The sequence below is a fragment of the Cryptomeria japonica genome, chromosome 3 (genome assembly GCF_030272615.1).
Source record: "Cryptomeria japonica chromosome 3, Sugi_1.0, whole genome shotgun sequence".
NCBI classification, from domain to species: Eukaryota; Viridiplantae; Streptophyta; class Pinopsida; order Cupressales; family Cupressaceae; genus Cryptomeria; species Cryptomeria japonica.
Window position 1 is genome coordinate 109,040,021 of NC_081407.1, and position 144,179 is coordinate 109,184,199.

The 144,179-nt window shown below is 34.8% G+C and overlaps 3 protein-coding genes across 4 annotated transcripts; all 3 read left to right on the forward strand.

Moving 5' to 3' along the window:
• The first annotated feature begins 5,603 nt into the window (after positions 1-5,603).
• Positions 5,604-79,807, forward strand: LOC131075793 (flavin-containing monooxygenase FMO GS-OX-like 8). 2 transcript variants are annotated; one of them, XM_058012683.2, is made up of 7 exons: positions 5,604-6,529; positions 20,161-20,231; positions 34,783-34,950; positions 35,073-35,155; positions 35,259-35,394; positions 35,608-35,781; positions 79,533-79,807. In XM_058012683.2, the coding sequence occupies exons 1-7, from the start codon at positions 5,932-5,934 to the stop codon at positions 79,692-79,694; spliced, it is 1,392 nt and encodes a 463-aa protein (XP_057868666.2). In that variant the 5' UTR covers positions 5,604-5,931; the 3' UTR covers positions 79,695-79,807. The 2 variants fall into 2 exon arrangements, with proteins under 2 accessions (XP_057868666.2, XP_057868667.2); XM_058012684.2 differs by lacking the exon at positions 79,533-79,807 and having other exon boundaries at positions 35,605-35,681.
• A 16,277-nt stretch (positions 79,808-96,084) lies between these two features.
• Positions 96,085-127,828, forward strand: LOC131075774 (flavin-containing monooxygenase FMO GS-OX-like 8). Its single transcript, XM_058012661.2, has 7 exons — positions 96,085-97,002; positions 114,662-114,732; positions 125,944-126,105; positions 126,275-126,357; positions 126,469-126,604; positions 126,821-126,997; positions 127,534-127,828. The coding sequence occupies exons 1-7, from the start codon at positions 96,405-96,407 to the stop codon at positions 127,708-127,710; spliced, it is 1,404 nt and encodes a 467-aa protein (XP_057868644.2). The 5' UTR covers positions 96,085-96,404; the 3' UTR covers positions 127,711-127,828.
• On the forward strand, positions 98,664-99,528 carry LOC131075775 (putative flavin-containing monooxygenase FMO GS-OX-like 11). The gene has a single exon (XM_058012662.2). It carries the CDS (start codon positions 98,830-98,832, stop codon positions 99,265-99,267), a length of 438 nt encoding a protein of 145 aa, XP_057868645.2. The 5' UTR covers positions 98,664-98,829; the 3' UTR covers positions 99,268-99,528.
• Positions 127,829-144,179: the final 16,351 nt, after the last annotated feature.

Consider the following 144,179-nt stretch of genomic DNA (forward strand, 5'->3'; position numbering starts at 1 on the left):
CTCCTACAAATCCCACTTGTCCTCTAATCTTCTATTATCCCACCTAATCACCTCCCTAATCATTTGCTAGTGGCTAATCATGGAGATTAGCCACCAAGTCAACCAATAGCCATAAATGGCTAAGTCCACTTGTCTCCTCCTCACCTTCCAACCTTAAATGCACCTAATTGTGTCATTTCAAGGATTTCAAAAATTCTCATTCTCCCATGCACTCTCATCTTTCCAAGGAATTTTAAATTCCTTTTCCCATCTCCTTTTCCTATGCAATCCATTATTTGAGAATTTTTAATTCTCTTGTTCCTCTACAAAAGAATTTTAAATTCCTTCTTGTTTTCCAAATGTACTTGGGATATCTTCCCCATGTACATTGTGGAGTGTGGAGACAAGAAATACCTTAATAGAAAATCTCTTGGTCTCCACACCATGTTTTCTCAATCCATGTCCCCACCTTCTTTCAATCTCCACCCTTGATCATCTTTCAATCTCAACCACCCACTCATCCCCTTTCAAATATATAAATTGGGGTCTCCTCCCCTTCATTGCTCATCTTCAATTTGTGCAATCTCATGTTGTCAACATAGCTTTAGCAATCCATCAAGAGCATCATCACTATAGGTAAATTCCCACTTAGTGATCATAGCATCCATATTAATCCTTTGAGTATTCATCCTCCACATCCACTCCCTTTGTTGTGCACTTTGGAGAGAAGCCACATTAACATCAAGGAACCAATCCAACCAAGCCAAGGAAGGGTGCATCTTTGGCTTCATCAAAGGCTCAAACCGAAGGAGGAAGGTAAATAGAGAGGTATAATGGTCTTTATTTGTGTTTGGTTGTGTTATTTACATATTAACCATTGCGTTCTTACCTTTCAAATTTCTCTTGCTTCACTATAAACAACCTTAGTCTATACAAGCAATTAAGGCATGAGAGTAGGCATCCATTATCTTCATTAATTAGTTACTCATGTTTCATTAGTTTTCACTTAAATAGAAGACTCCTGAACTGAGATCAAGACTACATATTACTTTGGGTCGTAGACACACTGGGAGAAACTTTTATAACCCTCTCTAATATGTACATCCTAAGCTCATCACATTCTCCAATGAATGTATCATGAAAAATAATGTACAAATATTTTTGCAACCAAAATTTACAATAATTTTTCAATAGATATTGATGCTCTGCAAAAAGGAATGATTGTTAGGATAAACAAAACACAAACAACAAGCAAGAAAACCAATCATTAGTGTTAGGAAATCAAATATCAAACACTATCCTAAACAAGCATAGCAAGAGAGACACTATAAGCAAAATAGAGCATTTAAAAAAGACAACAAATGCAACAAGGCATCTCCAAATGCCTTCCACCATGCTTGTAGCTCCTTCTCCCTTGTTCCTCTCCTCTCCAAGTTTCCAAATAAGTGTAGCTCTCAACAACTTTTTGCACTATGGATGTCTTATGGAGATTCAAGATTGAAAAATGCTTTAAACTATGCTATGCAAGTGTAAAACAAACTAAATATGAGATATTATGAAATGAACTAAGATTAATTTTAGTCCAGAATGACAATATGAGTGATTATGCTAATGACAATATGAGTGATTATGCTAAAATGCTCTCTAAAATTCACTATAAGTTAAATGCATACAAGTTTTCAAGATCTGGATTATGAAGAAATGAGCTCTATTTATAGGTAAAATGGAGCAATGGATGGCTGAGATTGAGTAATCTCAACAAGGGTCAGGATTGAAGGGCTTATGATCCATATGAGGACTTTCAACCCAATCCCAGGATGACAAATGTCAACATGAGATGGGTTGAGGGGAGAGGGAAGAAGCAATAAATGCTTGACATGACCTGAGGGTTAACTTGGGAGGTAAGGTTAATGTTGAGTTGAGTGAATAAATTCATTATTCAAGGAATAATGCCTTTATCCAATGGATAAACTCTTGTGCAAGAGTTAGTGAGGATAACCATGGTCAAAACAATAAATGCTTGAGGAGACACATGGGTTGGATGAGGGTTGAGTTAGAGGTAAAGTCTCTAACCATGTAAGCAAGTGGTTTTAACCATAAATGGTTATGTAAGAGCCATTAGTGGTTTGGAAGACTTTAGAGGTTAGATTGTTGAACACATAAAGCATTAAATGCTTTTCAAAGACTTTGGAGGTTTTGAGAAGTGACTTCAAGTTGCTTAGGAATGTGACAATATTTAGGGGATGGATTAGGCTAATTAGGAATGATTAGAAAGTGGTTAGAAGGGTCTAGAAGGACATTTTAGGATTGCAAGTGGATTTGGTGGGTGAAGAAAAAATAGGATTTAAATTAAAATAAAATTAATTTATTTCAACTTGTGGTTGCAACTTGTGTTTGTAGGGGAATGCAAGTGGGGGAGATTTAATGATTTAAATAAATATTTTTAATTATTTATTTAAAAGAGGAACGAGGATTAAATTAAATAAATAGGATTTATTCATTTAATTGATTGAAAGGGGATTAAATTAAATAAATAGGATTTTATTCATTTAATTGATTGTGAATTTGGTTTAATGAATTAATTAAAATAAATTGAATAATTTATTTAATTAATAGGAGAATGTTTGAGGATGAATTAATTAAATGTTAATTTAATTAACTGTTGGCTAGTGGGTTTATTAATCAAATAAATAGTAAATATTCATTTAATTAAAATGGACAGATTTATGTGACTATAGATCTATTTCAATATTACATGAAGTACACCTTCGTTTCCATGTCCCAATTCATTAATTTCATTCAAAACATTCAAAATTTTCCTTTTTTCAATAAACCAAAACTCAAGAAATTTGCAAATCCACCATTAAATACTTTGACAATTTATCAATAAATAAAATTCAAAATTTCAAAAATCTAACAAAACCCTTTGGTGCCAAAAGTGACCAACAACCATTCTAAACTATCAAATTTAAATTTCACTCATATCGCAAAGATTTTATCATTATAACAATATTTTTGGAAATTTTTAAAAATATTTTCACACAACAATTTATACAATCAAAACTCACAAACGAAATGCATTAGGAAATTTTAACATTCCCTTCATTCCATTCTAACTTTTCCAATTAAAAATAATAAGAAGAATAAAAGAAAACAACAAATTACCTCAATTCACATCAAATTTAGAAATGAGCATTTTAAAAATATTGTCACTAAATCATAAATCCAACCACAAGAACTTTCTCCTTTAAATTCATTTTCAATGACTTTGTACCCATCAAATTTTTCCCACAAACATTCCTCGAAACCTCCAAACATCAATTTTCTGATAAGATGATATTTGCACAACTAAATTTCTCCCTCTAAATGAAATTATAAAAAATAAACACTCTTATTTCCTATTGTAGACATATAAATTTGACCACCTACTTAAATAAATATTCAATTCTTATTTAATTCACTAATTTTTTATTTATTTTTGATCGGTAATTGGCCGAAGCTTGAATAGCTTTTGACTGGAGCTATGAACCAGTGGGGACACATTAGGGGGGCCCATCCCCATTACATATCTTTGAATTATTATTATTATTATGTTTGATTAGATTGACCCCAAGACCTTCCTCATCTTATGGAAGGCCAAGAGTCACAACTTAGAATTACACTTCAGATGTACCTATTGGGAATTGAACTTGGGTCTCCACAGTGAGAACCCAGTGTTTTAACCAGTTAAGCTCAACCCCTTGGACAAATTCACTAAAAGAATTTAATTAAAATCATATTTAATGAATTTTACCTCCTTTCCTCTATTAATTAAACAAATTATTCAATTTATTTGATTTGGCCACATTCTAGCCTTTAATTTAATAAATCACATTTATTTAATTAAATCACCCTTTCCCATTTAATTAAATCTTCATTTAATTAAAAATTCAATTACATTTAAATAAATCAATACTTATTTAAATATCCTTCCAATGCAAGTTGTAACCCACCTTTTTGATATAAATCAATTTATTTCAATTTAAATTAAAAAATCCTCCCAATTGCATTCTCCTACAAAATCCACTATTTTGGCATACACCTATTTACTCTTTTCAATTTCCAAAAATAAAATAATATAACTTTTAAATTATATTTAACCCCAATTTCACCCAAACTCAAATAGACATTTAAATATATCTTCATTGATTATATGGCATTTGAATTTGTGATTTAAAATCATATAAACATATTTCAATTTAAATTTAAAGAAAAATTTACTAATTTAAACTAAATACCAACAAACAACCAAAAAGTAGGTTCAAACCTCAAATAAAATGTTAAGGTGACCTTAACCATGTTCACATAGGGTTGTCAAATGTATTATTATGCTATTACACTCGCATATGGATGTAAAAATGTCTTTCAAAAGCATTTAATTTGACACTTTTGTGTCATATAAAAAAAAAACATTATAATTATTTTTTAATTTTATATTTTTCTAATTATTTAATGCTAATTATATCTCCATTTCCACCTTTCAACTAAAGCATTTAATTTGACATGTTTGTTTTAATTTTATAATTTTCTAATTATTTAATGCCAATTAGATCTCTAGTTCCACCTTTCAACTAAAGCATTTAATTTGACATGTTTGTTTTAGTTTTATATTTTTCTAATTATTTAATGCTAATTATATCTCCACTTCCACCTTTTAACTATCACTCAATCTAATATTATTAATTATAGTAGATGGAAAGTGTTTCTACATAAAATCCATTTTTTTTGATAAAGATCAGAACAAAGGCCACGTTGCAATTGAAATTTCAAACCTTGAAAAACAAATGTCAAGTTTCAATAAAAGTAAAAACAAATTTTGTATGAATAATAATTTTTTTAGATTAAAATTTAAATATAAAGATTAAATAGTATAGATATCTTAAATAAATATATCTCTTGATAGATATCAATTGAAACTATTTTATTTACCCTAAAATTATGTTATTTCATTTTAAATTAATTAGATCTACTACATAAAAATAAATAAATTATATTGTATCTACATTACTTATTTTTTGTCTATTTTAAAAAAAATATTGTAATTATAAAATGATTGATTATTTTTAAATATCTTTGTTTTTATTTTATATTTACATATCTATTTAAAACTTATAATTTTGATGAGGGTATATTTAAAAAATATCCATTTACAGAAAGCTAAAACATTAAGTTGATTGTATGACAAATAATAAAATATTTTGATTGGAAAAGTGGATTTTTATTTACGAGGATAAAAAATGTTGGTTTACATAAAGTTGATTGTATGACATATAATACAATATTTTGACTGGTTCAAATAAAATTATTTGATCTTGCTAGTTAAAAAAGTAACTTAGCTTATAATTCCATGTCATAACAGCAACTACTAATAATTTAATATTAATTATAATATTATAATATAATTATTTTAAAGTGAAATAATAAACAAATATATATATTGTTCTTGTACTAATAATATTTGAATAAAAGTACGTATGCTAGTAATATTTTAACCGGTAAAATGGTTTTAAATAGTAGTGGTTGCTTGTTGGGTTGGTCATACATTTGAAATAGTTTATTTGCCTTATCTACTGGTTGTCGTTAATTTCGGAAAGACCAAAAAGTTTGGCCAACTAAAACATTCTGTCGCCATGATTCAATTGGACTTTAACCAAATGTTGAAAAAATTGAATCTAATTCTTTTCCATCGGATAAATTGCTCTACCTTGGCGTGATTGGAGCAGGAGCAGCGGGACTTCAACGTTTTCATTATATCTATCAAAGACCCTACCCTTATTTCTGACACGTTTTTCCTGTTTGTCTGTTGCAGATGAAAATGCTAAGAAAATTGACGACTCCTATGTATATATCGATAATCATGACCCTAAAGTACTCGAATCAATTGCAATTGGCTTCCTCGCCTCAATTGCTATAATGTCTTCAAATGGGGGCTTCGATGAAATAAAGAAAGTGGGCGTGATTGGAGCAGGAGCAGCAGGACTTGTAGCTGCAAAGGAACTCCAGAGGGAAGGATTTGAGGTGGTCGTGTATGAGCAGAATGCAGATGTGGGTGGCATTTGGTTATATAATCCAGATATTGAGGACGACCCACTTGGATTGGAGATAGTAGGGCCCAATCAGGGGACAATATATGAATCACTCAGAACTAATCTAACCAGAGAAGTCATGGGTTACATGGATTACCCCTTTCTTGTCAAGGAGGGGAGGGACCCAAGAAGGTTCCCTGGTCACGAAGAAATTTCATTGTACCTCAAAGATTTTGCAAGGCATTTTAATTTGGTTGAACTTATTAGGTTTAATACAAAAGTGGAGTATGTTGGGATGGTCGGTAAATGCCAGGAATGGGTTATGAATGGTGAAAGGGACTGTGATATGGATGGGGATCCAATGGATGAAAGAGTCCAGTGGGTTGTTAGAGCAACAAGCTCGGGTACTGTGGAAGAAGAAGTCTTTGATGCAGTGGTTGTGTGCAATGGTCACTATAGGCAGCCCGCTATTGCTGAAATCCCAGGTAATTGCTTTAACATTGATGGGATAGATTATGTTTTTGGTTTTGTGTTTGGTGCTGCAAATGGGACTTAAGTTGGACTGATCAGTTAGGTGTTTTTTTTGTTTTTTTAATTTTTGCTATGTATTGTTCTGATTTGATTAAAGTGAACTGATATCTGCTTTGTATACTCTGGTTTGATTCAAATGAGCTGACTGACAGACACTTTGGAAAAGGAGAGTGAAATTAGTTCTTGTTCTAGGTTATTTTTCTGTGTGTCTAGCTGGACCAAAATGATAAGAATTGAACTACAACTTTTTAGAAAACTGAATTTTCTAAATTAGCAACGTTTCCTGAAGTATGAGTGCAAATTATGTCTAAATCGATGTAAGTTTATGAAAAAACAATATAGATTGTATGTGGTTTTGAAAATGTCTGTCAATCATGTTATATGTGTTTAGGTCTTGTTGTGTATTAGTACAACACCTGTTTGTTCAAGGTTAGGTTAATAGGCAATATAAAAGAGGTATATATGGTGGCTCATAGTAAGGATTGACATTATTAACCCTATCAGAGATCTATTGGAGAGACTGTGAAAATGGTTGTACTCGGTACGATAGGGGGGCAACGCAAGGGTATGTGCCTATAGTTGCTTTGGTTGTATCTGATGTATGATCCGAGGAAGTGGGTGATAATTATGGATGTGCACGTCTAAATGAAGCTGTTTTGGTTTTATTGAAGCTGTTTTGGTTTTATTGGGCTTGTTTTCGTGGGAAAGGAGCAGGGGTACCTCCTATAAATAGCTGGTGTTTTGGATCAATAGACTGACAATATATGTGAGATTTAAGTTCTTTTGAATAGGAGAATTTTTATATACAGGTAGTTTGGTTTTATCTAATATTTTAAGGGTTGTAGTTCAATTGGTTGAGTATAATTGAAGGTGATGGTATGTTTTTTGATTTGATTATGCCATCCACCAAGACACAACTTCCGGAGGTATGATATAAGGTCAGGATCATGCCCCATATGACTTTGGTGGAATAGATCCCCTTAGTCTTTAATCTTTAGCTGAAGAGGTATTTGGACAGGCCTGTATTCCCATATTGAATATAAAAATGAACTCATCGATGATATGAAATCCTCATGAAAGAATTTGCACATGCATAAATGTGATTAGTTTGGTTGTATTTAGGAGTTTTTCATGGGAAGCAGGAAAGGAATATTTAAGGTGGTTGAAAATGGGTGGAGGTAATATGGAAAGAAACTTCATTAAAGCAATGACAGGCTATGTAGGTTTTGGTGACATGTCAGCACTGGTCTGTGTGCTTCTTTTAATACTGTTTTCAGTAGGACCTTGTAAAGCCATAAGTACATAACTAAAAGATTATCTTAAGACAAACAATCTGATGAAGTTGTCTTACCGTAAGTGAGCCTTTAACTCCTTTTTAACATAAAAGTCTTCATTACTGCTTCACTAAAGACTTAAATCCCCTGTGGCTGTGACTTCAATATAAGACATGGTGGTTGTTCAACTTCACCTTGTCTAGCATTTGATTGTTCTTCTTTGGTGCCAGCCATCAATCTCTTGATGCCATGCAGTGATGTTTGGTTTGGCAGTTCTTCAATTTCAAGAATATGGCCTGATTGGAACAATACATAACGACTCATTTGCCAATCGAACAATCCTCTGTTTGAGTACCATCTCCCGAGCATTCTTCTAAATGAAGAAGCACCTCTCCATTGGGTTCAAAATGTCTCCATAGTCAGAATCACTACCACTGCTTGATTCTTTTCTTCAATCAAGTCAATAATACTAGTACTCATCTTCGATTTCTTAGCATTAGTTTTTATCGAATGTCTTTGATGCCAATCATGCGAGGTCTGTAGTTATCACTTATCGGCATCAACCTGACAGCCTCAAATGGGAAGTCTTCCCACCTACAGTTGACAGCTAAGCCCCCCTTATCTCTTTTCAAATGAGGGTTTCAAATGTACCCCTCATTTGTTGCCCAATTTTTAAACTTATTGCCTTCCCTACCTATATGTGAAAATCTAACTTTCTCAAACTCCTCAATCACACACTTTGCAGTCTCAACGATAGTCTCTAATTTCCAATCTTGGCTTTCCCCCCTTCATCACTCCTATAACCATCTTGGAATCTCCTATCCACAATTTTTGCCACTCTTTTTCTCGAGCTATTAACAAATCCCATAACATGGCTTTGGCTTCAGCTAAGTTATTCGAGTGTATAATCTCTTTGGTTGACCTTTCTCATTCTAAAGGCCTCCATCCACCTGCTTTACTAGGATTACCCTTAGCTGCTCCACTGAAATTCAATTTTATCCAATTCCTGTCTGAACCCATCCATCTAATTTGACTGCTCTTAACTTTGGGTTGAATGCAGATCTGACCAAGCCGTCTGTAACTCAACCAATCATTCAATCAATCAATTTCAGAATCTTTGAAGTCCCAATTGTCATTCTTGTTGATCTTTCAAAGCTTACCAATCGAACTTACCACCAAACCCCAAACCCTATCTATTGATTTTATATACTCTTTAAAAAATCCTCCTATTCCACTCTAACCAAATGTTCCCTACCATGATTGCAGGATTCGTATCCCAAATAAACTACAATCATGAACTTTTAATCTTCATATACCAATTCCCCGAAAGATCAAGGATACTAGTAAGAAACACCCGGGAGAAACCCCATTTTCTCAAGGAGAGAACCCAAATCTGCCTAGCAAATTCCCGATGTATGAATAGATGGTCATTATTCTCGTAACCCCTTTTACACATTACACATCTAGATGGACCAGTGTTCCCATCAGTTAAAGTCTATCTAAAGTCAAAGTTCGTCTTTTTCCTGCTATCAAATGGAACACATTAGCTTTCGGGATACCTCTCTTGTCTACCAAATTAGTAATGTCCCTTTTATAGACCACTAACTAAGACTTTACCATTTCCTTTCCCTCCCTAACAAGACTAAAATTCGGCCACTTCAAGAGTTTCTCTAATACCCTTTAGCTCTTCTATTGGAGGCTTGGAGCGACCAATTCTTTCCATTTTCTATTTGGAGGGTCACCAACTATATAATTCTTCATCCATTCACCCTCAAGATCCTCAAAATGTGTCATATTTAGCTTGAATGATGTTCCTCCATAATTTATCCCTTTCATCATAGATTCGTCAAACCAATTTGACCCCATTCCCTTATTCATCTCTCTAATTTATGATACCCAGTTCTCCCAACTTAACAGGCTTGCACACCTCCTCCCATTTAACAAGGATGTATTTGAACTGATTCTCACCCCCACTCCACAAAAAATAGTAGTGTAAAGTTTCAATGTTTTTTGTAACCTTGCTTGGGATTCAAAACACTAACGTTATATAAATAGCTACAACCAAAGAAGCCTTGATAAGAGTTATTCGTCTTGCCGGTGAAAGCCACCGCCCCTTCCAAGCAGCAAGCATACTCTGGACCCAATTAAGAATGTTGCGCCATTCAAGTTTTGAAGACCTTTTTCTCAAGAGAGGCATACCCAGATACTGGCTTGGCAATCGATCCATCTCAAACCCTAATATCCTTTGAACCTCCAATCTGTCTAGACATGAATGAAAAAGATCCTAGACGTTGTCTCATTGACCTTTTGTCTTGCTGCTGCTTCATATTGAGCTAAGACCTTTTTAGTGACTCTAGCTTCCATGGCCGTAGCCTCATCAACAAATTGAAGATGCTTTATATTATCTATGCCACTCGAGACTTGTAACTCTTTGAGATTTCCTTCTCTGAACTCCTCCTTCAAACTTCTGCTAGGCCCCCTTGTTGTAGTCCCCTTTTTGCCCTGAAGAACTCAGTAGGAACTCCATTATAAGGATTGCACATGTGGAGGAAGAAATGCAACTACGAACCCATCTACATCAAGATTCACTAAACCCAAAACTTCTTATTACCTTCAATAAAAATTCCTATGAAACCTTGTCATATGCCTAATTCATATCCAGCTTGATCAACATTCCTTCTCTTTTTCTATTTTGGACCAAGTGTATAGTTTCGAGAGCAATTACACAATTCCATCCAAGATCTACATATCCTTAAGAAATCCGTTCTATTACTTTGAGATTAAGTTATTCAAACAGTTCCTGTGCCTTGACGCTATTGCTTTGGAAACCGACTCGTACATAGCGCAATTGGCCTGTATTGATCAAAATATTTAGGTTCCTTAACCTTTGGCATGAGCAGAATATGTCACATTCCATGATTTTAAAACTGCTCTGTGTTCTCTCTTTCCTTAGCTGCCTTCCAAGCATCCTCACCTGCAATGTGCCAACATTAATGAAAAAATTCCATTTGACCTTGGAGCTATCCTCGCTCTCATGGGAAAACAACCTTCCTTATCTCCTCCTTGTGAAAATGGAGCTAACAGTGCCTCATTTTGTTCATCCCTGATCATACGTAGAATGTTAACATAACTTCTTGGGCCAAATGGTCATTTTTAGGAGGTGTCTCAAGTAGATACTGTAAGAAACTTTTTCCTCATTCCTAATTGCGTTAATATCTTCTATCATCGATCCAATTCCACAGGGAGTCTGAATCCAAAAATCTTGTTGCTCTATCTCTTAACCTTGGTAGCAAGATGAAAGAAGTTATTGTTTTTGTCCCCTTCGCTAAGCCATTTTATTCTAGACTTAAAATATCTTCCATCCTCAATATCCTATTTTTTCTTCAATCAATCCAATTTCTTTTTCTTTCTCTCCTGTGTATCTTCTTCCAACTTCCTCAAATCATCTATATCCGTCGTTGCTTCAACATTCGTTGCCAAATCTCCTCCATTCTTCCAAATTTAGGCATCATATCTTTGAGTTTGTCACTCTAAACCTTGGTCTCCTAAATTGAGACTACATCTGATCCCTCTAATTCTAATAGTTTCTTAATCAAATTGTGCTTTACTGGTCCATTGAGGTCATTGATATTCAAGCTCATGATTCTTCTACCCAAGGAGGTGCTCGCCTCTAAATTTCACAAACTTCCTCTTCACACCCTCTTCAATGCTTGGGTGCCATTCTCCACCTCCTCTAAACCTCCTCTAAGGCCTTTCAACTTGTCATTCACACCTCTGGCATCTAGTGAAATGTCATTAAAATTCTTAGTGCAATCTACACAGTTTGAATTATGGTATGAATATTCCAAATCAATGCTTCTAATCAAAATGACTGCATCAATGCGAATGTTTTTAGTCTCATGTTGCTACTGTTATCAATTAATCAAGACAAGAATTGCAAGGTTATCTTATTAAGAAGATATCAAGACTTTAAAAATAAAGATTGATTTTGCTAATATCTATCAAAATATCCAAGACAATCTATTTATATGCTAACATTGAATTATCTATTATACATAGGTAGATGAGAATTCTCTCAATGGTTACTATAATTCAATCTCTATGAGCAACTTGAATACTATTACAAACTTTATTTAACCAATTAAACTCAAAACAAATCAAGATTCCTTTGATCACACATTGTGACATATTACACAATCTTAGGGCCTTATCTATTATTGCCTTGTTCTTAAATAGTTCAAAATGTCTATAATATGAGTTGCATTGGAAGAAAGCTAAGTGGATCCTCTACTACATTTCAGGTACTCACAATTATGGAATTCAGTATGCATCATACATGGATATTGACTTGGTGGGATATACAGATTCAGATTGGGTAGGTGATTCTTAGGATCCCAAGTCTACTTCAGGGTATTGCTTCTCACTTGGTTTTGGTCTAGTTTGTTGGTTGAACAAGAAGCAGTTTGCAATTGCTCTTTCACCAATAGAGGTTGAGTATTGAAAGGTAGTCAATACCACCTCTGAGGCTATTTGACTTCAAAATATTCTCACTGAGTTTGGTCTTCCAATTAGAAAGCCAATCATCATCTTTTGTGATAATCAGAGTGCTATACAGATCTCAAGAAATCCAGTTTATCACCAAAGGACGAAACACATCGAGATACATATGCACTACATCCAAGAGCTGATTCAGGATGGCATCTTTTATCTTAACTATTGTTCTACATCAGAGTAGACTGTGGACATCTTCACCAAACCCTTCACTGAAAGCAAGTTCTTTCATTTTGTGAGCTTTGCTTGGGATGCAATGGGTGCCTACTTCAAGAGGAGCTTCTTATTCCTCCATTTTCTCTCTCTATTTAGGGGCGCTATTCCTCTTGTGGGGGGGGGGGGGGGGGGGGTGCTTCTTTTGGGGAGGATCTCTATGTAAATGGGTACCTAACATAGCCTCATTTGTCAGGACCCATCTTTTCACCCACCTAAACTACGCTTAAGGGGGGTGTTATTGTAGGTTTTTTATTTTTCCTTATGTGAGGGGTATTTATTTTCATCCACATATTATTTAAGCTTGCTTAAGTTATTAGGAGTGATTAATATGAGGACACGTGACAAAATACTTTAGCTACATCTGTAACTCCCACCTACTCATGGGTAGTTGAGTTATACACCATTTTTTGGCTTGGTGTGCCACCTCACATAACCACTATTTTGTCATTTCCTAAGTGGGTTATGGGGTATTTGGGGTTTTCACCCACTTTAACCTTTATGTGCCACCTCTATAACTCCTTTTTTGTTTTCATGTAAGGATTGTTATGCCACATGTTTTGGCATTTGCCAAGTTGGTTAAACGTCCATGCACCTCTTGGATGTATATGCTATTTTTGTTCTATATAATAAGCGCTATACTCTCACCTTCACTAGTTTAGTGATAGCTTGATAAGAGTCTTATCAAAATTCTCTTCTTTGTCTCTATTTTTTTCTCATTTCAAATTTCTCTTCATTCAGATGTTTTGATCTTCGATCATCTATTGGTTGGAGGTGCATGTGATCTACAACTAACATCAAATCCTGGCTTGGTTCTTGCTTCTCACAGAATCCAACATACACCACTAGAAAGTGCTCAAAAGACATTTACCAATTTTTGATATTGTACGTCCAAGTTATGTAAAAAAGAGTTCCTTTAGAACAAATTAGGACTTGGGGGTAACTTAGGTCATAGCAATATAGTTGATGTCATGCTAACATTATCAAATTTACCAAAAAGTGACCTTTCTACCAAAACATACCCTACATGTGCCAAAATATCCTCTTTGTGGAAAACTATCAAGATCTACACTAGAACATTATATAATGATGCTGTGAAACAACTAGAAGCCATCATAAATCACCAAAAACTAGTCATGAAACAACTTTTCCATTCCTAATATTATCTATTGTAGTAAAAAATATCTATTGACATAAAAAAAATAGCAAAAGGTGTTGCAAATTATTTGTATTGCTAGAAAAACCATATAAAAATAGTTGGAACTATGAATCATACTAGAAAACTTTTTTCCTAGTCTTCAAACTTACCAAAAGTCTATCACCAAATTGTTGAAGATGGTATTGAGGTAGGCAATTACTATCAATGTTTAGGAAAACACCCTTATAAATGATTTGAGGTAGTCACTAAGGAAGCTATGGGTGACAAATTTAAAATAATTATCACCAGTGATTTAAAATCGCTATAAATTCTAAATAACTGTCAAAAATGAAAAATGACTATTGGATACCCAAAAGGTCAAAAAAGTTGTTTCTACATGGAGAAAAACTAGAAACCTTAGAAATCACATGCAAGGGCTTGTGTGAAGTCATATGGTGCATATATTTTGCATGGCCATATAGATTTTATATACCATACAAGATTTCTCATGCCCAAACCTAAAGATAAAAAAAATTACAATTTTTTTTGCTTCAGTTTCAACATTTGTATAGTTTTTCCTTATAAAATAAACAAAACAACGATGCTAACCCTATAAATAGTCAAGTCGAATAGGCCATTGACAATAGGTCATGAACAAACCATTGCCAACAAAATACAGACCAAAATAGATCTAGAACAACACACTAGTAGAATAGCTAGGAACCGACCTCAAGAGTTGGAAGAAATTTCACCCACAACTCGAGGAAGAGTTGGGGAGAAGGAAGAACTACCTTTTTGCCTATGGCTAACAATAGTCCAAACAATGATATTGTTAAAAACATCATTGCAAGTGGGATCAAGAGGGAAAATCCCCTTAGAGAGTCTGTTAGCACCTGGAGTAGACTATTGACCATCATTCATTGAAGGCTGAAGCAAAACAGGAGCAACAAGAGTGAAATCCACACAGGGGGGCTTCACTGGCTAGGCAATATTATATTATGTGCATTCATATTGGGGTTTTTAATATCCCAAAAATGAGGGTACAATATATTGCCTATTGGTGAAAATAGGGGGGTTTTTAATCCAGGCTATGAAAAAACCAATACTTGGTGAAAATAGAGGGGCTTTTAATTCAACCTGTGTATTGGGAGGGGGTGACAAAAAAGGAGTTTAGGGCAATATTTTTTGAAAATAGGGGGATTCTTTACTATGCCATTTCACTAAGTGAAACCCCCGTGAATCCACAGGACTAGAGGAGGCCACAACAAACAAGAGTTGGAGTAGGATCCATGGGGTTTGAGGGGGCCACACCAGAAGTAGGAGGCTCAACATCATCGTAGGAGGAGTCATCATCAACATGTGAAGAGTCATCAAAAGAAGAAGTCAAAGCCTTGATAGTCAAGTGATCACCATTAGCATCCTTCCACCAAGTAGCAATGCTTTTACGACGTGAGAGAATAATTTGTAGCCAAGTGACCAGTTGAGAAGCATCTGCAACATAAAAGGGGAGACCCTCATAATCCAAAGACTAGGTCCATGGTCTATCCCCAACCATAAGAATGACATCCCTAGGGAGAGGCATAAATATGCCAATGTTGATTAGAATGCAAGCAAAAGTAGAGTGACCCATGAATGGTGTGGTATCATCAACTTCAAGAAGCAACCGATAGAGTTGTCAATGATGTCATCTCAAGAATTCTCCTAACAATGTCGGGAAGATCCACACCGAATGCACATTGAGTGGTTCAATAAGAGGGTTGAAAGAAGTTATCTAGGGTTTGATTGAGAGAGAGTTAACTCTCCAAGCCCGCAACTTGCCCAACACCAAGTCCCAATCATCAAAATAAGCAAAGAAAGCAGTAAAAAACCCTTAGCACAAGGGAAGAGCTCAATGCTACCAGCAACCAAGGGCCTCCAAGAATCCATCACCCAGCAATGTAGATTTGGTAGAGAAGGCCAGAGACCAACAAATCTACACACCAACCCACAATGTTGGTAGAAATCCACTTTTTCCACCACATTTTGGCCACAAACTACAATAGGGGAGGTCTTGGTACAAGCAATACGATGAGATTTCCCTTTGGGACAAAAGACATCAGTAAATATGGCAACATGAGCAAAGCTCCGACCACCAGTAGTAGAAAAAGGCATTGGAGGGGGAACCCCAACACCCACAAAACCAACCATAGGAGGTTGACCAACAAGAGAATGGATAGAGGGAAAAAATCCCTCTTAAGTAGCAGAGAAAACTAGTTTTGAAGCACCACTAGTCGCCACCAAACCCACTAGAGAAGTTGAGGCAAACCCCACAACACCACTAGGCACAAGCAAAGGTTCAACAGTGGCAATAGTTGTAGAAGTCGTAGAAGCGAGAAACTGATTCAAAAATATTTTTTCCATTGGAGAAGGAGCGAGAGCCGTTGGAGCATGAGCCATCTGTCACTAACGAATGAAAATTCACAGCTTCATTTTCATCAAAGGTTATGTCATCTACTGACATATATTCAACATTTGTATAGTTGATCTTAGGAGTTTTGGGTGTTTCAAATGCAATGATGAGGTCCATTTTGCTCTAGGATACACCATTTAACTACTCAAGGCAAAAAATATTTAAAAAGGGGACAATGAATCATGTTTAGAATTTTGATATCATGTTGGAGTTGCTTCCTCAATGTTACAACTCCCAAGGATCACCTCCAATCAAACACCTATCATAAAAAGAGATAAAAATAAAGTAATTTATATGGAGGAAAAATAAACTATTGATCCAAAACAACATGAATCATTATGAATGTGCAAATCTCAATGAACCCTTATAAAAATAAAAATTAAAAAGCATCCCTAGATGAAACCCGAAGTGAGGATAAAATTAGACTATGCCATGTGTTTGAATCTTATGACTTGAGATAAAAAAGTAGATGATCTAAGTAATCTTAAGTAGCTAGTGTGAAGAGGAACCTAAGTAATTAAATACTCAATCAGGAACATACCAAAATACTTAATTAGGAATATACCAATTCAAGTCTATTCTTGGTTGACAAAGTTAATAATGGTTGCAAAAGTTCATTTAAGTTGTAGAAGAGGTTTAACTATTATAAAATGAATTCTTTTGTTGATGAAGTGGTTCGCTACAAAAGATTGAATGTAATTCATGAAATGTGGAAGAGGTTATATAGTACATAAGTTGTTGAAGTGATCAAGATGTTGTTAAAGTGCATGGAATTGAGAGACAAGAATTTTGGGTCTTTAATAGACCATTGTCTTACATAGAGATCATGCTTGTTGTTCTTTGGCATCATGGACTAATTTCAAGAAAATAAGATGCAAAAGAAGTGGTTTTAGAAACAACCACTTAATGAGGTCATGGTAGATGGAATGAGCTAGGTAGCCTATAAAGCAACTATATCTCTTTCTAGAAACTATTGGATGAAGAAGATGAGTGATTGGAAATATGTTTTTGGATGTTTGGGCAATACAAAATATTTAACATTCATTTTCCCCAAAAATCATTTGTCTTCAAGGCAATTCAGAAATTATAGTTGGAGAGTTTAAAAGGGATGATTTTTGAGAGCATTTGAAGGTCTAGTTGGCTAAGGAAGTGACTCTTCTAGTAAATGCAAATAGAGAGGTGTTGTAGATTTTATGGGGTTGCCAAAGTAGAGGGGATGTAGGGGAGTGTGATTAAAACTTTGTAGCATTGCATTGTAATCTTCATATTAGCATCGATTAGTGATAAATACTGAAAATATATCCTTCCTATATTTTTTCATTGATCTGAGTTCTCTCCAATGAAAACTATTGTGCTAAATGTGTTATTCTTGTGTGTATGTGTGCTTTGTAATTTTCTATTTCCTTTTTATTATTTGTTTTGTATGGTAAATAGTTAAGAAATGAGAGGTGAATTAACTAGAAATTTACAATTGATGAGTCATTAGGATTAAAAATCTTGTGATTAATGGATAAGTGACATCAAAGCCTTAATTTCTTGAATGTTTAACCATCCACAAGGTTAGGAAGTAGTGAAAACTTGATTCCAGACAAACTTATGACCAAAACAACATAGTGGAAAAAGAATGCTAAATTAATGGATAGAGGAGAAATGATAGAGAAGTCTATTTTGGAAGGCTTCAAGACAAAATGCATATGATTTCTAGTTTAGTGGGTAAGATAGAGGAAATATAGAATTTTATGCAACCCTTGCCAAGAAAACATGCATGATGCCTAAGCATAATGAAGAAGATCAACAATCAACTAAAACTAAAATTGAGGAAGGGAATCATCCACATGTATTATTGTTGTTTGTAAATTAAATATTGAAATACAATTGTTTGATATATAAATTACAACTAAAAATTGGATTAATAGAAAATTTAAATGGAGGTTTCAAAACCTAACTCAACCTCTGCCAACAATCATTCCAACTTGTGCTAAATGGGATCTCTAGAATAGGGTATTAATTTTCATCAAAATATATTCGTAAATGTTTTTTTGTTAGATGTAGTTGGTTGCACCCAAATAAGCATGCATGAAAATGTGGAAGCATACATAAGGCATGTGAACTATTTGACAATTTGTCTTAAATGATTGTGATCTCATACAACACTATGGTCACACGATATTCCCAAAATAAATTATTTAAGGTGATCTCAATTTCTTTCAAGTAATTAAACATGATAGTATCTAACTTGACCTTGTAACCTTTACTTATATTTTAGTAGCATGCAACCAAAGAAGGTTCAATGGATGATAACTATAAATTCTTTAATGTTATGGAAAAAATAAAAAATACCTAAATGTAGTTGGATTTGTTGGGATTAAGTGTGTCATACAACTTGCAAGCCATAATATTCGAATTAATTTTTTTTTATTTTTATATTTATTTATTATTTCTATCTCATTTGGGAAATATGATGTCTCACTTATTACTTGGCTATTTTGCCTTGTATATCCCTTTTGAATGGTGCATGTAATAATGTGTCTAACATTATTATGATATTGTAAAATGTGGGAATTAATTATGTTGTATGACACATTTAAGATATGATTATTGGAGTTCCAACATGGATGAAAAATCTTGACCTTCATTATGTTTTGTAAGAAGTTGGTTGTACTTTTTAGACTTGGGGAGTTTCTATTTCATCCTCTAGAGGGTTGTTTTTTTTCCTTCACTAAGTTTGGATTCCCAAGTTCATGAGAAAGGTCTTGAAGCTTCTAGAAAGGTATGTGTAATTCTTGGACAAATGTCATGAGGTCTATTTTTTTGTTGACCACTTAGTTCATGGTTTTAGCTAAAATATTTGGGAAACCATGAACGGTTTTCTCGTATGCCTTTGTCTATCTATTGGAGCTAGAGGATAGTGGTTTGAGAGTAGAGGTGGAGAGTTTTTATTGCAAGTTTGTGTTGTTGGATTTCCTTTAGAGGAGTAGGATTTAGATTATCATGCAAGGCTTTAAGCTTGCAAGTGTATTTGAAGACATTTATTGTTGTTGAATAGTACATTAGTTTGGTGTATTAGAAATGCGATTTCCCCATATATATGGGTGTTCCTTCTCTTATGTCTTTGCTTCTATTCTTCTTCATTCTTGTTCTTAGAAGTGTTAATATATATTTTGTTATGCTGCTAAAATTTTCTTAGATCTAAGGTTTGCATTAAATATGCCATAATTCTACTTATGGGGATAGTTTTGTGCATCGGTATGATATTTTAATAAACATTAAAATATTGGAGGTTCATACTAGGTATTTTCCTTAAATTTTGTATCAAACTGAAGGTGGTTCCATGTTTTACATGTGAATTGCATGTACTTACATGGTGCTTGCAAATTGTTGCATGTATTTTTTGCGATGAAAATTTTCCTACTATGCATCCTGTGGCTTATAGTTATCACACAACTATTTAGTTTCATTGTATGCATGTTGTGTTGGGGTTTTTATGTATTATTGATGTGGAATTGAATGTTGCATATCATTCTATCAACAATGAAAAAGGATGTAATATTTTGGTATGATTAAAACAAAGCAATGTATGGTGTTTAATTACTAATCAAGTTCATAGTTTACGAAGATAGATGTTTAGTTTAAATAATTATATACTATGCATAATAACTTGTAGTAGTCTAAACCACTTAGGCTTTAATAATAAGATTTCTTCCATACAATTAATATTTTTGTTTTCAATATGAATGTCTCTCTAAATATTTAATTCTCTATAAATAAATAGGACTAATCATAATTATTACTATAAATCATACTATCTACAAAAGGTAATTTAGTGTAAATTTAAAATATCATAATGAATCCCTTTCCATTATGCTTATGCTATTATATATGGAGAATTGTTTCTAGTTAATTTCTAGGTAGTAGAATATTACTTTTGGTATTTACAACCTAATTTTGTTTGATTTTAAGGGGCACAAAAATGGCCTGGAAAGCAAATCCATAGCTATAGTTATCGAGTTTCTGAACCATTTTTCAACCAGGTATTCAAATATTAGTAAAATTATTCAAGTTTTTAATTTAATATTTATAAATGCATAATAATTGTTTCCTTCATTATTGTATGTGTTTTTATATATGAACAATTTTTGTAAGTTTTATTGAATTAATTTTTATTAATTAGAATTTAATTTATTTATCTGATGGATAATAATGTATTGCAATTTAAGATAATCATGTTGAAAGATTTCTTCTAATATTTATAAAATATGTCATAACATATATCATTTTTTTGATTCATGGTTTAGTTTAATCTAAGGACAAAATATATAGTCCACATGAAGTTGATTTTAGTATTAAGGTTGTTACATATCTTAAATTTTAAACAATAAATATATGTTTCTTTACAATGAACAATTCAATATCATGCTCCATCATTTACTGGGTTATGCATTGTGTATACATACATGAGTGTTTAAAATGACAATGGTTCATTTAGACGTGAGATACTTCTCAAGGTTACATTATTCTAAAAGAAAAATTCTCGTCTTGACAAATGATCTACTGTTTATATCAAATTTGAGTGAGTTTTTTGCATAATTGTTGTAATTTCTTTAAAGAATTTTTTTGAACTATGCTATGATGAAGATATTGTTGTCCTCAAAATATGTATTTATATGATTCACAATCTCACTTTAGGATACTAGCTTAATTATAATGCCATAATTTGTAATTTATATAGTTTTGAAGATAATTTAAGTTTACGATGAACATTACATGTCTTATAGGTAATTATGCATGAAGTAAAATCATTAATTACACACAAGTATACTTGTGAATTAATCTCATCTAATAATTACTCTTTAAATCCCATAGTATTTTTATATTGGGGAAAATTTGCTATCATATGAGCATTGACTAATACATAATACCTTTCAAGAATCTATAATAAGCTAATACTTGTCTCCTTTCAAGGATTCACACTACAAAACAACAATAAAAGATTACGAGTCAAATGTTAGAATTCCACCTTAGAATTAGTTTCTTTAATAATAAGGCTATAAATTTCATAGTATTTTTATATTGAGGAAGGTTTATGAATATGAATCATATAAGAATTGAATTAGAATTACCTCCTTTTAAGGATTATACAAATTTAAGATGTAGTTCCTATAAACAATTGATAGTAAAATAATATTTAGATCGTTTTGAGAAATCACACTAGAAACAAACAATTGAAGACCAAGAGTGACAACTTAAATTATGAAATAGATGTCATATTGAATATTTTGACTTAGGTCTCCGTAATAATAATCTAATGATTTAACCACAAGGTCAACCCCTTTAACTATAAATTCCATACTATTTTAAACTCTATATGTAGAATAATGTTCTTATAATTTGCATATCTTTCATTGATATAAAATATGTTTATTGAAAATTTTAACAAATTAATTTTTTTAATTTTTTTTGATCGGTAAAAGGCCGAAGCCATAAAATTTTATTAGATTAAAAACTTCATTACATTGCATTACAATCTCCGCTCAGTGCGGGTGTCGGTAGGAAAGAGAAAAGAGGAGAAAACCTCCAACCTTGGCTGAGACATTAAATCCAGATACAAAAAGACCAATTATGATTACAACATTACAACTTAACAATATTTTGAGATTATAGTGTAATCAATACAAATTATCATCTTGAACCTGATCATTCGCCTACAGTCCTAGAAGATTTATTCTCCCTTATCTTGAATTGTAGCAATGGTTTGCCTAGGAGGGACTACTTCTATCAACAATCTGTAAATGCCTTTCCTCTGCTATCAAGACACTCAGACTAAATGAAATCTTGGATACCTGCAAAAAACTCTCAATCATTCCCTACATCAAACCACTTCATGAATTGTAAGCCAATAAACTATCAGATAACCAGGTTTGCCAAACAGATTCCACAACTGTTGCAACAACCATAAAATCTTTTGTATTGAGACAATACATAAGTCATTTTGATGTTGATTGCAAGATGATAGAAAACCTAGGTTACAATAGCAATGTTGGAAAAAAAAGCTTACCCAAATCCTTAACACGGCCTATAGGCTTCAGGCCAACATCTTGAATATAATTAAGTCAAACAAAGAAATAAAAGAGCATGGATCTAGGGGAAAGAGAATCTATTGTCCTAAAAGATCTTAAAATCATATCACTCCTCTCAGCAAATTTTAATCATATTTTGATTTTTAGAAACATATTCCTTTTCTTTCGTATCAGCTTATTTGAGTCACCAAAGAGAATTTAAAAACAATTATCCACCTTTATACCAGAACCAAGCATAATCGAAAGCAGGAAAGAAAATTATGAGGGTAGATATCCAAAATTAACTAAACATTCAATGAGAGAATTGTCAACTATTATTAACAAAGAGTATCCATCCCATGCTTCTCAGGCCACTTTCAGAGAATAAAAATAGAAGTGGCCAACCTCACCTACCTCTACCTAAACATAAAGCTACATATGCATATATCATCTATGCCTTTGAATATATATGTATATTAATTATTGTATATGTAAATATATGTATATAATGTATATATGCACATATACAAATGTTTCACTCTGTATTTATCTCGAATACATCTGATATTTATAATCAAAAAAATAAAGAAGAGGACCATGCTCTAATATCCAACATGTCCTAGTTTATTCAGGAATTAAGATATGCAAGATAAAATTTCTCTACATCCTTCAGCCTAGCCTTAACTATCTAACACTGACATATCTATCTTCATGTTAAAGGGGGGTTGGGTCAAGGGACGAATCCCCAAGGAGATACCAAACCCTAACTTATAGAGAACAAAAGCCTAAGAATCTAAACCTTGCAGCATATTCTTAGGACAAAAGGAAGGACCCTATCTCATCTTATGAATCGTCCATCAGCCCCTGCATTGGCTAATTCATCTGCCCTAGAGTTACCTTCTCTATAAATATGATTGAAGGTTGTTTTCTTGAAATCCTCGAGGAGGCTTAGATCCCTTGACAAGATTGCATTAAGCTTCCAGTTAGGAAGAAAACCTTTTCTAAGGCCATTAATAATAATAGTCGAATCTCCTTCTATGGCGAGCTTACTAATGCCCCTATTTTGACATAAGAGGAGGCCTTCAACTAAGGCTAAAATCTCTGCTTTATTATTGGATTCAATCCCTATAGGTTTGGCCACCTTTGCTAATTCCTTGCCTGAATAATCATGCAGACAACATCTAATCCCTGCAGGACCCAGATTCCCACGAGAAACTCCATCGAAGTTAAGCTTAGCCCACCCTTTTTTGGGACCTTCCATTTGTAGGCTATTAAGAGTTTCTACTATTGAGGCTTCAATTTTATTCACAAGTTGGAGCCATTCCATTTTCTTATCCTTAAAGAGTCTCCTATTGCGTTCCTTCCAAAGTTTCCAAATAACCAAAGATGGGGCCAATTTCCATAGTCCTCCATAGAGGGAGCGTTGATGTAGAATGGGCCATGTCTGAAACATACCTAGAATGGAGTTAGGGAGAACTGAGCTCCATCCTAATTTGTTACATAACCAGAGCCAACAATTGGAGGCATAATTGCAATTGAGGAGGATATGATTCTTATCCTCTTCTGTCTTTTCACATAAAGGGCATCTACTGGGTCCCTCAAAGCCCATTTTCCTAAATCTGTCCGTCATTAGAATCTTATTTTGGAGAGCAAACCATGAGAACAGTCATGCCTTTGGCAAACACATCTTATCCCAACACAAGACTAAGGGGACAAAAGTGCTTGAGGAAAGCTGCTGACTAAGGAGAAGATTATAACTATCTTTTGAGGTGTACTCTCTCGATTTTGATCCATCCCAAACAAGAGTATCTGACCCCAAGTTGAAGGTGATCATTCTCTTCTTAAGGATGACTTGGAGCATCTGTTTTTCCATTTCTGGGATATCCACATGATCTAGAGATTTCCATTTCCAAGCCTTAGCTAGGTCCTTGTCAATTGGTGTTATGTAATCCCTGACATACCTACCCCATGTGGATTCCATCACTGCTCTGGACGTCTCCGGATTTTCACTCTTATGAAGTGCCTTGAATCCTTCCCAAGAATCTGTCAAAAAAAGGGCTTCTTCGCCATTGCCCAAGTTCCAAGATAATTTGTCTAAAATTATTTTTCTGCATTCCAACATAAAATTCCAAATGTGAGAACCTTTCGGGGGAGAAGACTCTCTAAAGAGGCTAGTATGGTCCCTACCTCTAAGATATTTGTGGAATAAGATCTAAGCCCACTTGAGGTGGGGGGATCTAAACATTCTCCAGACCAATTTATCCCCTAGCTCTCTACTCTGGTCCTTAATATTCTTAATCCCAATACCACCTTTTGACTTTGGCCTACAAATCTTATCCCAAGCCATGAGGGAGATCTTCTTCTTATCCTCAGCACCTTGCCAGAAAAAAGAACTAAGATGTCTATTCAATACTTCCTTTTTGGACTGAGGAAGGTTAATACATGATAGCTGATAGATTGGCATCGATGCCAAAACCGATTTAACCATGGTAGCTCTACCAATAGAGGATAGCCACTTGCCTTTCTAGGTTGCTACCGTTTTCTTAATCCTATCTATCACTGAATCCCACAAATTTGACGATCCATTGCCCTTATCTAGGGGCAAACCTAGATATTTGCAGGGAAAGCCTACCCATATTAAAATTCAAAACTTTGCAGATGTCATTTTGTAAGCAGACCTTAGTATTAAAAAAGAAGACTTCAAATTTAGATGGATTAATTTCTTGTCCAGAAGCCTTAGAGTAAGAGTCTAGGATCTGCTGAAACGCCTTCACTTCTCCTAAATCGCTGAGCCCATACAACATAGTATCCTCCACAAATTGTTGATGCGTGGTAGGATCTAGGTTGCTAATAATTCTAATTCCTGAAATCTGACTACTTTCCCTTGCTCTAGAGATCGCTCTACCCAGTGATTCCGCCATAATGATGAAGAGGAAAGGGGATAAAGGATCTCCTTGTCTTAGACCCTTGGAAGAGCTAAAAAATCCTTCAGGAGTTTCATTAACTAACACTGAGAATTTAGGTGTCGAGATGCAGTCAAATATCAAGTTAATCCATGAAGAGGGGAATCCAAAGGCTTCTAGGAATTTGCACAAGAATCTCTAGTCCACCTTGTCGTAGGCTTTCCTAATGTCTAGTTTTAAGAGCATGCTAGGGGTTCAATTCTTCTGGACAGAGTGAATGGCCTCCTGAGCTATAATAACCCCATCATAAATAGACCTCCCAGGAACAAAACCCGTTTGCTCTTCACTAATCAAAAGATGAAGGAGTTTCTGAAGCCTATTAGCTAAAGTTTTAGTAAAAAGCTTATAGATGGTGTTACACAGTGCAATGGGTCTGAACTCATCAAAATGTTCAGGTTTTTCCTTCTTTAGGATGAGGGCCAAAAAAGTATTATTGATTTCTTTGAGAATATTACCCAAATTCCTCATGCTCTCAAGAGCACCCGTCACCTTCTCCCCTATGAAGGACCAACATTCCTGAAAAAAACTAGTCGGAAAGCCATTCGGACCAGGGGATTTGTCCGGATTCATCTGCATTAGAGATGCTTCTACTTCTGCTAAAGAGAATTTTGCAGTTAGATTATGAGTTTGATCCTTATTGAGTAATTTTGGCATACATTTTAGAAACTTATCTTGGTTTGAGCAAAGAGCACTCAAATCAATGTTGAGAATATTGGAAAAAAAGTCTACTGCCTCCCTCGAGATGAGCTTAGGCTCTTCCACCTCAGAGCCATTACAAATATTTATCTTAGAAATTTGGTTAATGACTCTTCTAAGTTTTACACTATTGTGAAAGAATTTAGTGTTCTTATCTCCCTCATCCAGCCACGTCTCCCTGGATTTTTGTTTCCAAAAGACCTCCTCGTTTGCAAGAATATTTTCTTGTTCAAGGAGTTTCTTTTCTCTGAGAAACAGAGCTTCATCCATCCGTTTCCTTATGATAGCTTCGTTTACCTCCACTAACTCTGCTTCCACCTGTGCCTTCTTGTCAAAAATATTACCAAAATGATCCTTATTCCACAGAATGAGCTTCTGCTTAATTATCTTAAGCTTATTGACTACCTTATAGATCCCAGACCCAAAGACCTCTACCTCTTTCCACCATTCCTCTAAAAGCCTACGAATATTATCGTCTCTTAGCCACATTTGTTCGAATTTAAAAGGACATCTTCTTGGTCCCGAGTCACCAAGAATGCTAAGTTGGATCGAAAAATGATTCGAGCCCAAGAAAGGTAAAATTGAGGCTTCTAAGGTATACAGAAAGTTGATGAGACTACCCGATACAAAGAACCTATCTAGTTTTTCTGCTATATTACTAAAATCTAACCTTTTGTTGTTTCGGGTAAAGGCATCCTTAACCATGTTAATCTCTATCAAGCCACTACGATGGACCCAGTCTACAAATTCTAAAGTAGCTCTAAAGATTTTGCCTTTGCCCCCTCATTTCTCAAATTGATTCATGATAGCATTGAACTCACCTCCTAAAATGCAAAACTGTTCCTGGGAATTTGTGAATTCCTCGATTACCTTCTAAACTCTTCTTTTGTCCTCATTTAGCGTTGGTCCATAAACATTAATAATGAGAAAATCTCGTTTGTGTTTAAAATTGGTAACTCTGCCACTGATCCAATTGCCATGAGACTCTAATAATGATAACCCAATATTGAGTGGGTCCCAAATTATGGCCAGACCTCTAGAGGCTCCAGTGGCTGGAACACCTATAATATGTGTAAAGCCTAGTCGTTTACCAAAAGAGGCTAAGTCATCTTTCTCTAATTTGGTTTCCTGTAACATAACTAAATTAGGACTATAGTTAGACAGACAACGTTTAACTATCCACTGCTTGTTAGGGGCATTTAAACCCCTAACATTCCATGACAATACTTTCATGGTGTTGTGGGAAGGACCTTCCCCTTCCTTGCATGAAACATATCTGTGAGTTTAACCTGGCCTTCAGCTATACCATCATTAGCTCTTAGCTCCGATAGGGATTTCTTGCCTCTTTTTACAGAGTTTAGCACAATCCAGAGTAACCTTTTCCCCAACCCATTGTTCAATTCCTAATGCTTCAAAAGCTTCACCATTTTCTTTGTCATCTAACTCCATTATAAGGGCTTCCGTATCTGTGACCTTTGGGGGATGGGTAAAATTCATAATCCCTTTCATCAACATCCTTTTCTGTAATTTTAGTTCATCTTTGTCAACTATTTCATCTAGTAAATTCTCCAGGATGTCCTCGATGACTTAATCACATAAATAATTGATAATGCAGTTTACCTCTTCCTCTTTACGAACCAAATCCTCCTCTTGTTCAACCTTATCCAAACTATTGGGAGCTCCCAATGAATGGGAGGAACCATTTTCTACTAGACCGCCCCTAACTTTCATACCAACATCCTGTTCAGGGATAAGAGTCATATCCTCCGCCTTCCTAGCTACCCGATAATCAACATCAAGATTGATTTCACCCTTACTATCCTGAGATAAATTTTTAAATTCTTCCCTTCTTACCACTTAAAGGGCACACCAGTTCTTCTCTTTCTTAGAGTCAGTAACCCTCCCCTTCATATCCTTCAAAATAGCCTTATGGGATAGTAAGGGAGAGGAATTCATCCCCTCATCCATGCTCTCATCACCTATAATTTCCCCTTTTTCTACCCCATCAAATTGCCCTGTCGGAGGAGGACTATCCTTGATCACAAACCGTCCCTTTTCCAAATTGAAACAAATATCCAGCTTAGAGACTTCCCTAGGGTTTTTTTGAGAGGGAAAAACTTCTAAGATCGGTTTGATTGCTAAGTCTAGATCTAAAATCCCTCTATATAATTCAGGGTAAATTAGGAAAGATGACTCCCTAGTTCTAATTTCAATAGGATTAAGCGAATTTACACTAATATCCATATTAACTATCAATACACAATTTGAATACTTCCTATCTTTGTCAGTAATCTGTACGAATTTTCCTAAATGATTGCCTATTTTCCTAATAATTTATTTATCCATTAGTTCTACTGGTAAGTTGGGGATAATAACAGGTCTATCTACTTTAAATGACTAATTTTTTTGGATTGAAAGCAGGTTGCCAATCAAAATATTTAAAATCAAAGCCTTTCAAAATCAGAGATTTACCTGTTAAAATTCATTCTTATGCCTGGCATTTCCACAATCAATATAAAGAAAACCCTCGAACAAGATAGCAATACTCACTATCCAATTGAAGGAAGACTTGAACCAATCTGCAGTTACCTCTGTTGGGACTCCAAGTCCACACCATCTAGCAAAAACCCCAAATGTTTTGCAAGATTGTTGAATCCTTTCAACCAAACTGTCATTGATTTCCAACACATTTTTCTCTTCTGATTTAGGGTTCATCTTCATATTCAACTTCACCTCTGTGGGTTTGGGAGGAAGCAAAGAATTGGGATTCTTGCATCCCTTCACATTTATCTTAGGTCAGGGATAATTATCACCCGACCTCCAATTATCCAAGTTCTCTTTATATATATTTTTTATTTGGCTTGACCCGAGGAACCAATTTTAAAAAACCTTCCTCAAGATTCTATAAATGGGTGAATCTGTTGGAGATGGTCGACTTGATAGAGCCTTCCTGGCGAAGGGTATTTTGTTTTCCATGACCTCCATTCCTAAAAAATGGTAAACCTTTCATAGCAGCCCTCTGATATCTCCTTGGCTTCACCATCTGCCATTCTGATTTTGCCTGAGGAAGGGGAGCCCAGTCCCCGAATTGCAGGCCGAAACCACATATTTTGTTTGCTTGAAAAACCATTTCTGTCGTTCGATGTCTAGTTGTTTTCGCGGAAGAAATCATAGAGCTATATTTTGAGAGATTAGTTTAACAAATTAAAATATCATTATCTACGCCCATCCCATATTTGGGGTAAAGAAACACACCTATTGTTAAGCACACTAAGAAGTTAAGCCTTACAATGTTAATTTTTCATGTATTCGAAGTTGGTCCACTATCATGAGAGAATCAATTTTCAATTAGATCAATATTCTTGAATTAATATATGGTTTTTATAACCACTTCTACGAGATAACCACTTTTATTTAATAGTAATATCCTTCATCAAAATTATATACTAAATGTTCTAAAATGAATTTCACATTTCAGAAAAATGTTTTATTGAAATAATCTCATGTTTTTGGAATTATTCTAAAAAAAAGAAAACTTATTACAAACTAGAGAGGCATCTCAATAAAAAAATTACACTTTTATCTCACATGGGTCATCATAATTTGATTCTTGCACGTAGCAAAATAAAAATACAATAACATTTTTTAGTCTAAATTATTCTACATAGAAAACTACCTAAATTAGTAATTCAAACCATATAGGGCATAAATTATAGTGAGGAATCACTTGTGGAACTCAAACCAACATAGTTATCCATATATATGGGGAAATGTAACATCAATTCAATTTATTTGGGCCCTTACTTTAGGATGCTCTAAACTAGCTCATTTTAAGCCTATATTGTCCCTATCTCACCCAACTGTCTTCATATGCTAATCTTGAGACTAGATCCTATGTCCTTGGCCCTAATACTTTAAAAGAACCTTTCTTTGGCCCCTCTTCGAGTGAACTAGGGTACCTAGCATCCTAGTCCTAGTAGACTAGGGCACTTCCAAAAGGGATCCAAATTGAAATGCGTGCGAGTGTCAGCGCTTTCCATTTGTGATCTGATACTGATATTTTTATTTGAGTGTTGGAAGTTGACCTAAAATAGGAATTAACTAGAGAATCTTATATAAAAGAATCATTTATCATTCACAAAATCTAATAAGAGCAAGAAAGGTCATTCCAATTGAGCAAGTATTATCAAGAAAGCATTTGTGGATTTGTGTATTTAGCATTATTGAGTTACAAGCTACATTCAAGTATGCTTTCATGAGTGATTTTGTTATGTCTTGTCATGTCATTGTATTGACACTTAAAGGACTTGTCTAAAGAGAATTGCATCACCACCATTATCAAATCCTAAGGTAATATCATTTGATATTAGCATTTCAATTATGGTTTAGCCTCTACCCTACTAAAGGTAAGCTCTCTTTTTCATCATCATTGTTGTTGTGGAGTTGGAAACACCAACATGGGGGTTGAATTAGGCAAGCCCCTATACAACATAAACCTTTTCTCCTCTTTCATTTGTGTAGGTATGGATTCAATGACTCATAGCTATAGAATTTCTCAAAATGAACTAAGAGTAATAGTCTCAAACTTCAAAAAGGCAAAAACCTTTGGACTATGTTGAATTTCTCTAGTGTCTGACACATTTAAGTTGATTTTTGAAGTGACAGATATATGAAGTCTATTGATTCAGAATCCAAAACCTTCTTCTGACAAAGACACCTTCGGACTAGGGTGCCTTTCTTGATAGTCCGCCATATTTTACTCTAGATTTGTGCCACATGTACTTCTCTATTTCCAAAGTCTAGATCTATAATTTTCTATTGGTTAACAATTCTATATCAATTTTTTTATGCTGAAAATTATCATTTTACGTGGGCATTGTATATTCATATCAAACACACCATTAAAAAAGGGAACAATTAATCAAAGTGTTCAACTCTCCTTTTAGATTGAAGTTGAACCTTTTTGGTTGTTCCCCAATGAAGGGATCCGTGAATGTCAACATAGTGAATGAATAAGATCTTAGTTTGCATTCCTAGGCTAATTTTTCTATTTCCACCATTGCATTTTGGTAAACATGGCATTTCCTGCATTTTGCATAACTTTGATTTGGATCTTCGATTTGATTTCTTATTTGGACATTCTACCTTCTAAGAAAATATGCCAAGTCATTACATCGTCCTTGAATTCATCGGAAGTTCTAGGTTCAATTCAAACTCTATCACCAACCATTCTCAAACTAGAAACCATCCAAAAATAAATAAAAAATAGTAGCTCTGTGGAAACACACTAGAAACCAACAAGACGATAACAAAATAGGAAAGATCCAGAGAAAGAAATTAATTTGGATGCTTGTAGTATTAATAGGAACTATTACTAGGTACCATTCCCATAAATTGCCAAATGTGTCGCATAGAGCCAAGGAACAAATTATGAGGCTAAGTAGGAAAGCCATGTGCTAATGATCATCATCACTTAATTAAAAATTAAAGGGGCTTTACAAATGTGAAGATTGTTAATATTTTGAATCTCGTGAGGGATATCTTTAGTACAAAGGCCATCGTTTCTAAAGTGGGCTGCCAAATTGGTGACACGTCAAGTCATGAACACCACGTTGGCCTACCAACAAAGAGAATACCACGTCATCAATAGGGCCTACCAAGCAACATGGTGTGATCGAAGAGACAACCACTGAGTCATATGTGCCATGGGCCATGCAAATAGGCAAGCAAGAAGAAAGCCACGTCAACAACATTATGATATCGACGGGGTAACCACTCATTAAAATCGATCTTATACACCAACTAGTTCAAAAAACCCCATACGAAACTAGCAACCAACTGATTATGGATCATAATCACCCACCCCCAACGCACACACATTCTTGAGTAGAGAAGAGTATCGGGCTCCCCAAACACATACATTATCTATCATCATTAAAAGGATGAATGTACCACTCCTTAGAAAGGAGTCTTCTCGCATTTTTTTGGGAAGCAAATGAAGCTTCGCTAACATCTTAAGGATTCACTAGCCATTCCTAAACTTGCCATGACATCAGCCACCTTGTTACCTTTTCTATAGGTGTGTTTTAGCTCAAACATTTCAATACCTAAAAGTAGTTTGTGAATTTCATTTATAATGTCCTCCAAAGCCATGACATTAGCCACCTTGTTACCTTTTCTATAGGTGTTTTAGCTCAAACATTTCAATACTTAAAAGTAGTTTGTGAATTTCATTTATAATGTCCTCCAAAGCCCAATCTAGATGGGTAAAACCTAACGTTAATAACCAGTTTGGAATCCCCTTCAATAATGAGGTATCTAATATTAGTAGAAAATAAAAACTTGTCCCCCCAAAGAAGAGCCATACCCTCCACCATATTATTAGTGTTGACACCAAGGCCCCCCACATACCTAGCCACCATCACCCCAATATGGGATCTTAGTATACCCCCCCACCAACAAGGCCTAGGTTGCCTTGAGCCACCTCATGAAAATTAAGTTTGCACCATCCATTCAAGGAGGTAACCATTTAGTATTAAGTCAGACAATCTTCTTAGAGTTATCATACTTGGAGAAATTCTTTGGAAGACCCCAATTAGCTATTATGATAGCTTGAAGGGATGTGGGGTTGGTGACTTGAGAAAGACCAGTGAGAAACAAAGATATTGTCCTAGAAGAGCTTAAAGAAAACGAAGAACACCTTCTTGGGATCTTTTCCTCCTTCCTGAAGATTTGATTATTTCTTTCCTTCCATAGGTTGCAACAAAGGTGGGGAGGGATTTACTTCCATAATTCTCTAATGAGGGGGTGGTGAGAGGGGTAGACCTAATCATTGATTAGAGAAGGCAACTATTTGTTCATAGTCCAGTTGACCTAGAGCTTTTGTAACATAAGGAAAATGGTGCAATGTAAAAGGAAATGTGTGATCATTTCTTCTTCCCACCTACAAAGTACACATCTATTTGGAAGTTAAAATCCACACTTGATTAGATTATCCTGAGTTAATCTATTTGTTGTGCATCACCATCCACTAGAAGAAATTAATCTAAGGGAGGAGTTGAAAGTTGTAAACTTTCTCCCGAAAAACATAATTATTATCTTTGTTTAACAACATATTGCAAGCCAATTTCATTGAAGAGTTTCCATTGGGGCACTTAGTCTAGACAAATTTATCCTCCGTAGGAAAGAGGAGGAACTTGATCCTTTGGAGATCTTATTGCAACTAAGAGGCTTTCTGAAGTAGGTGATCATGATTCTAACAACACATTCTTAGATCCTTCCAATAATTTTCATACGATAGGTAATCAAACACAAACCAAAAAAGCACTTTGCACGACCCTAGAGATCTTTGTAAATGGGGGTGGGAAGGAAGAGGTTTGTTAGAGATCTATTTGTCATCCTAGAAGTGAATAAGACTACCATTTCCCACCTACAATTAAAGCGCAAAGTTATCAATCTACAAGTCTTAAGAATGTTATTCCCAACTCGGGAAACCAAAATTTGACAAAACCTTGTAAAACTTATCATGATTAAGGTATTTGGCACTCATAATTGTACACCAATATTTATTGTTTAGTGTAAGAGTCCATCCATCCTTAGCCATCAAAGCTTTGTTTAGGTGATGGATTTTCCTTATACCCAGCTTGCCCTGATTCTTCAAAAGGAAAACTTTATCCAAGCTAACCAAAGCTAATCTTTTCCTTTCCTTCATGCTAGACCATAGGAAGTTCTCAAAAAAATTTCAAAATTTTTAGGAATGCATAACGGGATTTTGAACAATGAGAGGAAATAAACCACGATACCTTGAAGAGATGCTGCAAGTAGTTGTAATTTTTTAGCATTGCTAATGAGTTTTCCCTTACATCTAGCCAATTTCTTTTGAAGTTACTCAAGGATAGAGTTTCAGAAGGTAGAGGTAACCTCCTTAATAGCAAGCGTGGGGTTGCAAATAAACTCTAAGCAGGTTAGCACATTGACAACTACAAATATTTTGAATTTTTCCTTTCAATCAAGTCATTTTGTTGAAGAAGTATATCTTATGTTTCTCATAACCGATACACAGTCTTGAGACCTCAGCATTGCTATTCAAGCATTTCATCCATCTCCTAACCTCCACCACCGAAGCCACAACAAATAAAATAGTATCTACAAATTGTTGCATAGAAGAAGGAGAAAAGGTGGACACAACTTTGACACCTTTAGGATTACCATCAACAACAAGTTTTAGAATGTTCCTTCCCAAAACCTTGGTCGACATGATAAAAAGGTAAGGGAAAAGGGGGTCCCCTTGTCTGATGCCCCTTTTAGTCCCAAAGAAACCTTTTGGAATCCCATTCACAAGGATGGAATAAACCAAATATTTAATACATGTTAGTGGTAAAAAGATAAATTAGTTCACATTGCTTATACACACACATAAAAATGATAATTTAGGATTTTAAAGAAAGCCTCTTTCAACTTTAACTTACTATTATTATTTAATTTATTAAGCCATCAATTCAATTTAAAAATAATAAGTAAAATTGATGGCTTCAACAAGACATTTTCGGACTTGTAGATGCAACTTTATATGAACTTGATTTTAAACCTTTTTTTAAATTTCTTATCCAACCAATTGACACACAACATTTGCAATATACTTTATATGATTTGATCTATTTAAAGAAAAGTTGATTGATCCCTACAATTACTAGTGATGAATTTACACCATTGTAGGCATGATTATTTATCAGTTTTCTCTCCATTAGTATTCTAATCTCACTTATATCTCTAAGTAATCCAAAAAATCACTTAAAACTATAAATATCAATTACCTTATTGTTTAGGCATTTAGTTTTATTGAAAACTATCATGTTATGTCTTGCAAGGTTGTGGTTATTATTGGGAGTTCATTAAGTGCATGCGATATTTCTTTGGATTTGAAGATGGTGGCAAAGGAAGTACATTTATCTATGCGATCAAAATACACCAAACCTGGACAACATATATTCATGGGCATTGATGTGCATAAACTTGGTGTACATGTTCATCCTATGGTAAGTTTATTGTTAAATCCCATAACAAAAGATTATATTCAAATATAAACAATATAGTTAAGACAACTTATCTTTGCTATCATGCATAAATTTTAGGTAGGTCATTATTATTTTTAATGCAGATAACACTTTTAGATGAAAATGGAACTATGGTGTTTGAAGATGGTTCCTCAATTGTTGCTGATTCAATCATCCATTGTACAGGGTAAAATAAGTTGATACATTCTCCTCCAACCTTATTTTTTGAATTTATGCATTTCTTCCCTCTTATTTACATTCTATATATCTCATGAAATATTCATTTACAGGTATTCTTATTCTTTTCCATTTCTTGATACAAAAGGAATTGTCAAAGTTGAAGATAATTGTGTGCGTCCATTATATGAGCATATATTTCCTCCATTATTAGCTCCTTCTCTTTCATTTGTTGGTATACCCAAAAAGGTAATTTTTAGTTGTAATTTTTTTAGTTGTTTTTTATGTACATTTTTTATTATTGTATATTTAAGAGTTCTGATATGCTAAACTTCACTTGTGATATATACATGCAATAGCCAAGAAATCTATCATTTTTCATCTTAGTAAGATGGATTTCATTATGTGTTTGAGCCCCTATTAACCCATTCTATACAAATGTATTATTCCAATTGATAGTAGGTTATACCTTTCCCTTTTTTCGAGCTACAATCCAAGTGGATAGCAAGCATATTATCAAGGAAAGTGAAGCTTCCATCAAGAAGGGAAATGAGCAAAAATGTGAAGGAATTATATGATTATCAAGAGATGATTGGTATATCCAAGAGTACCTCCCATACCATTGGAAATTTTCAGGTTAGTTACATCCTTTTAACATTGATATTATTTTTTCAATTTAGGTTTTTCTTTCTCTTGATTTTTAATAGATTATTTAGTTCTTATTATACTAGAAAATAAAAGGAGAAGATATAAATGGAATAAATTATTTCTTCTTATTGGTTCATGTTGGTGGTTAAGTCAAATTATACTTTAAAGTGAATTCAATAGACTTGCACAAAATAATCTTGACAATAAAAAAATATGAATGTTGATTTGAACAGGGGTTCTATTGTGACTCAAGTCTTTGTAAAAGATTGTAATAATGAAAAAGTAAAATAAAAATATTATTATGTATCGCCTCCTAGATAGTAGCTAAGATTTTGAAAATAAAGTATACCGATAAAATTTAAGGAGTTAAGACTAAATAAGATATATTTATTTATATAAGTCATCATTGTTTGTGTGATAAATATCATCTTATAAACCAATTTAAATTTCTTCCTTGATTTAATATGTAAAATCTTAGACCTAGTCAAAGAGTGAGCCCAACTTTGTTTCAAATTTTTGGTTATACACGATTTATAAAGAAAACTTATAATTCATACAATTTATCTGTGGCTTATTTCATATTTACATTATTATTGTAACTAGATTACCTTTTATTTACATTAAATTGATATATCTAAACTATTAATGTGTAACAACCATCATTATACTCTTTTCAACTTTCTAACCATCTCATGTTTCTAGAGGATTTTCCTAACACAAAAATCCCTTAAACACTAGTTAAGTAGAGATTAAACTTACAAACTATCATGGAAAAAATAAAATATTTAGGCATTTAGTGCATGGGTTGCCACTCTAAATTAGGTCCCAAGTAATCATATCTACAACAACTATGTAACAAGGTCAATCGTTGTAACAAGGTTGACAACAAACCCAAATATGGTTAAAGAGTATGGTTTACAATTGTCATTTACATCGTAATTCTTGTCACCCCAAAATCATGATGATAAAGCTATGGTTTTACTATCGAATTGTCATGCCAATTTTTTTTCTACAATTTGAAAGGTCTATGATGTAGTTTATAGTTCACACTCTGATAATTTGGGTACTAGAACTTCCAATGCATGCATAACCATTTGGGTTATTAATGGAAATGACATCCCAAAACATAACACAAATAGTCAGTAAAGGATTGTGTAAGTCACATCAACCCATACAACTCACCAAGGAAATATTAATTTAATGTTAGTTTTTTAAGCACCAAAAAATCTAAGATTAATTAGAAATTACAATTTCATATTGTAACCTTAAGAATAAGTATTTTTCAATAAAAATACTAAATCAACTCACATTCAAGAAATAATTTAAGTGAGTTCTATTCTAAGGCTAGATTGAATCCCCAAGAAAAAACCATGATTGAAGATAATCAAATAGTCATTTATATCACTATGTACATCCCATCACCGAAATTGGAGTAGAGAAATAGGAGAAGAGGTTACCATGCATGGTTAATTTTGAAATAAAATGCAAAATGGGATTGTAGTTACCATTCCCAATAATTTTTTTTATTTATAATGGATATTTGTTACCTCATTAAAGATCATAATTTTTTATAAAAATACAATGATCTTCTTTTCTTTTTCCTCTCAAATCTATAAGCTTCTAAAAAGAGCTCACTTTCGACAACATATGCATTTCGTCTCTTTCCTATTACTATTTTCATAGTCGCAAAGGCTTTCAAGCCACGTTTTATGTAACGCCCACCCAGAAACCCCCGGGAATTAAACCAACATCCTAACTAAAACATCTTAGAGATAAATATTTTTTAAAAGACACAACACCACATTAAACCTTAAGGGAATCCATACATTAAATTAACATGATTACATAGCATTAAGCACAAGCAAAAATAAACTTATATTAACACAATTACATTCTCTAAGGTTTCTTAACATCATTACTGATAATGCAACATATATAATGATACATGATACATTCCCTACTTAGACTAATGTTTTATCTCTACTCATAGCATGTGAGAGTACTCCTTTTAACCATAGAAAGATAACCTTGAGATATTACATAAACTAACACTTCTAAGATACTAAATTCATTTTAATACATCAATCAAGTGTACTTGTCCTATCAAATCCTGCAAGCACAATAATTCTAGCCATTCCTAAAATATAGCCAGTACCAACGCCATATAGATTAAATATATGACAACACCACTACATTACATATTGCATCTTATGCATGGTTTACATTACAGATTACACCAATCCCTACAAATAGAATGCCATAATACAATGATCACATGAACTATTCTCAAATGCAAAGTACATAGATGAATCTTTTACATATACCAGAGATTACATTTGCATCATAATCCATAGCATTGGAATTGAAGAGAATAAGAATCATCAACCACGCTCACAAACAACCATCTAATATCCAATGAAAGAAGGCATCAAACACCTGACCATGTGGAACCAAAAAGGTCCACCCCCGTGCTCCGGAGAATGACATAACCCCCATACACATTACAAGACCTAGGTCAACACCTAAACATCCATGGGAACACAACCATTCAAAAGACAAAACAAACAAAAAGTTTGAAACAACACATGACATAGGCTCTGCATAAGACACAAACTCACCAGAGGCTTCCACAAAACACAAAGGTTAACGTCCTAGGACAAACATAGGGAAGAGTTTCATCACATGATGTAAAAAAGACTTTCCCTAGTAGTCTCTCACTAGACTCCATCGCCTAAGTGACACCCATGCGGAACCAACTCATCCTTTCATGAAGACAAGGAAGAGCAATCATGCCAACAAACCTTCCCAAACTCATCCTAAGCCTGAACTAGCACTCTAGGCCATGAGTGGGGCATCATACTAATCGTGTTAATGTGAGAACTACCTAACCCCTATATTAATTTATTAAGATAATCACTTGATTATAGAAACTTCCAATGAAATTCCCTTGTAGCCACTTAGGGCCCTGAAACCCACTTTGAAGCCAATCCCCCTAATATGCTCCTAAAACCTAGAGTTCAACCAATGAAACAAAACATACTTGACATCATGAAACATCATAGTTCCATAACATAATTTGAACCATAACATCATATTTGATCCACAACTCAATATTTTCTCCCAATTGCTCACAAGCATCATCATGAATGCAAAATCAATAGACCATACCGAATGAACACATGCAAATAAAGGTTAAACACATGAATCCATCACAAAATATAATTCAACATCTGAAAAAAAAAAACAAAGAGCTACAAACCCAAAATCAAGCCTCTAGTTCGATTTGGACTAACACAAACCCCAAAACTCAATCCAGGAAGCAAAACTATGAATTAGCACATTTTCTTAATGAAATGGCACATATACAACATAAAGTGCCACATATACAACATAAAGTGCCACATATACAATATAAAGTGGTGCATACACACTTTTTTTTAATGCATTTATGACAGAGACTCCAAAGATTGATCCAGAGGTCAAAACTATGAAATAACGCATATGATTCATGAAATGTTATCTATGAATGATGAAATGGTGCGTATAACTCATAAAATGGTGTATTTGACAAGTCTTTTAGCGCATATACCCTCTCTTTTAGCGTTTTTACAACAAAATCAAGATTGTGACCCTAGGTTGACTTAGGCTTCAAATCCTGACACAAAGATGACCAAAAAGGAAAAAACTAACCCAAACCCATTTGCGATGGGTGAGTTTCCTACTCAAAAAAGTAATTCTACAGATCCTATGATAAAAAAATCACAAAACAAGACATCAAACACTAAAAATATCCCTTTAAAAGAGTGAAATGAGAGCACCCAAAACAACCAATCAACAAAATAACAAATCAAGAACCCAAAACATTTCCAAAGCATTTTAAACACCATACAAACACAAAATAATAATTTCTTTTCACTTTCTAAAAGAAAACGTACACAAAACAAGAGAAAATCAAGAATTCCAACTTTGAAAACGAAGAATGGGACTTGGAATTGAAGACACACAAATTCTACACGAACAATAGATACGAACTTGAAAGCCTCCAAAAATGAAATCCCACATCAAATTGAAATCTTCAAAGACAACTCCACAAAACCCCCTTACAATCTTCACAAATTCCCTTCTCAAATTCACATAAAAAATTCATTCCATACACATGTAGATCGAAACCCTTCTCCACAATTCCAATTTTTGAAAAACCATCCACAAAACCACCACAACATCCCCCAAAACCACTCTTCAAAATTTCCAAAATACATTCGAAAACCAAAACAACACTTTCCTCTAGCAGTGAGGACAAATTTAGCAACCTCCCCTTTGAACAAAAAATCACTCCAACACAAACAATTAAAATCCCATAGTAATCAAAATAAATTACCAAATACAATCCCCACAATAAATATAAAATTTAAATAAATAATTAAATCCCACATATAACATAAATGCTATAGTAATATAATCCACAAAATATTATAAATATTATAATATGAGAGCCACAATATATCCCACATAATTAATCATTCACACTTAGGATTGCACATTATAATTTATTTATTATTTACCGCAACCATATAAGATCAAACCATCAATAAAATAAAATAAAATACGTCATATACCTAAAACCACATAAAAACTGACAAGATGACTCAATTGAAGAACACTGGAACTCACATAAGACACCGAGTAGGGTTAGAATGTGGTAGGGCCTTAGTGTCACCTCTGATCAATTGCCATTGGGATTAAAGGCACACTCAAACCTATGAGACTAGGTGGAGTTAATGCCTCGTACTTGCATCCTGCATAACACCAAACATCTATACACAATATATACTAACCAAAAAATACACAAGCAGGTGAAAGAGAATCGTAACATCACACCCCACTCATAAATGAGTGATGTGGCATAATCCCTTTCACATTCACACGAGTAAGACATCATAGCGATCATACAACATCATAAATGACATCAACATCATTCACATCTAATGTAATCACAAAATTGGGGTTAGCACATGACAAAACATTATAATTAATAAATGTAACTCACATCTACTAGATAAAGAATAAACACAAGTAATGAAACATAAACCCTAACATCATCATAAGTCTTGAGTATAACATAATCCAACGTAGAAACATAAAGTATCAAATGCTATCATAAAGTATTTCAACATTAAGTGTCTAACAATAAGCAAAGAGTATTAGAAACATAATCAGACCATAAGTATCTATCATAAGAATCATAAAAGAGTGTTTCATGGAAGGGCACTACATCCTCCCTCCTAGAACTAGGCTTAGTCTTAGAAGCTTGAGAACAAATAGGGAAAGAGCTCTCTCATTCGTGTTGCATCCTCCAATGTCATTGGAGACTCATCATTTGGGTCCCATTGGACACTTCCCTGCTTTATGTCGCAACGCTTGAGGGTCAGCCTCTAATGTTGAAGTATGCACATGAGCTCCAAAGAAAGTTGTCCATCCTCTAATTGCAAGGCATTCCAATCCAACACATGGGTCACATCAAGGAAATAGGGCCTCAAAATTGAAACATGGAACACATCATGGATGTGAGATGAGATAGACATCCCAATTATAAAGTCCATCGAGATGATATACCATTTCCATTCCAGAACTAGGTTCGATTGCAATAACGTTGTGGAATGTTGATGTCCAACCTTCACTCTTTGGCACTCCAAACTTATAGATACAAAATTTGTGATATCACGTCTCACACCAGACCAATGGTATAACTATCAAAGCTTCATGTGCATCTTCTCGACACCTGGGTATGCCGAATATTGTGCATGATGTGCGTTTATCAAGATCAATGTACGTAGCCCCTTTGACAACAGAACATAAATATGGTCTAAATGGCAAAGAAGACCATCTGAATCCAAAGAGTATTCGACATATCTCCCCTCCGAAACTCTCTCAGAGTCAATCTCCACTCTCACCTCCTAATACCAAGCATCCAAAGGAAGTGCTATGAGAATCCGGCTCCTCAAATCCACACTGAGAGTCATTGTTGACAACTGATGTCTCCTGTGACTCAACACATCCACCACAACATTTTCCTTCCCCTAAATGTACTTAACTTCAAAGTCATACTCACAAAGGAACTCCATCCATCCCCGTTGTCTAGAATTCAGGTTCGATTGTGTGAAGATCATGTACTGCAAACTCCAAAACTGGTGCCCAAGAAGAAAATGTCCCCACCTCACTAAAGCATGAACAACTGTTGCTAACTCCAAGTCATGAGTAGGATAATTTAGTTTGTGATCCTTGAGTTTGCGAGACTCATAGGAAATCACATGTCAATCCTACATGAGAATTGCTCCCTAGCCCTCTATAGAAGTGTCAATACACACAACAAAATCTTCTGCTAGATCTGGCATTACTAGAATAGGTGCACTGGTCAGATGTTGCTTAAGAGTTTGGAAAGATGCCTTACACTGTTCAATCCATACAAACTTCTTCCCTTTCCTCTGAAGAGAAGTAATGGGATTGTTGGCATTTGATGCTTCCGTGATGCTTCGGTGAAGATTGGTGATGCTTGATACATGCAAATTCTTAGGAGTTGTCATTGATGGCAACTCAGTCAGTTGTCTTGATCCGGTATGAAGATTTGGCTAACTTGTGATCTGGATTATGTCTTCTGTAATCAGTCTACTTGGTAACACTCTATTTACAGTTCCTAAGGTTGATCTAACTTTTAGTGAAGTAGATTTTGTATTCGGTGATCAGGATTGATTGGTAAAGTATCTAGAGATAATAATCATGCTAATTAACCCTCCGGTATTGATTCTGGCACGTGATTGAAGATTCGGTATTTGATAGAACAACAAAGTAGGTTATTCTTCATATTTGTTGATGTAGCGTGTATCTGGATTCTCTTAGTTAATTCTGGTGATTCCAGTGATTGGTAATGTGTTTGAGGTGATTGGCAAGGCCTATAGGAAGCATGTGATCATGTGTTTTAGGTTCGATGCAAGGTTTTGATAAGGATTGAAGTAGACTTGCAGCTACACGTTTCATATTTTCCTATTTCATGAAGTTGACATGAAGGAAGTTGATTTTATTGTATGCAGATATATAAGACCGATTTGGTTAATTATTTTTTAATATGATGATAATGTGGAAAACCTTTTTGTAGCATTTGAGCATAGTTTCACTTGCACATTTTTTTTATCTTAGTTGATCAAGTGAGCAAAACAGAGCAGAGCAAAGTAGACAAGCAGATTAGTGACATCAGATCATTTGCACTTAACCAGAACTGATTCCTGGCATAATCAGATGCTATTTACCAGTTCATTTCTTATTGTAATCTTTTATAAACAGTTGTAAGGTAGTATGCCTTCCTCTGGGGTTGTAACCCTATTTTTGTATTGAGCAGTAAGCTCTAGGCAGTGTGCTTGAATGCAAGTGCATTCCCATTTTGTAATATTGTTTGGCTACTGGCCATAGTGGAATAATATGGTGGGTTCAACTCCCGCCGTGGTTTTCCCATTTGGGTTTCCACGTAAAAATCTTGGTGGTATGATTTTGTGTTTCTGCATTTCAGTTTCATGCTTATACTTTTGGTGGTTTAAAGTTAAATTAGAAAACTTGTTAATCGATAGAACACTGATTCACTCCCCCCTCTTAGTGTTCCTTGATTCCAACAGGGATGACCTATCCTTGAAAATCCCTGGACAAATCGACAGTAATATCCTGCAAGGTCCATGAAACTACGAACCTCGACCACATTGATGGGTGTTGGCCAATCTACGATCACTTGAATCTTAGAGGGGTCCACAATGATACCCTCTTCGGAAATGACATGACCTAAATATTTTACCTTAGTCTGAAAGAACTTGCACTTAGCCAGATTAGAATACAACTGATTATCTCAGAGACACTACAACATGTGTCTGAAATGCTCCTCATGCTCCTCCAAGTTCCTCGAATAAATCAGAATGTCATCTAGGAACACAAGGACAAATATTTCAAGGTAAGTCTTAAACACCCCATTCATCATACTAATAAATACAGAGAGTGCAATTGCAAGCCCAAATGAAACCACTGTAAACTCATAGTGCCCCATAACAAGTGCGAAAATTTGTCCAATGAATGTTTGCCTCGTGGATTCAAAAGCTGAGGGTACCCTGACTTAAGATCTACCTTAGAAAATACCTTATCACCTTTTATCTAATCGAAGAGATAGTTGATCCTCGACAAAGGATAACGGTTCTTCACCATCACTTTATGCAGCTACTCGTAGTCTACACACAAGTGAAGGGATCCATCCTTCTTAACAAATAGGACTAGTGCTTTGCATAGGAAAACACTAGGACAAATGAACCCCTTATCTAACAAATCTTCCAGCTACAATTGAAGCTCACTCAACTCTTGAGTGTGTTGGCATTGTGTTGTCATTGATGTCAACCAATATAGCATGACCGGTGTGGGAGATTGAAGTGTATTGGTGACATTGATGTCAACCAAGTATTTCAAGTCACCGATACACAAGTTAGTGTTGGCATGTGTTGAAGATATGCATTAGAGATAGGTATGGTATGATGACTGGTAAGTAATGTGTTGGAATTGAGTGGCTGCCAACTGGTAAGCATGTGCTCGGTAAGAGAGTATCATGCTGGGATGTTGATTGTGATGAAGAGGCAGAATGTTACAAGAATCACATCAACACCGAAGGTGAAGCATGTGTAAGTCACCGGTAAGAGTTGGATGTTATATAACAGAACTCCCACTAGATGAAGAGAATATTGACACAGAATGTGTTGCTTCAGTAAGCAAGGATGGCATATGGGAAAGCTACCAGGACATATGTCAAGTTGAAGATGCATCTACTCCTCACAGATGTCACATTAATACTAGCGGGTGACATAGACCCCTCCCCACTGATAAGTGGCAATACCTTGATTATCCCATAGTATACATGGCATATATCATGACTCCTTGGGATAAGACAACCAGAGTAAGCCAAGGAAGGTGATTGGATGCATAGACCGGATGACCGAAGTGGAAGACGAGGAAACCTCTAGAGTCTGAGATCAGATATGTGCACCAGATCAACATGCGATGACATGACGTGTCACTAAGGTAGAGAAGGAAGAGTTAAGATGGTGAGTTTGCCTTCTTAGCAAACCGGTTGAGAAGAGAACCAGTCAAATGAAAATGAGGCTTTGCAGTTGCACACATGGAGTTACCGATATGCAAATGGAAAGTGGTGTTGCCACAGATGCATAATAGTTGAAGATGGATGGCATGAAGATATCATCCACACTATCGGTATGAAGGCAGAAACATGTCAATTGGTAAACAAGGAGGATACCGACATACTGCCAAGTGGATCGAGAGACAAAAGTGAAGTGCTCTTCGTCTGATGAAGATGCACATGATGTGTCATCCGAGATTACTACTGAGGACCAACATGATTGATGACCGGGCTGACATGATTCACCAACACAAGGAAGGTGAAGGTATGAAGGTTAACCGGTAAGGCAAGATATACCGGCAGGGCTAGAAAACTGGTAAGAAAAGTGGGACCGGTAGTATGAAGCATACACGGGTTGTGTGATATTGGTCGGTGACCATGATGGTTCGACATATTGAGCTAAGGTCGATGTTGACAAAGGTGCTAAGGGAAGACGTACCAGTAGGGTTACTAGAGAACCGATAGGGTTAGATGTCTGGTAGGTGTGCACTAGTTGTGTGTTTGGTTGGTGATCCCATCTGAACTGACACAGAGGTCTAAGCTGAGATGGATACCGATAGGGATGCCATGTGGAGTTGAAGTGGCAAGCTTGCAGAGGTCGGTGAAGTGTCGTGACGGTGAGGTTGTTGCAACATTGGTCGACATTTAATGTTGATTGTGACTGTTATGGGTCGAGTTGTAGAGGGGTTGTGGCTCGAGGCCAGACGTATCTGATCGGATCCATGGAGTGCACTGATCGATGCAGGATGTTTGTATATAGATCAAAGTAGGTGAAGCAAACCATCTAACCATTTATGACGATTGACCAAAAGATGAGTCGACAGATTGAATGCAAATTGCTAAAGATGGAAGGCATGCACTGGAAGACACGATGTTGGCAGTGATGTACAGGCAATCATCTTTGAGACATGATTTGAGGAGATTTGATTGGATATGGTATGGCTCGTTGGTCGAAGAAGAAACCCTAATCGCGCTAGTGTTTGAATTTATGTTCTAGCGGGAAAACTTGGATATATGTATGCAGACCAAAGACCAGGAGATGATGATGCTGCATGCTGAATGTTGAAGAGTGGAGTGTGAAAGAGCTGCAGAGAGCCAACCATTCAGTGACTTCATCAAAGATTATATAAACTATGTGTTGGAGATGCAATCGGTGAGAGGGTTTAGAAGATGCTTAACCAATAAGATCAAAGCAACCGGTAAGCAGAAAAGAGGCTAAGTGCAGGGGAGAACCAATGGTGATCAAGCCCACCGGAAGGTAGCTCAGAGTGAAGCAGTTGTGTGCGAGAGTGGCAAAGAAGATTCGACAAGCATAGAACAGAGCAGGGATGAATCGATAAGCTGAGTAACCATCAATCAAGTGCAAAGTCTGACAGATAAATAACCGGTAGAGGCTGAGTTGGCAAGAGAGAAGTAGAAACATAAGGAGGTAGTAGTGATGAGACATAGTGTGATCCGTCATAGAGGAGACCGAGTGGAAGATAGAACACTACCGGTAAAGTTGACGAGAAGGGAAATCGACAAAAAATTGAATCATTAGTGGTTATAGAACTCATTTATAACCGAGCTATTACTTTTTCTATGAGATCATGTATTGTGATCACTGAGTTTGTGCTCGGTGTAGGGGTTGTAGCTCGTTTGGGTTGGTGCCCATAAACAACAAGGGTTGGTGCTCCTTTGGGTTGGTGCCCATAAACTATCAGGGGTTGGTGCCCTAAAATTGTAATATATTATTTTTACTGTGAGGCTGGATTGGAGCAGGAGACTCCAACAACATTTCTCACTGAGGTTTTTCCCATCTTGGGTTTTCCTCATATATACTGATGTTATGGGATGTGCCCTTGTGTATGCTTACATTGCATTGTCTTAATTTATCTTACCACTAGACCTACTAGGTATTAGGATGATAATCGATATTCACACATAGGGTAGATAAAGGGAAAAGTTTGTAAACCACTTATTCACCCCCCCTCTCAGTGACATGTTGTGTCTAACAAAGTGGTCATCTGATAAGGTGCTCTAAAGATTGACTATGCTTCAAGAACTAGGTCAATTCGAAAGTCAATGTCACACTTAGGTGGCATACCTGAAATCTCACTAGGAAAAAATCCAAAAAAATTTGATGAATGGGATGACTGAGAAGAAAAACATCTTGACTCTCTCATCCAAATAATTCACTGTAACTACAAACAATTGACATCCTTGTCGCAAACACTGCTTCAATTGCATAACAAAGATCATACGAAGAGAAATTGGTCGTTGAACTCCCACCATCTCCACTCTCTCACCACAATCTCCCAAACACTGCACCATCTTCCAATGGCAATCTATGCTAGCCTGGTGTGCATCAAGCCAATCCATTCCCAACACAACACCATAAGACCCCCAACAAAAGAACACAAAGATCAACAGCGATGGTGAAGACTCTTAAGTCCAACACAAAATTGCGAACAAGAGAATCCACAACCACCTTGGAACTTGTGTCTAACTTGACCTACCACTTTTCAGATTGCTTTAGCACTAAGAGCCCACATTGCTCCACTAAGGAAGGAGAAATAAATGAATCTGAAGCTCCCAAATCAAACAACATAGAGAAAGAGATACTACTTATCACACTTGAAGTCTCAACAACTATGCCTTGGTGCGTTGATGGTTATCAACCGATGTAAAGACTTGATGGGATCTCCCTATGTTCCCCACTGTAGGCTTCAAAGCTATCTACCTTTGGCCTAACACCCGCACTGATCTTTGAGGACAATGTACTTCAATGTGGCCTTGTCGCTTGCTTGTCAAAGGTGCACTAGACTCTTGGAAGTTGCCCATACTAGAGTTCTTCTGAAAACTCTGTGTTGGTTGACTAGAATGAAAGCACTCATGGTGTTGCTAGTTATAATCATTCCCTATCTAATATCCATCACCATGGGCATAGTTATGTCCCTAAAAATTCTTCTTTAGCTGATTTTGTCAACCCTTGAACAACTGAGGTTGACTCCTAGCAAAACTTTTTGCCTATGTCTGAGTACCCCTCGCATCGAAACTTGAAACTAGAGCACTACCAATCTGCATGCTCAGTTGTCCACCGAGAGCCATGGACAAACTCTCCTCAACTTATCGAGCCTTCTCCACAACTGCCTCCATAGTCTTGGGTTCAAAGACCCGCAATCCACCATTGATACGGGCATTAAGGCCCCTAACAAAGTGTTGCATAAGCATTGACTCATCATTCGCTATCCTTGCGTACTACTTAAGTTCAAAGAACTTATGCTCATACTGCTAAACCGATATAGCCAACTGTCACAAATCATGGAACTCATAAAGATTCCTCTGTCTCTAATGTTCTGATAGGAAATGAACAAAAAAGCTCTCCAAAAACATCTGCCATGAAATAGATGGAATATCCTAATGAAGTTTTTGCTCCTCTAGACGCCACCAAGTGGAAGCAAATCCACGAAGATGCATGATGAAACACCTAGCCTTGGTGTTACCACTATACAAATGCATAGAAAAACACCTTCCCAAGTCCAAAGCAACGTCCCTGCCTCTGTCATGCTATTGGATCCATCAAAAGTAGGAGGTTCAGACCTAAGAAGGTCCCTCATGTCCTACTAGAATAGCATCCTAATCTGGAATCACAATGTCCCTCCTCTGAGGTGATCTCTCTCTTTCTATCCTGATGCTCAACTCTACCCTAATGCTCAGAATGATGAGATTATCCCTGCTAGTTGTCTTCCTGCCTCGGTTCCGAGCGAGACTGAAGATTTTGTAGAACATTAATCAACTGAGGAACTCTGTCATTACCCTGTCGGTTGTCACCCTGAGCTTCCTTCTCTTGATGGTCATGTTGTTGATCCTCCTGGCGAATTCCTTCCAAAACCTTAGGACGGGGTTTCAAACAAGTACCCATACGATTACCTCACCCACGACCTCTACCCCTAGGAGGTATCTTACCTAACAGAAAGCATGAGACAACTATAAGGCAATATCTAGGGTAGGGAAAACTACAACAAGGACAACTTAGAAAGATGGCTTCAAAGCTTATATACCCAAGATACACTACTAGCATGCACAATGGGCTCATATGAAACCATAGTTCTAAGTGTATGGACATGGGCTTTAACACCAAATGTAAAGCCCACCAAGAAGCCCTAGAGAATTAAACCAACTAACATCCTAACTAAACATCTTATAGATAAATATTTTTTTAAAGATACAACATCAAATTAAACCTTAAGGGAATACATACATTAAATTAACATGATTGCATAGCATTAAGCACAAGAAATTATAAACTCATTAACACAATTACATTCTCTAAGGTTTCTTAACGTCATTACTGATAATGTAAAATCAATCATGATACATGATATATTCCCTACTTAGACTAATGTCTTATCTCTACTCATAGCATGTGACGGTAATCCTTTTAACCATAAAAAGATAATCATGAGATATTACATAAACTAACACTTCTAAGATACTAAATTCATTTTAATACACCAATATCAAGTGTACCTATCTTATCAAACCTTGCAAGCACAATAATTCTATCCATTCCTAAAATATAGCCAATACCAACACCGCATAGATTAAACATATAATAACACCATTACATTACATTACATATTACACCAATCCTTACAAATATAAGGTCATGATACAATGATCACATGAATGATTCTCAAATACAAAGTACATAGGTTAATCTTTTACATATATCAAAGATTACATTTGCATCATAAATCCATAGCACTAGAATTCAAGATAATAAGAATCATCCACCATGCTCATGAACAACCATCAGATATCCCAATGGAAGAAGGCATCAACCACCTAACCATGTGGAACCAAAAAGGTCCACCCCCATGCTTTGGAGAATAACATAAGGCCCCACACACATCGCAAGACCTAAGCCGAGACCTAAACATCCAAGGGAACACAATCATTCACAAGATTAAATAGATAGAAAGTCTAAAACAACACATTTCATAGGCTTTACATAAGACACAAACTCACCAGAGGCTTCCACACAACACAAAGGTTAAGATCCTAGGACACAAATAGGGAAGAGTTTCATCACATGCCATCAACAAGGGTTTCCTTGGTAGTCTCTAACTAGACTCTGATGCCCAAGTGACACCCATGCGGAACCGAATCATCCTTTCATGAAGACAAGGAAGAACGGTCATGCCAACAGGCCTTACAAAACTCATCCTGAGCTTGAACTAGCACTCTAGGCCATGAACGAGGCATCATACTAATCTTGTTATTGTGATAACTACCCAAACCCTATATTAATTTATTAAGATTGTCACTTGATTATGGAAACTTCCAATGAGATTTTGTGGCAACCACTTACGACCCTGTCACCCACTCGGAAGCCACTCCCCCTAATATGCTCCTAAAACCTAGGGTTCAACCAATTAAACGAAACATACTTGACATCATGAAACATCATGGATTCATAAAACATGGGTTCCATAACATAATCTGAACCCTAATATCATATTGTAATATTGCTATCAGGGTTCAACTATGTACTTTTCGAGTCAGAACATCATATCTGATCCACAACTCAATACTGTATCCCAATCACTCACAAGCATCATCATGAATTCAGAATCAATAGACCATAACGAATGAACGTGTACAAATGAAGGGAAAACACATGAATCCATCAAAAACTATCATTTAACTTCTGGAAAAACAAAACAGAGAGTTACAGACTCAAAATCAAGCTTATGGTTCGACCTAGATTGAAATCGACCCCAAAACTCAATCTGGGAAGAAAAACTATATGAGTTAGCACATTTACTCAATGAAATGGCCATACACAACATAAAGTGGCGCATACACACTTTGTTTTAACGCATTTATGATAAAGACCCCAAAGATTGATTCGAAGGGCAAAACTGTGAAATAATTCATATGATTCATGAAATGACACATATGACTCATAAAATGACACATTTGATAAGTCTTTTAGCACGTATATTGTCTGTGTTAGTGCTTTTGCAACAAATTTAGGACTGTGACCCTGGATTGACTTAGGGCTCAAATCCCGACACAAAGAATATGACCAAAAATACAAAAAACTAACACAAACCCATTTGAGATGGGTGATTTTTGTTGATATGTGGTGAGTGATCACTTGTTACATATCCTTGCTAAGGTTCGGGGTTGCGTTGGGTCTTGAGTGGGGGTTCGGGGGTGTAGCCCCCGAGGAAATTTTTTTTGCCATTTTTTGTTGAAAAACCAACATTGAAAAAAAACCCTAAAAGTAACCGATTTTGATTGTTACCTTAAAAATTGCTTGTTGTAAGCAGCTGAAATGTAAAAAGGCATTGTAATGGTGTTGTACTGATTTACTAGATAATAACGAAAGATTGGACGATTGTGTTTTGTGGATGTAGCCCATCTTGGGTGAATCACGTTAAATCTCTGTGTTATCTATGTTATGCATTTCTATTCATCTTTTGTGTTTGTATTTGCATATAATTGTTAATTTGTATTTGCTTTGGATCTGCCTAAACCCTAATGATTGGTATCAGAGTCGTGTAATTCTGTAAATTGGCAGAGACTTTTAGATTTGAGTGGGAGAAATGGAAGAAACCAAATTCAAGGTCGAGAAGTTCAACAACCAAAATTATCAGTTATGGAAAATGCAGATGGAGGATTACCTGTATCAAAAGGATCTGTGGCGGTCACTAGAAGGAAAGTCAAAGAAACCGACCGTGATGTTAGATGAAGATTGGGATATTTTGGACAAAAAGGCACTGGGAACCATTTGGTTGTCCCTTGCACCGTTTGTAGCATTCAATATATCAAAAGCAACAATGACTTCAGATCTAATGGCGCCACTGGCTAAACTATATGAGAAACCCTCAGCTTCAAATAAGGTATTTCTTATGAAGCGTTTGTTTAATATGAAAATGAGTGAGGGAGGATCTATAGTAGATCATTTAAATGAATTTAATAAAGTTACCAACCAATTGACTTCAGTAAAAGTTAATTTTGATGAAGAGGTTAGGGCTCCCTTAATTTTAGGTTCTTTCCTAGAAAGCCGCAATAGCTTGGTTATGGCTATATGTAACTTTGTCTCTGGTTCAAATACTTTAAAATTTGATGATGTTGTTGGTGTTATCCTAAGCGACGAAATGCGACGGAAAAACATAGGTGAGACTCCAACATCATTAGGTACTATTTTGAATGTAGAGAACAGGGGAAGATCAAAGGAAAGAGGAAAAGGTCCTGGGCGTGAGAAGTCATGAGGGTAGTCAAAGAAATGACACTCTCAATCCAGAGGAAGAAAGGATTGTTGGTACTGTGGAAAGCTAGGACATTTAAGGAAAGATTGTTGGTCTTGGAAAAACAAACAAGGAGATGGAAATGAAGATGATAGTAAAGAAGCTAATGTTGCAAGTAATACTTTACAAGATGTCTTGATTTTGTGAAAATTGTGTTTATGATAAACATAAAAGGGCTAGATTTATCAAGGTTGGGAAAGAGAAGAAGAGTGAGAAATCAGAGCTTGTGCATTCAGATGTATGGGGACCGGCTCAGGTATCATCTCTTGGTGGATCTTGCTATTATGCTATTTTTAGAGATGATGCAACTAGGAAAACATGGGTATATTTCCTAAAACATAAATTAGATGTTTTTGAAACTTTTAAGAAATGGAAATCTTTGGTTGAGAATGAGATAGGAAAAAATGTGGAAGTGTCTCAAATCTAATAATGGAGGCGAGTATTGCAGAAAAGCATTTGAAGATTAATATTCTTTCAATGGACTCCGAAGGCAGAAAACAGTTTCAGAAACCCCACAAGAAAATGGTGTGTCTGAGAGAATGAATAGGACCATCATGGAGCGTGCAAGGAGCATTAGATTGCATGTTGGACTACCCCTACAATTTTGGGTAGATTTTGTACATACTGTTGTTTATTTGATAAATAGATGACCTTCAATTCCTTTGGATGGTGGCATTCCAGAGGAGGCATGGACTGGTAAAAATAAAAACTATTATTTTCTAAAAACCTTTAGTTGTGAAGCTTTGGTCCATGTTGATAAAGAAAACAAAACCAAGCTTGATGCTAAATCTAAAAAAATGTACCTTCATTGGATATGGAATGGATGACTTTGGTTATCGGATTTTGAAATCAGAAAATAATTAGAAGTAGAGATATTATATTCAATGCGAAGGCCATGTATAAAGAACAAATGCAGGAAAAGAAGCATGAATAGGTCAAAAAGAAATATGTGGTGCTGGATGAGATTCCTGAAAATAAAATGCCATTGGTACTTGATGCTCAGTAACAACAAAGTATCCCACAAATTTATGCTAGTGTTAGATGCTCTACAAGGTTAGGTAGGCCTCTTAAAAGATTTTCTCCTTCTTTGTATTATATTTTATTAACTGATTGTGGTGAACCAAAAGGATATGAAGAAGCAATGCAGGTGGATGCCAAACAACAGTGGGAGATAGGCATGAAAGAGGAAATGGATTCCTTGGTGAAGAATTAGACTTGGGACTTAGTCCCATTACTTGCAGGAAAAAGAGCCTTGCCAAATAAATGGGTTTATAGGCTGAAGGAGGAGGATGGAGGACATAAAAGATACAAGGCTAGACTTGTGGTTAAAGGTTTTGCATAGAAAAAGGGTATAGATTTTGATGAAATATTTTCTCCAGTTGTAAAAATGACTTCAATTAGAACTATTCTAAGTCTTGTGGCCACGAAAGACTTGCATCTTGAACAACTAGATGTTAAAACAAATTTTCTCCCTGGGGATTTGGAGGAAGAAATCTACATGCAACAACCATAGGGATATGAGGTCAAAGGTAAGGAAGAGTTAGTGTGCAGGTTGAAGAAGAGTTTGTATGGCCTAAAGCAAGCACCTCGACAATGGTATTTGAAATTTGATAGTTTCATGGCTGAACAAGGTTACCACAGATGTCATTCCGATCATTGTGTTTATTTTAAGAGATTGGATAATGACAGTTGTCATGCTCTGTGAAGTGTACCTGTACCTACAACCACAATGCACTCAATAAATCATTACAAGCATGGTTAGAAGATTTAAATCAAAGAAAGACAAAACCATAGCTAATTGACTTATTGCCTCCAAGTAAATGCGAGTATGAAAAATGCTCTCAGATCTTAGTATGCAAATTCCAGTGACTTGACTACACTTAGATGGAGGATTTGAATGCTGAAAATGCATGATCTAGCAAAAATAGCATGATTAAGCTATATGAGTTCATGATTATCCTAGCATGATTAAGCTAAGATTTAAGCTAAAATGAGCATGATAACATTGCTAAAACTGATAAACTATAAGCTAGATGCCTATAGTAACAATGCTTAAGCTACGAATGAGATGGGATCAAATGATATGCAAAAATCATATGAAATTGGGACCAATATTGCTCCAAAATGAGGTCTATTTATAGGATTTTCCAAGGCTAGGGGTGAGTTGGCATGAGTCAACGGTTGAGATTGATTTGAAGATATCAATGGTTAAATTGGAGGAGGTTGGATTAAAGGGAACACTTAGTGACAAGTGTCACAAAGGTTCTAGAAGATGTTGGATGAAAAGGGACATGGTGGTAGGTAGAATGGGTTAGGTTTAGGAATGGTTAGGTTTAGGAGTGGTAGAAGTTAGGAGAATTTGAATTTAGAAATTCAAATAATCGGAAAAGGATAATTAATCTCAACAACTCATGGTTTGATTTGTTTTAATTAATTAGGGGATTTAGAAGAAATGATTTTGATGGGGGGAATTAATTAATTTGAATTAATTAATTAAAGGGGTGAACTAAAATGAACCTATTTAATAAATCCTTAGATTTATTAATAAGTAGATGAATGAGAGATTTAATCAAATTGCTTAGTGAATTTAATTAAATTGGGGAGGGAGATTAATTAAATAATTGCTTATTCAATTAATTATCTTCAGACCATTTTTAGGTGTATACAACAGTTATATTATCCCGTTACTTTATGTTGATGACATGCTTGTTGTTGGGTCTAACATGCATCATATAAATGAACTTAAACATAAATTAGCAAAGTCATTTGCTATGAAGGATTTAGGTGCAGCTAAGCGAATCCTTGGTATGAGGATTTCACGGGATAGGATAAATAGAACATTAATTTTTTCCCAAAGTGAGTATATAAAGGTGTTGAAAAGATTTAACATGCAGAATGCAAAAGCAGTTGGTACACCTTTGGCTAGTCATTTCAATTTGACTAAGGAGATGTGTCCAAAGACACAAGAAGAGGTAAATAAAATGTCTAACATCCCGTATTCATCAATTGTTGGTAGTCTAATGTATGCAATGGTATGCACACGACCATATATTGCACATGCATTGGGAGTTGTGAGAAGGTACATGAGTATCTGAGAATGGAACATTGGAATGTTGTCAAATGGATTCTCAGGAATTAGAGAGGTACTACTAGCAAGACGTTATGTTTGAAAGGATCAAATGCTTCTCTACAAGGATATGTTGACTTGGATCTAGCATGTCATATTGATACAAGGAGGAGTACTGCAGGGTATGTTTTTATTGTAGGGTGAACTATAGTTAGTTGGATTTCTAGACTGCAAAAGGTTGTTGCGCTTTCAACCACTGACGTTGAGTATGTAGCTGCTACTGAAGCTAGCAAGGAGGTGATTTGGTTACAACGTTTTCTAGAGGAATTGGGCCAGATGTAGGAGGATAGCTGATTTGTATACTGATAGCTAGAATGCCATTCATCTTGCAAAGAATTTTTCTCTTCATTAGAGGACAAAACACATTCAGCTCAGGTACCACTTCATCCAGTCGATTTTGGAGGATGGCCAATTACGACTTGACAAGATTCACACAAGTGACAATCCTACAGATATGTTCACGAAGGTAGTCCCACGGGAGAAGCTGATTTCCCCCTCATTTTCTCTCGGCATTCTTGACTGAACATTGTGAAATTAAGGAACAATCGAATCCACGAGTTTTATCCACTGGGAGTTGCAAGTTCAACAGTGTCGTCTAGGATCATTGTCCAAGTAGGAGATTGTTTGGTGTGGAGCTTGATTAGACTCCAAGTGGGAGATTGTTGATATGTGGTGACTGACCATAGAAGTATTGTACACTCATTATGTATCCTCGCTATGGTTTGGGGGTGCAACCCCTGAGGAATATTTTTTTTGTTGAAAAACCAACATTGAAAAAAAAGCCCTAAAAATAACCGATTTTGAGTATTGCCATAAAAATTGCTTGTTATAAGTGGCTGGAATGTAAAAGGGCATTGTAATGGTGTTATACTGATTTACTAGATAATAAGAAAATATTGGACGACTGTGTTCTGTGGATGTAGCCCATCTTGGGTGAACCACGCTAAATCTTTGTGTTATCTGTGTTAAGCATTTTTCTTCATCTTTTGTGTTTGTATCTGCATATAATTGTTAATTTGTATTTGCTCTGGATCTGCCTAAACCCTAACAAGTTTCCTAGTTAGAAAATTAATTCTACAGATGCTATGATCAAAACTAAGAACACAAGACATCAAACACCGAAAAATAGCTCTTTAAAAGAGCGAAAGGAGAGCACCCAGAACAACCATTCAACAAAATAATAAAGCAAGAACCAAGAACATTTTTAAATTTTTTTAACACCATACAAACATAGAATAATCATTTATTTTAATTTTCTAAAAGAAAAGGTACATATAAGAAGATAAAAAAAGGAAATCTAACTTGGAAAACAAAGAATGGGACTATGGAATCAAAGATGCACAACCTCCACACAAACAACGAATACACACGAAACAAAAAGCCTCCAAAAATGAAATCCCACACAAAATCCAAATCTTTGAAAACAATTCCACAAAACCCCCTTACAATCTTCACAAATTCCCTTCTCAAATTCACATCAAAATTTCACTCCATACACATGTTGATTGAAACCCTTCTCCACAATTTCATTTTTTGAAAAAACAGCCACAAAACCACCACAACATCGCCAAAACTACTCTTTAAAATTACCAAAATACATTCAAAAACCAAAACAACACTTTCCTCTAGCACTAAGGACCAATTTAACATCCCTCCTTCGAACACAAAATCACTCCAACACGAACAATTAAAATCCCATAGTAATCAAAATCAATTACGAAATACAACCCCCACAATAAATATAAAATATAAATAAATAATTAAATCCCACATATAACATAAATGGTATAATAATATAATTCACAAAACAATATAAATATTATAATATGAGACCCACAATATATCTCGCATAATTAATCATTCACACTTATGATTACACATTATAATTTATTTATTATTTACCACAACCATATAACGTCAAACCATCAATAAAATAAAATAAAATATGTCATACCTAAAACCACATAAAACCTAACAAGATGACTTTAGCTAAGAACACTAGAACTCACATAGGACATTGAGTAGGTTCAGAATGTTGTAGGGCCTTAGTGTCTCCTCCAATCAACTGCAATTGGGATTAAAGGCACTCTCAGACCTGTGAGACCAGATGGAGTCGATTCCTAGTACATGCATGCTGCATAACATCAGAAGTCTATACATAATATATACATAACCATGAAATACACAAGCAGGTGAAAGAGAATTGCAACATCACACCCCGCCCATAAATGAGTGATGTGACATTGTTCCTTTCACATTCACACTAGTAAGACATCATAGCAAGGATATGTAGTGTCGTAAATTGTACGCACTCGCTAGGGTGGTACAATTTCACACCTAGTTTAGCACCCGCCTTAGTGCATTTTACATTCTGCATTGCATTTCTCCTTAAGCACTTAATTAATCAAATTAATTAGGTCTAAGGTCCTATTTCATCATCATAAAGTTGGGCCCTTTCACTAAAGCGCGCCCTTCGCATTTTATTCCTCCAATACATCACTCAATCAAAAACCCTAATTAAGTCCTATTTCGAACTTGGGGGCTTGGTTTCGGGGTCAAAACATCTTGAAATCACCTGTAACTTCGGGATTCTCTCTAAAATCATCATATCCGACGGCCCTGAAAATTTGGTGAAAAGTTGTCGGGACCGTGGCCCCCGGTGCACATGGTCCTGGACATTTTTCCTGAAATTTTAGGAGCGCGATCCAATCATAAAATAAAGCTTAACCCCAAGAAATTGGCGGGATATTCAATCTCTAGGTCGGCCAAAATACGAATTTACGACCTAGGGTTTCATACATAAGAGCTCTCTTTCTTCATTGGAAGGGGATGGATTTTTGTTTCCAGGAACTTCATATGCAGCAAAAGAGAAGATCTTTGAGGACTTCAACAACATTCAACATCATTCTATCAAGCATCTATCAAATTCATTCATCCACTTAGGGCTTGGAAGACATTGAAGAACAATAGGAGATTACCGACTGAAGATTGGCTTGTACTCCTCCCTTGAGGGTTGGGTATGATTTCGTATTGTTTTCATGTCTTTGCATAAGCTTTGATACATCATTTATTCATGCTTTAGATCACATTGCATCTTGATTTAGAGCATTTACATTATCATTTGCAAGCAATTAGGGTTTACTTTCTAGGTTGCTCTAGTTTGCTTTCTTGCATTTTGGACCTTGCACACACACTAGGTCTGCACACACAATACATTTTACAAAACAACTTGGCTATTCGTGGAGGTGGAAATCACTGAAGCGGGGGTTTGACTAAGGCAAAACCCTATATAGCCGCCCCTCCCCCTTTTTCATATATTATTGCAGGTTTCGAGATTCGGACGACGCCGCGGGATACAGATCCGGAGAGAGAAAGTTGGAACAACACTCTGTGTGAAATTGCAGAGCAGGAGACTGGGACAGGGGCGCTGGGCGCCCTGGTCGTCCGGACAGGCAGTTTGCAGACAGTTTCCAGACAGTGTTCCAGAGTGCAGAACAATAGTTTTCGGTGCAGTTTTCAAGACAGTGGCGCCCGCGCCCCCGTCCCGAACATTTTCAGTCCGATTTTGACTCTGGGTACACATCTGCATTCTTATTTCATCCTTGTATTTACAGCTGTTCATTGTTTAATCTCAATTCTGCAATCTTGTTATTAGTTCATACTTGCATTTTGGGATTAGGGTTTGAACTTGCATTACTTGATCTTACAATTTCAACAAGGGAATAGAAATCCTAATAGATATCCCGTGGCTCTCTCTTTCACAAAAAGAAGTAGCCAATTGTGCGATATCTCTAGGCTCTTTCGTATTCCGTAATGTGTGTCAAAAGGTAGGATTAGGGCATGTTAACCTAGTCTCGCTTTTTCCCCCACACATTTTAGTGAACCCGACGTGAATCTATCATTGCTTCCTCTTGCATTGCATTTATTAGATCTAGATCTAGAGTTAGTGTGTCTTTCATTTCATTTTCATTAAAAGAGAAAAAGAAAAAAAAAAAAGAAAGAGTGTGTTTCTTTGCATTGTGTGTTTAAATTTTATGCAATCTTTTCAAAATGTCAGATTTTTATTTGCAAAATGTTCATGCTTTTGATGATTATTATGAGTATAGCCAAGATGAATTAGATGAAGCTTTAGATGAGCTCTTAAACCCTAAGGATGCTAAACCTTCATTTTACCAAAAACTCATAAACCTTGTTACTATGCCATTTAGGTGTGATGAGAAAGATAAGTCGAATGATTCCTCTCAAGGATACATTCCTATCCACTCTTCCCCTGAATCTAGTAACATGGTTGTTTTCAATAATCCCCTCTATGAGGAGATGTCTCCTTTCGAATCAAAAGACAAACCTTTTAACCGATATGATCATGCTTTGTTGGATGATGCTCTTGATGACTTTGTGGCTTTGTCGAAACCTATAAACAAAAACAAGACCTCTAAATTGGTTAACATGATAAATTTGAATGAACATAATAAGCCTCTCTTTGAAGTCCAAGGTGCTTATCCTTCTCCTACCTTTCAAATTCCTAAATCACCTCTCCTTACTGTTCAAGGAAGGTATGATCATGATTCCTTTCACACCCCGAATAAACCAATCATCACTGTACAAGGAAGAAAACCTATAAGTCCTTACAATTATGCTAAACAAATAACTAGAGAGAGTTATCATGCGGTTGCCCATACTTATCATACTAGAAATAATAGGCAACCTAATCCTCCTCCTGTTATTCCAGTTTCCCTTCCTAATCCTCAACCAATTCTTCCTCAAGCTCCCCGTATTTCGCAAGTTATGGGTAAGGAATATGATCTCATAGAACAACTTAAAGCTACCCCTGCTAAGATATCCCTTTGGGATTTGATTCAAACTTCTTTTGCTTATCATGGAATGTTACAAGATGCCTTGAAAGATTTGAATGTTCCTCCACCAAATACATCTAGTAATATAGCATCTTTTGTTAACTCTGTGATGAATTCTAAAGCTCAAATTGTGTTTTCTCAAGATGAGTTGCGTACTAGTGAAATTCAACAACAATATGATCCCTTGATGATTGTGGTTGTCATGAAAGACACTGCTATAAGACGAACATTAGTAGATAATGGCTCTGGTCTTAATGTGTGTAGCATTAATCTATTGCATAAGATGAATGTGGATACATCTCTTATTGAGCCTGACTCTCGTCCCATTCGTGGTTTTGACAATGTGGCTAAGACTTCATTAGGTATCATCACCTTACCTCTCATAGTGGGACCTGTTACTTTGCCTACTCCTATCCATGTTATGCCAGGAAATTTAACATATAACTTGTTATTAGGGAGGCCTTGGATTCACAGTATGCAAGCTGTCCCCTCTACATTGCATAGACAAGTTAAATTCGTTTATAACAATAAGACATACACTTTGATGGGTGATACTAATTTTCAAGCTTGTCTGCAAACATCCAATTCCAAAGGAGATTCTTCTAAGCCATCCTCGTCTAGTGATGACTCTTTAAACAAGAAACCTATCGATGAGTCTTTGCTCTCCGATGATCAAAATCCTTCGGATGAGTCTGGAACTCCTGAAGAGGATCCTTCTCGACTTGAAACTACACATAAAAAGGATTTTGATCCTGAGAAGGTTCTTGTAGAGGATGATTGGGGATCTCTTGATTTTAACCCTACCTTTGTAGGTGAATATAAGGTTCCTTCTAGAGAAATTAAAATTGAAAAGAAGGAAGAAGCTGAAAATCATAAAGTTGAAAAGAAAGAAGAAGCTAAAAATCAATCAACCTTACCTGAATCTATGAGTAATAATTTTGTGGCCGCTTCTCAAACTTCTTCTTCTCACATCTCTAATTATGAAGAGTTTGATTCTTTGTCTTATGAAAAACCACCTTCTCTTCTTGAAATGGCTGATCGTTATGGTCGTGGTTTTCGCATTTTCGCTAAGCATGGGTATCATGGAAAAGGTTGTGGTGCTCATGAACAAGGGATAAGAGTTCCTCTAGAGACTAATTTTCACAATTATGCCTTTGGACTTGGCTTTAATCCCTGCAGACGTACTAAAGCTTCTAGAAGACCATGCATTAGTGTTAATGCCATCTCTACATCTTTATCAATACAACACCCTGAGTATATTGATGAGGATTCTTCGGGTGATTGTGCTTTGGATATCTTCCCTACTGACGATGCTTTAGCTGAGTTCTTGGGAGCCTATGACACTCTTCCTCGTTATCATCACAATAGGGGATTCCCTTATTGTTTGAACACTGAAGCCTATTTTGGAAAAGAGATTGATAACGATAAGATTGTGAAAGAATTCCCTTAGTTAAAGGATACTCCTCAACAAAGTAATCTTCTCATAAGTGACACCACTGATGTTAAGATGGTTCCTTGCAATAAAGAGAAAGTCATTAAAATTGGGAAATGTTTGGATGAAGAGGAACAGAAACAATATGAAGAACTATTGCATGAATTCCCTAAGATCTTTGCTTGGGCATATTCTGACATGCTTGGTATAGATCCTAAGATCGTTACTCATAATATTGTCTTAGTTCCTGACGCTAAGCCCGTGAAATAAAAGATTCGAAAAATGAATCCTAAGGTGGCTCTGCTTGTTAAGGCTGAGATTGAAAAATTATTGGAGGCTGGATTTATCCGCCCTATTGACTATTCCCCATGGATTTCAAATATTGTTGCTGTGGCTAAACCAGATAACAAAATAAGAATGTGTACTGACTTTCAAGATTTGAATAAAGCTTCCTTGAAAGATGATTTCCCTCTTCCAAACATTGACATGATAGTTGATTCTACGACAAGACATGCCTTGTTATCCTTCATGGATGGTTTTTCAGGTTACAATCAAATTTTTATTAACCCTCAAGATCAATTCAAAACTGCTTTCACCACTCCTTGGGGTACGTTTTGTTGGATAATGATGCCTTTTGGACTTAAAAACGCCGGTGCAACTTATCAACGAGCGATGACCCTTATCTTTCATGATTATATGCATAAGATTTTAGAGGATTATGTTGATGATATCTTAGATAAATCCTTTCTTCGCATGGATCATGTTAAAATCCTTCGTCAAATTTTTGAAAGAATTCGTAAATATCACATGCGCTTGAATCCCCGAAAATGTGTTTTTGGTGTGGATAGTGGAAAACTATTAGGATTCATAGTTTCGCATCATGGGATTGAGGTGGATACTAAGAAAATAGATGCTATTGTTAACATGCCACCTCCTCGAAATGTGTCTCAACTTAAAAGCTTACAAGGAAAGATTCAAGCTATTCGTAGGTTCGTGTCTCAACTTGCGGATCGTACCTTTCCTTTTACTCAACTTCTTAAAAAGGATATCACTTTTCAATGGAATGAAGACTGTCAGCAAGCATTTGAAGATTTAAAAGTGTATTTGGCTAGTCCTCCTATTCTTCAACCTGCCGAACCTTCTAAACCCTTCCTTCTGTATACAGCTGCTTCTTCTCATGCTCTCGCAGCATTGTTAGCACAACATGATAAAGATGGTAAGGAATGTCCGGTTTATTACATAAGTCGTACCTTACTCGATTATGAGACCCGATATTCTGCGATAGAAAGACAATGCTTGGCCGTGGTGTTTGCGACTCAGAAATTGAGACATTATCTTTTAAATTCAGAAGTCCATGTCATGGTTAAGTTTGATCCTTTGAAGCATCTTTTCTCTAAAACTGATTTATCAGGACGTCTAGCTAAGTGGGTTATGATGTTAACTAAATTTGACCTTAAGTTTGTTTTCCAAAGAGCAATTAAAGGACAAGCATTGACCGATCACTTAGTTGAGGCCCCTTTGCCTTTCTCCTTCCCTAACCCTGAGTCCTTTCCTGATGACTTCATTCTTTCTATAGAGAAAGATGAAACTTGGGAGTTATACTTTGATGGCTCTAAGTGTCGTACGGGATCGGGGGCAGGTGTTGTTTTAGTTTCTCCTACAAAGAAACCTATTCCCTTATCATATCGTCTAAATTTCTTGTGTACCAATAACATTGCTAAGTATGAGGCTCTTATAGCGGGAATAAAAGCAGCCTTGGCTCTGAACATAAAACACATACATATCTATGGAGATTCACAATTGATTATAAGACAAGTAACAGGAATATATCAAGCAAAACAAGACAAATTATCACAATATAAAGATCTTGCTATCCCTTTATTACAAAATTTCGATTCTTATACCATGGAACCCGTTCCTCGAAAAGATAATCGACATGCGGATGCAATGGCATGTGTGGCTTCTCTAGTATCTTTAGAGGACCCTATGGTCGATCTTAATTTCGTTATTCAAATCTTATTTCTCCGGCTATTGAAGATGATTCTAGCTTGATAACATGTTGTGACTTTGTAGACTCAGATGAATGGTTCTCGCATATCGTAAGATATTTGACCGATGGTACCTTTCCTGATTCCGCTAATAGGAACACTAGGGCTAGAATCCGCAAGCTATCTGCTAGATATATCAGCCTTTCTAATGTCCTTTATCGAAGGGGTTATGATGGTCTTCTCCTTCGTTGTCTTAACAAGTCGGAAATCCCCGTTGCTCTTGAAGAGGCACATTCAGGTGCCTGTGGGGGGCATTTTGGGGGCAAATCCCTGGTTCATAGGTTGCTTCGTATGGGATACTATTGGCAAACTATGCAGAAGGATTCCTTTTCATTTGTTAAAAAATGTCATCAATGTCAACAACACAATAATCTGATTCATGCTCCTGCCCAAGAACTTCGTTCTCAAGTAGCTTCTTGGCCTTTCTCCGCATGGGGTTTGGATCTTATTGGAAAAATTTCTCCTCCTTCATCTCAAGGACACACCTTCATTATAACTGCAACAGATTACTTTACGAAGTGGGTAGAAGCTATTCCTCTTCGCTCTACTACTGCTGAAGTGATTTGTCAATTTCTCTTAGAAAACATCATTTCTCGATTTGGGATACCTTCCACTATTATCTCAGATAATGGGACATCGTTTAAAAACAAGGATGTGAAGAAATTCCTCGAGAAGTATCATATCAAACATCGATTTTCTACACCATATTATCCTCAGTCAAATGGTCAAGCCGAATCATCTAATAAGATAATTGAACAAATTCTTCGTAAAACCGTAAATAAGCATGGTAAGGATTGGAGTAACCAGCTAATCTATGCTCTTTGGGCTTACCGAACGAGTGTACGAATTGCTACGGGAACTACTCCTTATAATCTTGTTTATGGTGCTGATGCTATTATGCCCTTAGAGTTAGAAATTCCATCACTTAGGGCTTCTCTCAAAGGTATAGTAGATGATGACTCTTATAGGGAACAACGACTTCAACAGCTTGAGATGCTTGATGAACAGTGCATAAATGCTCTTGAGCATATTCAAGCGTATCACAAAACTCTACAACGAAGCTATAATGACAAGGTTATTCAACGTTCCTTCTCAGTAGGTGACTTAGTCCTTTATGAGAATCAGCGCAATGTGAATGCCTTGCCTGCTAAAAAGGAAAAATTTAGTCCTAATTGGCTTGGACCATATATCGTTATTGAGGATTATGGATCAGGTGCTTACAAAATAGCAGATGTAGAAGGTACGCCTCTTAAAGAACCTATCAATGCTATGCACTTGCGTAGATATTATGCTTAATTCTTCATTCTTCATCTATCTTCCTTTTTCAATTCTTCAACATTGGATAATAAGTTAGTATTTCTTAATTAAAGCAAAATAGAATTAAATGTTATGTCGTTTAATCTATATTGCTTCGTTCCTGACAAGCATGTCTTCTTACTTTATAGTTTGTCTTGAATTCATTTATGTAAATTGTAAAAGATTTACATTCCTATTATGCTAGCATATTATACAGTGTCTTTATGTGTTAAGTGAATCGTATCATGTTGTGTTTAAATTCAGAATTAAATCACATTAGTTATATGATTCTTAGACTTAATGCATCATCAATGTAGTACTTGATTAAACATTTTAATTAAGTCACACATGTATCAATTTAATCATGGAGCATTGAGAAATCAATCACATGGAAATTAAATTCTGAACATACATGTACATTTACCAAATGTATTAGATTTAATCAAAATAAAATATACATTGTTTTAAGCATTAAAGATAACACATTTGAGACAAAAGAGAAGCATGTATATATACATATATATGTGTGGATCGTATACAAATCTAGGTCACTGTACATCCAAAATGTGACCCCTCTTCTACATCATAAAATCATCTCCTATCCCTAGGGCTAGTGGCTGGAGAGTGTCGACTGGATGCTCCCTCCTGGTCTGGCCGTGAAGGTGGACCCATGGGTGTGTAGCACGATACAGATCGTGAATGACTCCGAGAGGAACTCCTATGATCCCTATCCATAAGGATCGCGCGATAGGTGGTAGCCTCGGTCTGAGCCGCTGCTAGATCTCACCGCGCCTGCTGGAGGTCCTCTGATAGGACTCTCTCTCTCTGCCGCGCCTGCTGGAGGTCCTCTGATAGGACTCTCTCTCTCTCCCTCCATATATCTACCTGTACTCGGAATGGGAAAAACAAATCCTCATGCCGACCCGCGTTCCCCTGAGGCCTATAGGCAATCTGTGAGGAACTGGGGATCTGTGTTATCATGGAAATGTTTGTCATTGCTTGCTGAATCAAGGAACGCCATTCCTGCACATTAGCTGTGGCAGTAGAACAGATTTTTGTTAGTACCATTCTATATCATCAAAACATTAATCAATCAATATAAACCTACTATACCTGGATCTCCCTCGCGCCAGTAGGGATCATGATATGGTAGTATCTGTGCCTGGGCACTGCTAGGCTCCCCTCGCTCGCATACTCTATCCACGATGGGTGTAGGCTGGACGGTACTGGTGACAGGTCTCCGTATCGCCTCCTGTTCCCCCTGTTGGGGAATAAGAGGTGGATCCAGAGCTATGGTATCGTCTCCTGAATGGTGGGGAGCTGCATCCGACTCCTCCTCATCATCTCTATCCTCCTCCTCCTCGTCATCCTCATCCTCGTCCTCATCCGCATCATCACCTGCATCCTCCTCATCCTCCTCTCTATCTGCATCCTCATCCTCCTCCTCCTCGTCACTGGGCTGATCGCCTGTAGGTGGATCAGGATCTCCCGCCTCCTCATGACCCTCTCCCTCCTCTGGCTCCTCTGACCTGGATCCCTCGTCCTCGTCTCGGTCTCCATGTCTCCATGGGCCTGGATAGCCTGTCGGATGATCTGGTGGAAAGATAGGACCTGGATATGATCTCATGAACCATGAAACATATCTACGCTGTGCTCCAGGCTCTGCAGAATAGTCGGTGACTACATCCTGATCAGATCCCTCTAAGTCTGTCGTCTCAATATCATCTACCATCGGTCTCGCTACTGCTCCAGGTCTGGGAAGGACCCGTGAGTGTCGAGTATAGATGGGCACATCGGTTGGAACACACTGCTCTAGTCCGAACTGCCTCCGTACTCGGTCAAAGTAGAAAGGGACTATGATGTGTGCATATCGTCCTCGCAGTAGGCGGTTCCTCTGTAGACATGCTAACTGTCTCTCCATACCATCCCATCTGTGCATCAGTAGGTAAGGTCTCCACACTATCACCTCGGCTGTCAGTCTGTCAATAATCACTCTCCAATATAATAAATCGCCAAATCTCCACTCTCTGGTAAGTGGATAAGCGAACACCCTAGGTCGCTCGCTCGCTGTACTCAGTGGAAAGCCGACGGGCCTGGTGCATGTGAAATGCTCTAAAATCCACACCTGTAGAAGTGTGCATGTCATCAAACTACAACCCTGTCCGAATACATACTCCTCAAGGTCGTGATAGAGATGTGCAAGCATACTCTGACCCCATGCATAAACTCTCCTGTGTCTCTCTATCGCTCTGATACACCATGTGAGGCCCCCATGCATGTGTGTCCCTCGCCCATTTGGGTAGACGGCTAGTGCTATGATGGCTATCATAAGGCGTCTCAGAAGTGGTACCTCCCCTGTAGGATGTAAGAGCCAGCTGACCATGATGCGACCTCTCGTCTCGCTCGGCATGACTCTCCCTATGCAATACACCTGCTCTCTCTGATGATCCTCCGCTGACCGATCGGTCGCGTATGTAACTGTCGCTCCTCTGATAGGAAGACGAAGTATACGGTACACATCCTCGAGTGTGACTGTCAGCTCTCCTACTGGAAGGTGAAAAGTACATGTGTCAGGATCCCATCGCTCCATTAAGGCCATCAGTATCGCAGGATGAAATCGAATGGCCGACATCAGAATCACATACCACAATCCTACAATAGATAGAGTGTCTCTCTCTGACTGAGTCAGCCGCGGAATCTGATCTCGCAAAGTGCGAAGAATATGTCCCGCTGTGTGCTCTCTCATGTACGGGAGACCCTGCAACACGAAAACATGACCATAATCAGTACTCGATCATCGAAATCGCAAATGCAAACTGTTGTACATTGTATGCTAGCCTTGTAACCTCTCGCCAGGCCCTGATTGGGGACCATGGCGCCCTGATGGGGACCATGGCGCCCTGTCAGGGACCATGGCGCCCTGAGGGGACCATGGCGCCCTGTCAGGGACCATGGCGCCCCTGTCAGGGACCAGGGTGCCCCTCAGGGACCATGGCGCCCTGGGTGGGCCCCGGTCAGCCTTAGAGGCCCGCATACGATCACGGAAAAGTCAAACATGCAAAAAATCAATAGTCAAACGTTCAGTCAACTCACCTCGTCCAGTGGCTCGTCGTCAATCACGGCCTGGCATAGGATCTCGATCCTTGTGGGACGCTCCGGTCGTCGTGAAGGCATGATGATGGCTAGGTGGGCTCCACTACACTGAATAGTATCTTGAAATCAACAAAGTGACGAATACAAGTGTCACTTTCGAGGTATATACTCTCGTTTGCTTATTCTTACTTTTTGAAACCCTAATTCTCCTCTGTCATTCATTTTATCATAACTTGAGTTTGGGAGATGCGATTTTCGAGCCGTTTGTTGCGTTGGAATCGTATTTTCCTTCTCCTACTCTTGGGATGTTTCAAAAAGTGCTCTGATGAAGCCTATTTAGTGAACACCCCTCATCAACACTCTCTTACACAATTTGTCGCAAGTAAACATGCTACCCTGTTTCACCTCCCTAATAAGCAAGTCGAAACAGGGGGGGGCATATAGCTACTCACAGATTTCATCACTTTCCCTAGTAAGCATTAGGTGATTTTGTGATCTAACGTTTGTTTTGTAGGGTGCGGTTCCTAACTATGTACTGCAGATACCGCTGGGGGCTTTGTCCGACATCTTATGGATATATCCTTTTTCAAATAATGTTTACTTTTCTGTACTTTAGCTTGCATATGCACGTAGTACTCATATGACCGCTAAAGTGGGGGCTAAATGTAGCGTCGTAAATTGTACGCACTCGCTAGGGTGGTACAATTTCACACCTAGTTTAGCACCCGCCTTAGTGCATTTTACATTCTGCATTGCAATTCTCCTTAAGCACTTAATTAATCAAATTAATTAGGTCTAAGGTCCTATTTCATCATCATAAAGTTGGGCCCTTTCACTAAAGCGCGCCCTTTGCATTTTATTCCTCCAATACATCACTCAATCAAAAACCCTAATTAAGTCCTATTTCGAACTTGGGGGCTTGGTTTCGGGGTCAAAACATCTCGAAATCACCTGTAACTTCGGGATTCTCTCTAAAATCATCATATCCGACGGCCCTGAAAATTTGGTGAAAAGTTGTCGGGACCGTGGCGCCCGGTGCACATGGTCCCGGACATTTTTCCTGAAATTTTAGGAGCGCGATCCAATCATAAAATAAAGCTTAACCCCAAGAAATTGGCGGGATATTCAATCTCTAGGTCAACCAAAATACGAATTTACGACCTAGGGTTTCATACATAAGAGCTCTCTTTCTTCATTGGAAGGGGATGGATTTTTGTTTCTAGGAACTTCATATGCAGCGAAAGAGCAGATCTTTGAGGACTTCAACAACATTCAACATCATTCTATCAAGCATCTATCAAATTCATTCATCCACTTAGGGCTTGGAAGACATTGAAGAACAATAGGAGATTACCGACTAAAGATTGGCTTGTACTCCTCCCTTGAGGGTTGGGTATGATTTCGTATTGTTTTCATGTCTTTGCATAAGCTTTGATACATCATTTATTCATGCTTTAGATCACATTGCATCTTGATTTAGAGCATTTACATTATCATTTGCAAGCAATTAGGGTTTACTTTCTAGGTTGCTCTAGTTTGCTTTCTTGCATTTTGGACCTTGCACACACACTAGGTCTGCACACACAATACATTTTACAAAAAAACTTGGCTATTCGTGGAGGTGGAAATCACCGAAGCGGGGGTTTGACTAAGGCAAAACCCTATATAGCCGCCCCTCCCCCTTTTTCATATATTATTGCAGGTTTCGGGATTCGGACGATGCCGCGGGATACAGATCCGGAGAAAGAAAGTTGGAACAACACTCTGTGTGAAATTGCAGAGCAGGAGACTGGGACAGGGGCGCTGGGCGCCCTGGTCCCTGGGACAGAGGCGCTGGGCGCCCTGGTCCTCCGGACAGACAGTTTGCAGACAGTTTCCAGACAGTGTTCCAGAGTGCAGAACAACAGTTTTCGGTGCAGTTTTCAGGATAGTGGCGCCCGCGCCCCCGTCCCGAACATTTTCAGTCCGATTTTGACTCTGGGTACACATCTGCATTCTTATTTCATCCTTGTATTTACAGTTGTTCATTGTTTAATCTCAATTCTGCAATCTTGTTATTAGTTCATACTTGCATTTTGGGATTAGGGTTTGAACTTGCATTACTTGATCTTACAATTTCAACAAGGGAATAGAAATCCTAATAGATATCCCGTGGCTCTCTCTTTCACAAAAAGAAGTAGCCAATTGTGCGATATCTCTAGGCTCTTTCGTATTCCGTAATGTGTTTCAAAAGGTAGGATTAGGGCATGTTAACCTAGTCTCGCTTTTTCCCCCACACAGGATATAACATCATAAATGACATCAACATCATTTACATCTATTGTAATCACAAAATAAGGGTTAGCACGTGATAAATCATCATAATTAATAAATGTAACCCACATCTACTAGATAAAGAATAAACACAAGTAACCAAACATAAACCCTAACACCATCATAAATCCTAAGTATAACACCATCCAACTTAGAAATATAAAGTATCAAATACCATCATAAAGTATCTCAACATTAAGAGTTTAACAACAAGCAAAGAGTATCAGACACATAATCCAATTCATAAGTATCTATCATTAGCATCATAAAAGAGTGTATCATGGAAGGGCACTACACTTTAAAGTAGTAAGTGCCGAGAAGCACTATGTAAAGAATCAACTTGTTGAGCTCTCTTAGAGTTCAATTAAAATCAAACAAAATTCAATGCTTTGAAGCATAATAAAATCCACTAAATACATGTAATTAGATTTATATGAATAGATTTTCTTTTACAAAATATAAATAGATCTAAAATTGAGGTTAAGAAATAAAATCTTCCAACCTTCATAAATAAAAAGAAATCATTTTGTCCAAGGGGCTGAGCTTAACTAGTTAAAACACTGGGTTCTCACTATGGAGACCCAAGTTCAATTCTCATTAGGGACATCTAAAGTGGAATTCTAAGCTGTGACTCTTGGCCTTCCATAGGATGGGGAAGGTCTTGGGTCAATCTAATCAAACATAATAATAATAATAATAATATTGCGGCTACGGCCTATTACCTATCAAAAAAAAAAATCGTTTTGCTTTAAATTTCATTTTATTGTTTTGTATTAAATTTTATTTTTTCAAGGAAAACTAACATATCCTATATAGTGAATAACACTAAATAAACCTCATTTAATACAATCTAGCAATTTAAAATGAATAATTTTTGTATTGCTAATTATAATTTCGCATATTTATTAGATTATAATTGATATTTTGCATTAATAAATGCAACAATTGCATGCGCATTCCATAGTTACAATAAAATGGAATTTACAATGCTACCTAGAAAGTTAAAATTGAAATCAAATAGGTGAAAAATGAAGATAATCCACACAAAAAAAATAACGTCATTTAGATCTATAAATTACATTTTGGCCTTAACAATTATGTCACGTCTTCTTTGGAATGAGGTTTGCACATGGGATTCTATGTAGCAAGAAAATATATAAGAAGAGAGAGATGAAAGAGATGGGTCATTTATAATAATTAATTTGGATAGACATAAGTTAGTCAAAGACATCGATCTAGTTATAAACTTTAAAAAATAGTATAGAGGAAGTAAAAAGGACATAATGCAATGGAGGCATATTGTTGCATGATTTTTTTTAATATTTTTAAAATATTGTACTATCTATTTATCAATAAATTGAAATAAGAAATATTTATTATTAAATAAAACCTATTCTTTCAGTTAAAACATAATTGATTCAATTTGATTTTATGTTTATGTATAAATATATTAGATAATTATCTCTTGTACTATGGATGTTTCATATTTCTTGATTAAAAGGCTTCTAAACATGTATGCCAAGTGAGATAGTTTGTCAAAAGCATGCTTTATATTTGATAAGACACCCAAGCAAAACATTTTTTTGTGGAATGTGATTGATGCAGTTAAGATTGGGGGTCTTATCAAACTGGCCAATCTTGTAGCCTTTACATATCATTAAATCTTGCTATATGGGAACAAAATTTGAAACATAACTTGATTGAAACTTCCATTTGTACATTCCTATAAAAAAATACTTCAAGAACAATTACATCATTGAATATTTCAATAAGAAACAAAACTCAAAAAATTTTGCAATGCTTTTAGGCACATCTTGTCTACAAGTCTTCAAATCCTCATTTCCTTACACCTTCGTGGTTTCACACTTCTTTTAAAATCTGTTTTTTTTTTCTTCATCAAGTACAACTCTCATGGCTTCCTTGAACATCACCAACACACCTTCAAATTCATTCTTTTCTGTTCTCTATTCCTCTCTTCCTAGCAAACTAATTTCTCACACCTTTCTTCATTCAATCTTTAGAGAAACCTACAAGTTCTTTGTCCAACCTTGTTGTTGTTGATTACTACTTCCTAACATCATCAAAGGTTGCATTTTATAGAGGTTGAACCATTTGTGAGACACCAAAAAGTGGCTCCTATATCATTTATTTCATTCTATTGCATAATTTCAAGGTTTGAAGGGGTCCATTGGCATGTTAGAGGAAACTTGTAAAGAAGAATTAATATTTATTTTGTCAATTTTGAGGCCAAGATAAGTTTTTATACAAGTGACTTTTCACATTACATTGTTGTCTTGTTCTTTCAATTTGGGTGCTAAAATGGAGTAAAAACTACAGAATTTTGGAAAAATAATTAATGTCTCTTAAATTACCAAAGGACCACGACTTGGTTAAGTATTTTTTTTCATATTCCAAAGGAAAATACATTAGCGAGATGTTGTTTATGGTGCAACAACATTTTGAAATAAAAAGTATATTTTATTTGATGCTTTTGAAGGAATATGAGAGGTCAAGTTGGGGGAAATGAAAGAATAGATTTAGGTGCCACTTTTTGGTGTCTCACAAATCAGTAAGGAAGATCTTCAAGGTGATTCAAAACAAAATTAAGGAAAACCTTCAAGGTGATTTAAGGAAGATTCATAGAAAAATTTTCATGGAGTTTTATAGCAGATTTTTGGAGGTAATCTATAGTTGATCTAGAGAAGGAAATTTGAAGAGTATTGGAGATCTATTTTTTGACAATGTTTGAATAGATTACAAAGACATTAAGATCATATTTATGAAAAGAGTTGGAGAAGATTTGTTAAGGGGTTTAGAAAATAATTGCGTAGAAGAAGTTGAAGTGATTCATAACAGATTTAAGGTAGATTTATTAAAAACCTATTGGTATTTAAGGTAGATTTATAAGGCGAATTTTTGTAGAATAGGTTGGTATCTCCTTCCTAAAGGAGAGATTGGTGTCTCTTATTAATTTGGTGTCTAGTTGTGGGGGTTGGCACCTCCAATAGGTTGGTGCCTACAGATTGAGGGGATCAGTGTTTCATGTGGGTTGGTGCCTACAAAGTTTGTAAGACAAGTTTATATAAGCAATATTCTGTTGTGGTTTTCTACCATAAAGGTTTTCATGTACATATTGTGTTCTTGTGTTGTGTACTTGTTGCATCTTATGTTTAATAATTTTGTGCAATTGATATTCTTATTGTATTAAGTTTGAAAAAGATTTTATTGTACTGATTTACCCCCCTTTCAGTATAATTGTGTGCCCATCAAGAATAGGTACATTTTAAGTTCCCCCTCAGAAGCTTTCCCTTTTTATGAGGTATATAAATCAGATGGAATATCTAATTGTTGTCCTTATCTTGATCTTTAAATTGTTTCTTTATTGTAGAGGAATGGGCAACAAATGCCTAACTTTTTGAAGAGGTAATAACATCCATAGAGATTAACTAAAATTTTTCTCATGTGATTCTATCAAAAAAATTGCTAGAAGAATAGAAGGAAGAAGCAAAGATCTAATAAGGACCTTTCAAATTTGATAGGACCAAGAATGAGTACTCAAACCATCATTTGAGAAAGAAAAGACTTAAACTAAACCAATAAATCTTCAATAGAAGGAAATGTGTCAAGAGACAATGTTGTTGATTCAACATCAATCGAATTATTCTAAATTCATCGACTTTAGCAAAGGATATTTGAACTTGTCCAACATTTGTGTGGGATTTGTGTAATTAGGAATGTTAAATTGTAAGTTATCAGATACATGGAGACCAATGATGCCCATTGCCTATCTAACTTGTTTCAATAAGTCAATAATTAATAATCCCTAGTAAACTATATTCATTGTCCATTAACCATTTTCCATAAACCCTTATATCAAAGAAGTTGTACTTTGACTTTTCATGTATGAAAATTATGTGGAATTGAAAATTATATTTTAGGATCCATGATGCAAACACAAGACACTTGAATTTTGTCTTACCAACCCCCCCAAAGTTTGATTAAATCTAAAATTTGATTACATTAGAAAGATGAAAGACAATATTTTACAATATTTTGTTAGTTTAGAAGCCAAATCAATTGTTTATAATTTGTAATTTTTTTACAAATTTTTAAAAAAAGATATCCTGAACATAATTTTAATTAAAAATCTAAAATCCTTCTGAAATCTTGATGAGTTTCAAAAAGTGTTTATCAATTTTCGACAAATAGAGTGAAAGTTATACCTCATCAAAAATTACACAAATGACACTAATTTTTGGAGGTGAAAAAATTAAATATTAGAATTTCAGAATAATTATTACCACTGTGTTGGTGTTTGAAAGAGGTCTTCATTGAATATAAAAATGAAAAAAAGGCCCCCTTTGCCAATACTTAGCAAGTAATTGTTAGCGTAAAATTTTAACATAAATTGTTTATAATGAATGATAAAGTTTAAAGTAAACACTTTAAAACAAATTTTCTAGCTTTGATGTTAGTGGTTTGTATTAAATGCAAGTTGTTAAATCCTTCTCTACATTATTGGAGTCAAAAGGAAGAGAGCCAAGTGGTGGCAGCGATAAAGAAGTTATGGAAGCCCAAGTGAATGCCAATTCAAATAATGGTTGTTGAGGGTAGAATTACATGACCTAGTCTATGAGCAACTTCGGTACAAGAAACAAAACAATGGTTCCATGTATAACACAAAATTGTTAGCTTCTTGATTAAGATTCACAACAAAAGAGTCAACATCATAAATTCTTTGAAAATTATTAAATTTCAACTCTTGATTTCCATGCTATCAACAAATTTATTTTTAATGATAAGTTCCCAAAAATTGTCTTGCACAAAAGTATGGCATGGATAAATGAGGAATGAATGGTAGTCTTTCATGTCAAAGAGAAGAAAGATCTAGAGTTTGCCAAAAAACATTATAGACCCCTCAAAGGCTTTGTTACCTCATTATAAATTATTAATGTGCCTTCAGATTAGCAAATATGTTTGAATTGTGTGAGAAGGAAGATCTCTAGAATAGAAATGCCCTTTGGACATTGAAACAAAGCAACAAAATTGCCCACTACTAATAAAGTGTGACATGTCGACCTATGGAGATAGTCTTTTTATTGGATTGTGCAAATGCATGTGTTGATGGGACCACATAGTGATAGAGGGTATGTTGTGCAAATATTTCTTGGTTCTAAGTCCTCCAACAACTCGTATCTATTCTAAATCCTATAGAGAATATCCAAAAATACCACAAAATTCGACAAAAATAGTAATAGTGACCGAAAAATCCTAAAAACTAATTCCAAATAGGCCAAAATTTCATGCAAATTTGATGTGATGAAAAAACCTTGAAAAATAAGTCCAAATAGAACAAATTTTTATGCAAAATGAAATTTTATGCAACCACAAAACACTCAAAAATAAGCTCGAATAGGCCAAAATTCCATGCAAAATGGATAAATGAGGAATATATGCAACCACAAAAACTTCAAAAATAAGTTGAAATTGATCAAAATTTCATACAAAATGAAGTTTTTGCCCAAATAGATGAAATGAGTAGAGGGTGATTTGGGTCCTCTACTAATTTTTTTCTACAAACATTTTATATTTTGTCAAGTTATATTGTACAACAAACTATAGAAATGAATCTACTTTGCATATAGGGCATACCACTTTTGCTCACATCTTGGTGGAATTGACTTCTCTAAGCCCCTACATGGTGATGCATTTCTAATTATTAGAAATCATCCTTAGTCACAATTGTTGGATTATGAAGGCCTCACGTTCAAATATTGTCGCTTCTTTGTTACTGGCCACTTAGCTTTGAATTTCTCTCTTGAACGTTGAAAGGGTCTCACCACTTGGTGGAGGAATGTAAATAATGATCACTCGATGCTCAAAGTTTGTACCTCTTCAAAGGATATCTCATCTTGAACTCTCTAATGTGGCCTTTGAGTGCCTTTTGTTTATGATATGATTCCTCTTGCTTCATATTTGAATGCCATAACTATGGATACTCTTGCTACACAACAAGCTTCTACTAAATTCCCAACTCTTGATGTTCCAACAACTTCCTCTCCAGCCCACCCCTCTCCCATGGTTGACACATCTTCTAATTGAACCCCTTGCATTCCCTTCTACATTTGTTATTGATTGCCTAGTTGTGGAGTCACCGCTTGTTTCTCATGATATTGGGGCTCACAATGATAGTATTGCTTGGACCCTGATCCATTAGAGGAGTAAAGGTTCTTCTTCTTCTTCTCCTCTTTCTCTTTCTTGTATTATGAAAGAGAAGTTTCTAATGTAGGGTTGAGACCATTGTTTCCATTCAATTTTGTGCTATAGTCAAAAGCCTTCTAGTTTCTAGCTAGGTGTTTTTCTCAATCTCATGTATTGTGATATTTGTCCCTTTTTACCTGATGGATGTTCTGTAATGGGTTTGAGCCCTTCTCATGCTTATCTAATCAAAACAAAAGTATAGGAATTAAAAAAAATGTAAAAATGAATTTGATGCTCTGCAAAATACACAATGATTAAACTAGAACCTGTGGTCGTATAACACACAAAAACAACAAGAAACAAGGATCAAAGTTAGTGTTATTCAACCAAAAACTAATCTAAGCAGGCATATCAAAAGAGACACTAAAAACATGCTAAAGTATTTAACTAGGGAAACAAATATCACAAGGCATCTCCAAATGCCTTCTAACATGCTCTTAGCTCCTTCTCCTTTGTTTCTCTCCTCTCCAAGTTCCAAATTAGTGTAGCTCTCAGCACCTTTTTGCACTAGGGATGCCTTATGGAGGTTCAAGAGTATAGATGATTAACTATGCTATGCAAGTGTAAAACAAACTAATTAGACATATTATGAAAATGAACTAAGATTTATTTTAGTCCAAAATGACAATATATGTGATTTATGTTAAATGCTCTCTAAAATTCACTATAGATTAAATGCATACAAGTTTTCAGGATATGGATTATGAAGAAATGGACTCTATTTATAGGAAAAATGGAGCAATGGATGGTTGAGATTGAGTAATCTCAACAAGGGTCAGGAATGATAGTCAATCCATGTGAGGGCTTTCAACCCAATCCCAGGATGACAAGTGTCAACATGAGAGGGGTTGAGAGGAGAGGGAATAAGCATTAAATGCTTGACCTGACCCAAGAGTTAACTTGGGAGTTAAGGTCAAGGTTGGGTTGAGTGAATAAATTCTTTATTCAAAGAATAAAGCTTTTATCCAATGGATAAACTCTTGTGCAAAGGTTAAAGAGATAACCATGGTCAAAGCAATAAATGCTTGAGGAGACACATGGGTCGCATGAAGGTTGAGTTAAGGGTTAAAGTCCTTAACCATGGGTGCAAGTGGAATTAACGATAAATGGTCATGCAAGAGCCATTAGTGGTTTGGAAGACTTTGGAGGTTAAATTGTTGAACACACAAAGCATTTAATGCTTTTCAAAGACTTTGAAGTCTTTGAGAAGTGACTCCAAATTGCTTAGGAATGTGACAATAATTAGGGGATGGATTAGGTTAATTATGAAGGGTTTAAAAGAATCTAGAAGGGGGTTTAGGAGTGCAAGTGGGTTTGGTGGGTGAGGGAAAATAGGATTTTAATTAAAATAAAAGTAATTTATTTCAATTTGTGGCTGCAAGTTGCATTTGTAGGAAAATGCAAGTGGGAGGGATTTAATGATTTAAATAAATGTTTCATTTAATTTATTTAAAAGAGGAAAAGGGGTTAAATGAATTAAATATGATTTATTCATTTAATTGATTGTGAATTTGGTTTAATGAATTAATTAAAATAAATTGAATAATTTATTTAATTAATAGGACAATGTTTGAAGATGAATTAATTAAATATTAATTTAATTAACTAATGGCTAGTGGGTTTTTAATCAAATAAATAGCAAATATTCATTTAATTAAAATGGACAGATTTATGTGACTACATAATTTATTGGAATTGATAAAACAAACATATTTTTCATTTTTTGAGCCTTCCAAATGCAATGGTAGTTTATTTTTGGCTCCACAACATTTCATTGATATGTTTATATATTATAATCACATTTATATGCAAGAAACAATGTGCACTCGTGGCTCTGATACCACGTTGGAAAATGACAAGTTCTATAAACATGAATTGCTAACCTCCCACAAGTGAAAAAATTAGTGTACACTAATATGTCTATCGTATATAAATGAGAGTGTCCAAATACAATGATGAATCTTACATGTATAGGAAAATATGAGAATCTAAGAAGGTGGGAGCGAAAGTTTAACTACACCCTCCAAAGGTGCAACACTTGTGAGCTCACTTGAAAAGTATGTGAGAAAGTGGTATGTGAGCAAGTGGCAAGTGTCCATGCAATAGGTGTCTCAAATGATGATGACATGTGTCTGAACCACCATAGATGAGAAAAAAACATGAAAGTTTCTAATTAAACTTAAGATAAGTGTGAATAGGTAAATCCTAGAAAGGTGATATTTTAACTAGTTTGATAGTGACTCTATTTACACTAACTAAAATCACATAGATCAAACCAAAGCTCTTCTTCTAACAATGAAATAAATTTAGGATATATGTGTCATATACAATCATGATAACATGCGCTATGCCAAAATTAATCTCTTCCACATCATTTTTCTATGAAAGATTGATAATGCCACACACTTTTACAAGTTTTTGTTGGACTCTACTCTTGTTTATAGTTATATACAAATACTCTCTTAGAAAAATGATATATATTTATGCACATGTAATAATCTAAAATAAGGTTGAACTCCATAATTTATATGCATGTTTGTTTCCTCCATACTATAAAATATGCATCAATTTAATTCAAAAACTAAAACTAAAAATATTAATTTTTAAGGAAATTAAGAAAAACCAAAATCAACATTTAAGAGCTACCTTACATTTATAGGAATTGTTAAAAGATATCCAATATTAAGCTTTGGTTGATTTTTTTAGATAATTATGTTATTTGAACTATTTTTTACATCAATATCTATAATTTTGATTTAATATTTTTTTGATATATTATTAACATGGAATCTTTGCTATAGTATTGTGACCAACTTGCAGCTCAATCTGGTGCAACCCCTTTTGAGGAATGGAGGAAAGAAATTGCAAAGGCAGGGATAATTGATAGTATATCTAATCCAACAACATATCGAGACTTATGGGATGATCATTACTTGCTTGGATTGTTGCAGAAATCTCCATAGCCATGAAGAATTGATGAATTTTTATACATGAAGATTTTATTTATTAAGATTAAATTGTCTCTTTAAGAATTAAATTCCAAATTTTATTTTGAAATTCTATTCCTAAATTTTGAGGACCATAGCATATTCTTGATAATATATTTTTGTCTTTTTATTGGGATATTTTTAATAATGATTCTATCTAAATTATGCTATTATTGATGCTTTAAATAGATAGATTAAAAACATTAGTCTAAATTTTGTAGTTTAATAGTATAATATCTATCTTAATTCATATACATTTATAGTTAACGAGTTAATAATATATTAAGATGTTATTTAAAAAAATAAATTTATAATTTTTTAAATAATGTATAATGTAATATAATATAATATTTTATTTTATTTTGAGCAAAAGGCCATGGCCTATAATATATTAATAATAATTGAAGATTTACATATACTTAGATAAAAGAAAATGACACTATCTCCATCCCCCTAATAGATACAATTCTGAAAGAGAGGCCCCCCAGAAGTAGACATGGGGTCATTTGAAAAAAGCCCTGGACGGAGACTGAGAGAGGCAAACCCTTTCCCGATATGGATAGTAGCAAAACTAAATTTGTACAATCGATGAAGCAGCATTATCAAAAAAGGACAAAGAGACTACATGTTTGAAAATGCCATGCTTAGATCAACCCAAATTCTACCACCTTTAACCGGCCACCCTAGCTGTAGAAATATCATATTCCAATTCTTGATTCTTGAGATGAAGCGGTCTCCATTGGAGTTGGGAAAGATGAGGGATACCCATGAGGGTCAACAAGAGCATGATCACAGATTTGCCACACAACCCTGAATTTAGCCATTACAATTGAAGCCAATGGCTCCTCGATTTGGACTGCAAATTGTTGAACCCAGTGCAAAAAAGTGTGAAGAGATGCGTATCCCAAGCCATAGATGAAGGAGAGGAAAATAGATATTAACACTGAGTAAAAAACAAAGAGATCTCTATTTTAAAAACCTCCCCACCACACCTCTCCAGTAAACAAATCCTACTTCTCCAACTGCAAGTCCAAATCCTCCCAAGAAAATAGTGCAAGATGAACAAAAGCCAATATAATATAATATATTGATTTAAAAGCAAAATATATTTAACCTCCGAAAAATGATAATTATGTTAAAACATTTTATGACGTAAGGAAAAAAGATTCATTTACTTTGCCTAGCATGTAGACCAAAGGCGTAAATCGTGAATACACTTATATCAAATGATTGAAAAGTAGGATAGTTTGGTATTGCTCGTTTATTCATCATTCCTAATTTTATAGAAACATAAGATTTTGTTTATTCATTGACAATGTTTTCTTGTGTTTATTATAAAGTTACCTCTTTATTAATTAAAAAAATGCTCACATGAAAAGAATGAATCTAGCTAACATATATTAACTTGTGAAATTCTTACCCATAAAAAACTTTCATTCCAAAGCCCTGAATTTGAATTATCACGGAAGAAAGCATTTATGTGAAATTATTACCCATAAAAAACACATATTGAATCTTCTTAAACAAACATGACTCTCAAAACCTTATCTTTCAAATTGATTATCCACATAAAATGGTTTTAACCTACTATTTAGATAATTGAGTTTGGTTTTTTATAGGAAGTCTCATTGTCTAGAAAATGACATGAATTATCAATATGAATACTAACCACCATTCTCATATCAAAAGAGATCAGGAAAATTTAATTATTTAATTAAATAGATTTATGTTTTATTTTTAATCTTTATCATAAGAAATATTTGAAAAAAGGAATTTTTGAATTATTTAAAATTGTAATTTTGAAAGTCTGAATTTGAAAGAGTGAAACTATTGATCTCATATGTAGTTATCAATTTTCCCTCTTTTAAAATTAGTGTCATATATCTTGTAAGGGACATAGCCCTAAACTATATCACAAAATCAAATACATAACTCAATTTCACATCAATAATGAAATGAAATGAAATATCATCAATATATGAATACATATCACACCTTCACATAAAGTAATGTCAAATCATCAATGTAGAGTACAATAACATAATGTACAATAGAGGTGATCTAAGCTCTCTAGCCCATCTTATCTCTAGCCACCACTAACCTAATTGTCATATGCCAATCTGTTAGATGAGAAGATGGTTTAGACACTTTTCTATCCAACCACGAAGCTTATGCTTCTTTGAAATTCTTCATACTTAAAAAATGCCTAAACCTATATGAGAATCCTAGCAACCTAGAAATGGTAGATAGGGTGGAATCCAATGCAACTTGATATATCTACATGCTTTTCTAATATGAACATGCTATGTCCAACTATCAGGATATGGTAGAGAAAATAAATAATGATCAAACAATTATCTATTTCAATGAAACATATGGCTCTGGCTAAAACACTTTAAACTGTATATTGGTGGATAGATATTGAAAAGAAGATCTACTCTTTTTGTTAGCCCATATTCAACACTCATCTCAGAAGGTAAAGCCCAAAACACACATAGAAAAGAAACCTACTTTCCCTCTCAGGATATCTCAAAACATGTCATGCATGGTCTAAATCATAAAATTACAATTAATTATTCTTTTCATGCAAAATTGATAAACATATATATGACATTTTTATGCATTTCAAGTTATATAATGAATTTATGCAATATTTAAAGTAGATGCATTTCAATTTTTTTAACAATTATCTTTTATGTTTTGAAGCTCAACGCTAGGGACAATTTTAATCACATAACAAATGATACAAACATCTTTCTTGACGTAAACAAATAATACATTTTTTGAATGATTTTTTGCATTAATTAATCAAGATAATACATTCATACTATAAATCGAGGAGAAATTTTCCAAGATTATGTTGTGAATTATTATGCCCAAATCTAATGGTGTGTAGCCATGAAATTGCCTTGTGTATTCTCCACAAGATCATTGTGTATAATTTCCCAAAATTTGATGCCTTTTATTCCAAAATATGTTGTGTATGCCTTGCTAAAATTAGTGTCTCCCATTATAGAGGTGTTTCCCTCTATTTTCCATCGATTATGTCGTCTCATCTGTTGTAGGTGTACAGTCATTGACCAGTTCTTCTACAATTAATGTGCTTACCGTCTCATCTGCACTCGGTGTGCTTATCATCTCTGGGACTTTTGGCTCCCTTTCTTAGTTGCTAGTGTGTCGTTTGACATTAATTCTTCTACTACTAGGGTTTCTTTTGTGGTGGGTGTATTTCATGTCGCTTTTGCTATAGGTGTGTCTCTAGCCATGAGTTCTTCTATTGCTAATATCTCTTCTTCTTCTGGGGCTTCTTCTACAGTTGGTGTCCATCCATCATTAGTTTTTGTTGCATCTGTTGTTGGTATTCTAGTCCTTGGTGCAACTGTGGGTGCTATTGCTAGTGCTACACCTTTTGGGCTTGTTGTTCTTTACTCGGGCTACTAGTTTGGGTATTGTTCAACCTTCAAGGAAGAAATCTCATTTTTTGCTTGTGCCAAATCATCTTCAATGGTGATTTGTGGCAATTATGCGGTGGAAAATGAGGACTATTATCAGTATGAGGTTTTAGTGAGTAAATTCCCTAATTTGTGGCCCTCTCTTTCTAATCTACATAAGGTGTTAGATTCTTGAAAGACTCTTGTAGTGGGTAAGATTGAACTCTTCTCATGTGCTACAGGCTTTTTTGTCTCCTCCTTTTCCTCCTCAAGGATAGAAATTCGGTCTTGGGAAAGTTGGGCTGCATCTATTTTGGCTCCAAAATGGACTTTTCGTACAACGTGTTAGCGATAGGTTAGTCAATCGCAGCCGTTAACTGCAAAGTCGACGGTGTAAAATGCGTGACTAACATGCATGTTAGGCAATCCGTACTATCATTTTGGAGCCATAATAGATGCGTCTGGAAAGTTTTGGGTTTGGGGGAACACTATGTCTGTTAAGCCTTGGTCAACCCCCTTTAATCCTCTAATTGAACCATTGAATGTTCGCTTGGTGTTGGTTAGACTTCTGAAACTCCCTCTATAATTTTGTGAGCTTTCTTGTTATGAGGCCATTGGTAACTCTACTGGTCACTTTTTGAAAGTTTATGATTCTACTTCTTTCATGGGACACTCCACTTTTACACACATTTTGATGCATGTTGCCATCTCCATGCACCTTCATGGAGATGTGGCTTTGATGGTTGGGGATAGGTCTTGCACTCAACTTCTTGATCATGAGGGCCTCCCCTTATGATGTCGACAATGCTTCTCCATTGGACACTTGGCTACAAATTTTCCTCTATCACATCCCAAGGGCTCTGCTATGTGCTGGAAGAGCTACTAATGACCATTTAACTATCTATGTTGTTGATCTGTGGAGTGACTGTGATCATAATGTGTCTCTTGCTTCTGAGGAGGCTCTTACTGAACCTCTTGTACCCCCTATACAAAAATGAGCTGTCTTCGAAACCTCATCATTATTCTTCTCATGTTGTGCTTCTGGCTGCATCTTCTGTTGTCTATGCACTTTATGCTACAGGTGTGTTGCCACTCTCTGGTGAAACCACTAGTTCTTCTATTGTTGTTACAACCATAAACTCTTTTGCTATTGTTATTGATTTTGTTCTACCCACTTCTTATGTTTTGCACCCTCCACATCCTATTGCCCCTCTTCATTGTACCTAAAACTCATTCTTGAGTTGTGGTTGTAAGTTCTTCCCACTCTTGATGTGATATGTTTGAACTAATATGGTGTAAGTGGCTTGTATGTTGTAAATGGCATTTTATGCCCTTTTTTCTATGCCCTTTGGGCCTTCGTTGTAAAGGGTTATCACCATAGTATTACTGCTTATTATTATAAAAAAATAATAACATCAATATAGAAAAATAAATCTTTTGTTTTTTTAACTAAGTCAATTTTTCGAAATGAATATATCGTAAGAAAAATTGCATATTTATAAGCTAATTTTTTCCATTTAAACAATCATACAACATAACCATCATTCAAACCATTCATAAGATAACATGATGTAATATAAGATAAGACATATTGCATAATGTAATTATTAAAAATGTAGGATGAATGCAACTACCTGTGTGTAGGATTTCCATCATGCCAACTATTATAGGTGGTTAGGTCATCTCTACCTCAACCATGTTCTAGCCTTCAACTTGCAGCCTGCACTTCATTTTTTGTTAGTAGGTTAGTCCATAAACTATCATCACAATAAAGAACATTTTCAATATGCAATTTATCATCATTTAATCTAAATTCATGCATTCTTTGTAATCATGTCTAATTACCATTCACACACACAATCATCAATGCATTAAACAACATATGTCCAATGGTCTCATTATGTTTTCCATTTATTGTTAATGTTAAATTATTCAAACAAAAATCAAGATATGACATATCTTCACCATAACCCTATGCACCATGCTAATAAAAAAGTGACACCCTTAAAGATAGCTCTTTAAAAATAAATTTAAATTATAAATGAACACGAGACCTATTTTGTTTCAATTAGGCTTTAATGTGTGCATATGTATGCTATCTTATAATCATAATGCAAAATTATTATAACAAAAATAATCTTACCAATCAAGGTATAATTTAGTTTATCATATAAGTAGCATATCAAAATTATATATTTAAAAACAATTATAGATATGTCAAGTAGTTAACATTTATGATACATTAGAGGGAAAATAGATATGGTAAGATAATATGGATGTTTTTATGTGCTTATAATTTCAATCACTTGTAATTGAAGGAAGAGCATGTACACAATAAAATTGATATTTTTTCGTTTTTTATGACTTTTATATATTCTTACAATGTACAATGGCTAGTTAGTTATAGATGAATATGCTTGTTTGTTTAATTTCCTTCTCTTTTTTTAGATGATTTTTTTTTTAAAATTTCATTTATTTAATCTTCTTAAAAATACCTTTCACATCAAGTCAAATATACCTAAAATATTGTGCATCTTTGAATTATTTCTATGACTATAAAATTATCATTCATTCATTCTCATGAATAAAAATTTTCACTGAATTAGAGGTAGTGTAAAAAACATATAATGAATCTAATATAAAGATATTATATAAGAAATATGAGGTGAGCCAAATCCTTTGTAATTCAAATCCAATGCAACCCAAGAGACAAACATCTAACAATTTTTCACAAGTAATCTCAACAAGTCCTAGTAGCATTGCCATTAGGTGGGTGACAATTTGTAACAAAAATATGTTGTTATTCTACCAGCCTAATAAAATTATGTTATTTGTACTAATTGACATTTTCTTTTACTTATCAACTATTATTTTACACTATTGATAAATGCTTTTGTTCAAAGCTATGAATTAGAGAGATGGATTTTGAAAAGGCACCATCCATATACAAAGACTATACAGATATATCAAAGGACCTTTAGCATGGAACAACATCAAGGAACATACAACATAAAGTTGGTAATAGAACATCAAACTAGAAACACCCATTGAGCATTTTTTTACTCATTAACTATAGCCATACACTATAGCCATACACTAGAATAATTAATTATCCTAGTTTATTATAATTATTGGCATGAATAATATTCATGATTAATTGATAATTTTTCTATTAAGTATTTATTGTACATAATGCAAGAAGAAACATTTAGGAGATCATGCCCTACTTAAATTTAGACTATACATAATTATCTAATATAGGAGATAACATTAATCAATAACGATTACTCATCAATAAAGTAATTAGGAAATCTACTATGTTGGATCACATAAATTAATCATGTCAATAGTATCAACAATTAAATTAGTTTCAATCATTTTAATTGAAGTAACAAAAGAAATGTTGTGATATCATGTTTATTGTGATTATTAAAATAGCTCCTCAAATTTTAAGAATGTGCTAATTCACTAATTGCATGCATGTTGAAGATCCCATGTGAGTTTCTCCCAGGCAACAACCATCCAAGTTATCTTTTTTGCCACTACTCATAGGAGTTCAATTCTCTTAAATGTCTCCTTGAAACATTATATATAAGATATTATGTGGATTCAAAAATAATGAGTTATCATAAATTTAAAAGAATATTTCTTAGAAAAATCTAAGAAAATAAATATTATTGAAAGATGGTTGTTTAGACAATGTTTTTGTCTATAGACAATATTTTTATTGAATTATCTATATATAACCAAAGGGAGAATTTCTTTGAATTAATTCATATTTTGTAATGTACCTAGGAGTGTAGTATAATAGTGTATTACTTAGTAATAAATAATAAATTGGGGTGCTTGTCATTTGTAAGTCATTTTGTTGCCACTTGGAGAAGAATTCGAGTAAATATTCAACTTGTTCATTCACTTTTTGTTTTCCTTATGAATTCATGACTTCTTTCTCTCATTTAGGACCTCGTTAAAGACAATATTAGGCCATCTAATTGCTTCTATTTGATCAATTATTTTGAAATATATTTTGAGATGTACCACAGTGATGAGTTTAATTCCCGAGAGACCTTGCATACAACTAACAAAATCTCATATAAGGTCAAAGCTTTTATTCTAAACTTGTTAGTGATTAGGTGCTTTTGAATTCTCTTTATTTGCTTCCATTTTGTCTTTGACATATTGTTAGCCCAAAGCTCAAAATCCATAAAGAACCATTGGAACTACCATACCCTGAAAAGAGTCTGAGTAGTTTTCCAATCTCATAAATTTTCTATCTAGATCTATTTTAGATGATGTATACAATGCATTCCGAACTTCAGTTTTTTTCCAAGTCTCCCAACTAAGCCTGTTGTTGAAGTCGATTAAAAAATATTTGTACTCATTTACCTCTTCAAGAGTACTTCCCTTATAGCTAAACTTATGCTAGGTCTTTTTCCTTTTGTTGGAAAAAATAGTGATTTTGGTCTTGATGGTATTATATTTCATACCAACTACTTTGTAAAAGTCTTCTAGAGCATAAAGGTGCTCTTCTAACCCATGAGAGAATTTTGCAATTAGGATTAAACCATTATCATATAAAAGAAACCTTATCACATTATCCTCTAGATGAACCCCACCTCACTTTGCAAATTCAACCATTCTTCAAGCTTGAAGGTATATAGGCTAAAAATAGTGGGGGATTAGAGTACCCTTTCCTAACTCCTTGATGCCACTCCTAATTTTTTTTTTTTAGATTCTTGCTTGAGCTATGATTTTGATTCAAATATCTTCGTAAAATTAATGAACAACCACTCTAAAATGCATTGGTATACCAACCTCCTTCATTTATGCACCATAGCTCTTCTTTAGGGACTATGACAAAGGCCTTCTTGAAGTCAACAAAACAACAATAATCTTCTTCCTTTTCATCCCCATTTTTTTCAATGATGTGCCTCAATCTAACCCTTTCACAATACAAATATAAGTTATCCATGAAGTAATTTTCTAATTTATGAAAAAAAAATTATAATGTGCATCGATAATACCCAACTCTTACTTGCAGACTTGAAATTGAATGATCACCCCTGCATGTCAGATATAATTTTTATGATGGTTTGGCCATTTAAATTCCTTTCAATTGATATATTAAGAAGAAAAAAAATTGTCCAAAGAGTCAACAATATATTTCACTTTTCAAATTTTAGAAATCCTAGTTTGAGCATCTTTCAAAGAGCTAATAATGCAATTTTGAAGCTATTCAAAAGAATAAAGGCAAATGGTTCAATAAGAAATTTGTTTCTTTATGAAATTAGATGGGTATAGAGTTCAGTGGGATCCATAGGTTTCAATAATAAGAAAAGATTTCAAATTTGATTTGTGAGAAATCTTATCAAATGTAGAAATTGAGAATAGAAAATGATACCTATATTACATACAAATTACACTCTAAAAGATTTTGTGTAATAACAACATTTTTTTCTTGCTCTCTCTAATTGTAAGTTTGCTCTAGTAAGTAATAACGTGTGTGTGTGTGTAAAATTATAAAATTGCTTACATAAAACAAAAAGACAAATTCATTATTACAATTAATAGCAAGTTTCTAAATTCATATTTAAAAAAAAATCAAGTTAATATTAATAAAATCTAAAAAATAAAAAATATTTATATTGTCTATAAAAATAATTTAAATTATTACATAATTCTATAATAAATATTATTTAATGATATATACTATATTTAATATTTTTTGATTAAAAAAGCAGCGTTAACTAGGGCGCTAACCCTTAACATAGAAAGAGACTATCAAAAAAGAAAAGCCCGCAAGCAGGAAAAACAACACATAGGAACAAGTCGGGGACCAACAAGGTCGAACAAAGGGAACTTGTCAAAACTTCAACAACTCAAACCCAACTCAGGGAGGGGTGTGGACACTCAATCCAAGGGGGGGCTGGGAGGACTTCCCCTTCCACCTGTGACAAACAACAGTCCAAATGATACTACTCTCGAGGCCATCAACGGAATGACCAAGCGGAAAGGATCACGCTTGTAAACCATCAGGAAAGCCACTGTCATTAGGAATCAAAGAACAATCAGGTGAGGAAGACCCCGCAGAGACACTACTAGACTGTTGTTGTAGAACAACAACAAAATGATATTGTAGAACAACATCAAGAGTAGAACTGCCAGGAGAAGAGCGAAGCATAGGTGCTGGAGCAACAGATGTAGGAGCCAAGGGGGGCAGAAGAGTCCACGGTAGTGGTAATATCAACAAAGGCTTCATCAGCAGTAAGGGGCACCTCATCTCAAGAGGATTCAACCAAAGAATCTGAAGCATTAATAGTCAAGTGATCTTCAGTAGCACCCTTCCACCAAGTAGCAACACCTCTATGATGAGAGAGAGAACAGTCTGAAGCTAAGTGACCCATTGAGAAGCACCTTTGACAGTGAAAGGGGAGACCCTCATAATCCAGTGGTTGAGTCCAAGGCCTCTCCCCAACTATAAGAACCACATCCTTGGGGAGGGCCAGAGATACGTCAACATCAATTAACAGATGAGCAAAGGTAGAATGACCCATGGAGAATGTGGCATCATCAACCTTCAAGAAGATACCAATGGATTTATCGATGGCCTTGAAACAAGAAGGCTCCCAAAAATTGAGAGGGAGATTGGGGAGGCAGACCCAAACCGGACGAACAGAGAGAGATTTAGTAAGGGGGTTGAAGGAAGAAGTTCAAGGCTTAATAGAGAGGGAGAGATCCCCCCAAGTCCACAACTTTCCTAGAACCAAATCACGATCAAGAGTAGAGGTAAAAGAAGCAACGAAAAAGCCTTTAGCACAAGGGAAAAACTCAATGCCATGAGCAACTAAAGGCTTCCAAGAATCACTCAACCAACGATGAAGGTTCGAAAGAGAAGGCCAAAACCCCGCAAATCTGCAGACCAAAGCACTACGTTGATAGAAATCAACATTCTCCACAACCTTCCGGCCACAGACCACAATAGGGGAAGTCTTGGCGCAAGGAAGAGGTCGAACCCCCTTGGAAGGATGGACATCAGATCTGGCCACACGAGCAAAGCTACGAATCCCAACAAAATGAGGTTTGGGCAGAGCATTAGCACCTGAAGGAGGGTCGTCAGGAGCAACACCAATCCTGGGAGACCCCCTAATAACCAGATAATCATTAGCAACAGCTAGGGCATCCAAATCCAAAACCGGAACACCAGTCGTGGGGGAACCAGAACCCACAACCAGGGGAGCAATGCGCACAAACCCAGCAGCACAAAGGGGAGGGAAGGTCGTGGACAAGGGCACCGAGCAACAACCCCCACCACTACCCACAGTAGCAACGATGCCAACACCAGCAGCACCACCAACACTAGCACCACCATTCGCAACGGTAGGGGCCAACGCAGGGGAGTCGTTGCGAGCAATAGAGGAGGAATTTGAAAACGCCTGGGCGGGCGCAAGAGACATCGAGAAATGCCAAGCCACTATATTTAATATTTATTTATAAGTTTTTTTATAATTTATTAATAATTTAAAATTTTATATATAAATTTATATTAAAATCTACCAAATCAAATTATATAATGTAATAAATTTTAAAATTGTAAGATATGAAATCAAACAACAGTATTTCAGGCTTGGTCTCCAAGCGAAACCAAATCTAAGGTTTCATCTTTTAATTAAATTTTTTGTCAATGGTTAATTTATAACAACAAAATGCCACGTGGATCACACTAGCAAACACCTTCGTTGTAACAAGCTTGAGCATATTGGCGGGCCCAAGACACGTGTCCAAGTTTTGCATCACCATAGCATTGAAATAAATATTTTGATTGATACTGCCAAAGAACTTGGGCCTACTCTAACATGTAGACACGTGGAAGTGAGACTTGAAAAATAAAGATAAGTTCTATAGAACCCCAAAAATATTCTTGTATATGTGTAGTTGTATGTATGATTTTTATGTTTGATAAAGATAGCTTCACTATTTTAAGAGGGGGTTTTTACACCAATAATTGCTAAGACTTGATAGAATAAATCTATTTACGAATAAACATATTTAAAAATACTTTGATTGATAAAATTGTAACTTCTGTGTAGATTTGATTTCCAAATTTAACTACATCTTATTAGTACTATTGCAATCGGTTGTATTTTTTAATGAAGAACCATTTAAATTTAGGTAACAAATTTTATAATTTTAGTATGTTTTGATTTTATATAAAGAACCACTTAAATGCATGCATTTTAAAATTTTCAAATTATAGAAATTATTTTTGCCCAACGGGGGCCTATCCGCCAAATTCGCCCCATCCCTTATGATGTCGGAGCCTTGCACTCAAACTTGATCCCCAGTAACTTCACTTCACCAGTAGACCAAAGGCCCATTGACTGATAACATATTTAATTAAATACCACCACAAAACTACTTCTATTCCTTATATTAATATTCCACCATTACTTTGAATTAGATACACCATCCTTTATGTTTTTATAAAATTTAATTTAATTTAATTTTAAATGAAAAAATCAGTTACATTTATATATAACAATTTACTAAAATTCTTTTACTTACACTAAATTTTTTTAACTAAAACACCTTCCTTCTATTTTTTAAGAACCCGGATTGCAGGTTCCAATGTCCGAGGCGAAATATACTCGAGGTAATTTTTTTTTTCTGATGCCCAAATACAAAAAAAAAAAGCGGATATCTGGTTGAAGGAAAATGAGGTAGATCGATATATAGAAATAATGAGTGCTCGGTATTTTTGGTTGAGCTTCTAAAACTGTATTTGGTATTTTTGGTGTGCTTGCTAAATAAGTAGAATAGTAGCTTTGCTTAGCTTTGTGACGTGTTTTATTTTGGGTTTTCGTTTTTTCTCTTATCCCCCTTTCCTCTCATTTTATGTGTCGCTCTGCAAATTAGTTTAATACGTTATCATTGTCAGCAGAGTGTCGTTGATTTTGTTGAGCACTTCTTGTTGTTATAGGGTTTGACTGAACGAAATTCTGTGAGTGGAGGTGTCTTATTAGAAAAAAATTGTGCGAGGAGAATGGCTATTTTCTCTCTCTAGGAATTTTGCCGAGGTAACGAACTTGACTGTTTTGCCTTTGAATTTTTTTTAATAAATGGTTTCTTTAAGAAGGACGCTAAATGCTTTAGATTATTTGACCCAGAAAGTGACTCTCTTATGTTTTCAAAGTTAATTTTTTAAGGGCTTTTAGAGCAGATATTTGATACAGTAAGGTGAACTCTTTTTTTTTTTTGGTTTTTTCTTTTAAATAGTTTTTTCATGGTAAGCAACCTGTATTTTTAGAGGCGCATCTGAATGTTTAGCAAATCCTTGGAAGTTTAGAGGATTATTGTGGATTTTTTGTTAAGGCTTTGCTAAATATTGTTGTGTATATTTACCAGTTTGTAGCGTTTTTATGGTGACTGATAATTTTGAGCTGTTTGTGAACATTTTGCACTAAGACAGATGATATTTATTTACCGCATTGTAAACCTCGACCTGGATTTAGTTCTGACATAAGTCTGGATTGTTTGTGGTAAATATTTTCACAAACACTTGTAAATTTAGGGGAATATTGTAAAGGATATATCTGAGTCTTTTAGATTACGATATTTTAACTAGCACTTCAAGATTTTAGATACCCTTAGTTTAACTATTTGCATTTTTTTTTCGAATATTTGCAATGTTTATAGAATATTTAGAGCTCTATTTTAGTTATCACAATTTAATAATATAAAAATATATTTTATATAGAGTATATAATTAAATTTAATATTAGATAAAAGATAAATATTATTATTATATTTAAGTCTATATATATAATAATATAATTAAAATTATTATATTAGGATTAAACATATTTAATTAAATATAATCAATGAATAATAAAATTATATATAATAATATATTAGTAAGGTTAAATATATTAAATTATTAAAAAAAATAAAAAATTGAGATTAAAGTTTTGAATAAATAATTTAATATCATGCATATTATTAACATATTTATTTTTAATCAAAATTATATTCATAACATAAATGAAATACAATATTATATATCCTTATCATATAATATATAAAGATTTAATATAGATTTAATATTATATAAAGATTAATATATTAATTATAAATAATTTATTAACAATAACATTACTCAAAATATATAACAATAAATCTATTAAAAACAATTATATTAAATTTTTTAATTAAATAATTATTAATTGAAATTAAGATTATTATTATAATTTAAATAAATGATTATGCCTTAAGTTATAGATATTATTGTAATTTAATAACTATGTTATAATTATGAGCATTCTCTATTATATTATTATTCAACATACTTATAAACAAAAAAATTCATTATTTTTGTTCAATCTAATTGGTTCAAATAATTTGCATCTTATTACCATAAAAATTCATTATTTTTCTTCAATCTAATTGGATCAGATAATTTGCATCTTATTACCATAAATATAGTTTAATCAAATTACATAATAATGGAGGATGAAATAGGCATAACATTAAAAACCATTTATCACACATCACTTACTCAACTAAATTGCTCACATTAAATTTATTTAATATCATTTTTAATTAAGATTTTTTATTCAAATTGTGATAATTTTAATACCAATGATATTATTATTTTATTATTAAAAATATTTGTCCTTACAAAATTATGTTTTATTCAATTAGCTTATAGCATTGTGAATAATATATTTGAAGAGGGGAAAAGACTGGTGAGTGGATTAGATAGCAAATGTGCGAATCAAACATATAATCATATGAAATTGAGAGACATAATTTGAAATGCTCAAAAAAAGAATAAAATGCATATATCTCACAAACCTTATACCTTCTCCTTCGGATTGAGCTTGATGAAGTGAAGGCGCCCCTTGATGATGCTCCACTTGATGTGCTCTTTTGATTGATTTTGGATGTGGAATGCTCTCCTTTGTGCTCAACAAGGTAAGTGGTTGATGGATTATTGGATTATTGGATTTGAGTGATGGATAGGAGAATTTGGATTAGATTTGAGAGAGGATTAGAAGAAATGGCAGCATGAGGATGCATGAGAAGATGGATCTGATTTGTGAGGAGGATAAGCTCCAATTTATAGATTGGAGGAGGCCAATGGAGGGTCAAGATTGATTTGATTATGAATGGTTGAGATTGATTTTCGATAGAAGGCATGGATCAAGGGTGCCTTGTGAAAACAAACAGGAATATAAAATTCCTTTGGAAAAAGGGGGAGAAATTTGAATTTCAAACTTGAGGAATTAAAAATTCCAAAATAAGGATGCATTGAGGGATTCAAAGAAATTTGAATTTCTTTGAGAGACTCAATGTTGATGTGACATGAGTGGGAATTAAAAATTGAGGGATAATGATAATCATGATTATGAGAGATTCTAGAAGAATTAATTAGGCTAAGTGGGATTAGGAAAAGTGATTTGTAGGAATCACATGACTAGGTTAATTAATTAGAATTAATTAACTGAGTGGGTTTAGAAGAAATGATTATTGAGAGGACTTTAGAAGAATAGGGGAATAACTAATTTATTTGATAAATTAATTATTGGACTATAGTGACAAGATTAATTAAATTAGATTTAATTGATTCTGAGAGGAATAAGGATAACACAAATAAGTTAATTAATTATGTTGGTAGGCTTAAATTGATTAAATATTAATTTTAAGTGTCTACAATATTATTATAATAAACTAATTTAATTATAATTATAATCTTCAATCTAATTAAAATTATAATTTTAAAATTATACACCTTCTAAAATCAATTTAAAACTATACTTCAAACAACCATATATATTCTTCAATAAAAATATTCTTAAAACAAACATACTTATTAAATTAGATTTATTACTATTACTATAATAGGGCAAGTACGTGGCACTTGTTTTGTTTCACTTTTGGGATTGAAGTTTTCAGTATATTCCATTGTACCCAACAATATAATTAGATTACCATTTTTTGAAGATGACGATTTCCTTGATTGTATTGATGAGATTGAAGACCAAGAAATAGATTGAGAATCATTTGTGAAAAGACAGATGAAAAAAACTATTGATAAGAAAAGATATAATTCAACTAAAAACAAACACTTAATCTAAAAAATATTTAATTTTATAAATAAATCAAAACAAAGACTAATTATAAATGAAATCATTGTGAAAATTAACTTTTAATAAATTTACATTTAAATTATTTAGAATAAATTTTTAAAAATAAATCATAATATAAAACATATGCTTTTACCATATTAATATCCAAATCCAAAGTAGAATGCAAAGTATATTTCTAGGGTTTTGAATGTAGAATCCTCTTGGTTCAATATAATACCTATATATGATCTTAAAGATTTTTAATTGAAAGTTTGTTGTTGAAGTTTGAAACTCTAACTATACATTAAAGTTTGAAACTCTAACCATACATGATCTTGGAGATTTTTAATTGAAAGTTTGATGTTAAAGTTAAGAACTCCAACAATTTCTCTTGACAATAAATTCATTCTCAAAATTAGAAATTGAAAGTAAATGAGAGAAGGGTGAGCTTCTTTAGATAAAAACGATTTCATCATAAATATTTAAATTTCAAATTCTCTAAAAAAAACAAACCTTCTATCTAAAGGACTAGATGTATCTAGACAATATAATTAGTCAGATACATTAACTTTTTCTTAAACAAACCTCCTACCTAAAAGATTAGATGTATCTAGACAATATAATTAACCAGATTCATTAACTTCTTCTTAATCTCCCTCTTACCTTTCACTCTCAAAAGTCACATTATATAGCCTACAAACTGAAGCAATAGCTATGCATCTTATTTCTATTCAAATGACCTATGTATCTTATTTCTATTCAAATGTGATAAATCATGATCTAAATTAAGCGTTGTTTAAGAAAACTGATTTGAAGGTTGGCCTATAGACTATCTTGAAATTGAAATACTTGTCGATGGGAAATTGTCAAATTTTTGGTTGAAAGTGTTACAAGCTATAGTTTTTCAAATCTAAATCATAATATGGTGGAGCCTTCAGGAAAACTTGGCACCTATTGCATCATATGCTGTTTTGACATTTTTTACAATCAGAGAGTTTGAAGATAAATTTTACTGAGTGAGTATCCATTTAAGTAAAACATGAAGACAAATAGGTACAAGACTTTTATGAGCATCATGATCAATTTGATCTCAAACGAATTGCAATTGGCTCAGCAGGGTCATTGAGAAAATGTCTAACAAGGAGGTTTTGAATGGAATTAGCAAGGTGGGTGTGATTGGAGCTGGAGCAGCAGGGCTTGTAGCTGCCAGGGAGCTGAAGAGAGAAGGATTTGAGGTGGTGGTGTATGAGCAAAATTCAGATGTGGGTGGCATTTGGTTGTATAATCCAAATGTTGGGGATGATCCACTTGGATTGGAGTTAACAGGGCCCAACCAGGGGATTGCCTACCAGTCTCTCAGAACAAATGTAGCCAGAGAGCTCATGGGTTTCATGGATTACCCCTTCCTTGTCAAGGAGGGAAGGGACTCAAGAAGGTTCCCTGGTCACCATGAACTTTTTCTGTACCTCAAGGATTTTGTAAGGGACTTCAATTTGGTTGAACTTATTAGATTCAATACTGTAGTTGAGTATGTTGGGATGGCTGGTGAAAGGCAGGAGTGTTTTATGAGTGGTGAAGATGGTTTGGATATGGATGGGGATCCCATGGATGAGAGAGTTCAATGGGTTGTGAGAGCAAGGAATTCAGGAGTTGTGGAAGAGGAAGTATTTGATGCAGTAGTTGTGTGCAACGGTCATTATAGACAGCCTGTAATTGCTGAAATTCCAGGTAATTTTCTTTGAATTTGATAGGCTAGGTTGTGAAATCTGGATTCTGTTTTGTATTTTGGTGCTCATATTGGGACTTAAATTAGATTCAGTAGTTGGGTGTATTCTTTAGTTTTTTCTCATGTGTAGGTAGAGTGAAATGATATGAATTATCATTTTTAGTTATACAGAGCAGTTTGCTGAATATATTAGATATTTTAATAAAAAATTATGTCTGTAATTTATATAAAATTAGAGTGATTTAATAAATTTAAATTAAAGAATCTTTCTAATTGTAATTATATATGTGGCTCTTATCAAATCAAGTACAATGCCTCTGAATGAACAGACCCACAAACACTTTAGAAGGAATGTGAGATTATTTCTGGTTGTAGGTTAGTTTTTCTCGTGTAGATAGAGTTAAATGAAATGAATTGGATTTTGTGGTCATCATTTTTAGTTATACAGAGCAGTTTGCTAAATATATTAGATATTTTAATAAAAAATTAATACAGTGATTTAATAAATTTAAATTAAAGAATCTTTTCATTGTAATTATATATGTGGCTCTTATGAAAGACAAGTACAATGCCTGTCAATTTAAGGATTGCAGTTGTCAACTTTGTGGAGGTCAATAATAGTAAGGCTAAGGTTCTATGGGAGGCTTCAGGATCAATTTTCAAGGAGGAGAGGTAGTATGCTACAGAATTAACTGAAATCTTTCTCTGAATAATAACAGCTCCTAGTTTTGAAGACTGCAGATTTGACCAGATGAAATTGGAGTGAGACTAGACCAGCTTAAGAATTTTTTCTGTCACTTGTCAATCATTTGAAGTTTCAGATTCCTGCCTTAGTAAACAATATGGACATTTTTTATTTTTTTTCTTAAAATTAAATATATTTATAGATATTTAAACTAAAATTCACAAGACCACCAACTTGTTTATATTTTGAAGCTTTCTCTACTAAATTCATGGGACCTTAGACTAAATGTGCAATTAACTGAACTCAATGCAGTAGCTAGGCAATGTAGGGGTGTGCCTGTTTATTGTAGTTTGGTTGTATTGGGTGTATAACCACAAGAAATTGATAGGTAATGTGGATGTGTGTGTAATACATTTTTAATAAAAAAATATAGATTATTATAAATATTCATTAACAATCTTGAAAGGTTATTTTAATTAAATAAACACTTTTGAGTAGAGTTATGAATAGGAAGAATTGGTATTGATGTGAAAGAATTGTTTAAAGTTCAAAAAATTGAAAAAGAATCATATTTTTATATTGATGACAATTCAAATTTTACTGTTAAAATATAAAACTCTGACAATTTCTAAAAAAAAAAAATTATTATCAAAACTAAAAATGTACTCTCCCTCTTATCTTTCACTCTCAAAAATCACATTATATAGCCTACAAACTGAAGAAATGGCTATGTATCTTATTTCTATTCAAATGACCTATGTATCTTATTTCTATTCAAATGTGATAATAATGATCTAAATTAAGCGTTGTTTAAGAAAACTGATTTGAAGGTTGGCCTATGGACTATCTTGAAATTGAAATACTTGTCAGTGGGAAATTGTCAATTTTATGGTTGAAAGTGTTACAAGCTATAGTTTTTCAAATCTAAATCAAAATATGGTGGAGCCTTCAGGAAAACTTAGCACCTATTGCATCATATGCTGTTTTGACATTTTTTACAATCAGAGAGTTTGAAGATAAATTTTACTGAGTGAGTAGCCATTTAAGTAAAACATGAAGACAAATAGGTACAAGATTTTTATGAGCATCATGATCAATTTGATCTCAAACGAATTGCAATTGGCTCAGCAGGGTCATTGAGAAAATGTCTAACAAGGAGGTTTTAGATGGAATTAGCAAGGTGGGTGTGATTGGAGCTGGAGCAGCAGGGCTTGTAGCTGCCAGGGAGCTGAAGAGACAAGGATTTGAGGTGGTGGTGTATGAGCAAAATTCAGATGTGGGTGGCATTTGGTTGTATAATCCAAATGTTGGGGATGATCCACTTGGATTGGAGTTAACAGGGCCCAACCAGGGGATTGCCTACCAGTCTCTCAGAACAAATGTAGCCAGAGAGCTCATGGGTTTCATGGATTACTCCTTCCTTGTCAAGGAGGAAGGGACTCAAGAAGGTTCCCTGGTCACCATGAACTTTATCTGTACCTCAAGGAGTTTGCAAGGGACTTCAATTTGGTTGAACTTATTAGATTCAATACAGTGGTTGAGTATGTTGGGATGGTTGGTGAAGGGCAGGAGTGTGTTATGAGTGGTGAAGATGGTTTGGATATGGATGGGGATCCCATGGATGAGAGAGTTCAGTGGGTTATGAGAGCAAGGAATTTAGGAGTTGTGAAAGAGGAAGTGTTTGATGCTGTTGTTGTGTGCAATGGTCATTATAGACAACCTGTAATTGCTGAAATTCCAGGTAATTTTCTTTGAATTTGATAGGTTAGGTTGTAATGGGACTTAAACTGGATTCAGTCGTTGGGTGTATTCTTTAGTTTTTTTCTTTTATGTTGTTCTGATTTTATTTGTATGATCTGACCCACAAACACTGTAGAAAGGAATGTGAGATTACTTCTAGTTGTAGGTTATTTTTTTTTCCATGTACTGGATTTTGTGGTCATCATTTTTAATTATACAGAGCAGTTTTCTGAATATACTAGACATTTTAATAAAAAATTACGTTCAACTCAATGTAATTTGATAAACAGTGATTTGAAAAATTTAAATTAAAGAATCTTTTTTTGTAATTATATATATTTGGCTCTTATTAAATACAAGCACAATGTCTATCAATTTAAGGATTGCAGTTGTCAACTCTGTGGAAATCAATAAGAGTAAGGCTGGAGTTTTATGAGAGACTTTGTGATCTATTTTCAAGGAGTACTGGTAGTATGTTACAAGATTAAGATTAAGTGAAATCTTTCTCTAAATAATAGCAGTCCCTACTATTTAAGACTGTAGATTTGACCAAGTGAAATTGCTTCACCAGCTTAGAAATTTTTTTCTGCCACTTGTCAATCATATGAAGTTTTAGATTCCTGCCTGAGAAAACGACGTGAAATTATTTTATTGTAAAATTAAATATATTTATAGATATTTAAACTAAAATTCATGAGACCACCAACCTGCTTCTATTTTGAAGCTTGCTCTACTAAATTCATGGGACCATCAGCTTTAAAATATTCCTAAAAAATCTCAGCAGCTCACCTACTGAAATTTTATAGGAAGCCCCTATCCATGGGACGTCACCTTAAATGTGCAAATAACTAAACTCAACTTGGTAGCTAGGCAATATAAGGGTGTGCCTGTTTTTTGTAGTTTGGTTGTATTGGGTGTATAACCACAGGAAATCGTTGGAAAATGTGAATGTGTATATGGGATACACTTTTAATAAAAAAATATAGATTATTATAAACGTTCATTAACAATTTAAATTTTACTGCTCTTATAATTCCTCCTGAAAAGAAAATTATTGTCAAAACTACAAATGAAATACTAAGTGAAAGAAGACAGACCTTTCTAATTTCTTATCTAAAGCGACTGAAAATGGTTTTATTATTATTATTATTTCCCATGATTCCATTATACAAACCCACAAAATTCAAATTTCAACGTCTGTTTTAAAAAAGACCAAACATGCTACCTAAAAGAGTAGATGTATCCAGACAAAAAAGTTAACCAGATTCATTAACCTGTTCTTATCGTTACTATTCTGTGCTCTCCTTTCTTACCTTTTTCTTTCTACAGTGACATTATAACCTACAAAGTGGATGAAATATGTAATCGTCTCGTCCAAACACATATAAAGCATGTAATAACATTATAATCTATCAAAAATTATTCGTGACTGTAAATCATTGTATTCAAATTTCAAATACCAATTTTTAAAGAATCAGTGGTCAATTAATCTTACAGCTTACTCTTATTTAAATGTGATACAATCTTTTAGTGAGTAAAATTTACTTTTAACCATTAAATTTAGTGGTTTGTCATCTGCCTTCTACCATCCATTAAATTCTTCCGAGGTTGTTACGTGCTTCTCAACAATCTTTCTAACCATTCAATTGATCATGGATTCAATCCATTAATTCTGCTTTAGGACATTTCATAGCAGCCTGGAGATAAAACTTTCTATACAGAGCTTGTGGGCTTTTCTATATATTTTAAATTTGTGGTAATGTGCAAGGGGAAAGAAGTCCCATTTGTCTGAGAGAAGGTACGAGTGTCATGTTTAAATATGAGTTTAGTGGGTTGTGTAGAAGAGGTAAGGTATGTATGTTTCATTTGTAGTGTACAGTTAAGTGTTTCTTTCAAGAAATACAAGGTAGTCTTATATTGCTACTAGTCATCTGCAGATCCATATACAGACTATCTATCATTGTAGACTATAAAAATAAATTTTCTTTTTTCCTTCCTTTCTTGAATGATGTAGTCCATGAAAAAATGTTGATGGCCATTGAAAAAATGTTGATGGCCATTGAGAATGTGCAAAAAAACAGAGAACATGAGTGAAAAAGCACAATCTATATTCTTAGAAATGTGAAAGATATCTCCAAATGAATTTAGAATAGGAGTTATGGAGTGAAGAATCTTTGAAGAGGACGATAGAATTGATTTGTGCAGCAGATTGAGCTCTATGATATGTAAGAGGAAAATATCTATTCTTAGTATTCTTTATGACTATATATGGACTCTGATTTGTGTAAGAAATTATGTTTAAGTGTAAGGTTTAAATTCATTGCATACACATTAAACGATTCAGTACAATGGTCATTTGAATTTCTTTATGGATTTTATTTTTTTCCATTTCTCTCTTATTCATGTGGGGATTGTTTCTTTCACTTATCTTTTTTTTTAAGTATTGAGTATGAAGAATTTTAATAAAAGGTTAATTGAAGTTATGATTTTTTTTATTAATTTTAGTTATTTTTTGAATTTTTTATAATTGTCGATTTATTTCTTTTATTTTTTGTTTTATATTTTTAATCTTTTGAACCAACCGTAATATAATGTTAATATCATTATCTTATTTTTTGTAATATTATAAATTAAAAGTGTAGGGGGGAAGCACATGAGATTATGCATTAGAATAATGGATGGTGGTTAATAAATGCTAGTGGCAAGTGTTAATGTATAAATGCATTATAGTAAATGTTTATACACATGGCATTAAGCCTAGTTAGGTGTCTTATTTAGAGCTAGTTAACTCGCTACATCTTGTGTGTTTTGAGGAAGTTAACTCACCATCGCTCTTTGTTAGTGGGTCTCGATTCTCTAGTCTTCTCATAACATGCCTATTTAGCCACCAAAAGGTTTAGCTCTTGGTCATAAGGTACGGTCATGTATGAGGGCTAAAACCTTGCAATTCCTACTTGTGAGGGCTTAAAGTCAACACCCTTTTAATTTTTTCACCAAATCAATTTTGAAGGCATTTAGACAAAAAAATGTGCAGTGTAATTTAGGCACCATTGGCAAAAATTAAAATTATCCTCTTTTTATTGACAACTCAAAATTGAGTCCCATTTTTTTTAAAGCTAATGTTTTTTTGTGCCCAACCCATTGGAAACGTTGTCATATTGAAATTATAAAGTATTTTTTTTCCCATTGGATTTGCCAAGCACTAAACATATAAAGTGCTAAAATCTCGAGTATCCAATATTGAATCAAGGGGGTTGTTGTGTGTGTGCTTCCTACTTTCCTTTCAATTCTTCATTTTTGCATTGTCATTCTTGCAACATTTCAAATTCTAAGCATGGATTCAAATCAATTTGTCATGTCATTAAAACAATCTTGAACTATCATGACTAGAAACAAAAAGTTCAACCTGTGCTAAAGAACAAAGGGTCGTATAGGGTAATAATGAGCATTGTGAAAGAACTTGTAGAGTAAGCTAAAGAAAAATGGTTTAATAAGTATGGTTAAGCCTTTTAATTTTTGTGTCTAAATGTATCTCCTAAACTTCGTTATTATGTAGAGTCCTTGAAAAAACCCAATGAGGTTTGGCTTGCATTAGAAAAACTCTTTGGGAAGGTAGTTGAAATAAAAAGGTCACGAGTTAGAAAATGAGCATGTTCCTTTGAAACTATAGAGGACCTCTTCTCTAAGTTCAAATCATTAAGGTTGTTGTTAAAAGAATGTGGAATAGAGAAAAATGATGATCAACTTGTTCTTTCTATACTCTCCAAACTAGTTCATGACTATTTTGTGTTTGCATCTATCTCTACTCCACCAAAAGGGCTCTTGGAACCACTTGAAACATGTCTTCTTTAGATAACTTCATTACCAACTTGACCAAGGAGTGGGATAAGTTAATACAAATGGGCACATTAAATATTTTAAAACCATAAGAACTTATTGCTAGGAACTGAAAACAACGTGATTCAAACAAGAAGGGGAAGAAACAAAGCACTTAGAAGGATAAGAAGACCAAGAAAGAATAGAAATCATAACTTGCCAAAACTAATTCTAAAACTTCTTCTATCAAGGGAAACCTATAAGAAAGAAGAAGTCTTTCTATTGCAAGAAACTTGGGCTCGATAAGCAAAAATGTATGAAGTAGGTTGACAAGCTCTCACATCTTTTTGAGAAGCACAACATAGGGGCTTTCGAATCTATCAATCATCATCAACTCACGAATTTACTAAGGCCAAAACAAGACAAGGAAAAGTGAAATCTAAGGGCAAGGCTTTAGTTGTCATCATCATCATCAACAACTCTGTCTTAGGTCATTGATTTGAGTTCCTTACTTCACATGGGTTCTTCACATGTTGAGTTCTCTTCCTTAGAGATTCATAGTATGCCTTCTATCACTTAGGGCGATGAAACTTCATTAGTAGTTGTAGGGAGAAGTTTTGTTGAAGTTGAAGGTGGAACATTCATGTAGCGTCGTAAATTGTACGCACTTGCTAGGGTGGTACAATTTCACACCTAGTTTAGCACCCGCCTTGGCGCATTTTGTATTTTGCATTGCATTTCCCCTTTAGCACTTAATTAATTAAATTAATTAGGTCTAAGGTCCTATTTTATCATTTCCTACATCATAAAGTTGGGCCCTTTCATTAAAGTGTGCCCTTTTCATTTTATTCCTCCTATACATCATTTAATCAAAAACCCTAATTAGGTCCTATTTTGAACTTGGGGGCTTGATTTCGGGGGTCAAAACATCTCGAAATCAGCTGTAACTTCGAGATTCTCTCTAAAATCATCATATCCGACGACCCTGAAAATTTGGTGAAAAGTTGTCGGGACCATGGCGCCCGGTGCACATGGTCCCGGACATTTTTCCTGAAATTTTGGGAGCACGATCCAATCATAAAATAAAGCTTAACCCCAAGAAATTGGTGGGATATTCAATCTCTAGGTCGGCCAAAATACGAATTTACGACCTAGGGTTTCATACATAAAAGCTCTCTTTCCTCATTTGAAGGGATCCGAATTTTGTTTTTCAAGGACCTTCTATGCAGCGAAAGAGCAGATCTTTGAAGACTTCAACAACATTCAACATCCTTCTATCAAGCATTTATCAATTTCATTCATCCATTTAGGGCTTGGAAGACATTGAAGAACAATCGGAGATTACCGACTGAAGATTGGCTTGTACTCCTCCCTTGAGGGTTGGGTATGATTTCATGTTGTTTTCATGTCTTTGCATAAGCTTCAATATATCCTTTATTCATGCTTTAGATCACTTTGCATCTTGATTTAGAGCATTTACATTATCATTTACAAGCAATTAGGGTTTACTTTCTAGGTTGCTCTAGTTTGCTTTCTTGCATTTAAGGACCTTGCACACACAATACATTTTACAATACAACTTGGCTATTCATGGAGATGGAAATCACCGAAGCGGGGGTTTGACTAAGGCAAAAACCTATATAGCCGCCCACCACACCTTTTCAGATATAAGTGTAGGTTTCGGAATCCGGACGACGCCGCAAGTTACAGATCCGGAAGAAGCAAACGGAGACCAAACAACACACCAAATTTCAGAGCAAAAGACCAGGACAGGGGTGTGGGGCGCCCTGGTCCCAGGGACAGGGGCGCTGGGCGCCCTGGTCCTCCTGACAGACAACATTTTCAGCATTTTTGATAGCTTTTCCAGGTTGCAAAACAACAGTTTCCAGAGCAGTTTCAGGGGCAGAATCAGGACAGTGGCGCCCACGCCCCCATCCCGAACATTTTCATTCATATTTTAACACCGGGTACGCATTTACATTCTTATCTTGTCCTTGTGTTTACAGCTTTTCATTATTTAAGTTCAATTCTGCAATCTTGTCATTAGTTCATACTTGCACTTTGGGGTTAGGGATTGAACTTGCATCATTTCATCTTTCAATTACAACAAAGGAATAGAAATCCTAATAGGTAGCCCGTGGCTCTCTCTTCCACAAGAAGAAGTAGCCAATTGTGTGATACCTCTAGGCTCTTTCGTATTCCACAAGTGTGTGGTTGAAAGTGAGATTAGGGCATGCTTGCTTAGTGTCACTTTTTCTCCCACACATTTTTGGTGAACCCGACGTGAACTCCAATCTTCTCTAATTCTGATTTATGTTTTCAAATTTGAGTGTTTATGCTATTTCAAATTCAAATTTGTCTTTACAAGCTTTAATTTCTTGCAAGATTCAAAAAAATTTAGAGGAAATTTTTGCTAAAACCCTAATTTTTCAATTCAAAGTTGAACTTGTGGATAGCTTAATTGGATCAATAATTTCAAATCTGATTTAGGAACTCATTTGAATCATAAATTTCATTTTCTAAATCTACATTCTAAGTGCTTGCATTGGTTAAAATTAAACATTTCCTTCTATTTTGCATGTGTTATCATTTGAAAAAGGAAAATTGTTGTCATGATGCATTCATTTCATAGATGTGATAATGGGTTAGCTTCCCTTGTTTCAATTTTTCCTTCTCCTAAAGAACCTCCCCCCATCTATAACAACATTTTAGTGCCTAAAAGAGTTTCTACCAATCCCTTTGAGACTCTCCCATGCTCTAAGGATGAAGACTTTAAGAGTGATCTTGACAATTCTCCTAAAATGTGCCCTTCCTATTTAGCTATCCTAGAGGAAGAGAATAATATCATAAACACCTTTCTTAATGTTACTTCACCCTCCCTACATGATGCCTCTCTAAGTGAAAAGGTATTGATGGACATTGATTTATTTTCTCCTAAAGTTGGTCCTTCCAATGGGGGCATGTTAGTGCAACAAGAGGTTATGAACACTTCTTTCAAAGATCTCCTCCCTAAGCATGAATCTTTGGAGAAATATGTTCATGTTCCTCCTAAAAAACACTCCCTTCATGAGGATCCTTTTGTGCAAGAAGATGACATTATCCCTACATTTCCTAGTGATGGCATTTCCTTTTCCAACAAAATTCCCACTAGAGATGATGAATTAATGATAAATGCTTACCCTTCTCCTAAAGTTTGTCTTACCCATAAGCATCCCTTAGAGAAAGAAGATGAAATAATAAGCAATCTCCTTAATTCTCTCTCCCCTAAAGATCATATTGAACATATTTTGAGGAAAGAGGATGATTTTAACACATTTATTGATGCTCTCCCTCCTAAGGATGAGGAATTAATAAACAAAGTTATCTCCTCTCCCGAAATTGACAATACTTCAAACATTCCTTTCAACCACTTCACTATTTGGGATGAACCATTAGAAGGTGTAGATTATTCTCTCTCCCTTGATAATTCCTCACCTTCCTTGAATCTCAATTATTATCCCACTAAAAATAAAGCATCTCCCTCTCCTCAACTTGGTTCTACTCATAAGGATACCCTAGTTCAAAGCAAGATGATTAACATCTCTTTCAAAGATCTCCCTCTCAAAAGTGAGACTTTAGAGAGTAATGTTGATCCTTCTCCTAGAGAGTTTATTCCCCATGTAGATCATTTGATGATAGAGGATGATATGACCTTTCCTCTTCCTACTAGAACATCAATGCCTACCCCTTGTCTCTCTCCTAAAATTGATTTAATCCGTGATGAGATTTTGGTGCAAGAGAAGACCATCAACAATTCTTCCAACATTTTTTTTCATTCCTCTAAACCATTCTCAATCAATTTGATACATGTGAATGAAACACCTAACAAACCTCTCTTCACTGTCCAAGGTGTTTGTCCTTCTCAAAATTCTCAACCTTTAAATAAGCCTATCTTAGTGGTTCAAGGTGGTTATGCTAATGATTCTTTTTGCACTCCTAAGAAACCTATTATTACTGTGCAAGGAGGTTATTCTTCTAAGAGCCCTTATGAGTATGCTAAGCAACTAACTAGAGAGAGTTATCATACGGTTGCTCATACTTATAATACAAGAAACAATAGGCAACCTAATCCTCCTCCAATTATCCCAACTTCACTTCCTCCTTCCCAACCTATTCTTCCTCAAGCTCCACGTATTTCACAAGTTCTTGGTAAGGAATATGATCTCATAGAACAACTTAAAGCTACCCCTGCTAAGATATCCCTTTGGGATTTGATCCAAACTTCTTCCGCTCATCATGGAATGTTACAAGATGCCTTGAAAGATTTGAATGTTCCTCCACCGAATACATCTAGTAATATAGCATCTTTAGTTAACTCTGTGATGAATCCTAAAGCTCAAATTGTGTTTACCCAAGATGAGTTGCCTACTAGTGAAATTCAACAACAATATGATCCCTTTATGATTGTGGTTATCATAAATGACACTGCTATAAGACGAACACTGGTAGATAATGGCTCTGGCCTTAATGTGTGTAGCATTAATCTATTGCATAAGATGAATGTGGATACATCCCTTATTGAGCCTGACTCTCGTCCCATTCGAGGCTTTGATAATGTGGCTAAGTCTTCATTAGGTATTATCACCTTACCCATCACAGTGGGACCTGTTACTTTGCCTACTCCTATCCATGTTATGTCGGGAAATATAACATACAACTTGTTATTAGGGAGACCTTGGATTCACAGTATGCAAGCTGTCCCCTCTACATTGCATAGACAAGTCAAATTCATTTATAACAATAAGACATATACCTTGATAGGTGACACTAATCTTCAAGCTTGTTTGCAAACATCTAAGCCTTCCTCTTCTAGTAATGACTCTTTGAACAAGATACCTATGGATGAATCATCACCCTCTAATAATCAAAATTCTTTGGATGAGTTTGAAGCTCCTGAAGAAGATCCTTCTCGAATTGAGTCTACACATGAAAAGGCTTTTGATCCTGAGAAGGTTCTCGCAGAAGACGATTGGGGATCCCTTGATTTTAATCCCACCTTTGTAGGTGAATATAGGGTTCCTCCTAGAGATCTTAAAGGTAAAAAGAAGGAAGAAACTAGAGATCAATCAGTCTTACTTGAACCTATGAGCAATAATTTTGTGGCCGCTTCTCAAACTTCTTCTCCTCACACCTCTAATTATGAAGAGTTTGATTCTTTGTCTTATGAAAAACCACCTTCTCTTCCTGAAATGGCTGATCGTTATGGTCGTGGTTTTCACATTTTTGCTAAGCATGGGCATCATGGAAATGGTTGTGGTGCTCATGAACAAGGGATAAAAGTTCCTCTAGAGACTAATTTTCACAATTATGCCTTTGGACTCGGCTATAATCCCTGCAAACGTACCAAAGCATCTAAAAGACCATCTCTCAATGTGAATGCTATATTTAGTAGTGATGATGATCTCACTTCAACTAAATCATCTTCTACTTCTATCAACTCTCATTCCCTTCATAAGGAAATCTTGGCGATGAACAAATCTCTTTATGACTCCTCTCAAATTTCTAAATCCACTTATGAATCTTTATCTCCTATTCATCATAAAGTCCTTTCCTCTAGGGATAAGGCTCTAATAAATTCCACTCATCCCTCTTCTAAGATTTCATGTGACTTTTCTTCTTCAATTTTCATCATTTTATACATGTTTTTGATCTCACTTATAGTTGAGCATTCAGCATGTCATATTCAAATACCTCATTCAATCTATCATGTCTTTAAATAACATTAATGGCTATTATGTTGCTCATCATTATGTGACATTGGTAGCTCATTTACTGGGGGCTCATTGTCATTCATGATGGCACAATTTCAAGTGCAATCATATTTTTTGAAGCAACATAATAGCCTAATTTTCTTGTTCCTATGGAGACAAGAGTGATTTCATACATCTCTTCTTTTGCTTATGTCCAAATCTCTCCCTAGAAGATTGTGTAAGTCCTTCTCATTGAGGCAATGATCTTTCCTTATTTTATCTAAGGATCCACTTTTTCCTATTTCGTGGATGGTGTGAACTTTATTACTTGGTGTTATTCCTTGTATGCATTTGTTGTTGTTTGTTCAAGGATTCTCTCTTACAAGAGGTGTAAGTCCTTGACTACAACCTCTTTTGCACTTGGTAAAATACATCCATAATGAATTCACTCTCCCAATTGGGTTAAAAAGAGCGTCATCCTTCATTAAGAATCACTTTCACCTCGCAAAAGAAGGAAGTATTGCATTCTTATTCTCTTCTTTGTCTTATTCTAGAAGATGTTATATTTGTCTAAGACAATTCCTCTCTGGGATAGGTGTCTTTTGTACAAAGATCTCTTCTCCTCTAAGGATCTCCTTTACACATACTACAAGATATCCCTTTTCAACTATCTTATCCTTGCTTAAAGAGTGTAAAACTCTCTTGCTTGGATCTATGACATTGTTGCATTTTTTGGGGTATCTTCTTTTGTGATGAAGGTAGGTATCCTTGTTCTACTTTGCTTATGACATAAACATTACACTTTTTGAGAAATGGGTCATTCTCGGAACCAGAGCACAGACTCTTAGAGTGAGATGTCTCCATTTTTCTTTTATGCAAGGTGATTATTCTCGGAACCAGAGCACAGACTCTTAGAGCGAGATGTCACGCTTTTGTACTATACATATACGGGTTGTAGCATACTCGGGCATAGACTCCTATGAGATGCTTCTAACCTCACTTACACACACATGCACGAGGTTGAGTGGAACTAGCGGCATAAGGCTAGACTTTCTCACTCTCCTCCCTTACATGGATCACCTAGACAGACTCTAGGGGCTAGTTTTCCATGTCCTTTTCCCATGGATCACCTAGACAAAATCTAGGGGCGAGAAGTCCATGTTTTCTCTCTCACTATTCTTCTCATGGATCACCAATGTGTGTATTCATGCTTTTTTCCTTTCTTTTCTTCTCTTTGCATTTTGTTTCCATTTACATCCTTCATCTTGTGTTAGAGAACTCTCAAAACCACACACTCTTTGTTGCGTTGGAATTGAGATTTAGTCCTCTTTCTTACCAAATGATTCTCCATTAGTTTTTGATCTTATATCAAATCTTCTTGTGAGCATTTGTCATCAATTTTCTTTAACAATTCGAAGTGGTAAACATGATACCCTGTTTCAACTCACTAAAATTAGCAAGCCGAAACAGGGGGGGGCATATAGCTACCCTCGAATTTTCATCACCTTCCTTAGTAAGCATTAGGTGATTTTGTGATCTAACGTGTGTTTTGTAGGGTGCGGTTCCTAACTGTGTACTGCAGATACCGCTGGGGGCTTCGTTCGACAGACTTATGGATATATCCTTTTTCAAATAATGTTTACTTTTCTGTACTTTAGCTTGCATATGCACGTAGTGTTCATATGACCGCTAAAGTGGGGGCTAAATGTAGCGTCGTAAATGTACGCACTTGCTAGGGTGGTACAATTTCACACCTAGTTTAGCACCCGCCTTGGCGCATTTTGTATTTTGCATTGCATTTCCCCTTTAGCACTTAATTAATTAAATTAATTAGGTCTAAGGTCCTCTTTTATCATTTCCTACATCATAAAGTTGGGCCCTTTCATTAAAGTGTGCCCTTTTCATTTTATTCCTCCTATACATCATTTAATCAAAAACCCTAATTAGGTCCTATTTTGAACTTGGGGGCTTGATTTCGGGGGTCAAAACATCTCGAAATCAGCTGTAACTTCGGGATTCTCTCTAAAATCATCATATCCGACGGCCCTGAAAATTTGGTGAAAAGTTGTCGGGACCATGGCGCCCGGTGCACATGGTCCCGGACATTTTTCCCGAAATTTTGGGAGCACGATCCAATCATAAAATAAAGCTTAACCCCAAGAAATTGGTGGGATATTCAATCTCTAGGTTGGCCAAAATACGAATTTACGACCTAGGGTTTCATACATAAAAGCTCTCTTTCCTCATTTGAAGGGATCCGAATTTTGTTTTTCAAGGACCTTCTATGCAGTGAAAGAGCGAATCTTTGAAGACTTCAAAAACATTCAACATCCTTCTATCAAGCATTTATCAATTTCATTCATCCATTTAGGGCTTGGAAGACATTGAAGAACAATCGGAGATTACCGACTGAAGATTGGCTTGTACTCCTCCCTTGAGGGTTGGGTATGATTTCATGTTGTTTTCATGTCTTTGCATAAGCTTCAATATATCCTTTATTCATGCTTTAGATCACTTTGCATCTTGATTTAGAGCATTTACATTATCATTTACAAGCAATTAGGGTTTACTTTCTAGGTTGCTCTAGTTTGCTTTCTTGCATTTAAGGACCTTGCACACACAATACATTTTACAATACAACTTGGCTATTCGTGGAGGTGGAAATCACCGAAGCGGGGGTTTGACTAAGGCAAAACCCTATATAGCCGCCCACCACACCTTTTCAGATATAAGTGTAGGTTTCGGAATCCGGACGACGCCGCAAGTTACAGATCCGGAAGAAGCAGACGAAGACCAAACAACACACCAAATTTCAGAGCAAAAGACCAGGACATGGGCGTGGGGTGCCCTGGTCCTGCCAGGACAGGGGCGCTGGGTGCCCTGGTCCTCCTGACAGACAACATTTTCAGCATTTTTGACAGCTTTTCCAGGTTGCAAAACAGCAGTTTCCAGAGCAGTTTCAGGGGCAGAATCAGGACAGTGGCGCCCACGCCCCCGTCCTGAACATTTTCATTCATATTTTAACACCGGGTATGCATTTACATTCTTATCTTGTCCTTGTGTTTACAACTTTTCATTATTTAAGTTCAATTCTACAATCTTGTCATTAGTTCATACTTGCACTTTGGGGTTAGGGATTGAACTTGTATCATTTCATCTTTCAATTACAACAAAGGAATAGAAATCCTAATAGGTAGCCCGTGGCTCTCTCTTCCACAAGAAGAAGTAGCCAATTGTGTGATACCTCTAGGCTCTTTCGTATTCCACAAGTGTGTGGTTGAAAGTGAGATTAGGGCATGCTTGCTTAGTGTCACTTTTTCTCCCACACAATTCACAAATGTTCTTACCTCCACTTTTAGCTAATCTCATACCAATGTATAAGATTACCTACATAGGGAAGGGCATGTTAATTTATTGTTCTCAAAATTTAGATGAGATTAGAGAGTTGCATTAAAACAATTTTTTTAACATTAGGAAGGATAGATAACAAAGCTAGGTTATACGCCTCACATTTTTCACTTGATGTTTCTCCTACAACACTACTTATTCATGTAGACGGAGTTTGCAAATTATGGCATGAGCGATTTGCCTACCTTGACTAAGCAAATTATGGAATGAGTGATTTGGCCACCTTAACGACTGCTACCTCGAGTAACTTAAACAATATGATATGGTCATAAGATTTCCTAGAGCTAGATTCTCTCTATATCTTTGTGAGGGTTGTACCATTGGGAAGCATCCTGAAGACAAATTTGATAAAGGAAAAGCATAAAGGCTACATAGATTTTGGAGCTTATTCACAATGATGTATCAGAGGCATTTCCCCATCCATCATTCAATGAGGCTAGATATGATCTCACTTTTATAGATGACTTCTCCAGGTACACATGGATCTTCTTCCTTTGACAAAAAGTTGATATCATGTTGGGGTTGATCCATCAATCTCATAGCTCTCAAAGATCATCTGCAAAAGAACATCTGCCATGAGAGAAGCAAAGAGTTGTGAACAAAAAGTGATTGATTCACACAAAAAGACTGAATTAATTAATAAATCATATTGGATGAATAATAATGCTACAATGAATCCTTATAAAGGAAATCTAAAGTTAAATAAAGCATAACCTAAGAAACCCTAGGTGAGGATAAAACAAGATCCTCATCACAAGACTCCAGACACCAAAAAGGAATAGACCTAAATAATCTTAAGTTTTAAAAGACTTGAGACACCAAAAAGGAATATGACCTAATTAATCTTAAGTCCTAGAATACTAATTACTCTAACATTAACAACTCTTGTATAATCCACCTCTATAGATTATAAATTAGCATTTTTCTTTTTGTTAGACCAATTAATAGGACTAGAGCCAAGTGAGAAACTATACACTAAAGTGGAATAATATTTTTGAATATCGCAAACCAAATTGAAATTTGTGTATCCAAGTCAACCTCGATGCAAAATCTATATTAAATCCCAAATTGGAGAGTACACTAAAGGTAGTGAAGGATCCTCTTAGCTACTTTCTAGTGTAGCTCATGAGGCTCTTGTATGAATCTTGAAACCATGCATATTGCATATGAAATGTTGGGTCTCATATAACTCAAATAGATGAGAGTCCCAATAAGTTGTTGATACAAGGTAGCATCAACCAATGGTGTAGTACAAACAACATCAAGCTTGACTCAAGATAGAAAGGGAGTCAAAGATGGCGTATAATCAACCATGTGAAATTGAGCAAGTAGATCAAGAGTGTACTTGCCCATTGTACAAGAGTAATCCTTGAGTCAAATTATGAATTCTCAATACCAAAGAAATAATACAAAAAAACCAAGTCTATTATGTAAAGCTAACTTCATTGCTGCAATAGCAAATAAAGAGCTCTTAGTGATCCAAATATCATCAATATATAAGTACCGATATCAACAATGAATCATCCCAAGTAAAGATAAATATTAGGATCTGAATAACACTGAGTGAACCTAAAGCTAGGAGGGAGGAATCCATCTTGGAATACCAAGCCTAAGGGTCTTGTTTCTGTCATAGAGTAATTTTGCAAGTCTAAACACTAAGGATGATTCGTAAACAAATCCTAGTTGTAGCTCCATATAATACAATTTTGTGATGTTATACATTTTGTAGCTTCTATTGATTACTCAAAATTTCTTATTTCTGTTAATTTCTTATTATTATATGTATGTTGTGTCAAGGTTCACATGCATCACTTATGTTTTCCTAAAGTACATCACTCCATCATCAAGAAAATTGATGCAACTCTTAGACATGACCAAAATAGTCAGATGGGTGGTGTCTCATTACTACAAAAGCATAAATTTATGAAGCTGAATGGAGAGCCCAAATCCTAACATGATATGTACTAGTTTATAATGCCTTCAACCGAGCATCAAATTTCATCACGATCTTCCATTCCTATCATTAATATTTTAGTTCAAATAATTTAGAGGTGTCTTCAAAGTATTTATTTAGTACAAATAGATAAGGATAACTATAATAATTATCTTGTAAAAAATATTATCTACAAAAAAAAGTAGTAGAAATAAAAACTACCCCATGATTTTCCTTTTATTATTTTTTCCATGTAGTTAATTATTTTATTTAATGCTATTTGTCTTTAAGCTTTAGATAACATATTATGTATCCTTTTTATTCACAATATAATTGTGTTTATATTTTAGGTGCACAAAAATGGCCAGGAAAGCAACTCCATAGCTTTAATTACCGAATTCCCGAACCATTTTCTAATCAGGTATTGGAAAAACTAAGTCAAAACTTACTCTTCTCTTTTGTTTGGGATTTAACACTGGATAATGATCAACAAATAATTTTATGTTATTCTAGTGTAATGTAGGATAATCATGTTGAAGGATACACTTCTAAAACTTATAAAATTTACCAAAACATATAAATTATTTTTAAAATTTGTAAAAAAAAATAAATCTAAGAAAAGTATAATTCACACATATTTGAGATTTGGGATGTTGAATTAAAATTGATATCATGTCAAAATTTCTCAAATAATATAACATAGATGCATATAAGAATGCTTAGCTAGACATTCCTACATTTTGTGAAAAATACTTCTATGGTGTACATAAATGTATTGAGAAAGCTATGCATATCTATTTCTCCTTTCACTAATTCCTTTGTTATCCAAAATTACATTTGTGGACTATTCTCATTTGATAGTAAGCCCATGAAATTTATGATATTTAAGAATTTAGATTAAAAAAAATTTATTTTGATAGATATTTCATTAACTTAAACAAATATTGAACAACTATATTGATATGAATGATTTTACCTTTATAGTTTCAATTATTTTTAAGAAAGGACACCCACCTTTTTAATGAAGGTGGGGAGAGAATTATTTACTATATTATTACTTTGTGATTTTGAACATGATGAGTAGTTACTAGCTCAATCTTCTTGGATTTTTGTATGGTCATGCTTGCCACTCCTAAATGATAAATGATATCTAATTCTTTGAAAAGTAAGATCTTTATAAATATGATGGTTTGAAATTAATTAATGATTTTTAGTAATTGGAGATGAGAGAGGTGCATTTTTTTTCTTTCATGTTATATTAATTTTGATTTATATAATTATTACGATTTTCAAATATTTAATTTGATTTAATTTGTATGAAAGTTATCAAAAACTTTATAAAATATTTGTCTTTAACTTTTTTAATTCTAGTGGTTAAGATCAGTTTAAATTCAAACTTTTTTCTCTATCTTGAACTCGATTTTAGGTGTGATTATATACCTTGAAAGGAATCATGCTTTCCATCACATTCTCTTAATTCAAACACATTTTTCACTTATCTTGAGTTGATCCTTATGCTATATTTTATTGTTGATGATTAAATTATGTGCCAAAAATTTCAAATTTAGTACCTACGATGCCATATTTAAGGACAAACACTAGAAAAATAGGAATAATATAATAATCATACATGTAACTTCATATAATTAAATTGAGTTGCACGAATCACAATTAGTGAAGAGTTCTATTGGAAGATACTACAGTAGGTAATATAGATTAATGTGTATCTTATGGCTTGTAATCTTCTAAAATTAACACTTTGGACTTAATTTGGAGCAAAGAAAGTTTCATATTGAACTCCTCTTGTAGTAGACCCTCAAGGGAACTTATCAACACCATATTGGTTCGAAGGAGATATCATTTGTAGTTGTGTGGGTTTTGGAGCTCATGAAAAAAAATGAAAAAAAATCATGACAATGCAAATGGAATCACAACATATTTAGAGTAGATAATGCACAATCATGTCTAGAGACAAAGAAATCAAGTGTTAGGAATAGATTAGTGAAGATGCTTCATCCAATAATTGGTAGCAATATTTCTTGTTCTATTGTCAAACACTTCACACAACAAATTAACAACATTTACAACTTAGTTTGACAAAATAATTGAGTACCTTATAAACTCTCGTTTACTTTATTAATCTCAACTCCTATTTAATCTAATTTTATGATACAATTTGCTTTAATATTTAATTAGATTCTATATACCCTAATCTCCAAATACCTCTAATGTGTCACCTTAAATTTTCAACTTCTTTCTATTTCTAATATTTATTTTTTAATCTAAAGTTGTGCTTTACTTCACTGTCTTTCTGTCTTTTGATCAATTGCCTAATGTGATTATATGCCATAATATCTACCAAGATCTCATTTTCCAATTTGGTGGAGACCTAGGCTCAATCTGCCATCTCCATGGATACACATACTAATATTTGGCAAGTTTCCATGATTTTACCTCCCTCATTTATGATGTGTGGAAAATGTAGTGCACTAGATCACTTTGGTAAGATTGGAGACATGGTATTGGTGATGCCCCTAGTGTGGTTGTGAAGTGTCTTGCATTTTTAATGGAATGACAATGAAACCTAGATGCCTATATGAGATTATAGTGTGAATGCCCTAATTATATTGGAGGTTTGAAAATTTTAATGCAATTGCCTCTATAGTGACAAATTCTCTAGGGCCAATGTAAAGGTAGGTAAAGCCTGCAAAGGTAAAAGATTGAGGTACTGTGAAAAAAATAGATCCAAGACAATCTCTTGAGCTTAGAAGAACTAGATGCTTGTGATAGACCTAGTGGAGCCTCATGTGCATAGATTTACTAAGCAGTGGAATATTTTTTATTAAAGGGGTAGACAAGGTTTGAAGGGAACATGAACCCTTTTTACAAAACATTGTCATGGATGAAAACATAGCCGATTGACAACAACCTAATAACTAACAAAGAGCCAAAAGAAAACAAAAAACACAAAAAGTAGATAGACTAAATGCATATTCTTTAAAGCCAAAGATCTCTTAGTCTCGATACATGAACTTGGGGGGGCAAGTTCCTTACTGATGAATACCTTAATTTTCCCTTACCTTTCTTTCTCCAACCATAGTCCCAAGACTCAATTCTAAAACTATTAGTCCCTCTATCCTCTTTGAGCTCTTGCAACTTATTGGTTAAGACCTTTAACCCATTTGCATTGTTCTAGATAGAACACTGATTGATTTTGTGAATGGTATCAAGGTTGTTGTTGACTATGTTGGTATTTTGGTTATGTTGATATGGTTTTGTCATTGATGTCAACACCCATTAACACTTATCAACTCTGGCACTTTGGAGAATTGGCAATGTTCACTGACAAGCAAGTGACTTATGCACAATCACCGGTATCTGGTACACCAGCAAAATATATTGACTCACCAGCACTTGGAATGACATGAAAAATACTTGGTTATGTTGAAGACATCATTTGGCCACTTTGTCTTGGAAATTTGTTCATTGGTATGTTCGTGTTTGCATATTTGTTGTTACCGGCAAATAGGTCTAGGTTATGCATCGGTAGGCTTATCTATTCCAGATCAACACGACATGCTTTGGAGATGATTTTATTGTTATTCTAAAATAACTAAGCCAACATGTTGAATCGGATATTGCATTGGTTATTGATTTACTTGTAATTGTTTTATTGTAATATCTTTTAGAGCCGACCTACTAAAATTGGTCTTAGCTTATGGTATATATGTAAGATCGATATGCGATTAGGAGAAGGAATTGTAAAAAGGTATATGTGAGAATAAGAAGAGCTATACACGCAGACATCATTTGAAGGTGAAGCAAGGTTTTTGTGAAGATATATCAGAACTACACCGGTACTGATTCCAGCATATGAAGATGTTATTTTGAGCAGTACATCATTATTGGATTTAACCATCCAATTGTAGTCAGTATGACTCCTATTTGTGATTGAGCAGTGAGCTCTAGGTGCTTGGCCTTTCTGCATGTGCAAACCCCATTTGTATACACATACTATATGTAGTAGTATCATCTGATTGTGGGTAAGGTTTCCCACCGTGGTTTTTCCCCTTATAGGGTTTCCACATACAAACGTTGGTGTTATGTGTTGTGGATGTTATTGTCTTTCTGTTTTATGCATTAATCTTTACCAATACTGCAATTAACTGATAAACTGTCTACCAACATAAAGTTTGGTTTACTGGTATTAAGCATTTAGGTTGGTTAAATTGTTTTTGGTTTAAATTTATTAGACAACTGATTCACCCCCTAACAATTGGTATCAGAGCTTAGTCCTCTTTTGCAGAAGTTTAACAGCTTGAGGAGATCCAATGTCTACTAACTATTTCAGGAAGGACAGTCATAAACTTGATGGAACCAACTATGGCATATGGAAGATCAAAATGGAGACACATCTGAATTGCATTGGAAAGGACATCAGGGAAGTTACAAATAATGGCTATATTTCTCAGGTACTCAAAGTCAGCCTAATCCACCTAATCTGACCAAAGATGAAGAGAATGATTGCAAGGCAAGAGAAGCACTTTTGAGCGCATTATCAGATCAGCAAATCATGGGATTATCAGATAGGTCTACTACTAAAGCTATTTGGGATCATTTGGAAACACTGGATGAAGGAGATTCCATAGTCAAAATTGCAAAACTTGAAAGCTTTCGACTCAGGTATGAAAATCTAAAAATGGAAGAAGATGAAAGGATTTCTGCTTTTATGGAAAGAGTAAATGAAATTGTTTTGGGCATTAAATGTTGTGGAGGAACCTTAAGTGAAGATGAAATTGTTTCAAAAGTTTTAAGAGGATTGACACCAGCATACAAAATGAAAGTTACTGTTATAAATGAATTAAGAACAATGCCTAATACATCAGTAACTAGGGATACATTGATTGGAAAACTTTCAGCTTTTGAAATTGAGGAATTTGGTCCTGTCACTACTATAAAGACAGATTTAGCTTTTAAGGCATCAACATCATCTACACCATCATTTGACAAATTTGATTGGAAAGCCTTTTATGCAAGAGAACTTGAAGAAAGTAGGAGAGAAAATGAAGAACTTGAAGCACTATTTGCAAGGAAAATTCCTAAAGGTCCAGTTGGAAGTAAGTATGAAGGTAAAGCACCCTTTAAATGTTTTAACTGTAATAAGATTGGTCATATGGCTTCAAGATGCCTTGATAGCCATGCTAGACTAATAGAAGAAGCTTGAAGAACATACAAGCCTAACCCTGAATATCAGAGATACATATTTAAGAAAAATAAAGATAAATCTTGTTATTTTGCTGATGAAGGAGTCACTAATGATTCTGATGAGGATCCGATGGACAATGGATGGGATTTTGTTGCTATAACAAAAGATCAACTAACACCTACTATTCAACTTGTAGAGCAGGCCCTGGTAGCTAAGATTGAAGCTAAGGATGAATGGATCATTGATTCAGGATGTTCACATCACATGACTGGTGATAAAGGTAAATTCTTGAACTTTCAGGAATATAATGGAGGTCTAGTAAGATTTGGAGATGATAAAGCTTGTCTGATCAAAGGAAAAGGTACTATATCTCTTGATGGTAAGCATAATACTGACAATGTTTACTATGTAGGAGGTTTAAAGCATAATATTTTGAGTGTTGGTCAATTAGTTGAAAAAGGATTTCAGTTACAATTCAAGAATGGTAAATGCAAAATTATGAACAGAACTGGTTTGGAAATTGCAACTGGTAATCAAACTAGAGGTAACATCTTTCATTTGAATAACAATGAAAAGACATGCTTGATTGCACATATTGATGAAAGTTGGCTATGGCATAAGAGACTCTATCATGTAAATTTTGATTGCATGGTAAAAATAAGTACTACTAAGGCAGTTAGAGATTTACCTAAGATTGTCAAACCTCACAATCCGGTATGTAAGGAATGTCAATTTGGAAAACAAGTTAGAGAATCTTTGAAAAGTATTCCAAAAAAATCCAATAATGCTCTTGACTTAATTCACACTGATTTATGTGGTCCAGCTAGAACTAAAAGCTTACAAGGTGATAGATATTTCATGCTAATCATTGATAACTATTCTAGAATGTGTTGGGTTACTTTTCTCAAAGAAAAATCAGAAGCCCTTGGGAAATTCAAACTATTCAAAGCAATGGTAGAAAATGAAACCGGTAAGAAAATCAAATGTTTGAGATCAGATCAAGGAGGTGAATTTACATCTAAATAATTTAATGCATTATGTGAAGTGAATGGAATCGGAAGACAATTATCAGCACCCCAGACACCACAGCAGAATGGAGTTGTAGAAAGGAAAAACAAAACTATCTTGGATGCAGCTAGAAGTATGTTATTGGAAGCAAATCTACCACATGTGTATTGGAGAGAGGCAGTAAGTACAGTGGTCTATACATTCAACAAAGTTCACATCAAAGGAGAAACTGGTAAGACCCCTCATGAACTATGGTTTGGTATTACTCCTACTCTTAAATATTTCATAATATTTGGAAGTAAATGCTATATTAGAAGAGATGAGTATATTGGAAAATTTGATCCTAGAAGTGATGAAGGAATATTTCTTGGTTATTCATCTAAGAGCAAAGCATATAGATGTTTTAACAAAAGATTGTAGAAAATTGTTGAGAGTACAAATGTGAAGATTGATGAACAATTTAAAGGAACTTCAAGGTATATAGACTCTGAACCGGCAATAGAGATATTGACAAATGAACCTACATTGAACCCACCGGTAAAAAAAGAAGATCCAATTACACCGATATCATTTGAAAATTCCACTGTAACTGAGGAACAATAGCAAACAAAGACACCCCGGTATGTAAGATTGAACCACTCTGAAAATCAGATAATTGGGAACAAGTATCAAGGAGTTATGACAATAGGAAGATTGGCAAATGAAGAGGTATGTCTTATTTCTCAAATTGAACCATCATCAATTAATGAGGCATGTGAAGATAAGCACTGGATTAAAGCTATGGAAGAGGAATTGGATCAGATTGAAAAGAATAACAAATGGACATTAGTTCCTTGGCCTAAAGACAAAAATGTAATTGGAACAAAATGGGTATTCAAAAAAAAATTTAATGAAGATGGTAAGGTAATCAGAAATAAAGCAAGACTAGTGTGTAAGGGATATTCTCAGAAAGAAGGAATTGATTATAATGAAACCTTTGCACCGGTAGCTAGAATTGAGGCAGTCAGATTATTCTTGGCTTTTGCAACACACAAGAACTACAAAGTATATCAAATGGATATTAAATGTGTATTTCTGAATGGAGATCTTGAAGAAGAAGTTTACATTGAACAACTTGATGGATTTTCTTTGATAAATAACAAAGATATGGTTTGCAGGTTAAGGAAAGCTTTGTATGGGTTAAAGCAAGCTCCAAGAGCTTGGTATGCAAGATTGGATAAATATCTTTTGAAGATTGGTTTTTCTAAAGGTAATGCTGACAACAACTTATACTATAAAGTGACTAATGATGACATCTTGGTTATAGAGGTTTTTGTTGATGATATAATCTTTGGAGGAGAACATGGATTATGTAAAGACTTTTCTATTGAAATGCAACAAGAATTTGGAATGTCTATGATTGGAGAGATAAAATCCTTTTTAGGATTGCAAATTTCATAGACTAACAAATGTATATTCTTGAGTCAATCCAAGTACTTGAAGGAGTTACTAAATAAATTTGGGATGGAAAACTCTAAACCGGTAAGCACACCTATGACTATAAATGATAAATTATCACTAAAGGATGAATCTACACCTATCAATCCGACTAGGTACAAACCTATGATAGGAGGTTTACTGTATTTGACACAAACAAGACCTGATATTATGAATGCAGTATGTATTGTTTCAAGATTTCAGAGTAATCCTAAAGAAAATCATGATTTAGCAGTAAAAAAGATTTTCCGGTACTTACAAGGCACTACAAATCTTGGTTTATGGTATCCTAGAGATGAAAACTTTGAATTATGTGCATACACATATGCAAATTGGGCAGGAGATGTGGATGATAGAAAAAGCACCACCAGCGGAGCATTTTTTCTTGGAAGCAGATTAATTTCTTGGTTGAGTAAGAAACAAAGTTGCACATCTTTATCAACAGCAGAATCAGAATATGTTGCAGCAGCAACTAACCGTACATAGGTATTATGGCTTAAACAAATGTTGAAGGACATAAAGATAAAATGCAAGGAACCTATAACTATCTATTGTGATAATACTGCAGCAATTGATATATCTAATAATCCGGTACTACATTCCAAAACTAAACATGTTTCTATCAAACTGAATTTTCTGAAAGAGAATGTTGAAGCAAAAGAAGTAAAACTGGTTTATGTGAATACTAAAGAGCAGATTGCATATATTTTCACTAAGCCTTTGCCTAAAGAGACTTTTGAATATATCAGAGATCAGCTTGGGGTCATACCCCCATCGATAGAGACTTAGACAGTTGATGTTTGTCATCAACCGACAGAATTAACAGAGAAATATTTTACTCCGACTTTGATGATAAGAGCTACTTCTCAGGGGGAGTAGTTGGTATACTGATTTGGTTGGTATTTTATATTTGAATCTAGCTTTTGTAGTAACTTTGGCATTTGATGTCAAAGGGGGAGAGATTGATATGGAAAAACACAAGGAAAATACATATTACTCTCAGGGGGAGAGATTGTTACTTTGGGAGAGATTGATTACTCTCTGTATCTGAATTTTGATTTCTGGTTATGATCTCTTTTGGGAGATTGTTGGTTTTTGGTATTTGGCATTTCTATTTTGGCACTTTGATGATTTTTCCATCTTGTGTTGCCATCAATGCCAAAGGGGGAGATTGTTGGTATTTTGGTTATGTTGATATGGTCATGCACTTTGGAGAATTGGCAATGTTCACCAGCAAGCAAGTGACTTATGCACAGTCACTGGTATCTGGTACACCGACAGAATATATTGATTCATCGACACTTGGAATGACATGAAAAACACTTGGTTATGTTGAAGACATCGTTTGGACACTGACTTGGAGATTTGTTCATTGGTATGTTCGTGTTTGCATATTTGTTGTTACCAGCAAATAGGTCCAGGTTATGCACCGGCAGGTTTATCTATTCCAGATCAGCACGACACGCTTTGGAGATGATTTTATTGTTATTGTAAATGCACTATGCAGACATGTTGAATTGGATATTGCATTGGTTATTGATTTACTTGTAATTGTTTTATTGTAATATCTTTTAGAGCCGACCTACTAAAATTGGTCTTAGGTTATGGTATATATGTAAGATCTTATTTGCAAGATCGATATGCGATTAGGAGAAGGAATTGTAAAAAGGTATATGCGAGAATAAGCAGAGCTATACACGCAGACATCATTTGAAGGTGAAGCAAGGTTTTTGTGAAGATATATCAGAACTACACCGGTACTGAATCCAACATATGAAGATGCTATTTTGAGTAGTACATCATTATTGGATTTAACCATCCACTTGTAGTCAGTGTGACTTCTATTTGTGATTGAGCAGTGAGCTCTAGGCACTTGGCTTTTCTGCATGTACAGACCCCATTTGTATACACATACTATATGTAGTAGTATCATCTGATTGTGGGTAAGGCTTCTCACCATGGTTTATCCCTTACAAGGTTTCCACGTACAAACATTGGTGTTATGTGTTGTGGATGTTATTGTCTTTCTGTTTTATGCATTAATCTTTACCGGTACTGCAATTAACTGATAAACTGTTTACCGGCATAAATTTTGGTTTACCGGTATTAAGCATTTAGGTTGGTTGAATTGTTTTTGGTTTAAATTTATTAGACAACTAATTCACTGGCCCCCTCCCCCCCCCCCCTCTCAATTGTCTCTGGGACCTAACAGACTACTTGCAATTTATCCTCAAGATCTTTAAATTTATTGGCATAATTAGACTTTAACTAAGAAATTGCATTTTTTATAGCATTTATTGAAACCTAGATCTCTTTTAGCTCACTAGAAAAGGGAGAGAATTCCTCACATTCCCATATGTATTTTTCACAATCTTCTTGTTTAGGGCTCTAACTCTAATGTTGGTCTAACTAATTTCATGAAATAACTTTTTGGCAATTTTGAATTTCCCACCAATACCCTCACGCTCCAAACCAAGAATGTCACTAACTTCCTCCCTAATGGTACAAAAAAAATGTTCCCCTACCCCTTAGAAATATTATCTAAAGAGTGCATGTTAAAAGCTAATCCTTTCAAGGAACCCTGATGCCTCCTTAACTCACCCAAGCAAGAAGACTCAACCCACTGATCAATCATTTTAGATTTTCCTTTAGACATCTCTTTCTAAATCTTATTTTCTCCTAATTCACCTTTTTGACCTTCTCGGTTATAGGGGAGACATTATAACTTACATTTAAGAACAATTACTAAAGGAAAGGCTTAATAAATTTTCTTGAGATTGATTCACATGAAATGACACTTATATTTAAATTTAAGACACACAAAAAAATTCTAAATGAGAAATTGTATAAGTGAAAGGGGAGAGTTTATAAGTGAAAATAGGATATATTAAATGGAATTGGGTTCCAAATAAAATGGTGACATTTTTTCTCTCACCATAACTTACCATAAATGTAGGAGAGCTTTGTTGGCTATCCTACTTACCTCCCTTAGTGAAATCTTTGTTCAAGTAATCCATTTTGTGGTGGGAGTACATGCATACTTTTGATTTTCATAGTGTTACAACATCACATGTTAGGTGGGTTTTGTCCAAGAGGTGTTAAAGAAGGGTTTTGGTTTTATTTTTAAGGGGGTTTCTTATTGGATGGTCTCAAGAGGTTAGTGGGTTCAATTTATTGCAATGCAATCATATAAGCCAAGTTTTATTCATTCCTTGGATTGTAAATTTATGGAGACGAGGAGATTGGTAGTGTAAGTGATTTTTATTCTTGAGTGTCTCCAAGGTAATATGCACATATTTTGGGGGTCTTATAGTTGCTAATGAAGATTTTCCTTTGCCATGTTTGTTGACATGAGTGTAATTGTGAAGGTAATGAATGTGACAACATTCTAAAACTAAATTGCAAATACTGTAATAACCTCTTTAACATTATACATGAATATATACAACTTTATTTAAGGTAAATAAGTATGCTTAGTCATTTTAATGTTTAATATCTTTGGTGTATTTAAAATATACAATGCATTATTCCTTTCGTTTCTACTTTATTTCCCATTTAATGGATTGCAATTCTATTGCCCAAGGAGTAAGCACTCAACTTTATTTTCAAGTTGTAGAATCACTTAAACACATTAAGACTTGTTAATACACTTTTAATCTAGATGTGATTTTAAAACTTTATGCAATTACCGATCCAATCAATTTGTATGTTAAGTTAACAATGCACTGTATAAGATTTATTCTATTTTGAAAGGAATGAAATTAAATTCAAAGTTAATTAATATCAATAACTACAATAACCATGATTTTTTTTCTCCCCTATTTGGAGTTTGATTTGGCACATATCCAATGAATACAAACATGGCTTAAATTGCAAACGACCATTGCCTTATGTTAAATTTATTCAATTCAATTTAATAATATGTCATGTATATCTTGAAAGGTTGTGGTTATTATTGGGAAATCATCAAGCGCATGTGATATTTCATTGGATTTAAAGATGGTGGCAAAGGAAGTTCATTTGTCTATACGATCAACAAAACATGAAAAAGATACAAAAGTTCACATTGATTTACATCGCTTTAATGTGCACCTACATCCTATGGTAAGTATAACATTAAAATCTAATAGATGAATGTAAAATCCATGCATATATATTTATTATGAAAATTATTTTGATTAGTTATCTATTTTCTATTCGATAATTATAGGAACTTGATTTGAGACTAAACATAAAGTCAAGATAGGTCCTTATACTATTATTTTTAGTGTAGATAACCTATTTAGATGAAGATGGAACTGTGGTCTTTGAAGATGGTTCAAAAATCATTGCTGATTCAATTATTTATTGCACGGGGTAAAAATATTGATACATTTTCTACTTCTAGCCTTATTTAACAAGCTTGAGCTTTATATGTTTCTCATTTATTTCATTAAATTCTATTTTTCTCATAAAATATATCTATAGGTATTCTTATTCAATTCCATTTCTCAATACAAAAGGAATGGTGACACTGGAAAATAATTGTGTGGGTCCATTATTTGAGCATATATTTCCTCCATTATTAGCTCCTTCTCTTTCATTTGTTGGGATACCCCAACAGGTAAGTTTTTTCTACATAAAATTTATGTTTTAATATTCATTTTCTCTTATAACATGGCTGAATTATCATTTTTAACATACTAAATTTTAATGGTAATATAAGCATAAAATAGCCAAGAAACTAATTTTACTTCATTATTTGAAAATATATTCTATATGATTTTTTTTGTCCTTACTAATTCAGTGAATGTAAATGGATCATTATGGTTGCCAATAGGTTGTAACTTTCCCTTTCTTTGAGTTGCAATCCAAGTGGATAGCAAGCATATTAGCAAGGAAAGTGAAACTTCCCTCAAGAAGGGACATGGTTAAACTTGTGAAGGAGTTATATGATCATCACTTGGAAATGAGTCGCTTATCAAGACGTCTCGTCCATGACATTGAAAATTTTGAGGTTACTTTCTTTCTCTTTGATTTTAATTTTTTTCTTTCCTTTTAAGATCTACCTACCCTTCGATTGACATTATATCAAATTATTTCACTTACCTATATTATGTCTCTTGCTAGTCCTTCTTGTTCCTAGTATTCATAGATTGTTTTCCTCACTTCTTTGTATAGATTTAACCCCTCGTGTTCATAACTTCGATAAATAAGCATTTGCAATGCTAAAAAAAACATTACAAATAAATTTAAAATTCATCAAAAGTCAATATATAAATTAACAAAACAATATCCATATATATGGAATAGTCTCATCCCATAAATTCGAAAATATAATGGATGTGTAAATGTTCTTTTTAAATTAATTTGTCTTCATTGTCTTGTTATTTTTGTAAAGTTCTATCCAATTCTAGTACACAAAACCTATCATTCAACACCTTTTTATTATTCAACTATATTATGCTATCTTATAAATATTTTAAATTAATATCTTTATTTTGGTGGTAAGAAATTTTCTGATTTACTTCTAGCATGGTAATGTTTGTGCAGTATTATGACCAGCTTGCAGATCGATCGGGAGCAGCCCGTTTTGAGGAATGGAGGAAAGAAATTGCAACAGAAAACCTTAAGCTAATTATCTCTTATCCGGAAATGTTTAGGGACGTATGGGATGAAAACTACCTACTTGAATTGATGGAGAAATTCCCTACAACCATGAATAATTAATTGATGACATAGTAATGGCTAATTTATGACAAAATTATAGTATTTCATGTGTGACAATCTAACTACTAGAAATTTGAGGAGCATAGGTGCTTCTTACTTGTAAAGTTTATAAATACTCATTTGGAAGTTGTTAGTATGATTATTTCTAATATATATAGTTTTTTTTGTTTTAAATAAATAATTTTTTAAAAACATTTATTTGAATGTAAGTTTAAAATAATTATTTTATGATTAAAAAAACCTTCTTTTACTTTTGGAATATTGTTTCATAAATTTTGTTTACAATGCAACTTAATGTATGTATATAGATGAAACATAGATGTAACTTAATTTAAAATATGTTCGATAAACTTAACGACATGTTCAGAGCTAGATAACTCCACAGATCAAGAACATCTCAAAAATTAAAAAAACAAGCAAATTTTCAAGAAAATTTTAGCAGCTAACTTACCTTCATGACATAGCCATTTTTTGTTTTCCTCATAAAGGACTTGCTCTACAACATTTTGTCATTTAGATTCTATGGATCTCTAAATAATTAAATATTATTTGCATAAAGTATTATTAATTTTGTAAATTATTGGTGGCTATGATGATTGATTTTCTACTAGATTAAAGTATTTAGAGAGGTTAGAATGTTGAGAACATAAAGAAATACAAATATATTTCTATAATTATCAAAAAATAGAGGATTCTTTGTAAGAGAAACAAAATACAAAAGAATGGTTGTTCAATTATGTTTAGGTAATGCATTTGACATTAAATTTTTTTATACATATGTTACATTATCTTATAGCATTTATCAAACCATATACAAAAAAGTACTAGAAATTATTAGTTGAAAATCCATATCCAACTAATTTTGTGATAAAAAAGATAAATCGACAATTGTACAAAAAGGTAAAATAATATTTTGCAAACAATTTTTTACAATTCAAACATTTCATTTTATTATATTCTATAATACGAAACTACTTTTGTAACAACTATCCTAATACAAACTAATTCAAACCATTACAACAAAATAACTTAAATAGTGGTATACTTATTATAAAGAAAAATAACTTTTCCTAAATATAATTTAGACTAATCCAATAAGATAAATATCCATAAGTATAAATACATCGAACTAATCTTAGGATCAACATATGATTGTCCCATAGAAAGCGAATGGGTATGAAAAACTAGAAACAAACACTAGATACTCAAGACCAAGCTTGGCCAACACATTAAGAATCAATTGTAAACCCTCTTTTTCAATATTGCAATCTTTTAGCTTTGTTCTTAATTGCTTGATTTTGGAGATGTAGTCATATATGTTGTCAAAATCATTTGGATCAAGATTCATCAAATCATTAGATCAATATAATGTCCCCTAATCTTATCAGGTCTTACCATATACTTTTTCGTGAGTCTCCCATGCATCTTTAGGTGTTTTACACTATTCAATATGAAACTGCAAATGAAATGATACTATTGAACATATACATCCAAGTGTCTTCTCTCATCCAATCTTTCATTTTGTTAATCCAAATTAGGATCAGTTGATTGAGAAATTGTTTCCTTCCGATAGCAAAGATAACCCTTTCCCACGAGATAATTCCATACTTGTTCTTCCATGATGCATAATTATATGGAGTTAGGATTTCAATTTGTGATTTCCTTATTGTTTGAACGCTCAACATACAAAAAGAATGCAATCAACCACCACAAGATTATTCCAACCCCTCCCCCCCCCCAACACAAATTTTGGCACTTTAGTCTCAATGCATTTACAATTGTTGGATGCCAAAAAAGTAACAACTAGATTTGATCTTAGTGCTTACAGATGCCAAATTTGGCCATAAGCTTCAAAGAAATGTTTTACATAGAATGGGATCAATCTCATCACACCATTCCAAAGTACATGAAAAATAATGCCCTTTTAAAAAAATAGCACCCAAAAATAGAGCCTCAAAAGGTCCCAAATTAAGGACTACTTAGCAAAATATGTGAGAATCTAAAATTTATGAAAAAAATCAAGCGCCAAAATAAAAAAACCAATTGTACCACTATGAAGAGCACATAATTCTAAAAAATAAAACCATGAAGGGGGCCAAAAGGTGGGTTTACCTGTTGATGTTAGTAGCTTAGGTCAATGGAATATACCTTTGACCATCTAGAATGTACCTTGTTATGCATGTAATTCATAACATTCCAATGAATATTCTTTTGATGCACCCTTTGTTCAAGTGGTCGGTGATGTGGCTTCTGCGATGAATTAAATAGTGCCAAGTGGCACAATGAGACATGTGGGTACAACAATCATACATATCTTTGTAGGAAGGTACATGCCTTTAATTTGATTTTGATTTTTTATTTGTTTTTTTTAAAGGTACATAGTTTTACCCCAAGGTACATGCCTTTAATTTGATTTTGTAGGAAGGTACGACTTGTGATTGTACCAATTTTTTTAAAGACTATTGATGCAATCACAACATATGGGCTATACAACCATGCAAACGCATTAGTGGAAACCTTGGGGTAAAACTTTTCCTCAGCTTCGACCAAAATTACCCTATTTAAATGAATTAACAGTCAATTTTGGGATTCTTGGGCCTTCTAAGTGTGATGACAGGGTCAATTTTGGCCCAAATTCTTTAAAGTGGCATGTACCTTTTGAATATGGATACTGTTGGCATTGAGTTGTCATTGATGTCAGCCGGTATGAAGAAGGTTGAACCGGCATAAAGAAGAGAAGTATGTTCTGAGTTGGCAGACGATATCACCGATATGAGGTGAGATGCAAGAGTGTGTTGGCACGCTTGAGTATTAACTGGTAAGACATAAACTGATATGATGGTTGGTTGTTTGTTTGTGATGAAGAAGCAAAATGTTAGATGAATCACAACAACACCTGGTGAGTTGAAAAGAACAAATGGCATGAAGACATACTAGAAGGCAAGATGAACTGTCAGTATGATGTGTTGTCGGTAAAAGTAGTTGTCCAGTATGGTGGGCATACTAGTAAAGGTTTGTACTGGTAGAAGGGTTTGAACCGGTAGGGATGTTCAGGTTTAAACTGACTCTTTATCGGTAAGATGAAAGTATGTCGATGTGTGCAATGGGGAGCTGAGTTGGCAAACATGCAGAGGTCGATGAAATGTTCATCGACATGGTTGTCCGTGCAGTTGGTGGTCATTAAATGATAAAACCACAAATCACAGGATGATATCTGATTGATGTAGCTCGAGGAAGAATGGACGACGAAGAATGATCAAGCAGTTGTTGGCATTGTGATCGAGGCACAAAATTCGATCGCAGATTGACCTTTAGTTAGAAATAGCTAGGTAAAATGAGGACGACAAAGATCAAGGTCGTAAAGCAAGGTGAAGTCTATTGTTTTTAGAAAACATGCATTGGATGAATAAATACGTGTACAGATGCATCTCCTCAAAGTAGGTGAACGATCCAAGGAAGATCGAATCAGATTTGATATAGATTTGGTCGAAGGAAAGAAACCCTAACTGCTTGAAGTTTGAATTTGTTTTTGATGGGAAAACTTGTTCTTAAATATACAAGTCTAAATCGATGAGGTTGTTGTTGCAGAATAATATGTGATTATGCTACTGAATGAAAGAGAGATTGAAAAGATTGTTTAAGTGAAAAACAAGAAAAATCTTAAGTGACTGTGTGTTGAAGGAGAAACTGGTAAGGTGTGTAAACCGGCAGAGACAAAACCTGGCAAAGTGTGACCAAGTGTGAAGTGAATCCAACAGATAGAGAAAGAGAAGTATCAACAGAGTAAGGACCAACATAAAGGCAATGTTGTAGTGTGTGTGTGGAGGTTTCATAGACTAGTAAGATTGAAACCGATAGAGAAAAGTATTGAAGGGTTGCAAAACTTCATTTGCAACAGGGAATTTATTTTTGTATTTGAATCTTCATATTGTCTTCACTAAGTAGGTGCTTAGTGCAGGGATTGTAGCTCCTTTAGGTTGTATCCTATAAATTATTCAGGGGTTGGTGCTCATAAATCAGGGGTTGGTGCTCCTTGGGTTGGTGCCCAAAAATTGTAATCTGATCTTTTTCATTATGAGGCTAGATTGGAGCAGAAGATCTCCAACAGCTATTCTCACCGAGGTTTTTCCCACTTTGGGTTTTCCTCGTATATTTTTTGTTATGTGATGCATTCTTGTGTATGTGTTATTTTGATGTTATAGAAAATCATTTCACACACTTAGTTTGCATAGTTTGTCTTACCAGTCAGCACTTTGTTGTTTCATATTGTATCGGTATATCCCTGATTAAAGAAAAAGTGGTATATCACTAATTCACCCCCCTCTCAGTGATCTATTGTGTCCAACAATTGGTATCAGAGCCTAGGTACCCTATTTTGTCAAAGCATTCTCTAGCTTGGGTAGATCATGTCAAGTGTTCACAATGGCAATAAATGAATCAGCCTCCTCAAAAGCCCCTATGTTTGATGGTGTCAACTATGCTTTTTGGAGTAGAAGATAGAAACCTACTTGTCCTCTCTAAGTTGTGATGTATGGATGTCGATTGTGAATGGGTATATAGTCCCTAATAATCCCCCTACTGATCTAGATACTAACAAGGAATATGAGAACAATGCTAAAGCTAAAAATGCCATTCTTAGTGGGTTATCTGATAATGAGTCTATTAAGGTCATGCACTGCTCATCTACCAAAGAAACTTGGGATAAGTTGCAGAAAATATTTGAAGGTGATACTAAAGTCAAGGAAGCCAAGTTATAGACATTGAGAGAACGGCTTGAGGGTTTGAAGATGAGAGATGAAGAGAAGATTGTTGACTATCTTCAAAGGATTGATGAAACAACAAACACCATTAGAGGGCTTGGAGAAGAAATAAAAGTTGAGGTAACAATGAAGAAAGTTCTTAGATCTCTCACATCTAAGTATGATACAAAGGTTTCAGCAATAGAAGAAGCAAAAGATCTGAAAATCTTTACAATGGATGAGTTGTATGGCTCCCTAACTGCTTATGAGATGAGGACTGTCGGTACTGAGGCTATGAAGAAAGAAGCTGCATTCAAAACATCAAGGAAAGGAAAAGAAGAGTTTGCTCAAGATGGAACCGGTGAAGACTTTGATGATATCATGGCAAACTTTGTCAGAAGACTCAAGACGGGTTCAAGCAAATACAAAGGCAAGTTTCCCTTCAAATGTTTCAACTATGAAAAAATTGGATATTTTGTTGCCAAATGTCCCTATGGTGATAAGAATGAAGATGATCAATCAAGTGGTAGTAGATCATATGGTAAGGACAGGAAGAAGAATGTCTACCAGCATGGTATAAGAGGCTATCGGAAGCAGAGAAGTCTTTACACACATGAAAATGATACCACAGATGAGGAAAGTGCCTTAGATGACTGTTGTAGTGAAGATGAAGACAGAGAAAACCTTTTCATGGCCCATGAGGTTCCAATACCTAAAGAAGGAGAAGAAGAAGAGCAAGAAGGAGAAGTAGATCTTGAAGCAGAGCTCATTAGCACCTTGGAAGAGTTGAAGAAAACAAGAAGAGATCTGAAAAAGGTGAAAAAGGCTGTAGCTGAAGAATAAGAGAAGTTGAAAGAATCTCTTGAAGAATCCAAGAAAAAAATTGCAGATCTAAAACTACAATTGGAAGAGGCCAAGAGGATCTGTGAAGTTACTAGTACCAACTTGAGTAAAAATGAGAAGGAGCATCAAAACCTGGAAGAATAAATTTTCAAGCTCCAAAAGGAATTAGAGAAAAGTAAGGAAGAAATGAAAGTGAGAAGCAAATATGAAGGCAACACCGAAGCTTTAGATAAGATGTTGAGCAAACACAATCAATCTAAAGATATCGATGGCTTAGGATTTGAAGAGGGTCAAAGTTCAAACAAAAAAGACACATCCGGTAAGGAGATACAGTTTACTTCTTCAAATGAAGGTGAAGAGGAGAAGACATTCATCATAAGCAAGGATATCGGTAAGAAGACATATGCAGATGTTGTTAGAAATTGCCACACAAACCGGTATACACAATCAATGAACCAGAGGTCATACTCAATGCACTGACATACAGATCCAAGGAGAAATGCAAGAGTTGATCATGAAGGATTCACCAAAGTTAGCAGCATGAAAGGAAGACCCTGGATGAGGTAGTCATTTGCAGGACCAAGGCAATCTAACCTGTATGTTCCAAACTTTCATGGTTATTGTCACCAGTGTAATAAGTTCAGACATAGAATGGCAGATTGTAGGAAAATGAATGTAAACCCCAGTTTTGAGAGTTGAAACTCATTTGCTACATTACAAAGTACAAATGTCGCATGCTATAATTGCAATGAGTTTGGTCATAAGAGCTATGATTGTAGGAGAAATATGCAGATATCCTACAAGAATGCTTTGGATACATCTTTCAATGCTAATGTAAAATATTATAAGTGTCAAAATTTTGGTCGCATAGCAAGGCATTGTAAGCTAAGAACTGATGAGCAAAAGAAAACAGTACCGGATCAGAAGATGGAGACTAAACCGGAACACAAGATGATAAAAGAGGAGAAGAAAGAAGAGAAACATGTTTGGATAGAGAAGGAGAAGAACAAGATGGAGTCAAGCTTGATTGTGCAGACTGCTCTACATGCTAAAAGGAGGAATCTATGGGTAGTAGATAGTGGTTGCTCAAATCACATGACCGAAGACAAGAAAAAGTTTATCAAGCTTGATGATTGGAATGGTGGTTTTGTCTGGTTTGGTGACAACTCCTTTATCAAGATTAAGGGGCATGGTACATTGAATATTGATGGAAATCTCAAGGCTCGTGATGTATATTATGTGGAAGGGCTAAAGCATAATCTTCTAAGTGTAAGTCAGATGTGTGACAAAGGGTACAAGTTCACATTTGACTCTACCGGTTGTGAGATAAGCAAGAAGAGTATCGGTCAGGTTGTAGAAAAAGGAAAGAGGACAGATGGTAATGTCTACAATCTGAAGGAATGCTATGAGTCCCAATGCATGATGGGACAGGTTGATGAAAGTTGGTTGTGGCACCGAAGATTGGGTCATGTGAACTTTGATAATCTGGTGAAGATAAGCAAAAACCAGTATGTGAGAAATATTCCACAAATAACTAAACCAACAAGTAGTTTTTGTGATGAATGCATCAGAGGCAAGCAAATAAAAGTGAGTTTCAAAATAAAAGAGTACAATACCTCAAGACCTCTGGAGTTAGTACATATAAATTTGTGTGGACCAATAAGGACAAGGGCTCTAACCGGTGAGAGATACTTCATGCTAATCATTGATGACTACTCAAGGATGACTTGGGTGAGATTTTTGCATTAAAAATCTCAAGCATTTGAAAGATTCAAGATTTTTAGAAGGATGGTTGAAAATGATAGTGGACAGCAGTTAAAGTGCTTAAGATCAGATTGGGGTGGAGAATATTCTTCAAATGAGTTTATTGACTATAGTGAGAAACATGGAATCTGGAGATAGTATTCACTAGCAAGAACACCACAGCAGAATGGTGTGGCAGAAAGGAAGTATAGGAAAATGAAGGAGATGGCTAGAACAATGTTGAATGAGGCCAGCATACTGGATCCATATAGGGAGGAAGTAGCTCATACTGTTGTCTACACATTAAATCGGGTATAGCTAAGAGTGAACAATAGAATGACTCCTTATGAGTTATGGTATGACTGGAAATCATCACTCAAGCATTTTAGAGTGTTTAGAAATAAGTGTTTCATCAAAAGAGATGATGATGGATTAGGAAGTTTTGATTCCCGGAGTGATGAAGGAATCTTCTTGGGTTGCTAAACCAATAACAAAGCCTACAAATTCTACAACAAGAAATTGAGAAAAATGGTTGATAGTATAAATGTGAGAATAGATGAAGACCTACATAAGAGAGAATCTGCACCGACACCATATATTGATGATTCAAATGTTGAGAATGAAGATCAATCTGACAATGGACTAGTAGAAGAAGCACCAAGCAAGAACTCCAACCGGTATGTATAGAAGAACCATCTGGAAGAACAAATCATAGGAGATAAAAATGAAGGTGTGCAGATCAGAAGGAGACTAGCCTAGAATGATGAGCAAGTAAATTTCTGCCTCATGACAAAACTTGAGCCTAGAACTTTTGATGAAGCTAGAAAAAGTGAGAAGTGGGTAGATGCCATGGATGAGGAGCTAAAACAAAAAGAGAAAAATTAAACCTGAGAACTTGCAGACAAGAATGTCATAGGTACCAAGTGGGTCTACCGGAACAAGATGACTGAAGAAGGCAAGATAATCTGGCATAAAGAAAGGTTAGTTTGCAAAGGGTATGCTCAAGTGGAAGGTATTGACTTCGAAGAGATCTTTGCACCGGTTACTAGGTTAGAGGCAATAAGAATGTTTTTAGCTTTCTCTGCCTATAAAGGTTATAAGGTTTACCAAATGGATGTCAAATCTGCATTCTTGAATGGTAATCTTGAAGAAGAGGTGTATATGGAACAACCAGAAGGATATCTATTACATGAAGGTGAGAATTTTGTATGCAAGTTGAAGAAAGCCTTGTGTGGTTTGAAGCAGGCCCCCAGAGCATGGTATTCTTGGTTAGACAAATACTTGAAAGAGCAAGGATTCCAGAAAGGGAATGCAAACAACAACTTATATATCAAGGTAAATGGAGATCATATGATTATAGTTGTTGTATATGTGGATGACATTATTTTTGGTGGAGACAAGGACATATGTACAAATAATTTACATATCAGATGAAGACAAAATTTGAGATGTCCATGTTGGGTGAGTTGTCTTATTTTCTTGGTTTGCAGATCTCACAATAGGAGAAAGGAATTCTCATCTCACAAACCAAGTATGTTAAAGACATGTTGAAAAAGTTTCAAATGGAGGACAACAAATCGGTAAGTACTCCCATGATTACCGGTTGTAAATTGAGAAAACTAGATGAGTCTCCGGAAGTAGACACTAGTACATTTGGGGTTGAATTCCAATGATAATTCATCGGATTTTCGACTATATTTCGTTGGAAAACCGACAAAAAACATCGTCAGAAAACTGACCAAAAACATCGTCGGAAAACCGACAAAAAACATCGTCGGAAAACTGACAAAAAACATGGTCGAAAACTTGTCATCGGATGCTCTGACATTACTCGAGGCCGTCGAAATTCTGATGGAAACCAGGACACCTTCGACGGTGAACGTGACTGCCATTCCGATGAGCCAATATCGTCGGGCATATAGCATGCTCATCGGACGTGTTAGTCTTTCCTGTCGGAGTTTCGACGGTATTCTACCACCCATTCGACGAGCCAATGTCGTCGGGCATATAGAACGCCCCTCGGACGTGTCAGTCTTTACCGTCAAAATTTCGACGGTCTTATGCCACTCATCCGACGAGTCAATGTCATCGGGCATATAGCATGCCCGTTGGACATGTCATTCTTTACCGTCGGACATGTCATTCTTTACCATCTGAATTCCGATGACGTCCATATTACTTTTAAAAAAAAAGAATGATGTTGAATTTTAGAGATTGCAACCTATCAATAGGATTTGCATAGAGATTTTAAGGATGGAGGAGTCATGGACTCCTTAGAGATTGAATTTTGACACCTGAAGAAGCATATAAGTCATCAAGTTTTGTATCTTATAATACACATATTGGACTATATATATCATGGTATGGATATGATAGTATCCTCCATCCCAAGGAAAACATAGTCCTCTTGTCCTCCATAACTCAACTAGTATTAAAAATTATTACTTGAAGGTGTGAGCCTCATCCATCCATTACTATCACGAGTATAGGCAATTCTGCTAGGCTATGCTATCAAAATCAAAATCAGATTGAAACCAAAATCATAGTCTAAGTTTCTAAGTCCAAAAACCCTTCTTAAACCCCTATTATGTTGTATTTTGAGTTGCATGCCAAAAAATCAGGGAGGGATTGATTGTGTGGCTTTTGAAATACATTTCTAAACATGTCACTATGTTCGACTATCCCAAAAAATCATAGTCAAGAAGGGTAGTATAGCAGTGTTAACAACAACAGACCATCCAAAGTGCAGTCTACATATATTATATTGATTACTCATGCTTGGGCAGTGTTAAGAAGACTACAAACCATTATCTAGGTAAGCATTTTGTGACTTTTAAAACCAAGGGAAGTTAGATGTATGATTGTCCCCAATACATATAGTCAAAAGGGCAGAGAGGGTGACACTTCTTATAAAACTTGTAGACACGGCATGAATACCATGCGTGATGTATCACAATCATGTCTTGATTCCAATTGGGTGATGTTCCACCAAGCCATTGGAGTTGAGTATTTATGAAATTCATTGGTTCAAGTCAGTCAAGGAGAGGTAGAGGCCTAATCTCACCCTTATGCCTACCTACATATGTGATGAAAGACACTTGGGCTCATCCCTTGTCAAAATGTCAGACCTCCTAATGTTGTCTTTGGTTGAATCAAGGATCGAAGTCACTAAAATTGTCTTATCTTGTTATTATTGAATATTGCCTTGTCATGAAGAGTTGAGTATTACCCCTATCTCTCCATCACTAAGACATCAAGTTTGGGACCAACCCATCTGGGAACTACATCATGATACCTCAAAAACACAATACACATACCAAGCCACAGTAGTTAAGGATAAATGTAATAAATCTTGGAGTAGCTAAGAATTTGTTTGCCCTTCAAAGCTAGAGTAGTCTTCAAGGGAGATAATAAGGTTCATATAATTTGATCACTGTCTTTCACAGTCCCAAATAATGAATAAGAGTACTATTGTATTCAAGAAATCATTAGCAAGAAAAGAGAAAATGGTGCCATGAGAAGATATTGATAATGGAAGAAGAAATATTCTCAAACTTTCACAATGATAAATACAATCATGAGCCTTTCACCAGTGAAGAGAAATCCCACACAAAAACTAAGCCCCTTCACAAGGCATGATTAGGACATATTGATAGGAATGCTTCACATAAAGAGTTCCCAAAGAGAATACTTGATGATAGCAATAGTGATAGCATAATCCATTCTCCATTTTGAGTACAATGATACAAATATACACAGTGAGAAACATCGAACATAGTAAGCCATAGGAAGATAAAGGTTCATAGTCCTAGGTCTAGATATGTTTGACTAGAGCCAGATTTGAAATTATTTGCCAGTATTAGAGTAGAGGTTACAAGAATTTAAGGGCATAAACAACTCAAAATGAAATAGTATTAGAGCAACATCAAATGAAAATCTTCAAGGCTTCAAATATAATAAAAAAATCAAAGAAATAAGAGTTTGTTATCGACCATCAAAACACTAGTGATCCACCATCAAAAGATTAATGATTGGCCATCAAAAGACTATTTTGTGGCTCTAGTACCAAGGAATTTTCTAGTAAAACATTATTGACAGTTGTTCCTACTATGAAAGTATGGTTTCTTTTAACAACACCAAGCTTGGTGATTGGTGTACAAGCAAAGGTAGATCAGTGGCTTTTACCATCAATGATTGATAGCATATAGGACAACATCAAGCATTAGATTCAATAGGTAGCAATCAAGATTCACTATTATATACAAGAAAGAAACTTATCAGCAAGAGCTAGATTCAATAGGTAGCAATCATAAATGGTCATCAACAACACAATGATGTTTGTCATTGAAGAGAATCATTATAAGGATCATTTATAGACCTAGAGATCAACAATCACATTGGATGGAAATGAAATGAACCATCAAACACAAGAAATAACTAATGAACACCATTTGTAGACAAACATAAGACAGTGATTGAGGTTATTTCAACATAAGAGAAAACATAGTTTGCTACGAGGTATTTAGAATAGTAATGAGGTGCCAAAGCCATTTGGAACAATGAATTGAGAGCAGTCCCTCATTGGTATCATTGAATATTATATTCAAAAGGACTATTAAGGTCATGTGAGTATAGATAACAAATCAAATACAATGCCATAGAATGCAGTGGTAGAGAAAATGATAAGGAAAATTAAAAAATGCTAAAGAAAATGTCAACTAATAAAAAACTTACAAGGATGAGGCATATTCACAACTTTTTCACTCACGCCATGGCCGATATCAACACTAGAAGCAACTCATAGTGTTAGTTTACATACAAGACAATATGAGAGTTCATTATACCCAACAACTTGTGGTGTTGTTGTTCGTATTGGCTCTGTTGGACCTTGCAATTAAGATTCAATATACATTTTTCAATAAAATTAACTGCACAAATTGAGCTTCACTTTGTTTTGAGAATAGCTTAATATTCTCTACTTAACAGGGCCAACCACGTGAAGGTGGAAGCTCATTTGGTCCCTCCCCCCCCCCAACATCACTCTAAATTCCCCGTTAACATATAAAATTCATTCATTCTTTCTATCATTAATAAAATCTAACATTCATTCATTAATATCACATAACATTCATTAACACATAACATTGATTAACATTCATTAACACGCAACATTCATCAATATTCATTAACACATATCATTCATAACCATTCATTAGCACATAATTATATTCATTAACACATAAAAATTAGTCATTATCAAATAAGGTAGATTACAATCATTTATTTTTTTGTTTTTTCTTTGAAGCTATGTAAAGAATAAGTGAAGCATCATTTTCTTCATCATTTCCCCCCTCTTCAATTGTTCTGCCCTTTGCTCGTGATCTCAATGTATGCCTAGTCCTATACTGAGGATGAGAACACTAAAGCGAAGGGGGGTCCTCTGCAATAACAAAGAAATGGGTTAATTTTAAAACATTTTTTTATTATTGTTACAAGTATTTCATTAACTTAAAGAACATAACCGTGGCGCTCTTTACCTGATGGAGCCACATCATCTTCCACATCATTTTGTCTAGCCTCAACCTCAACATGTTAAACACCCTCTAGATCCTCTGGAGTTGAAATACCAAAGGTTACATTAATGTTGAACACCAATTGAAATTAAATTTGTTTAAAGGAATAACAATGGTCCTCATTGGGGAATATCTTGTTCCTGATGTTGTGTACTCCAATCATGCTTCACTTGGTCACCACCGACTACATGCTCTAAAATATTAACAAAAAATGTTACATTAATTACTACACTAATTACAATTTAAGATGTTTAATTGTATTAATAATTACATAAATAAATTTGAATAGCAAATGAATACCTCCACTACTGGGCTGCACATCCGGACCTTCATGTGTAGGTCGTGTTTCACGATTAGCAGGTTGTATTCCAATGTCATGCACATTGTTATCATTGTTTGTTTATTTAAAACAAATATAGTCACTTTATGTTGGAACTCAACATCAAATAGATTATTGGTAAAGTATTCAATTTGAAATAATTTTCATTTAGCTTATTTACCTGTGTGACGAATGCACCAAAATCTTGTGTTTGCCCACTCAATTCTCGTAGCCATTCAACCATGGTTGTATAGCCTTGCTAGTAGGCAATTCTCTTGTCATCTTCTGTGGGCGCTCTGTTGAATTCAGAGCCGTGTATTTTTGCTTGGTATTGTGAATTTTGCTTGCATTGTTTGATCAAAAACAAAATTGTTTGCAATTTATAAATATTTTGATGCGATATTTCATTTATCGATACTTACAATTTGTGCGGCAAGTTTCATATAACCACTAGAGCCGAGTTTGTGTTGCCCGTGCTTTTCTTGTCTTGCCTTGGTTTCCTTTGACATGTCACTCAATGTATGAAAAGTTTGAAATATGTTAGATTATATAAATATAAAGAGTAATTAGTACATAATTGCATTCTTAATAGTATCACATACCTTCTTCTGGCCTTTGGTGGTGTATTTCCTTTTTTTCCTTTCAATTCTCTCCTTGGCATCCAAAATTAGGTCCTTCCACTCCCTTTCTAGAATCATGGGCGGACGCTTGTACTTTACGTTCTTCTCCAACCGTGTCATGTATTGGTCCCTCGTATACTTTAGATATGTGCCAACTTTTTCAAGGAGCTTGATTTTGTCGAATGTGTCATTTCCAAACAACTCAACCATATGGTTTGTCAGTTCATCTTTTAACCTTTTTTCTTGGTCATTCCACCTTTTAAAGCAAAAAAAAACCTGTTAGATTCAGAAATGAACTAAAGCTACCTTTATTATAGTTCAAGAAATGGATCAAAGGAAAACTATTCTAGAAATGATATGAAATCAAAATAGTGGATTAGGGTTAGTTCACATATGATATTCCACCTTTTACATATGGTGGGCCCAAATATCTACACTGCAATGTCATTAAGATTTTTATAAAAATGTCATTTCCTACAAAAAATTCATGGGATCATTAGTCCAAAAGGAGTGATCAGTAAGTAAATTACAATTAGACTATATATAATAATTTTAAAGTACCTGGAACCTTCTGTATCTTTAAGGGAATCATTTCTTCGTTGCTCACCACCAATGTGACCTACAACGTTCTTGTACTAGCAATACAGAAAGATCTAGGAAATGATTGTATGTTATCACGAGTAGTTGCCTCTAGCGCATCCTCATGTGCATCTCTTGTTGCAGAAAATGAATCCACTATGAAATGCTCCCAAGAAAGAACACTTCAAGGGAAATAAACACATAACAAAAGATAGAGAAAAAGAGGGATCTACCAACAGTGAGCGGGCCAACATGACATGCAGTAGAGGATGTATGCATGTTGCATGTTTCTGACATTGCAGTCGGCAATACAGGTGGGGCTAACCTCTGATGAGGTGGAATTTGCACAGGAATATTGACACCTGAAGAATAATACATTAAATATATAAAATATTAAATATATGGAAACTGCAATAATTGTAAACAAGGATGAACCTTTATTATGAACATTGACAGTATCAAGTATGATGTGTTTTGGGTACTCAAAGGGATAAGCCATAAAAGTTTCAATTTACTTGTTCGATCATGATAGTCACAATGAATGGTAGTTTGGGTTCCTTATTTTGCAGTTTTGGAATTTGGGTTCCTTATTTTGCAGTTTGAAATTTGGGTTCCTTATTGTATGAGTAAGTGCAATTTATGAGTACTTGGGTAGTTGGAGAAGACATTAATGAGATAAAGACAATGAAAGAACACTCTTGGAGGACAGGGGTAAGTATATGTTAAGGTATGATGGTTGAAATAATTGATATTTTCACAATGTTAAGGCTAACATGGAGTTTCTTGAACATGTAACTTGTCTTGTTGGAAGTTGACATAATGAGGAAGGTTGTGGATTCTTAATGGAGTTTGCATGTGTGAACATGTAAAAGAAGACTGAATTTGTGTCTTAGTCCGTCAAAACAATGGAAGGAAGAGTTCGTTGAATTTGTGAGTGACTGTCACAAAAAGGATAGCACACTGAAACCTTTTCATTTTGTAGGATCAACCTGATTATTAGGAATGGTGTTGGAGTTGAATGTTAGGGGAATTTTTGAGTGAGTTTATGTCTTTTCCAAGAACATCTGAAGGGTTATAAAATAGTGAATGGATTAATGAAGTAAGACTATCCCATTGGTGTTTTTTTTATCTTTGTGAATAGTGTGAAGACAACAAAGGGTCAAGATGTTTCTTAGGGTGGTTGGGAGGGTTGAGAATTATGTTTTTTTTTTTATGGGAAAGAAGTCCATTTATGTGTCCTTGGGAAACACTAGTTTGGTGTGTGACAAATGAGCATTGGGAGATGCATCTTTAAACCATTAGTGGTCCTAATTAGAATTAGTACTATATGGAAGTCAAATTGTGAGAGTTGGAGTGATTCAAAGAGTGAAAGTCCTCAAGATGGATTTGGGAAAGATGAGTATGCTAGTAGGATCATAGTAGGATAGTTACATTAGGGGCAGACAGTGATCTCATTGTTATTGTTGTCTTGGCACATAGTGGGGTCAAATGTCAGAGCAAGTGCAAGTGGAAATTTCCTTTGAGTCATATAAATAGCCAAGGTCCTATGATTAAGGGGTTGATCCAAGTCAAGGATCTAGAAAAAGGATTTGTTTGAGGTTCATTGAGAACAAGTGAATGGATGTGTAAGGGGGTTTGTTGCCCTAAGGTATGAATGATCAGTCATGAAGAGAATCAAATAGATCCCTCTGCATCAACTACATAATAAATATATGAGCAATAATACTAGCATTAAAAAGGCAAGTTCACAAGTCCAAAGAAGCAGTAGTTTTAATGTATAGAAAATCGTCATCACCTGAACTACTTGCAATACCCTGTTCATGGCCACCAGGTTTATGAGAATGCATAAATTTCTGTAAAAACAACACGTACATGTTTTAGTTAATGACATAAAAAAGTATAAAATATAAATCATTATTGAACTTTTGTTATAATTAAAGCTTTCACTACTACTTACTTGCAAGTTTTTTGTTGTTCGCATCAATTTTTGCACCCTCTCTTGTATCTCATCAGTGTGAGGCTCCATGGATGCCAAAGAAACAATCTCTCTACT

Coding starts and splice junctions, on each gene's coding strand:
- LOC131075775 (XM_058012662.2), top strand. CDS start 98,830: ATGTCTAACAAGGAGGTTTTAGATGGAATTAGCAAGGTGGGTGTGATT.
- LOC131075793 (XM_058012683.2), top strand. CDS start 5,932: ATGTCTTCAAATGGGGGCTTCGATGAAATAAAGAAAGTGGGCGTGATT. Junction 6,530..20,160: donor CGCTATTGCTGAAATCCCAG/GTAATTGCTTTA, acceptor TTTGATTTTAAG/GGGCACAAAAATGGCCTGGA. Junction 35,782..79,532: donor ATACCATTGGAAATTTTCAG/GTTAGTTACATC, acceptor TCTTTGCTATAG/TATTGTGACCAACTTGCAGC.
- LOC131075774 (XM_058012661.2), top strand. CDS start 96,405: ATGTCTAACAAGGAGGTTTTGAATGGAATTAGCAAGGTGGGTGTGATT. Junction 126,106..126,274: donor ATGTGCACCTACATCCTATG/GTAAGTATAACA, acceptor TTTTTAGTGTAG/ATAACCTATTTAGATGAAGA. Junction 126,998..127,533: donor ATGACATTGAAAATTTTGAG/GTTACTTTCTTT, acceptor ATGTTTGTGCAG/TATTATGACCAGCTTGCAGA.